Consider the following 134,372-nt stretch of genomic DNA (forward strand, 5'->3'; position numbering starts at 1 on the left):
ATGCCTGCTAACACAACACCAATCCTACAGCCTACGGATCAAGGAGTAATTTCAACTTTCAAGTCTTAGCATTAACGGAATACTTATTGTAAGGCTGTAGCTGCCTTAGACACTGACTCCTCTAATGGATCTGGGCAAAGTCAGTTGAAAGCCTTCTGGAGAGATTCTGCATTCTCGATGCCATTAAGAACACTTGTGATTTGGGGCACCTGGTGGCTCAGTTAGTCAAGCATCCAACTCTTGATCTCAGCTCAAGCTCGTGTTGGGCTCCGTGTTGGGCTCCATGCTGGGTGTGGAGCCTATTTAAAAAGAAGAAAGAGAAGAAAGAAAAGAAGAAAGAAAGAAAGAAGAAAGAAAGAAAGAAAGAAAGAAAGAAGAAAGAAAGAAAGAAAGAAAGAAAGAAAGAAAGAAGAAAGAAAGAAAGAAAGAAAAAAGAAGAAGAAGAAGAAAAGAAAGAAAGAAAGAAAGAAAGAAAGAAAGAAAGAAAGAAAGAAAAGAAAGAAAGAAAGAAAGAAGAAAGAAAGAAAGAAAGAAAGAAAGAAAGAAAGAAAAAGAAAGAAAGAAAGAAAGAAAAAGAAAGAAAGAAAGACAGAAAGACTTGTGATTCGTGGGAAGAGCTCCCAATATCCATATTAATCAGAGTTTGGAAGAAGCTGATTCCAGCCCTCATGGATGACTTTGAGGTGTTCAAAACTTCAGGGGGAGGAAGTGACTACAGATGTGGTGGGAACAGCAAGAGAACCTGGGTTAGAAGTGGAGCCTAAAGATGGGATCGCATTGCTGCAAGCTCATCATCAAACTGGAACAGATGAGGAGCTGCCTCTGAAGGAGGAGTGAAGAACATGGTTTTCTGAGATGGAATTGACTCCTGGTGAAGATGTTGTGAAGATTGTTGAAACGACAACAGTGGATTTAAAATATCACATAAAAAATAAAATAAAATATCACATAAACTTGGTAAAGCAGTGGCAGGGTATTAGAGCATCAACCCCAATTGGGAAAGCAGTTCTACTAAGGGTAAAACATTATCAAACTGCATCAGCCACCACAGGGAAGTTGTGATAGAAGAGTCAACTGATGTGGCAAACTTCACTGTTGTCTTTATTTTTTTTAAATGTTTTATTTATTTATTCATGAGAGACACAGAGAGAGGCAGAGACACAGGCAGAGGGAGAAGCAGGCTCCATGCAGGGAGCCCGAGGTGGGACTGAATCCTGGGTCTCCAGGATCACGCCCTGGGCTGAAGGCGGCGTTAAACCTCTGAGCCTCCCAGGCTGCCCCAACTGTTGTCTTATTTTAAGAAGTTGCCCCAGCTACCCCATCTTCAGCACCCACCACCCTGACCAGTCAGCAGCCAACAATGTGGAGAAAATGTTACAGGATTTTTGTTCCCTTAATGCTCATGGCTCTTGATCATGCTGCCTCAAAGAATGAAGAGGTAGACCAGATGAACAGTGGTGGACAACAAAGTAGTTTACTGACCAATAACACAAAGTTCCCAGGGAGGAAGGGGAGCCGAGAGGGTTGCCATTTTGGCGTTCCAATTTAGGGGGTTTTATAAGCTCCTTGGAGGAACTATCTTAAGTATCCTGAGAACATGCCCCTGTGAATTGGCCGCTAAGGTGTGCCAATCAGTTTTGATCATGCATCCATCTACCTATTGGGTTATTGTTCGAATGTTGACGGTCTTGTGGGCTGACATCTGAGACGAACTGCCTGAACTTGTGATCATAACCCATGTTTCATGGTTGTTTTGTTTCAGGATGTTTTGCAAAAGTCACTTCTGCAGAGGCTGCTAGACAGGATGCTATTGCAGTCTTGTCTAAACTGTCAAATAGGATGCTAGTGCAGTTCTATATTCACTGTCCCTGGTCCCTTTTTATTGTGGGGAATCCTGGTCCTGACACCTAAGTGTCTAATTAACTCCTAACGGCAGGATCCTCCAGAAGCTGAAAGATTACCACTGAAAGCTTGGTTGATGATTAGCACTTGTTAGCAATAAAATATTTTTTTATTAAGATGTGTACATTGTGGTTGTTTAGACATACTGCTATTCCACACCTAATAGACCACCATATAATATGAACAGAACTTACAGATGCACTGGGAAACCAAACAATTCATTTTTCTTTTGCAATATCTGCTCTCTTGCAGGCCTAGAACTAAAACCCCAGTGTCCCCAGGGTGTGCCTGTCATCCCAGAGCCCCTGGGAGGGTAAGATGTCCAGAAAGGAGGTCAAGAAATGGTGTAAGAAAAAAAAAAAAAAGAAAGAAAGAAATGGTGTAAGTTCCTGCAGGTGATAAATGGCACCAAGGGGGAGGCCAACAGGTAGCAAGAACTTTTTTCTTTTTTTGCTGTTAGAAATTTTTTTAAAACCTACAATTTGTATTGGCTTTCAATTTGCCAACATAACACCCAGTGCTCATCCCGTCGAGTGCCCCCTCAGCGCCCGTCACCCAGTCACCCCATCCCCCTGCCGGCCTCCCCTTCCACTACCCCTTGTTCGTTTCCCAGAGTTAGGAGTCTCTCCTGTTCTGCCACCCTCTAATTTTTCCCACTCATTTTCTCTCCTTTCCCTTACAATCCCTTTCACTACTTTTTATATTCTCCGTATGAGTGAAACCATATAATGTTTGTCCTTCTCTGAATGACTTACTTCACTCAGCATAATACCGTCTAGTTCCATCCACCTCGAAGCAAATGGTGGGTATTCGTCGTTTCTAATGGCTGAGGAATATTCCACTGTATACATAGACCACAGCTTCAACCATAGCAATAAGTTTCAAAACATCTCTCCTGTCCTGTAAACCCAAAAGCAACCGCAGGCTACCCCCGGCGGTTCCGGCGAATGAGGCCCGCGCTCCAGGAGGGCGAGGCCCCCGGACGGGGAGCCGAAGGCACCAGGCGCGGGCCTTCAGGTGAGGCCCAACTCCTGGGATGAGGACGCCAGGGAGGTCGAACTGCAGTCCTGCCGGGACGCGAGGGCGCGGGGGGCGCGTTCGGGCAGGGCACCCATGTGCCCCCGAGGCCGGGCCTGTGCACCTGCTGCCCGACCAGGTGTGCAGCCGGGGTGCGCCCTACTGGCTCCGGCCGTGCTTCAGCAGGACGCTCCTCCTCCGACATGAGAGCCGGCCACATCGGGGCTCAGGAACTTTCGGGGCCCCTCCTGGAAGGTCGCCAGGCGCCAGCTCCACCGAGCGGGAGCGACTGCGGCCCCGGGAGCACCGGACACCAGCTCCGAACTCAGAGGCTCGCCAGCCGGACGAGTCAACTGCCCCCTTCCCGGCGTGCCTGCCTGCGCGCGCTCGTCGCTCTGGCCCAACCTCTCGTCTCGAGTGCTTTTTCCCGTCCGCCTACGCCTCTTCTGATTGGTGCAGATGTGCGGCGTGCGCGCTGACGTCACCAGGCCGCGGCGTTGCTATAAAAGCGCGCTCGGGGGCCGCGTGCTTCTCTTTCTCCGGTCCGGGAGCCTACGGTAAGGAGTAATGTGTTGTGCCCGCGGGTCAGGGGGTGGGTTGCGAGGTCGGAGACGGTCAGATGAGACTACAGCGCGGGAGTGTGGGTTCGCTAGGGGGCCGCGTAGGCGCCGTCCACGGCCACACGGGCCCTTCTTGCCCTCCCGCGCAGGCGGACGCGCGGAGCCAACATGCCAGTGGCCCGGAGCTGGGTGTGTCGTAAGACTTATGTGACCCCTCGGAGGCCCTTCGAGAAGTCGCGCCTCGACCAGGAACTGAAACTGATCGGTGAGTAGCCTGGACCCGGCTTCCGCTTCCGGGTGAGGGGTGGGCGAGGCCGCCGCGTGCCGGCTCTGCCCCACCAGCCCGGCCCCCGCCAGCCAGCGCCCTGTCTCCGCAGGCGAGTACGGGCTCCGGAACAAACGTGAGGTCTGGAGGGTCAAGTTTACCCTGGCCAAGATCCGCAAGGCCGCCCGGGAGCTGCTGACGCTGGACGAGAAGGACCCGCGGCGCCTGTTCGAAGGTGTGTGTGAGCGCGCACGGGCCTGTCTCCGATGAGGTGGGGATAGCAGGTCTGCATCCAGATGTACCCCTCTCCCTTGGGTGCGTGACACCGGGCTCCCCAGCACTGCCCGCTCCAATGAGGTGGTCCCGGGCTGTGGGTGGGTGTTCCGGGAGAAGCTCGTACTTTCCAAAGTCTTCCACTCTAGCTATTTAGGTTAAGGTCCCTGAATTTCTTTTCTGAGACAGGTGTTAGCGAAGGGCTTCCCGGAGCAAGGACTGATCACATTGAAACTTTAACATACCTTTTCTATTGTGAGGTGGCGGTGACGTTAAGGTAGCTGGAATTTACCAAGGTTTCCCTAAGTCCTTCTTCTATTTTTCTTAAGACTATTCATGAGAGAGAGGGACAGTGGAAGAAGCAGGTTTCTGAGTCGTTGGATCTGCACGGAAGCCTTAACAGTGGTAGAGGGGCAGTCAGGGGTCTCTCACTGTAGTGGGACTGGGGGGCGAACTGTGGTGGGGATGGGCTGTGATTTTAGAGGAAGCTTAGGGAACTTGGCCTACGGTTGAAATTCTACCTGTGAAAGGTAAAGGACTTTGATAATGTACTGGTTTGGAAGGAGGTAGCTTGTTTTATAAGTGCTTACATGGGAGTAAATTACCACACAGGTTGCTTGTTTTGCTCCAAGCCCTAAAATTGGCTGCCTCACGGCTATCCTGATGTTGCTTTGGGCCTGAGCTTAGGGAATCTTGGTTTATGGTGAAAGGCAGGAGGGGCTGGGAATAATGCCTGTTTTTTATTTTCAAAGTTACTAGTTTGATTTCAAAGGAAACTTGAGTTGTCACTGTTAAGTGTGGGTGGTCTTTCATTTTCTATATTGAGGAGGACTTGAAGGCGGTTTAACATTGCAGATTCATTACACAATTCTGAAAATTCAGGAAGCCCCTCCCATGTGGTTGCTTGCAGGGGACTTTATCCCACAGCTAGTTGAAGGTGGAGGAACTTTGTGAAGATAGAGCTACTAGGTCAGGTCCTTGGTTGGATAAGCATTCACATGGCCGACTGGGTGGGGTTGAGCAGCAGGTAACCCAGGAGTACTTGTGTTTCCCTGTGGCAGAAGGGGAAGTGAGTTACAGGAGGTAGGCAGCACCACAGGTTGTAGGCTTTCAAGTAAATAAGGCATTTAACTCCAAGGGACAAGGAGGAGGAACCTGGAAGCTCTGCCAGTCTATTGGAGAGGTGTCTCACTCATAGAGCCTGGGGTCCAATCCATCCCACTGAGGCCTGTGACTTTGGGCGGAAAACTTCTCTGCTTGCCTGTTCAAGAGACCAACAGCCAACGTGTGGCGGAGGGTTCATACAGGTGTGGGCTCCATCCTATTCTCACGGCAGCCGTAAAGAAACTGGTATTGCATCCGTTTTTCAGATCAGAAACTGAGGTGCTTGAGTTGCTTTGTGTCATGATGACAGGGAAAGACTTATGTGTCTGAGAATTGTCCTCATTGCTTTTATGTTTGTAAAATGTCCTGATTCTTGTTTTGGCCAAACGGAGCCCACGTGATTTTTCAGTGGTTGGACATACTCCTGTTGAAGATGCAAAGTTTATTCAGTGTGCATTGAAAATTATTTTAGTTCTTATATGTAGATAAGGCTGTTCTGGTGTTGATGGAATGCTGGCTTTCCTCAGTGTGTAGGTGGTTTTAATAGTAAACAAGAAATAACGTTTGTTTCTGATGATGGTGGTCTTATTTTCCCTAGAAGTCTCTAAAGAGATTATAAAGTTTGCATTCTCATCAAGTTTATGTTTTCTAGCATAAGAACAAAAAGGTGTAAGTGTCTTACTGGTAGGTAATCCCAGTTGCCTATGAGTATCGTTTTTGTATTAGTATTTGAATGTTACTGGGTTTTTTTAAACTAGGGTATGATATATAGCAGTGATTTGATATTTCTATATGCCGTGAAATGATTACAATAAATCTAGTTAATTTCTGTCACAAAGTCTTAAAAATGTTATTTTAGCAACTTAGCAATATTCAGTATCCTAACTGGAAGTTTATTATTTGAACACCTTGACCCATCCCCCCTGTGCCTCTGGCAACCACCATAATCTATTCTCTATGAATTTGATGTGTATTTTGGTGGTGATGATGGTTTTGTTGTCTGTGTATAAGCAAGATCATGGGAATTGATTTAGTCCACTTGGCACAATGTCCTCAGGGTCCGTCCACGTTCTAGGTGGTGAGATTTTGTTCTTATTGTGGCTGATGAATACCCCCACACCTCCACCCCAGTGTGTGCATCTTACCACCTCTGTTACTTTTTCAACCATCCGTGGGCTCTCACATTGTTTGTGTCATGGCCCTTGGAAATAATCTGCAAGGGAGCTTCTCTTCCAGTTAGCGATTTCATATCCTTTGGATAAATACCCAGAAGTATGAGATCCGTGGGTGGCTCAGCGGTTTAGTGCCTGCCTTTGGGCCCAGGGCGTGATCCTGGAGACTGGGGATCCAGTCCCACATCGGGCTCCCTGCATGGAGCCTGCTTCTCCCTCTGCCTGTGTCTCTGCCTCTCTCTCCCTCTCTCTCTCTCTCTCTCTCTCATAAATAAAATTATTTTTTAAACATTTTTTTAAATGCCCAGAAGTGGGATTGTTGTGTGTCATCGTTCTGTTTTTGTCTTTTGAGGAACCTCCATACTGTTTTCCATAGTGATTGTGCCACTGCATTCCCACCAACCCTGCACAGGGATTCCCTTTAATCCACATCCTCAACCAGCACTGATGTCTCTTGCATTTAATCCTAGCCGTTCTGACAGGTGTGAGGCAACCTCGTTGTGGTTTTGATTGGAATTTCCCTGATGATCCGTGATCACCTGTTGGCCATTGGCCTTCTGGGTCTTTGGGAAAATGTCTATTTGGATGCTCTGCCCTCCCCCCCTCCCATCTTTAATTACGTTTGTGGAGTTGTTTGCTATCGAATTGTAGGAATAGCTTGTATTTTTGGTGTCAGCCCCTTGTCAGATACATTATTTACAAACATTTTCTCTTTTTCAAGATTGCTTTGGTCTCTTTTATGATTCCATACAAATTTCAGGATTTTTCTGCTTCTGTGGGAAAATACCATTGGAATGTTGGTAGAGATTGCATTGAAGTTATTTATTATTTTGGGTAGTAGTGTGGGTATTTTAACAATATTTTCCCAGACCATGACTATGGAATATTTTCATTTTCGGTATACAGGTTTTTCATTTGGTTAAATCTATTTTTAAATCTTTGATGTTTTTGTAAATGGGAGATATCGTCTTAAGTTCAACGCTTATTACTGCAAAAAAAAATGAAGCGATGTTACAATTTGGGGTATTGGGAAAGATAGTGTTTTTCCATTTTGATCCTATCTCTTTTCCATTAAGTGTGCTAAGACTTTTCAGTGTCTTCATAAGTCCTGCAGCTTTCCTTGGGGGCAAGAGGTCACAATGCAGAGAATATTGGAAATGACCAATAACATGGAGCTTGCTTGAATAGAAATAATGGTTACTTCATAACATCCTCTTTAAGGGAAAGCACGGGGGAAAGGGTTGGGCCTTTACCCCATGACAAGGTGTTGATTTGCTAAGAGTCTGGTAATCCCAGTGAGTATGAGCTCTGGGGCCAGGGTTTGCCCCCAGGGTCCTATAAGGGCAGTCCCCTATGGAGCCGTCTGGAGCCATGGACACATAGCAGGGCCTCCTGTGCCTGGGGCTGCTGGGTCACTTCTTGCCATGCATTGTTAAAACCACACGATAATTTTTTAGTGGAAAACCACAGATAAAATAGTAAATCAAGTAACAGATGCTCAAACACGTGGCCAGTTGGGATTTTTCTCAGGCCTAGAAACTAGGTACTGACAGTCTAGTATTATCGCTAAGGAGGGTGGTGTTTAGCCTCAGATCTGACTAGTAGGGCTTTCTTGACTGCAGCGGGTTAGCCCTTGACCATTATGTGTCACTGTGAGTAATGGTTTAGCAACAGCAGCAGAGTTTTACAGGGGTTACTAAGTCCTTTTGCAGGGATTGTGTCGTTTCTCTCCTTCAAGAGGTGGGTTTGAATCCAAGATGTCTAAAGTGATCAGTGCTTCCTTCCCCTCCTATCAGGTAATGCCCTACTGCGGCGACTTGTACGCATCGGGGTGCTGGATGAGGGCAAAATGAAGTTGGATTATATTCTGGGCCTGAAGATCGAGGATTTCTTAGAGAGACGCCTGCAGACCCAGGTCTTTAAGCTGGGCTTGGCCAAGTCCATCCACCATGCCCGTGTGCTGATCCGCCAGCGCCATATCAGGTAACACATCTAGGGGTCTATCTTCTCCATCCCCTTTGGTGGTTGCCCTCACTAAGCTTGCTGTCCTTATCCCCTATGCAGCCCTCGGAGGTGACAAAGGTGTGAACACACCTTGAGGGTACAGATTGACACCTGCAAAGTGCTCATGGGTTGCTGGGGAGAGCCTTATCCCCTGCCCCGTAGCCCAGCGCAAGGGTCACTGCGGCCTAAGCCGTACACCTTGCGAAGGCTTCTACAGGCATGCATGCAGCCAGACAGGTAACCGTTCTCGGTGTGCCTGGTGAAGAGAGGTCATTGGGCCTCTACTGGTTTGGGTGGGTGTGTGGGTTCAGTTGGGCCCACTTGTGACACACTGTCCGTGTTGGTGAGTTGACCACAGTCCATGGTCTGATGGTCAAGTGCTGGGGCCTGTGGGAGTCTGGCTGGCTCAAGAAGACAGGGCAGATGGGTCTTTTATCTGGGTGCTCGGTTTGACCTTTGTCAGATTTTGTAGACTGGAGTCTCAGGTGAAGGACAGTAAGGCTGCTCCTTAGATAGTAAAGCCCAGTGTCTGGCACACGTGTGAGTTGAGTGACATTCTAAAGCTCTACAGAACACACAGGTGCTAGAGGGGAAGAACACCTAGAGGGGAGAGGCTGACCTCATTCCCTCACCTGCCATCCCCCCTCCAGGGTCCGAAAGCAGGTAGTGAACATCCCATCCTTCATTGTCCGCCTGGACTCCCAGAAGCACATCGACTTCTCCCTCCGTTCTCCGTATGGGGGTGGCCGCCCAGGCCGCGTGAAGAGGAAGAATGCCAAGAAGGGCCAGGGTGGGGCTGGAGCCGGTGATGACGAAGAGGAGGACTAAACCCACCCTTCCATCCCTTTCAGGGCCCGTGGATTATCTAGTTTTCTAGGCCAATAATAAAACAGTGTTTGGAATCGTTTATTGGTGTGTCTCCCTGTTCTGAACATACAGCTCCCTGTGGTGGGAAAAGATGACAATTGGGTCCTCCAACCAGGACCCTCCCAGCAGGTGGTCCTTGTTCCTTGGGGCATGGGTATAATCTGGTACACTCTTGAGCAACACAAACACACCACTTCCTTATTTCAGTGGGAATGCCAGCTGTGCTAGGGGGAAGTTCTCAAGCCACCTATTTGCATGGTGGTGAGCTAGGGAGCCCTTTCTTTCCAGCAGGGGAAGTGTGGGTGGAGGTTGGTTATCATGGTCAGCCAGCCCTTCTAGCCCTTGGCAAAAAGAAGTCAGGTTCAGGTTGGCAACTGAGCACTGAACCTTGGGTTACAAGTGAGAATGAAACAGTTTAATTGGGTTTTGCTGGGGAGCATTGCAAAGCTTATTTCGGTATGGTTGGGAAAATGGCTGAGGCACCCTGCTCCCTACCCCCTGCATCTGGAGTTTGTGAACCGGGTGAGTCAGGAAGGAGACTGGCTTCCATTTTCTCTGTCTTGCTGAGAAGCTGGATCAGGCAGAGGAGGAAGGGGCTTGGTCTCAGGAAACACAAAGCCCTTGGCATTGAGCAACCCCTCATGGGCTGTGGCACTGCTGGTTTCTGAGGTCATTGGTGGCCTGGGATGTTGCCAGGCTGCCATGGAGCCTGCAGGAGGTCCCCAGTCCTTGCAGCTTAGTGCTGGGTTCCCCTACGCCACAAGGTTGCCGTGTGGTAACAAATGGTGTTAGCATTTCCTTGGCATCTTACAGAAACTCTAAGATGAGCTGTGTTCTGATGGGAATTCTGGAAGCAATGGACTCTCATAAGACCCCAGGAAGTTCCTGGTGGTCCTTGTCCTGCCTCCAGGCTGCCTGGGCTCAAGTGGTACCTGCTGTGAGCAGCTCCTGTGCCTTCTGGGGTCCCTGTAGGGAGTCTTAGGACCTCTGGAGTGTGGGGTCTGGGTCCTTCTGGGCTAGTAGAAGGCCAGAGCAGCATACACACTGGGCTCCTCTGGGAGCTCCTCTGATTGGGAGGGAGAGGATGCACTTGTTTCCTGTCCGAGGGTCAGGTGGTTCAGTTGGATATAGATCACATCTTGCTGGTCCTCAGATATGGCCACCTGGAGCAGGGGGAGAGGAAAGGCACGTGGCTGAGAAGAGGATGTGCTCTCTGGGGGTCTGAGGGCCCTGAGCCCACTTCTGCCCTCCTGCAGTCAGGGTATCTGGGGAGGCGGTGTACAAAGTTGAAATGCCTGTGGTGCTGACATGAGTGGTTGGCCGTGGGAATCTGGAGGAAGGGGTTGCAGTAGGCCATCAGCTGGAGGGATGAACAGACCCTGGCACCCCGGCAAGGGGTTCAGCCCAGTGTGAACTGTGTGAACCAGCCCATAGGTTGTGGGGACAGGGCACAGGCTGTTCAGTCCTCACCTCCAGTTCTGCCCACTTGACCCAAATGTCCCAACAGCTGGAGATCAGAGGAGGCCAGGGGGAGTGGGGTTGCAGCACCATAGACCGCGGTGCTTCCAGAAGGGAAGGCCCACTGTGGGGTGGAGCATGCACAGGGAGGCAGGGGGTGCCCTGGTCAGGAGCACAGGGAGTTCACCTGGCTGTCCTGCTGGCTGTCCTCAGGCTGCGTGTCTTTTATGACGGCATCTGGTGAGGACAGAACAAGGTGGCCCTCTTACTAGGTTGCCCTGAGATCTCACATGGCAGGAGCCCAGAGAGGGTCAGTGATGTTACAAAGCCACACAGAATCAGATGCTGAACCGCACCAGATCAGATCCATTTCCCGCCAATCCCTGCCTCCATTGGCCACCCACCACGTCTCTGGGCCCCCCTACTCCCAGCCCCCAGCAGCTCCACACTTCCCCTTACACAAGTTCTCCTCCTGGGTGGTGGCAGCAGGACTGGAGCTGGGGAGGAGAGGGGGTGTTAGGGGCGGTGAGTGGGCCACTAGCCAGCGGGAGCGGGGTCTGGGACAGGGTCTGGGACAGGTCTTACCTCCCGGGCAGGCCTCTGTCCTCAGGCACTGCTGCTGCCGCTGCTGCAAGAAGTGGGAAATCAGCCTCAGGCCCCCCATCCCGGAACCCCCCCTGGGGCCACCTTAAGCTGAGGCTCTACATATTCCCTGCCCATCACCAAGTAGAATTCAAGAGGAAAGGGTTCTAAATAAAACAAAGCTTGTATGTGTGTTCAAACATTTCATAAGCTTGAAAAGGCAAAAGAAATTTTCACAAGTATACTCACATGGACCCCTCTTTCTGGGTTTCTCATTGGGAGATCCTGGAGTCCTACGCTGGCCTTCCCACCTCTCTGGGTTCCTCTGGCCACTGCCCTGAGCCCACCCTCGGTCAGCCCATGGGGCACCACTACCCCTGGGGCCCTTCAGCTCCTTACCCGGCTTCCTGCCTTTGCCTTGATGCCACTGTCGGACCAGGAAGAGGACGAGGAGGCAGAGCAGCAGGACGAAGGCCACTAAGGCCCCAACAAGGATGTACAGGTACTGGTCTGAGGCTTGAGCAGGAGCTACAGCATGAATGAGTCAGTGATGCCATTTAACTGAGCGTCTACTGTGTGCCAGGCACCTGCTGGGCTCTCTACACTCCCCTCTGACTTTGACAACCATCATGCAATGCAGCAGGGGATTGCTGTTCCTCCCATCTGCTCCACGGACAGAAACAGGCACAGAGAGGTCAATCACATGTTTCAGGTTGCCCAGCGTGGAGGTGGCAGGGCTGGGACTGGAACCAGGGGTGAGGGTTCCCTTGTGGGATTTTGGGGTTCTTCATGCTGTCCCCTTACCCTCTGGGCAGAACACTGAAGTGGAGACCTGTCCACCAAACCCAAGCCCAGGCCTGTCTCCTGCACTGCACAGCCTGACACCCCCAGAGGAACCTGTGGGGACCTGGAGTGTGTGCACCTGTGGGGGGCTGATGGCTTTCACCAAAATCTCACAGCAGCCCTGAGGGAGGTGGTGGGAGCCCTGTTGTGCAGATCGTGAGCCTGGGCCTGGGCCTGGGAGAGGGACGTGACTTGTCCAGGATCCCGCAGCTGGGAAGTAGCAGAGCTGAGGGCTGAACCTGGGGGTGTGACTTCCAAGCCTTGTTCTTGCCCAGACTCCACAGCCACTCCCAGGCTGAACCCCCCTTGCCATCTGTGAAGGAGAAGTCAGACTCCCCCTTTGTGTGTGCCCGCTCACCCACCCCGCCCCTGGTCCCACACAGTGATGAAACCACCTTCTTGCACTTTGCAGTCGCGTTTGCTATCAGAGGGATTGTCCCAGTGACAAGCAACTTCTCTGGGGTGTAATCTCAGGAAGTGACTGAGGCAAACCAAGGCCGAGCTCCTCCCACCCACCGCCTCCTGACAGCGACCCCACTTACTCCATGTGGGAAGAGGGGTGCATCCTCAGAGCCTCCTGGGGACCCGGACAGGGCGGGAGGAGCAGGGCTCCTCCCCAGCTGGGCCCCACCCTCTCTCTGCCCTCACTCCACCTGGGATCTGGCCCAGGCTGAGACCCCAAAGCCCTGTGGTCACCCCAGACACAAGCCATGCCAGAGAGGGTGACCTTGGTCCCTCCAGGGGTCCAGCCTCTGCTGGTCACACACTCTGGTGTTGGTGTCTCTGGAGGAGCGGCTCCTAGGACTGGAGACTGGAGGAGAATGAGCGGGAAGGGCCTCTGGCCTTCCCTTCTGTCAGCCCTGAGTCCTCTCCAGTCTACATCACTCCCCTGTCACTACAGGGCCTCAGGGGAAGGGGAGAAGTCAGGGATGGTGTTGTCCTGACTATCCCTCTGAGAGCTGAGGTCCCCTCTGGATGATCTCCTAATTCTGTGACCCCTCACTCCCATCCCAGCCTAGCACTGCCCTGTGGGCAGGTCCCTGAGCTGACCAGGAGGACACAGAGGGAGAGGGTCAGGGGCCCCTCACCTGAGACCAGGAGCTCCAGGGAGTCACTGGGACTTGACAACAGGTAGGGGGAGGAGTTGTGTGAGCTGTAGCACCTGTAGGTCCCCTGGTGGTCTGAGGTCACAGGATTCAGGGTGAAGTTGACCTCATATGGTATAGCTGTGTCCTGCAGATGAAGGTGCTGGGGAGGAGCAAGGGACCCCTCCTTGGACAGGTGGAAGGTATTGAACCAGATCTCAGAGCGACACCGCAGGGTCACATTCTCTCCCCAGGATACTGAAGGCCCAGGCTGGGCTGAGAGGGATGGTTTTGGGTATATTCCTGGGGAAAAGGAAGGTCGTGATGTGTAGAGGCCTGCCTCTCCACATACGCCCTTGACCCAGCTGGGGGACCACTTTCATCTCTCCAGAGACTCTGTGTGGGACCCCTCTCAGCTCCTCTTGTCTCTCTGAGTGGATGTCCTTCATCTCCATGACCCTCACCGGCCATTTTTCAGCCCCTGTCCCTAGAACATGGCCCCATCTCAGCCTGTGCTCCTGACCCTCTCCCCGGACCCCATCACCCAGGGGTGACAGTGGCCCCTGAGCCTTCAGCAGACAGGACATGGGGCAGGGGTCTCCTCACCTGTGATCAGGATGTCCAGAGGGGCACTGGGTGCTGACCACGTGGAGGAGAGGTTGTGTCCACTGTAGCACCTGTACCGGCCCCCGTGGGTGCGGCTCACAGTGTCCAGGGGGAAGTCGGGGCTGGGTTGACCATCCAGATGCTGGGCCGGTCTGAGCTCCTCATCCTTGGTCAGAGCGAATCTATTAAAGCCAGCTTCTGAGCGACACTGCAGGGTCAGGTTGTCTCCAGAATGAACCAGTGAGCCCGGCTGGGCCATGAGTGAGGGCTCCCTGTAGGCACCTGCATGGAAGGGCACAGAGGCACTGAGGGGACCCAGACCCTGCATTGGGCCCAAGGCCTACATGAAGCTACCATGGGTCCCTCCCAAGGCCTTCAACCTATAGTTCTGGCCCTAGGAGGCCAGTGTCACCCACCCTGCATCACTCCCAGGGCTCCATTGGGCATATGGCTTAGGTCAGTCATATGGGCCCAGGAGAAAGATGGGGTACAGCAGGGGCTGCCTCACCTGTGACCTGAAGGTGTAGGGGGTCACTGGGGTGTGACCATGAATACGGGTACGACTGTTCAGAAATGTAGCATCTGTAGGTCCCCCCATGGGAGGTGTTCACAGGGCCCACAGGGAAGAGTGCCCGGTACCTCTCACGAAGGATCGTCAATTCCAGGTGTTGGGGCACATCAGCTCCCTGCTCCTTCAGCAGATGGAATGAGTACCTTGGGTAACGTGAACTACAGGAGAGGGACATGTTCACTCCTGAGGCCACCACAGGGCCTGGGTTAGCTGAGAGGGTGGGTGCCTCAAATACTCCTGAGAGAGAAGGAGGAAGCTATGTTACAGCGGACAGTCAACCCATGTACTCCATGTACTCTGTGCTGTGAGCAAGGGGTCCCCTGAGACCACATTCCATTCTCTTCAGCCTGGAGGAGGGGCCCCAGAGGTCGGGTCAGCACCTGCCCTTACCTGTCACCACCAGGGTCAGGAAGTCACTCAGCTGTGACCAGCTCTTCCTGCTCTGATATGCACACTGGTATCGCCCTGCCTCATGTGTGCTCATGAATTCAATGGAGTAACTGGCTTTGGTTTTGGAATCCTGGGAGATCTCCATGGAAAAATGTCTAGAGACCCTCTCTTTAAACAGGTAGTAACCATCAGCCTGCAGAGACGTCTGACACCAGAGGGTCACAGGGCTCCCCTTGGTGGCCATGAAGCCTGGGTCAGCCCAGATAGAGGGCTTGGGGAGGGTTCCTGGAAAGGAATAAGATGCATAGTTGCAAAGGTGCCATTCACGCCTTATTTTCCCCCCTGCCACCCCAAGGCCCCTCCCACACTGGTCATCATCATCCCTGACCCTCTGCCCCCAGCTGTCCTGGGGTTATGGGCAGAAGTAGGATGTCTGGGGAGGACTCACCTGCCTGCGCCTGGTCCCATGGTCCCCAACACAGCCCTGGAAGAGAGTGCCTGTGAATGGGTCCCTCCACCCACACGCAGTTGCTCCAGGCCTAGGTGGGCCCCTGGGCACTGGGGTCATATTTGGGGCACAGTACACTTCTCCCCCAGAAGTTCTGCCCCCTCCGATTCTCCCCAACCTGGGGTCTCCCAGGGACCAGGACTTGGGAGTAGGGAGAGGACAACCCCATCCCTTCTGTTTTCCAAAGATCTTACCGAGGTAGAGAAGGACAGTGAGGTTCAGGGTGCTGGTGCTGCTTCCCATGGTCCCCAGAGGTGCAGACAGCTTATAAAGTCCTCAGAGCCTACAAGATGGACAGATACTCAGGGCGTGACAGGGCCCAGGCCCTGTGTTCCCCGTCATGGGTCTCTCATGAGCAGCCTCACAGCCCTGCCTAGGGCCTTGCTCTGCTCTCCCTGAAGGGTGGCCCCACAGCAGAAATCCCTGGGACCTTGCAGACCAGAAGTGTGTCTCCCCAGACCCCATTCCCTCTACCTTTTCCTCACGGATCCCATGTCCAGAGAGTGGCCATCGTACCAGGTCTCCAGGCTGGGGAGGTAAGGCAGGGCCTGGGAGCCAGTCCAATGTCAGTTCCAGTTCTGCCCCTGCCTGTCACAGAGGCTGTGTGACCCAGGCTAGGACACTTCCCCTTCCTGAGTTTCTGTAAATGCAAATTTTTTTCCTTCCTTCTACGAGGCTGGCAATCAAGCATGTTTAGTGAGAAGTCATCACATCCAGGCATGGTCCCCAGCACTGGAGATTCATTGTTGAGGTGACACACTCCTTCCCTGGACTCATGTGCTGTGATTAGTGACCATCAGACAATACAAATATTTAGGGATAAAACAATTCTACTATGGTCTAATAAGACTCTTCCAAGTTGGAAGAAAAAAGAAACAGGGAACCATGAGATTCGGTAACATGTAGATGTCATACAACCTGGGTCCTGGTCATGAGAGGTCCTTCTGGGGGATGGAATGATGGAAGGCACAAGCCAGGGGTATGCAGAGACGAGAGTGGGGGACATCCTTAACCAGAAAGATCTTGAGCTTTTCTCAGAACCGAGAGTGATCAGGAGGCCAGTACCTTGTCATGCAGGATTTTGAGCCCCAAGTAAGCATTTGGGATTTCTACTTTAAGGCAATGGGAAGATTTTAACCGGCAGAGAGTCAAACAAATTTCTGTCTGGAAAAGACTAACACTGTAGGAAATACTGACAATTAGTAGTAAAACCCCAGCATTCATGTGGTCTCTGGGTTGTGCTGATCAGTATTTAAGCCTTACATGAACCTATCATACAAATCACATATACAGTTGAGCAGAACGAGCCAGGATGACTTCTCCATCTGGCAGGTTGGGGAGGAGTTGGCCAGGTTCAGATTGGCTGAGGGGACAGCCCGAGAAAAGGCGTGGAATTGTTGAGTAGCTCAGTGTGTGTTGCTTGGGAAGGTATTTGGGTGGGAGGGGAGTTGTGTTTGCTGGGGCTAGTGGGTTTAGCTCTGGCCTGATGGTCACAGCCTTAAAGATGAGATAGTGCAACTTATATCTTTCTGAAGGAGAGTGTGGGGAGGGTTTTGAGCATCCCACAGGATGAGCCCAGCCTAGTGTTTAGTAGGGTCTTCTAATCTAGAGGCGGTGAGAGGAATGCAATGGGAGAGGGGGGCCTGCTTGGAGGAGCAGTGGGGAGGCTGACCTGCTGACGCACACAGACTTCTTGAGTCTTGCAATGGGTTGGACATTTTTAAGAAGGTCTCAAGAGGCATGGTGGTGTGTATCCAGAGACTCTCTGTCTGTTGGCTGGAGGAGCCAGTGGGGCCATCCCAGGAGGATGACCCAGCAAGAGGCAGGGACTGGGAGGTGATTTGAAGACAGATCATCATTTCTCAGAAGGAAGCATGACCCTTCCTCCTACCCTGGCATTGTGGATTTTCTTTGTACCCCACACTTCCCTTCACTGACTTCCTTATTTCTGTAAGTCAGCAACATCTTTCTCTTCATCACTCCTAAACCTGAGTCATTTCTGCCTCCTCAGGGCTCTGTCTTCCCCTGGGCAGGGCTCTCCATCCCATACTGGGAATTACTTCTCCAGGCACAGGGTAAGAGCATGAGTTAGAGGTAATTCAGAGGTTTAATTAAAGTTAGAGCTAAAATACTACTGTCAATCTTTAGCAGATACTTACCCTTTCTGAGTCTTCTGTTCTTCATAGTGACGAAATAGCGGCCTCTCCTCTCAGGATTGCTGTGGTGCCTGAGACATGGAGGGGCTCCAGCCGGGGTAGTTTCATGTGTAACTTGTAGGCATTGAGATGACTGCAGTGTCAGAGTTAATATCATGGGGCAGATTGAAGGCCATAGCCAACATTCACTGCAAACACGTATAAATGCCAGATAAAGGTTTGTAAGATATGTGGCCACAGTCAAACTAGAATAACTAAAGCCCCCGAAATGTAGAGTGAATCCCTAGACATAACTAGAAACCAATGCTGAGTAGGCTTGGTGATGGGTCCCACAGATGGGACCCAGGACCTGGTTTGCTGTGTACCTACAGAGACATATGGCAAAGCCCCATAGGAAACAGAATTCCTGGTATGAAACTGGGAGCTCTGACTCTGCTGCCTGTCTAAATGGGGGCTGCAGTATCTCCACTCAGTGATCTGAGGTCATGCTCAGAATTCAGCTCCTTTCTCCAGGTATGAGCAAAAAATATCCAGTATAATATGGGCAGGTATCACTGTAGTATGGAGCTCAGTTTTAAATAATCCATGCATTGCTAGAATCCTGTGTTTGGAACACCTGCAAATCATAAATCTGAAGCAGTTGCAAGGTGACCACTTGTTTAGAACTTCATAGTGCAGGAAAATGGGATAATGACTTCTGTGAAGGGTTAGCTCAGTGGCAAAATGACCAGGTATATATGATCAACTATGCCATGAAAAATAGAGTACAGATCCAGTCAGTGTGGGAATTCCCAATGAAGGCAAGGGAGATAAATTGAAAATTGGGAAGAGACTTAAAAATAAGCATGCTTTAAATCCTCAAACAGTTAAAGGAAGTTGTGACATTTATGATACAAGAAGGGTTTAGTGGGAAAAAAGATGCTAAGAAAATGTCATAAATAAAAACTCATTAGTTGAATAGAAGGATTCCAAAGATCTATTCCATAATAGATATTAGATAGCTGATCATAAAATTGGAATTGAAAAAATGGAATTTGAAAATGAAACTCAGGAAGTATCCCAGAATGCAACTGAATATCATAAAAATAGAAACCAAAAGGATATAATCTAACACATGGAAAATAGAATAACTAGGTCCTAAAACACATTTGTCCTTCATTTTAGTGGAGGAAATGAGAGAATAATAAAGTGGCAGTAATCAGATATTGTTGTTAAGGGTTATTTTGGAAATGAAACCAGAGAAATGGTCAGCATGGGCTGTGACAGCCAAACTTACTGGGAACCGCATCCTCGAAAGCAGGTCAAAATATCAGTACCTAGCCAGACTGATAACCTGCTCAAAGAAACAAAAATCCACATTCCCCAGAAGATTTTATCAGAACCCAGTGCCTTCTAACGTAATTAATTTTCTTTATTTTATTTTATTTTTTATTTTTTTATTTTTTAATTTATTTGTTTATGATAGTCACAGAGAGAGAGAGGCAGAGGGAGAAGCAGGCTCCATGCACCGGGAGCCCGATGTGGGATTCGATCCCGGGTCTCCAGGATCGCGCCCTGGGCCAAAGGCAGGCGCCAAACCGCTGCGCCACCCAGGGATCCCCCGTAATTAATTTTCAAAGAAACAGGAAAGTCTCAGTAATGATACTCAAAGGAAAAATAACAGACACCACTCTGAGTTAACCAACAATTTAAAGCCAGTTTTTGAAAGATTGATTGATTTATCTATTGGAGAGAGAGCGGGGTGAGGGTCAGAGGGAGAGAGAGAGAGAATCTCCAGCAGACTCCCCACTGAGCGCAGAGCCTGATGAGGGGTCTATCTCATGACCCTGAGGTCATGACCTGAGCCAAAATCAAGAGTCAGATGCTGAACCAACCAAGCCACCAGGTGGCCCTAAAGCCATTTTTATAATCGAGCTTCATAAAATAAGTGCAAACACTATTGAAATAAATGGAAAAAATAGAATTCTCTCAGCAAAGAAATAAGAGGGAGAAAAAAAGAAAATTTTAGAACTGAAAAATTCAGTAACTGAAATAAATTCCTTGTGTCTAATGAATGAAAATGACAAAGGCAATCAGCGAAATTGAAAACAGAACAAGGGAAATACAATCTGAACAGTAGAGAAAAAAAAGATTTCAAAAAATGAACACAGATTGAGGGATTTGTGAGATAAATTATATAATTGATCCGCCAGCAAAAGGAGAATGATATCAATAAAGAAAAAAGTTTGAAGAAATAAATAACTGTCCATTTCATAGATTTGTTGAAAGTCATACATTTACATGTCCAAGATGCTCAGCAAATGCAAAATAGGATAAGCTTTAAAAAGCCACCCACACACATAATTAAACTAGTCAAAACCAAAAAAGAAAAAAAAAAGTAGAGAAAATGCCACATTACATAAAGATGGAAAACGATTTGAGTGATAACAGATTTAATGTCAGAAATCATCAACTTTTGTCAGAAATCATCAACTTTAAAGTTCTGAGAGCCAACCTAGAATTCTTCTGGATATATTGTTCAGGAATGGAAGCAAAATAAATTCATTCTTAGAGGAGGGAGCACAGGGAGAATGTTGCCAGCAGCTCTGCTGTACAAGAGATGATAAGGTAAGTCTTCAGGCAGAAAGGAATTAATTCTGGAGGGAAACTGGGAAGAAAAAAGGTAAATATCTAGGTAAATGTAATAGCATACTTCTGTCCTCTTACATTCATTAACATGTATGACTGTTGAAAGCAAAACCGATAAGCTCTGGTGGGGTTTGAATGTATGTAGAGGTAACACATAGGACATCGGCAACATAAGGGGGTGAGGTTGAAGGCCCTATACACTTGTAAGGCTTCTATTTTTTCTGAAAGAGGTGAAATATTAACTCTATGTAGACTCTGAAATTAGGTATGTATAATACCTACAGTGGCCACTTTAAAAACAATATACAAAGAGTTATAGTTAAAACACCAATAGATAAGGGCACCTGGGAAACTCAGTCAGTTAAGCCTCCAGCTCTTGATTTTGGCCCAGGTCATGATCTCAGGGTCATGAGATCGAGCCCTGTGTTGGGCTCTGCACTGGGCATGGAGCCTGCTTCAGATGCTCTCTCTCCTTCTCCCTCTGCCCCTCCCTCCACCCTCCCCACCAAAAGAAGTTAAAATGGAATACTTAGAAATATTCTAGAAATCCAAAAGACGGCAGGAGAGGGAAAAGTGAAAAACAAACAATAAGTAAGAGGGAGACAAACAGAAAGTAAACAATAAGATGGTAAATGTAAAATCAATCTTATATCAGTAATTACATAATATAAATAGGGAAAGCACAATTAAATGGCAGAGATTATAGGACTGGATTACTACCACCAAGACCCAACTTTGTGCAGTCTACAGGAGGTAGAGGTACTTAGTGTTATATGTTGGCAAATTGAATTTACATTTTAAAAATGTAAAAAAAAATAAATCTCATATAAATTTTAAAAAGAATATATTTTGCAAACATCAATAAAAAGGAACCTTAAGTGGCTGCATTAATTTCCTATGGCTGGTGTAACAAATTACCATAAACTTGGTGACTCAACAACAAAGATATATTGTCTTACAGTTCTTGAGGTCACAAGTACAAAATCACTGGGCTAACACCGAGGCATCAGCAAGGCTGCTTGCTTTTGGTAGCTCTGCAGTGAGAATGTGTTTCCTTGCCTTTTCAGCTTCCAGAGACTGCATGTGGCTTATGGCTCCCTACCCCTTCCTTCCATCACTGCAGCCTCTTGATTCTGTCTTCACCTCCCCTTCCATTGACTCTGATCCTTTGGCCCCCTCTAATAAGAAGCCTCTGAATACACTGGGTTCACCCAAAAAATAAGGGTAATGTTCCCATCTCAAGGTACTTACTTTAGTCCCATTTACAAAGTCCCCTTAGCTTGTAAGGTAACATGCTCACAGGTTTCAGGGATTAGGGCATTGACACCTTTGGGAATTGGGAGGTAGCAGCAGCTTTCCATCTACCACCATTTTTTTCTACCTCCATCTACCATTTTTTTCTATCTGCCATACTGTCCAAGACCATACAGTAAAAGATACCAGATCAAGTAGGCTTTTGAATAAGAAAGTTATTGGGAATAAAAAAGTCAATTCATTAAAAAGACATGGTATTCCTAAATGTGTATGAACAAAACCACAGAGCTTCAAAATACATAAAGCAAAAACTGCCAGAAATGAAAGGACAAATAGGTAAACAGTTATGGTCACAGACTTTAACACTCCTCTCTTGGTAAATGATAGAGCAAATAGATAGTAAATCAGCAAGGATATAGAAAACCTTAACTACTCTATCTACCAACTTGACCTAATTGACACACAGAGAGCACCCAACCAACAGCAAAATACAGTCTTTTCAAGTGCACATGGATTATTGGCCAAGATAGCTTGTATCCTTGGTTACAAAACAAAGCTTAACACATTCAAAAGAATTAATATCCTACATCACTTCTTTCCAGAACCTAATGGAATTTACATTAAAATCTATTACTAGGGCAGCCCGGGTGGCTCAGTGGTTTAGCACCTGCCTTCGGCCCAGGGCGTGATCCTGGAGACCCAGGATCAAGTCCCACATTGGGCTCCCTGCATGGAGCCTGCTTCTCCCTCTGCCTGTGTCTCCGCCTCTCTCTCTCTGTGTCTCTCATGAATAAATAAATAAATAAAATCTTTAAAAAAATATTTTAAAAAAGAAAACATTGTGGCTTTGCATTTAATTTTGTTGAATATCTATACAACTATCAGCTAATATTTTAAATAAAAATAACTATGTTTTCTAATTTATCTCTAATTTATCTAATTATTTTTCTCTCTAATTCTCTCTAATCTCTGTGTCTCTCATGAATAAATAAATAAAATATTAAAAAAAATCTATTACTAGGGCAGCCCCTGTGGCGCAGCAGTTTAGCACCGCCTGCAACCTGGGGTGTGATCCTGGGGACTCGGGATCGAGTCCCACGTCAGGCTTCCTGCATGGAGCCTGCTTCTCCCTCTGCCTGTGTCTCTGCCTTTCTCTCTCTCTCTCTGTGTCTCTATCAATAAATAAAATATTTTTAAAAAATCTATTACTAGAAAGATAATCTGGGAAATCTTCAGTTGTTTAGAAATTAACACTTGTCTAAATAATTTGTGGGTCAAGGAGGAACTCGAGGAGAATTGGAAATTATTTTGAACTGAATGAAAATGAAAACAGCATTCAAAACTTTGTGGGATGCAGCTGATGTGTTTAGGAGGAAATCACAAGCAGCAAGCACTTATATTTTTAAAAAGAATGATTTCTAGTCACTAACCTAACCTTTCATCTTAAGACACAAGAAAATGAAGAGTAACTCACCCCAAACTGAGCATGTTAAGGGGCAGAAATTAATGAAACCAAGAACAGAAAAATGGTAATAAGTCAGTGAAACCCACTGCTGATTTTTAAAGACCAATATAATTGCCAACGCCTAGCCAGGACAAAGGAAGACACAACTTGCCAACATCTGGAATGAATGACAGGAGATCTCTATAAACCACACTGACATTAATAGGATGTAAGAGAACACTGCAAACTCTGTGCCCCAAAATATTGGCAACTTGAATGGTCCAACTCATTTTTTTTTAGGATAGTTGACACACAATGTTACATTAATTTTAGGTGTGTAACTTAGTGATTTGACAAGTTGATACATTATGCTATATTCACAAGTGTAGCTACCATCTGTCACCATACAACACTATCACAGTATCATGGACCATATTCCCTGTGCCTTTTATTCCTGTAACTTACACCATAGGTGGAATCCAATATCTCCCTCTCCCCTTCACTCATTTTGCCCATCCTTCCACCTTGCTCTTTTCTGACAACCAAATGTTTGTTCTCTGTATTTATAGGTCTGATTCTGCTGTTTGTTTGTTTAGGTTCTGCTTATATGTGAAATCATATAGGATGTGTCTTTCTCAATCTGACTTGTTTCACTTAGCATTATAACCTCTAGGTTCATTGTTGAATGGACCAACTCCTAAAAGACACAAAAGTACTGGGCAGCCCCAGTGGCGCAGCGGTTTAGCGCCGCCTGCAGCCCGGGGTGTGATCCTGGAGACCTGGGATGGAGTCCCACATCAGGTTCTCTGCATGGAGCCTGCTTCTCTCTCTGCCTGTGTCTCTGCCTCTCTCTCTGTGTCTCTATGAACAAACAAATAAAAAAAGACACAAAAGTACCAAGACTCATTCAAGAAGAAATAACCTTAATATTTTTTAAAATATTAAGTTGCATTTGTAGTTAAAACATCTTTCCAACAAAGGAAACTCCCAGCCACAATGTTCTCACTGGCACAAATCACTGAGCACTTGGGTAAAGAAAATAACATTCTACACAATCTCTTCCATAAAGTAAAAGAGAAAGGAAAACTTTCCAACAATTTTATCAGCAAGCAGCACTCCAAATGCAGCAAGCAGCACAAATCAGACAAGACAGTACGAGGAAAGAAAGCTGTAGACCGATATCCTTCAAAAACATAAATGCAAAAATCCTCACTAAAATTTTGGTAAATAAAAAATATTGGTAAATTTAAAATATAAGAAAATGATAATAGCATCACAACAAAGTATAATTTATCCTCAAATGATAGGCTAGTTGAACATCTGAAAATCAATAAAGTTAATCCACCATGTCAATAGACTATACAAGAGGGGCCCCTGGGTGGCTCAGCGGTTGAGTGCTTGCCTTCGGCTCAGGGCATGATCCTAGAGTCCTGGGATCGAGTCCCGCATCAGGCTTCCTGCATGGAGCCTGCTTCTCCCTCTGCCTGTGTTCCTGCCTCTCTTTCTCTGTCCCTTGCAAATAAATAAACAAAATCTTTTTAAAAATAGACTGCCAAAGAAAAAGCACATCATGATATAAGTGCATGCACAAAGATTCAATAAATAAAATGCTCAGCTGCATGGGAATAGAAGGGAATCTCCTTAATCAGATAAAGAACACCTATGAAAAACCTTTAATATCATACTGAACACTTTCATGTTATGAAACAAATCAATGATACTCTCATGACTTCTATTCAGAACTGGCGAACAGTAAAACAAGTGAAAGGAATAAAAAGCATACAAAGGAGGAAGAAATATCAACTGAATTTTATTCTATAAATTAATGAACAATTGGAAAGTAAAATTAAAATACTATTATAATAGCTCCCAAAACTATACACATGTAGGGATAAGTATGAGTATAGATGAAAGTTTCCAAATCTGGAGCTAAAAACTATAATACTTAGCTAAGAGAAATTAAAGAACTGAAAAAGAGATAACCACATTCATTGATTGAAAGACTCAACATTGGGGGCAGCTGGCTGGTTCATGCAACTCTTAATCTCAGGGTTATAAATTCAAGCCCCATATCAGCCATGGAGCCTACTTAAAATACAAATAAATAATGACTCAACATTGTCACAAAAAAAGAATGAAATCTTTCCATTTGCAAGAGAGTATAATGTTAAGCAAAATCGGTCAGAGAAAGACAAATACCGGGATGCTGAGTGGCTCAGCAGTTGAGCACCTGCCTTCGGCCCAGGGCGTGATCCTCGTGTCCTGGGATCCAGCCCCACATCAGGCTCCCTGCCTGGAGCCTGCTTCTCCCTCTGCCTGTGTCTCTGCCTCTCTCTCTCTCTCTCTCTCTGAATAAACAAATAAATAAATCTTCAAAAAAAAAAAAACAAAACAAAACAAAAACTAGTAAGCAAACCAAATCAAAATCCCAACTAGCTGGGGCACCAGGCTGACTCATTTGGAAGAGTGTGTGACTCTTGATCTTTGTGTCATGAATTCCAGCCCCACGTTGGGTGTAGAGATTACTTAAATAATTTTTAAAAATCCCAACTAGCTATTTTAGTGGTTGACAAGCTGACTCTAACATCTGTGTGGAAATATAAAAGAACAATAATAGCACCACAATTCTGAAAAAGAACAAGATTGGACGTCTTCTTCCTCCAAGACTTTCTGTGGAAGGAATAAATGTAATGGATGGTGTGGCATTTGCATAGGGATAGGTAGTTGGAAAAAATAGAGATGCCAGAGGTAAACCCACACATATATGATTGATTAATTTTTAACAAAGTGACAAAAGCACTTCTTGATGGAAAGATAAATCTCAACAAATGTTGCTGGAACAACTAGGTATGTGTTTGAGGGAAAAAAAAAAGAACCTTGATCTTTACTTCACACCATCACCATACACAGTAATTCACATAAAACGGATCATAGACCTTATAGCAAAAGTCAAAACCATAAGGCATCTAAGAAAAACAAAACACTTTTTAAAAATCTTCACAAATTGGATTAGGCAAAGATTTTTTAGCAAGGTACAAAAAAAGAAAGGTTTTTGGACTTCATAAAATTAAACTTTTTTGCTCTTAAAAGACAGCATTAGGTAATGGAAAAGACAAGCCAGGACTAAGAAGTATGTGTGCGTGTACATATGTGTATCCAATAAAGGATTATGTAGAATAAATAAGCACTTTTACAAGTAATAATAAAACCCTCCCACATGAGCAAAATAATTTGAACCAACATTTCTCAAAGAAAGTACATAAATAACAATGAACACATAAAAATGCTCAACATGTATAATCATTAGAAAAATGAAATTCAAAAAGACATCAATAAAATGGATGAGATTTTTAAAAACAGACTGCACGAAAGAGGGCAGACATGACAGGAGTATATATCTTATGGCTTCATTTCTGTAAAATTCTACAATGAACAAGAGTAAGACCTAGAGAAAGAAAGCTAATTGCTGTTTGCTTCCATCAGGTTGACTGGAAAGCTCACCATGGAACTTTGAGGAGTGATGGCAATGTTTCATGTATTGATTGTGGCGAAGGTTGTTAACTGAGTTGTACATTTGCCAAAGCTGATCACACTGCACAACTAAAGGGGGTACAGTTTACACCCCAGTGACTATATATGCATATCAGTTAGGCTCCATTCGCGTCCATTCCACTGCAGATGAAATCATCTTGCAACCGTATGTTTGCTTTGCTTCCGTAGAAATGATACAAAGCTAAGGACTCAGTGTTGGTCTCCGCTCCTGAAGCGATGGACATTGAGCAGTGTCTATAGCTAGGTCACTTTCAATAAAGGCAATCCATGTTATGAGACTCCTGAGCACCCTCCGCCTCTGCCAGCATGGCTACTTACTCCATAGGCTCACTGCACAAACACTGGGACAAGGAAGAACAGAGAGGCTGGCTAACATCTACTCAATGAGCCACCCTGTCTCGTTGGCCAGAGAGTCTGCAGGGGATATTTCTATCTGATTCAAAAATCCAAGTGCTCTGTGCCCACTCCTTTCGTCTATGCATACACATGCCTCTTCCTGGATAACCCTGTACCCTCCCACTGAGCCTGCTCCTTCCAGTTCCCTGATCATGTACGTGAGGCATTTACTACCATCCAGGAGTCTGTGCACATCTCACACCTAGTCGGATCTCTTTCCACAAAATATGCATTATCCTGGGGCACTTGGGTGGCTCAGTCGGTTAAGTGTCTGCCTTCAGCTCAGGTCGTGATCCCAGGGCTCTGGGATTGAGTCCCACATCGGGCTTCCTGCTCAGCAAGGAGTCTGCTTCTCCCTTTCCCCCTTCCTCCTGCTCATGCGCTCTCTCTCTCTCTCTCTCAAATAAATAAATAAATCCCTTTTTTAAAAAAGTGTATCATCCTGTTCATTACCAAAATATCTGCTCACTGGTATTTTTAAGAGTCCCACTGGTGTGGCTGTAGAGCAACACTACTCTGAAACATCACACTACCCAAACACGACCCAGGTCACAAAGCTGTTGATGACCACTGAAAAGAGGTGTCATTGTGACAGGGTAAGTGTGTAGGTGTATGCTTGCAATCCCCACATTTGCCCCCAGACCTATTCATGGCCTAGGCCTACCCTTTACCCAACAGTGGCCAACAGTAAGTGTGAACTTAAGCCTGAATGGAAATAACCATACCCAGCTCATCATGGATAGGTCCAGTTGCATACACACTCATGTCTCCTGTCATTCGGTTTCTGTTGGGACCAGTGGCATGTCAGAGGCAGCTTTTTAAATGGTACCTAGCTCTCTTGCACAAGTGTTGTGATGACATGAGCCCAAAACCAATTGAGGCTCAGCAGAGGGATCACATAGCATCTCAGCACATACGCCTACTCCTAGCAGCATAATGTGGTAGGTCATGGCTATGGCCATAAGGTCCTTGTGGATATAAAAATGTTATGCCTGGGTGGCTCAGTTGGTTGAGCAGCTGACTTTTGATTTTGGCTCAGGTCATAATCTCAGGGTCACAAGATCAAGTCCTATGTCAGGCTCCTTGCTTAGTAAGGAGTCTGCTTAGGACTCTCAATCTCTCTCTCTCTCTCTCTCCCCCTGCCCTTTCCCTCACTTTCTCCCTCTCTTTTTCTCTCAAAAATAAAAACAAAAATTATGCTTACATGATACTGTAGTTTATTAAGTGTGCAATAGCATTATGTCTAAAAAGACAATGTACACACCTTAATTTTGTTTATTTATTCATGAGGGACACACAGAGGGAGGCAGAGACATAGGCAGAGGGAGAAGCAGGCTCCCCGTAAGGAGCCCAATATGGGACTTGATCCCAGGGCCTTGGGATCACACACTCTGAGCCAAAGGCAGAGGCTCAACCCTGAGCCACCCAGGCATCACTTATGCACCTTAATTTAAAAAATATATATTTTATTTATTTATTCATGAGAGGGACACACACACACACACACACACACACACACAGAGGCATAGGGAGAAGCAGGCTCCATGCAGGGAGCCCAAGGTGGGACTTGATCCCCAGTCTCCAGGATCACGTCCTGGGCTGAAGACAGCGATAAACCGCTGAGCCGCTCGGGCTGCCCTGCACCTTACTTTTAAAAACACTTTATTGCTAACAAATGCTGACCATCATCTGAGCTCTCAGTGAGTCGTAATCCTTCTGCTGCTGGAAGGTCTTGCCTCCACGTTGGTGGTGGCTGACTGGTCAGGGTGGTGGGTGCTGAAGATGGGGTAGCTGGGGCAACTTCTTAAAATAAGACAATAGTTGGGGCAGCCCGGGTGGCTCAGCTGTTTAGTGCCGCCTTCAGCCCAGGGCGTGATCCTGGAGACCCGGGATCGAGTCCCACATCAGGCTCCCTGCATGGAGCCTACTTCTCCCTCTGCCTGTGTCTCTGCCTCTCTCTGTATCTCTCATGAATAAATAAATAAAATATATTTTTAAAAATAATACAACAGTGAAGTTTGCCACATCAGTTGACTCTTCCGGTCATGACTTCCTGTGGCAGCTGATGCAGTTTGATAATGTTTTACCCTTAGTAGAACTGCTTTCCCAATTGGAGTCAATGCTCTAAAACCCTGCCACTGCTTTGCCAAGCTTATGTGATATTCTAAATCCACTGTTGTCGTTTCAACAATCTTCACAGCATCTTCACCAGGAGTCGATTCCATCTCCGAAAACCACGTTCTTCACTCCTCCTTCAGAGGCAGCTCCTCATCTGTTCCAGTTTGACCATGAACTTGCAGCAATGCGATCCCATATTCAGGCTCCACTTCTAACCCAGGTTTTCTTGCTGTTCCCACCACATCTGTAGTCACTTCCTCCCCTGAAGTCTTGAACCCCTCAAAGTCATCCATGAGGGCAGAGCCACAGACATGGCAATTCTGGCAGAAACTCAAGCAGGCAGAGGAGGGGGAAAGCCTACAGTGGAAAACATGGAAAGCTGCATGTGAGCCCTGACCAGAGACTGTGGGCCCAGAGAACCTAGAGGCAGGCTCACCAGGAGTCGCTGTCCTATGCCATCGGTTAGGAGAGCATATTTGGATCTTTCTAATTGGTCTTATATTAGAGCCAGCAACAAAAAAATTAGAGAAGTTGTCAGTTATTAGTCAAGTCCTAGCCATTTTGGACCAATGGTTACAGGGGTATGGTATGGCTTCCTGCACTGTTCCTAGAGGGAGCAGGCTGGCCTCCCTCAGAATTCTATCTTTGTGCGTGGTCTGACCATTGTCCATTTTTCTACACAGTCTCTCAACAAGGGAAATCAGACCAAGGTTGGAGTTGGACTGGCCCTGTGGCCTGGCCCTGTGGCTGTGCTCTTGAGCACTGCTTTGCACTGTTGTCGCTCTGTGCTCCCAACAGGCAGCATCCCCACCTCAGGGAGGCAGCTCTAGCCAGACGCCTGGGCTGAAACCCTGCAACCACCTGCTCACCGAACTCCCTTGGACAAGTTTCTCCACCATTCTCTGCCTCAGTGTCCTTATCTGTGAAATGAGGTTCTTGGTGGTGCCACCTCATAAGATTACAGTGGGGACTGATGGTGCACAAAGAAGGCGCTCACTATTAGGAATCATCATCATTGTGGTCTCATCATGTATTGCTAGGTCTTTCAGGCTACCTTGTTCATTTTTGTTTTCTTATTTACAGATTAGCTCCCAGACAAAAAAGTTATAGGATGGCAGGGGTCTCATATTTCCTTTTTATCTGTGTCTTAGCAGAGGATCAACTATAGTTGACAGTGTTAAATTTATGAATAACTAAATATATACTCCATCTACAGATGGAAGTTTCTCACAAATATCTCCTCCAGTCATTAATTTACTACAGTGGTTCACAGAACTCAGAGGCACATGGGATCCCTGGGTGGCGCAGCGGTTTGGCGCCTGCCTTTGGCCCAGGGCGCGATCCTGGAGACCCGGGATCGAATCCCACATCGGGCTCCCGGTGCATGGAGCCTGCTTCTCCCTCTGCCTGTGTCTCTGCCTCTCTCTCCTTCTCTCTCTGTGACTGTCATAAAAAAAAAAAAAAAAAAAAAAAGAACTCAGAGGCACATTTTACTTACCTGATCATTGGTTTATTATGTAAGAATGTAACTCAGGGACAGCAGATGGGAGAGATGCATAGGGCCAGGCATGGGAAGAGGACCCAGAGCGTGTATGTCATCTCCATATGTTTACCTACCCAGAAGTTCTCGACTCCCGTCCTTTGGGGTTTATAGGGTGGCTTCATTACTTAGCCACAATTAATTAAATCATGGGCAATTCATGAATGACCCAACCTTCAGCCCTTCTTCCCCCACCCCCCGGAGGTCATCTCATTAATATAAACTCAGGTGTGGTTGAAAGGGTTTTGTTAGGAATAACAAGACATCTTTATTGCTCTTAGGAAATTGCAAGGGTTTTAGGAGGTCTGTGCCAAGAATGGAGATGAAATCCAAATGCACATTTCTCACTATAAATCACATTAGTGATAAATGTTAAAGCAAATAAATGAAGAGGGAAGGGACATACAGGAGGGATGTTAACTATAAAGGTAGGGTTATCATGGAAGGCCTGAGAAAGTGACATTGAAGCAAAGACCAGTGGACTGTACGGGACAAGACCATGTGGCCATCAGGGGAAGAGCATTCCAGGTAGAATATAGGGGTAGTGTAAGCATAGACAAGAGACACGGACAGGGACGGGGAACATCGAGCCTTTGCTTTTCCTTTGAGATAGGAAACCACTGGAGAGTTCCAAAGAAGAGGGACACGGTTTGACCCACCTTTTAACCCAATTATGCCAGCCATTCTGTTGAAAACAGAGCATAGAGGGGCGAGGATAGAATCCAAGGAAATGAGTCAGGAACCTACTGCAATCATCCACATGAGTAATGTTGCTATTGCTGACATGGTGGCTGAGAAGATGGAGTGATGTGGTCAAATATGGGTCTACAGTGTTTGAAAGGTAGCACCTATATGGGTTTTTTTAAAGACCTATTTTAGGGTCCCAGCAAAACTGAGAGGAAGGTACAGAGATTTCCTGCATGCCCCCACCCCCCACTAATGCACAGTCTCTTCCAACATCAGCATCCCCCACCTGGGGGTCCATTTGTTACCACTGATAAGCCTACATCAACACCTCATTTGCACCAAGCCCTATAGTTCACATTAGAGGTCACTCGTGATGTGCGCACTATGGGTTTGGACAAATGTATAGTGATGCATATCCACCAGTATGGTCTTAGTAGTTTCCCTGGCCTACAAATCCTCTGTTCTCCTGTTCATCCCTCCTCCCTAACTTCTGGCAACTATTCATCATTTTATTGTCTCCAGTTTTGCCTTTTCCAGAATGTCACACAGTTGGAATCATACAGTAAGCAGCCTTTTCAGATTGGCTGCTTTCACTTAGTACTGTCCATTTAAGGTTTCTCCATGTCTTTTCATGGCTTGATACTTTGGCTCTCTTTGACACTGAATAATATTCCATAGTCTCGATGGACTAGTTTATTTATCCATCTACAATGGACGTCTTGATTGTGTCCAAGTTTTGGCAACTATGAATAACGCTGTTATAAACATCTGGTTTTGATGGGGCCATAAATATTCAGCTCCTTTAGGTAAATACCAAGGAATATACTTACTGGAAACAGTCACATCAATTTGATATGGTGAGAGTATATTCAGTTTTGTGAGAAATCTCCAGACTGTCTTCCTAACTGGCTGTGCCAATTTGTGTTCCCACCAGCAATGAATGAGTTTTGGATGCTCATCTCTCCAGCATTTGGTGGTGTTAATGTTCTGGATTTTGGCCATTCTAACAGGTGTGTAGTTGTATCTCACTGTTACTTAATTTCATGTCTACATGACACAAGATGTGGAGCATCTTTTCATGTGCTTACTCACCATCTGTAGAACTCCTTCAGTGAGGGGTCTGTTAAGGTCTTTGGCTTTTTTTTTTTTTTTTTTTTTTAGGTCAGATTGTTGTTTTATTTTTTTTTAAGATTTTATTTATTTATTAACGACAGAGAGAGAGAGAGAGAGAGAGAGAGAGAGAGGCAGAGACACAAGCAGAGGAAGAAGCAGGCTCCATGCAGGGAGCCCGATGTTTTTAAGTAGGTTCCCACACCTAGTGCAGAGCCTAATGCAGAGCTTGAACTCATAATGCTGAGTTTAAGACCTGAGCTGACAGGATGCCTGGATAACTCAGTGGTTAAGCTCTGCTTTTGTCTCAGGGTGTGATCCTGGATTTCAGGGATCTAGTACCACATTGGGCTCCAGTGGGGTGTCTAACCGACTGAGCCACCCAGGTGCCCCTGGTTAGGTTGTTTCTTACTGTTGAGGTTTAAGAATTATTTCTATATTTCGGACGACAGTCTTTTATCAGCTGTCTTTTGCAGTACGTCCTCAGTTTTTAATTTTAGTGAAGTCCACCTTATCAATTCTTTCATTGGTCCTGCCTTTGGTATTCTGTCTGAAGTGTCATGGCCACAACCATGGTTGTCTAGGTTTTCTCCTATTATCTCCTATGAGTTAAATAGCTCTGCATTTTATACTGAAGTCTATGATCCATTTTGAGTTAATTTTTGTAAAGGGCATAAAGTCTACATTTCCTTCTTCTCTTTCTTCTTTTGCATGTGGAAGTCCTTACAAGTTGTTGTTGTTAAGTAAACTGTAGACCTAGACATGGAGCTTGAACTCATGACCCTGAGATCAAGAGCTGCCCACCAAGTGCCAAGTTTTTAATGAGGAATTTTTGAGGGAAGACTCAAGACAGAGGTACTCAGTACTGACTCAACTAAGTACTTTGTTGTAGAGAAGAGAGAGCCTGGAGAATAGATTTGCAAGCCAGTTATCAAACAGGCACAAAAAACAGAGTGTTAATGAGGCAGGGATTTGTGTCCTGTTTTAAATTAATCTAAGCTTACAGGAAATATGAGGTTCTAGCAAATTCGTTTACTGAGAAGGATAGGAAAGAAAGAAGAAATTGGCAGCCCAGACATTGAGAAACTAGAGATAGACACTTTCAGCTCCAGAATCATTACCATGTGACTGTATTTCAGTAACAAAATCTATGTAACAAACTATGCATTTTTAAAGTATATATGTAAATATTGAAAATCAGTAGTGATAACGTTCAAGCAATTTTTCAAGCAGAAAGGCATCTCACAAATGTGTATTTTCTCTGGATGTGTTTCAGCTTTTTAAGAAAGGGTGGAACAGAACACCCATATAAAAAAATGATCTGAATCATAAATGTATGGTATAAAAAATAATGCTATACACCTGAATAAACACCACCCAGGCCAAGAAAAAAAACCACCAGCAGCATTCCACAGCCCTAAGTGTCCCTCCTGACATTCCCTCCCCACCTGAATCTCTGTCCTGAAACTGCAACACTCATGTGCCTTTTCTTCATGTTACTTTTATTTATGCCTTTGTGTGCACCTGAAACACTCTGTGAAAGTCTTCTCAAAAGGAAGTTCAGTGTGGTGGGAAGAGTGCAGACCCTGGATTCAGAAAGACCAGGTTTAAAAAAAAAAAAAAAAAAGAAAAAAAGAAAGAAAGAAAGAAAGAAAGAAAGAAAGAAAGAAAGAAAGAAAGACCAAGTTTTAAATCAGCGCTGCCTTCAGCCCAGGGTGTGACCCTGGAGACCCGGGATTGAGTCCCATGTTGGGCTCCCTGCATGAAGCCTGCTTCTTCCTATGGCTGTGTCTCTGCCTCTCTCTCTCTCATGAATAAATAAAATCTTAAAAAAAAAAAATCCCAGCCCCACTGGCTACCCACTAGCAGCAGGACTCCTCCAGGCATTCCCTCCTCTGTATAAGCAAATGCAAACACCCACACTGCCCCCCCCCCCCCCGCCCCGTTGCCATCAGAATTCAAAACACAGACTCCGCGTTTATTCAACAAGTTTACTGAGACCTCTTGGCCCTAAGCATTGTAGAAACTGGAGATGAATCAAACCCAGTCTTCACCCTCAAGAAGCTCACAGCTTGGAAATAGGTAACTACAAAAATATCACAGCCAATAAGTGCTTTGAAACAGGGAGGGAAATAAGAAGGATGTAGTGTTTATAAATCCAGAGTCAAAATCTAAACGCAGAAAGAGGTAGGAGGGTTTGCAGCCTCCCATTTGCAGAGATGAGCTTGGGACCATCTAGAAAGGCTCTTTCCACAGATGCAGCCACATCCCCACGGGTCTCTGGAGTTCACTGTAGGCTGGCCCACTGCAGGGAGGTGTAGACCACTTTACCATCAGGCTGAGGGGAACAGAGCAGCAGCGTCTTTCTGACGCTGGTCCCCAGGCGGCCAGCAGAAACCAGGTCCTGGAGTGGAATGGGGTCCCCAGGAGCCCAGCACTGAGCAATGTAGTGGGCGTGGAAACGAAGTGGGTCACCTAGGTAAAAGAGAGACATGTAGCAGTTCCCAGTGGTAGAAGGCTAGATAGAAGACACTGGAATGTCTACAGGTAGGAGACAGGAATCATTTTAGTAATCACTATGAATATTTCAAAATAGCTCTTCTTGTACCTAGCAGTTCCACTCTTTGGCATTTTTTACTTATAAGGATAGTGGCACTAAAATATATCTTTGAAGATGTTCACTCTGTTATCATTTACAACTGCTAAAAAATGGAAACAATCAAAACCACAGACTTGGGAATATAAGGGAAGGGAGAAGAAATGTGTGGGAAATATCAGAAAGGGAGACAGAACATAAAGACTCCTAACTCTGGGAAATGAACTAGGGGTGGTGGAAGGGGAGGAGGGCGGGGGGTGGGGGTGAATGGGTGACGGGCACTGAAGGAGACACTTGACGGGATGAGCACTGGGTGTTATTTTGTATGTTGGTAAATCGAACACCAATAAAAATTAATTTATTAAAAAAAATAAAATAAAATTTTAAAAAAATGATTAAAAAAAAACCCACAGACTTAGACACAGGCAGAGGGAGAAGCAGGCTCCATGCACCGGGAGCCCGATATGGGATTCGATCCCGGGTCTCCAGGATGGCGCCCTGAGCCAAAGGCAGGAGCCAAGCCGCTGTGCCACCCAGGGATCCCTATATAGCTGTTTAAATGCACTTGATCTTAGCCAAAAGGCTGAGAAGCGATTATAGCTGTTAAAATGAAAAGAATGTACCAACATGGAAAAATAAACAATACCCTGCGTGGGGAGGGGCAGGTGGGGCAAACTGCCACAGATGTATGGCATAATTGTATTAAAAAAACAAAACAGTGAATTGAATATATCACTGTCGTGATGTAAGAACTAGGACCACAAAGTCAGTCAAAGCCATGTCATGTGAATATCCAAGAAGTGACTCTAACAGAGTAAAAGAAGAAAAGAATTTACAAAAGGATGGAGTGATAAATAGATGCGATAAAGGAGCTAACACAATTTTTCAGAAAAGGGCCAGATACTAAATACCCTCCATTTTGTGGGCCATGTTACAGGTACTCACCTCTGCACTGTAGCACAACAGGAGCCACAGACCGTACGTCAACAAATGGACAGGGCTGCGTTTTGCTAACTTTACCTTTAAAACCTGTTGGACTGCATTTGACCTGGGGTTGTGGTCTGCCCCTGAATTAGGTAAATCTGATCAAATAGAGTAGGAACCAGAGTGGGGTACCATACAGAAGATAAAGGGGTAGGTAATGTAAACCTACAAGAGCAAAGCGGTGAGATATCCCACATGAGAGGACTGTTAGCTGGATTTCCAGCCAGAACACAGCCAGGAGCCAGGCATCACTCTGTCTGGTGTGACACCTCTGCCGGCTCAGAAGGAAGCATCAAAACACTTGAGAAGGTACCCCAAAACTGTTCTAAAAGACTTAGTGTCTTTTAAGATTGGGAAGATTCACTGTTAGAAATATTTAAGGGATTCAGACCTTGAAGATTTTCATCTTCAGGGAATAAGGATTTTATGTATATCTCATATATATCAAGTATGCATTGTTTTAGAAATATTGATGTATTAGAACAGGTCAGGGATGCCTGGATGGCTGAGTGGTTGAGCATCTGCCTTTGACTCAGGGCATGATCCCGGAGTCTGGGTCGAGTCCACATCGGGCTCCTTGCGAGGAGTCTGCTTCTCCCTCTGCCTATGTCTCTGCCTCTCTTTCTGTCTCTCATAAATAAATAAATAAAATCTTAAAAAAAAAAACCTAACAGGTCAGCCTTGTGGGCCAGTTTCAAATGTGTGATTAAGTTGTTGGTGTATTTAACCTTATTTCATTGTTATTTTATTACTTTTTAAAAAATTTTTTTTTTATTTATGAGAGAGAGAGAGCACACACACGTGCATGAGCAGGGGGTAGGGGGTAGAGGGAGAGGGAGAAGCAGACTCCCCACTGAGCAGGGAGCCTGATGCAGGACTCAATCCCGGGACCCTGAGATCATGATGCAAGTTGAAGGCAGATGCTTTACCAACTGAGCCACCCAGGTGCTCCAAATTTATTTTTTTAAGATTTTATTTATTCATGAGAGAGAGAGAGAGACAGAGACACAGACACAGACACAGGCAGAGGGAGAGAAGCAGGCTCCATGCAGGGAGCTTGACATGGGACTCGATCCCAGAACTCCGGGATCACGCCCTGGGCTGAAGGTGGTGCTAAACTGCTGAGCCACCCGGGCTGCCCAGGTGATCCAGATTTAACCTTATTTTAACCTGTAGTTTTAGTAAGACTCTTAACCGTATTAGAACATGTAAACTTAAAACTCAGCCCATTTGCAATTTATTAGATCTGAGTTTTTGGCAAGTTCTATAACCAGAAAACCATACAACTTAAAAAGGAAAAGAAATACATTAAAATTTAAAATGCAGCTTCTAACGCTGAGAACCACATAAGGCCTTCTGTGAGTAGGATCACACAGGGACAAACAGTCCCTCAAAATCTGCTAGATTGATAGGGATCCCTGGGTGGCTCAGTGGTTTAGCGCCTGCCTTTGGCCCAGGGAGTGATCCTGGGGTCCTGGGATTGAGTCCCACATCGGGCTCCCTGTGTGGAGCCTGCTTCTCCCTCTGCCTGTGTCTCTGTGTCTCTCATGAATTAAAACAAAACAAAACAAAACAAAAACCTGCTAGATTGGAAAGAAGGATTTGCAACCTGAACTGAAAGCTTAGAAACTAGATATTAGCCTTCATATGTTTAGTAAGCTGAACACTCATTTTCAAAACCAAAATCACCTTTTATGTACAGAAGTCACAAAAAACCAGCAGCAAAGTAAGGACAGTGGTTCTGTAGAGCACAGGGCAGGTACACTGTCTGTCCTAAGTCAGTCCCTCAGTTGAGTGTTTGGTCTGAGAAGAGATGAAGGTTCTCAGCTCGTGTGCAGAAGACACGGTCGTCTCCAACCAATAGCTAAGATTTGACTATGTATCAGGTGTTTCTATCCTTCTGCGTTCTCAGGAGGAACAAAAAAAGGTGATTTGCCTGCAGACTTACTTTTTTAACCTTTTAGTTACACAATAAAGGCAATCTTACTACAAATTCAAAAATGAACTAATACACTGAAAGTCTCCTTTACCTACACCCAATGCACATTCCTCCTCAGAGGTAACCACTGTACTTGGGCTGGAGTACGTTCTTTCAGGCCTTCTTCTCCTTGCTAGTTACTTTCCACTCCATACTTCACCTTAAGTTATCATATTCTTTCACTAGAGTCATATGGATTTTTTTTTTTTTTAAGATTTTAAGTAATCTCTTCACCCAATATGGGGCTGGAACCTACAACCTGAGGTCAAAAGTCACATGCTCTACCGGAAGAGCCAGCCAGATGCCCCTAGAGCATAATTTTTAAGGCTACTCAAATAACACGTACATAACTGCATCACAACAGAAAACATAATGTGCTTTTTACTGTACCTGTTTCCAACAAGTGGTTCTCCCCCTCCCCCCCTTTGGTCATTTTTTCATAAATGTACATGGACCTACATTACTCTGACAACTAACACCAGTGTGTAACCACTAACCTATTAATAATCATTCTGGTTGCTTTCTAATATTTCACTACCGTAAGGAATCCTGCAGTGATGATTCCTTGTACGTTTTGTGCACATATCTAAGAGTCTCTGAATGAAACTTCTGGATCAAAGAAAGTGCTTAGATTTACTATACTGCCTTTCAAATGGTTCCCAAGTGTTCTTGTCCTTCCATGGGTTTCAGAGGCTGAGAAAAGACAAAAAGGTGGCAGGCTTGTGAAAAAAGGGGAGGGCTTTGAGAAAAAGGAGGTCCCTTTCACAAGGGGAGGTCCCAACAAAACTCACCAGGATAGACCAGGAAGTCACCCCCGAACTTGCCAGCTGCACTGAGGAAGAAGCCTCGTTCCCACAGGTCTCTGTAGATGCTATACCGAAGCTCATGGGCAGGACGGCCAGCATGCGGCCAGTCTTTGGACTGGACACGCCAATCCAGGGGCCTAGCCTTCATAGGTCGAGGCCTAGCAGTGGCCAGCTGGACCAGCAGAGCCGACCTGGGCAAAGGGGCCACCCCATTTGATGGCCCTGGCTGAGGAGAGGAGGAACCTGCGGGAGGTGAATGCAAGAGTCTGATGCATCCAAGGACATGTCTTCCCATCCCCCAATGAGCCCCAGGCCCTAGATTCCCAGCCAGGATTCCCAAAAGATCTCCCTCTCCCCTGCTCCTGGTCCGTGGACTCCACTCCCACCCTCACCTGCTTCCTCCGGCTCTCCAGGAGCCTGGCTCGCACCGGCCTCACTCTCTGCGGCAGCCGGGTTCGCACTGGCCTCCTGGCTCTCGCTGGCCACCGATTCCTGCTCCAGCTTCTGTTTCTTCGCAGCCTGGCCCTCCGCAATCTTCTCTAGGAGTTCCTGACGACGAGTCTCACGGGCCTCCGCTGCCAGGGCGCTTTGCTCCTGGAAGCCCTGCTCTTGCTGGCGTTTGAAGGATGCCAGAGCCTGAGAAGTAAAGCGGAGGGAATCCCAGGATCCAAGTCTGCCCTGCCTTAGGAAGCCAGGAACCCTGGCTCCCTGACTCCTCCCTAACCCAAAGCCTGAACCTGGGGATCCCGGTCTCCAGAATCCAAGGCGCCCAGACCCCTCCCGCAGAGACCCGCAGTCTGGGTGTCCTGCCTCCACGTCCTGAGCGTTTGCACCGCCCCCACCCCGTCCGCCCCTTACCAGGCTGTGTTGGCGCGGATCCGGGCGCGGGGCGCTGACCAGGGTCACCGCGCCGATCTCGGCCAGAAGCCGCGCCTCTTCGGGCATCAGCAGCAGCGGGAGGCCCAGGCGCGAGTTCTGGCGGGGCCCGCGGGGCAGGGCGCCCACGGTGCGGCCCCCTACTCCCAGACGCTCCCGCAGAGCCTGCACCGCCTCGGCCCCCCATACCAGGGAGCGGCCGTTCGCCACCTCCACCACCAGCATCCTCCTGCGGGGGCCAGGGAGGCACAGCAGTCACCGACAGAGTGCTCCCACCGCGGGGGTGGGGGTGGGGGTGGGGGTGGGGGGTGGGGGTGGGGGTGGGGGGTGGGGTGTCTCAGCGACGCCCCGCCCCTGAGCCTGGGGGGTGGAGCCTCGCCGGGGCCGCGTTCGCCACCTGCCAATTTTCCACGCCAGGCCCCGCCCCCTGGCCGCCGGGCCCGCCCCCTGGGCCCCGGACCCCGCCCTCGGGCGATCCCACCAGGCCGCGGTGCCGCCGAGACGAGGCCCCGCCTCTCGCCGAGACGTTGGGGCCCAGCTCGGCCCTCCGGACCCTGCAGTCAGCGTTCCGGTCCTCTGCTCCCCTAGCGCGGGGCCACGCCCCCTTCCGGTGCCTCGGAACTCGGCCCCTCCCCTTTCCGAACCAACGAGGCGCGGCCTCAGGCCCTCCTCTCGCGGGGTGGGACACCCACAGCACAAGCCCCGCCCCTCCCGGGTCGGCCGAACTCGCAGCCCCGCCCCCTCCCGAAGGCCGGCGTTCGGGCTCCCTCGGCTCCCGTCAACCAGCAGCCAGGCCCCGCCCGCTCCGGCCGCAGGCGCTCCCGGCTGGGGAGTACCCGCCCTACTGAGCGAACCCCGCAGCCGGAGGTCCCTCCCCCTGAGCACCCGCCGTCCGTTCCCTGCTCGGGCGGGCTCACCTCCTCGTGAGCGTTCCCCTCAGAATGCGGTACCGTCCTCCGATAGAACGAGTTAGGCACCTCGTAAACACCAGCTCGCAGCCCCGGCGGAGCCACCCCCTACGTCGCGCGCCACGCGCAGCTTCCTCCACCCCTCCCCGTTCCGACCCCCTGCGTCAATCTCGTCACGCCGCCGCCTCAGCCGAGCGGGAAGTCTGGGATCCGCCCCAGCAGCACCGTAGCCCCGCCTTCCTGCGAAGGGGAACAACCTGGCCCCGCCCCCGCGAAGCGAACCTCCCTCCGCCTCTACGGTTCTGCCTCTCGAGTGCGGGAGGCTAATTACCCTGGCCCCGCCCCGCCCCCGCCCCCGCCCCGCCCCCGCGGCTGACAGGTCAACGGGGGCCGCCCCTCGGGCTGGGCTACTGTTAGCCCCGCCCCCTTCCGATCCCTGTCTGTGGCCCCGCCTCCTCAGGAAAAAACAGACTCCGCCTATCTCCTAATCTGAGCCGCTGGTACCCAACCATCTCCGAACGAAACCGACGCTATGACCTCGCCTACATCCGCCCGGAGCTCTTGGCCCCGCCTACATCCGAACAGAGACTTCCGAAGTAAGCCGAAGCCCGTGGCCCCGCCTCCAAGCTGCCGCCGATTCTGCCCGAGGGAACCCGAAGCGAGGCCCCGCCTCCTTCAAGTCCGAGGCCTCGCCTCTTTACGTGCTCTGGGCTTGGCTGCCGTGAGGTCCAGGTGCAGCGGCCGAGGGGGGCTCGCGGGCGCGCGGAGCAGGACGCTTCCCTGCCTGGCCCGCAGCCTGCGGAGCCGCGCACCCGGCCCGGGACCGCGCGCGCGGGGCGAGGGAGGCGTGGCCGGATCCGGGGCGCCGGTGGGCCGGGACTGCTCCGCCGCCTTCTGCCCGGCGGGCAGCGCGGAGCCGGGCCCAGGTGGGCCGGAGCGGGGCGCCTCGGGGGCGAGGCGGGGGCGCTTGCGGACCCGCAGGCCGACCCGGGCGGGTGTGGCGCCGAGAGCGCGGCGGAGCGCGGAGTGGCGTAACCGCCTGTGGCTCTGCCGGGAGGTCTGACTTGCGCTGCGGGGAACTGGGGCGCTGGGGTGGACCGTCCTCCGGGCTTCAGGTGGGAGAAGGGTCTGCAGCTCCGGAGGAGGTGGAGGCTGGAGGCTGAAACCTGGGTTATCGGAGAGGGAGGGTTGAGTTCCTGGGTCCTCGAAGGAGGGAGGAGGAGGCCGGGAGATCTGGAATCCTGGGCTCTCCAAGGGAAGGGCCTGGGACAAGGGTTGTTGCTGGGTTCTCAGAGGGATATCTCAATCCCTGGGACCTCAGTTGGGGTGGGGGGAGTTGCTTTGATTTCTGGGATCGCAGAGAGAGGGCCTGAGAGGTCTGGGTTCCTGGTTCTCACAGGGGAAGAGGACTGGTGGCCCGGGTTCTCAGAAAAGCGGAGCTGGGGGGGGTAGATTTCTTTATCCTCGAAGGAGGAAGGTTCTAGAGGTACAGATTTCCGTGTTCTCAGAGGAGAGGAGCTGAGGGTAGGACTCCAGGACCCTCACAACTGGGAACTACGGGAGAGTGGGTTCCGGAACCCTCCAGGGGGGAGGGGCCTCACTAGGAACCTCTGCCCCTCCCCCAGACCATGTCGCCTGAAGAATGGACTTACCTAGTGGTGCTTCTCATCTCCATCCCCATCGGCTTCCTCTTTAAGAAAGCTGGTGAGTTAGGTTCCCTCCCTAGTGGAAACTGGGGGAGGGGTGGGGGGAACCCGGCAGGAGCTCCCTGGAAGGTTCCAGGCTTATGCTCTCCCTTCTCTTTGCAGGACCTGGGCTGAAGAGATGGGGGGCAGCAGCCGTGGGCCTGGGGCTCACCTTGTTCACCTGTGGCCCCCACACTTTGCATTCTCTGATCACCATCCTTGGGACCTGGGCCCTCATCCAGGCCCAGCCCTGGTGAGGATTTGGTGGGAGGGGGAGTGGGGAGGAGGTCTGTCCCTTTCTGCCTCTGTCTCTGGACATCTCTTGCTTATCTCTGAACTCACTGTGTCGTTTGGTCTGTTTCTCTTCCTCTCGTGCCTTTTCTTCTGGGTCTCATCCCTGTGCGATTGACCTGATCCTTAACATCCAGATCCTGTATTCAGGAGGAAGGGGCGTTTGTGTGCTGGCCCTGCCACCATTCGTGTTTGTATTATGTCTCTTTCTCCCTCCTTTTTTCTCGCCTCCTGCAGAAAAGATGGAGGCCCTGTGGGTTTTCACCCTAAAGCTTCTCCTGACCCCTTCTCATGCTCTTCTCTGGCATGGAGCATTTCTGTGGGGCTGCGCCCCTTCTTCTACCATCCCCCATTTTTGGGGTGGTGGTGGGGGAGGTTCTGGAGCTAGACTCTGGGGGAGGCAGAGGCAAGGGCCCTGCACCCAACACAGCCTGCGGCCTTCCTCTGTCCCAGCTCCTGCCACGCCCTCGCCCTGGCCTGGACCTTCTCGTACCTGCTGTTCTTCCGTGCGCTCAGCCTGCTGGGCCTTCCCACCCCCACGCCCTTCACCAATGCGGTTCAGCTGCTGCTCACACTCAAGGTCAGATGCCCCTCCAGCCCCTCTTTGTACCCTTGAACTCCCATTTTCACCTCCTCCTCCCCTGACCCACTCCTGTGGGGAGCAGGGGAAGTGGGATCTTACCTCCCCTGTACCCCAGGACGTGGGTGATCTGCCCCTTCATGCTCTGGGCAGATCTTCACCTCTCAGCTATTCCCTGGGGTAGAGAAGTACACCCACACCCCCATCTATGTAATGTAACCGTAGGTGTTTGCCATTTGCCAGAGGGGAGCTAAGTGCTTTACCAACGTGTTCTCCAGGAGCACGTGTTGGTAGCAAACCATTTAGCAAGGTAGGAGAAACAGCTTTGGAGAGAAAGCACTTCTCTAAGGGCACAGGACATCCATGTCTGGCTCTTTATCACCTGGGAGAATGGGTGAAAGCAGATTCCCAGGCCCCACCCCCGACTGAAAAGTCAGGATTTCCCATGTGCCTGGCTCCAACAACATATCAGGGCACAGGATAGTCACACAAGGTTGTGAACCCAGTGTCCTCAGTGTCCCAGGTTCTCGGGTGGCAAGGCAAGGACAGGCAGGAGTTGGTCAGCAAAGAGTTGGAGGGAGAGCCTTTCGGGATATAGGACCAGGGTGTGGAAGGGAGCAGGCCGGGTTGCATCAATGGTGTGCCAGCCATAGCGAGTGTGCAATGGGAGAAGGAAGGGGAATGGGCCCAAGGTGTGGGCTTTGGGCTTCTTATGGGGCCCAGGAGCCCCTGGGAGTGGTCTTTTGGTTTGTTGCCAGAAGAGGTAATGGGACCAGGTTTATGTGTTTGGAAATATGCTCTGGATGCTAACAGAATTGCCACAGAAAGGGCAAGAAGGGATAAGGATGGTCTCCTTGATCAAAGTCCTGCTGACTGGCAGTGGCAGCTTGATACAGCCAGAGCTCCAGCAGGAAATGCTGCATTTGGGACACTTTGAGGAGTTCTTCTTTACAGCAGTGGGGGCAGGATGTAGAAGAGCCAGAGGGGACAGTGCAGGAATCCTGGACCAGCAGCTGGGGAGCCCAGGGCCGAGAGGAGGGCCAGGTAGTACAACCTGAAGGGAAGACATTGTGCAGAGCCCTCCCTCCACCTTGACACGATCCGTCCATCAGTGAAGGGGCACAGCCAGGCCCTGGGGATCTTACAAGGGAAGAAGAGCCCAGTGCTCAATCCTGCCTGCCCCCTCTCCACCCTAGGCTTTCTATGGGCCAAACCTGAGAGGAAGCTGGAAGCCCAGCTGAGGCCTGCTGCTGTAGGCTCAGCCTGAGGTCTGCAGAGAAGGTTGGGGGGGGGGGGGGCAGGGAACCAGGGTGAACGCATTCAGCCTCAGCAGAGTGTGGGGGACAGACTCCGAGACCTGCGGGATCAGATCTGGGAAGTAAGGCAGGTTCCTGGTCTGAGCAGTTCAGGCTGCTAGTGGCCTTTGCTGAGGGGACTGGGAGGGGACCCGCTCTGTGGAGTGAGTAGCACCACGCTCCACTCTGGATGTGTCAAGTCTGAGGAACCTGGCAGGTATCCAAGTCCTAATGACAGGAGTCACCCTGAGTGGTTTTGGGGGCTGGAGGGAGGAACCCAGACTAAGGATACAGTTTGTGGAGGTCATGAGATCGTGGCTGGTATCAAGCCACAGAGGACAGAAGAACCTGGAAGGGGGAACAGAGAGATGGAAGGGCCCAGAAGGGAGTGCCCAAAGTCCTCAGCTAGCAGAAGCTACTACCGGGCCACTCCTGATTCCAGAGGCCCAGAGCTGCCCCTGGAATAGAAGCTCGGCTCCCAGTGGCACGCCGGCCGCAGCACCCCTTGGCTGCTGAGAGGAGTGGGGGCGAGGAGGTCCTGTTGTCTGATGTGTCTGTACCCTACCTGTGCCCCCTGCTCCCAGCTGGTGAGCCTGGCCAGTGAAGTACAGGACCTGCACTTGGCCCAGAGGAAGGAAATGGCCTCAGGTTTCAGCAAGGGGCCCAGCCTGGGGCTCCTGCCCGACGTCCCCTCCCTGATGGAGACACTCAGCTACAGCTACTGCTACGTAGGAATCATGACAGGTGAGTGTGCCTGTGCCCCCATCCCATCACCCTCTCGGCTCCATTCTGCACCCTGACTTTGGTGCTTGCCCTGTGTTCCTGCCTCCATCCCAGTGTCTGCTCCTGTAAAGGATGAGCATCTAGGCCTGGGTTTATGTCAAGCTTTCCCGCTGCTCCTCCAGAGTAGAGACAGACTGTTCTCCGCCTAAATGATTTCCTGTGGCTTCTTGGGAGCAAATAGGAGATGAGGGAGAATGACCTATGGAAGCCTGAGGTTTCTGCCATGCAGGGAATAAATACATTCCACTCCCACGTTAGCCTCAGGAAGTAGTTTCCACTGACGCTGACCTCCTAGGTGGTTTTCTGTTTGATGACTGCTGTCCTGATCTCTGATCCATGTGTTCGCCCACTTCAAACTGCATCCCATTCACTAGCTTTAAGTCCAGTTGCGGAGCCATGCAACCTTCACCACCACATCACTGTAGGACAGTTGTATCACCTTCCCAGGCCCCAGCTCCTGGAAACCACCGCAGACTTGCCCCTTTGGATCATTACGAATGGAATCCCACTCAATCTGGTCTTTTTTGTGACATGTGACGTGGCCGCTTCTGTTCATCCCCACAGCCCCCTCCCCAGGCCAGGTCATGAGTGTATCTCTGGCTTGACAGCTCTTTCCTGTCTTCCTTTCCATCAGTGACCCCTGGCAGTCTCAGCCCTGCTCGAGGGATGAAGGGAAATGCTATTCTGCACTTCCCAGCACTTCCTAGCCTACGCTGGTTTCCTAGCTCTCAGCACAGAACACCCCCCGCCCCCATTCTTGGTGCCTGCAAGGCCAGCGACCTGACCTCTGCGACCCTCTGGCTTCTTCTCCCACCTCTCTCTTCCTTTACAGATGCACCACTCTACCTTCTCCCTCATGCAGAGCTCACTCCCATCCCACGGGGTCTGGCTTATGCATCCCCATCTTTCTCGGGGACTTGTCTCCATAGCCCTCCTTCTCTAGGTCTTTGTTCCTCACCATCTGGCTGCTCTGTCCTCTTTCTCTCTCAGTCCTGTGAACTCCCTCTCTCCAGTGTCTGTCTTTTTTTTCTTTAAGATTTTACTTATATTTTTAGTTTTTTTCCTTCCAAACTTTTATTTAAATTCAAGTTAGTTAACACACAGTGTCAGATTGGTTTCAGTGGTAGAATTCAGTGATTCAGCACTTACATGCAACGCTCAGTACTCATCCCAGCAAGTGCTCCCTTAATGCCAGGCACCCATCCTGCCCATCTCCCACCCACCTGCCTCTATCAGCCCTCAGGTGGTTCTGTATTGTTAAGAGTCTCTTATGGTCTCCTTCCCCCCACCCTTTTTAAGATTTTATTTATTCATTTGAGAGAGAGAGAGAGAGCACAAGGGGGGGGGGGCAGGAGAGGGAGATTGAGAAGCAGTTTACAGCTGAGCAGAGAGCCTAACGCAGGGCTTGATCCCAGGACCCTGAGATCATGACCTGAGCAGAAGGCTGACACTTCACCAACTGAGTCACCGAGGTGCACCGCTTCCCCTTCCCCTGTGTTCATTTGTTTTGTCTCCTAAATTCCACACATGAGTTACAGCACATGTGTTTATCTTTCTCTGACTGACTTATTTCACTTAGCATAGTGCCCTCTGGTTCCCTCCACAGCTAGGATTTCAGTCTTTTTGATGGCTGAGTAATATTCCATTGTAGATACACACTGCACTTAAGATTGTGTTTTTAAGTAATCTCTATACCCAGCACCCAATGTGGGGCTGGAACTCATGACCCCAAGATCAAGAGTCTGCTCACTCATTGATTTTCTTGTCCTTTTTTCTCTGAGTGTCACTCTCCTTGTTCTGGGTTTCAGACCCCTCTCCCTCCTCCTCGCCCCTCCCCCCCATCTCCCCAATCTCAGGCCTCTGGCCTCCTTCCTCCTGTTGGAGGTTTCATAACCCTCTCCCCGCAGCTCCCCAGTCTCAGGCCCCCCCCGGACATCAGACACTAGCTGTGGCCACCCTCCCAGCCAGGGATGTCTGACCAGCCACCCCTCCCTCCTCCCTCCTGCCACAGGCCCATTCTTCCGCTACCGCACCTACCTGGATTGGCTGGAGCAGCCCTTCCCGGGAGCCGTGCCCAGCCTGCGGCCCCTCCTGCGCCGAGCCTGGCCGGCCCCCCTCTTCGGGCTGCTATTCCTGCTGTCCTCACACCTCTTCCCGCTGGAGGCCGTGCGTGAGGACGCCTTCTACGCCCGCCCGCTGCCCGCCCGCCTCTTCTACATGATCCCCGTCTTCTTCGCCTTCCGCATGCGCTTCTACGTGGCCTGGATTGCCGCTGAGTGCGGCTGCATTGCTGCCGGCTTCGGGGCCTACCCTGTGGCCGCCAAGGCCCGGGCCGGGGGCGGCCCCACCCTCCAATGCCCACCCCCCAGCAGGTCAGGCAGTGGGAGGGAGGCTTCCCAAGACCCGGCAGGCCCCATCACCACAGGCTGGTCATGCCCCTAGCAGGGAGGAGAGTGGGGAGCAAGGGAGCAGGTTCATCACCTGTTGTCAGAAGAGTGTCGCCCACCTACCCCTGTCCTAGGGAGCAATACTCCCCATACCTTCCACTGCCCCTTGTGCTACTGCTTGTCACCTCTTGGGATGGCGAACTGCTCTCTGTTGTTAGGAGAGGGAAGATGGTCTTTTAGCAACCATGCACTGCCCTTCTGTTGCCATAGAAGTGTTACCCTGGTAGCTCGGTTGTTCCTGGTTACTCCAGATACCATCTTTGGGCTGTGATGGGGCCCCACCCTGTGTTGCTAGGGAAATGGTACCCTGGCAACTAGACTGCCCCTCTGTGCCAGAGAAGTGCTTCCCTAGCAACCGTGGCCTGCCCCTTCCAGCCACAAGACTTGCTTTTCATTGCTATGTAAATAGCATCCCCTTTAAACTGCCCTCTGTGGCTAGAAGCCAGCACACACACCCCCAACCATGGGCTGTCCTAGCAGCCTGCACCTTCTAAGCAAATGGCATCCCTGACCATGCTGCCCTCTGCACAGAGGGAATGGCACTCCTAGCCACCGCAGGTCACTTTCCTACCATTGCCAAGGACATACCCTGGTAACTATGGAGTGACCTTGTTGGCAATGCTGCAGCCCTCACCTCACCCCTTTCTTTAGTTGTTGGGTAGGTCACACTGCCAGTAACTAGGGGCATCTTGTTGCTAAGGAAGTGTTGCCCCTATGTTGCTAGGGAAATGATGCTCCTAGCAACTGGGAATGGACTGCCCCACTGTTCCTAGCAAACATGGGTGGCCTTCTACCTGGGGCTGAGGCTGGGCAAAGCAGCCTATCTATGTAAATTATGAATTCCTCCTTGCCCAGATTGGGGCATCCCCTAGTAGTCACAGACAGCCATTCCATTAAGGGGGAAGTGGCACCTCCAAACGAATTTCAGCCACTGCCCTGGTAACCACGAGTGGACCTCCAGTTACTAGAGAGAGTGTCTCCCAGAAAATGTCAAGCAGAAACTGAAGGCTTTTCTAAATCTACTGAGCCCCACTTGTAATAAATGGCTCCCATCCCATTATCAGAAACCACCAACGGCTCAGATGGGTGCAGAATGTTGGGGATGTTGACACCAGTGATCCAGGAACCACCGTATTGCTGGAGATGACACTTCTTAAGTCATCATAGGACCAATAACCAGGAAAGGCCCTTTCTGGAAGCATTTCTAAACATCCCAGGCCTTTTTGCTAAGGAATGCCCTTTTTCTAGCAACAGAGACCATCCTGGTGTCACATGGGTCAGAACATCTCCCTAGCAACCACAGACCACCTCATTGTTAGGAATGCTACTTCCCTAGCAACCACAGTATCTTCTCCACTTAGAAGGGACCATACTTGGAAGCTTCTTGGAATATAGTGAGCTTGGTTGCTATGGAATGGCCTTTCCCTAGCATCAGAGACCAGTGAAGGATCAGGTTGCTAAGGACTCCTAGCTTAGCAACTGTAGCTCTTCCAGGCTCTTCCTTGCTGTTGCAGCCCTGTTACCAAGAGGAGGACCCCATTGTCAGTGAACTGTGCCCCTCACCTCCACTAGTCTTAGTCCTGGAAAAGCTCCCCCCCCCCAGCCCTGTTGCCCTAGCAAATGTGACAGCCAGAGCGTGATCTGTGACTGCTGGCTGTGATCCCCTCCCGAGTGTCTGGGGCTAGGACAGTAGCCAGCGTCGGGAGGGGGCCTGGCTGAGCTGCATGTCTGTCCCCCACCCTCATCCTCCACCCCCCACCCCCAGTCCGGAGAAGGCGGCTTCCCTGGAGTACGACTATGAGACCATCCGCAACATCGACTGCTACGGCACTGACTTCTGCGTGCGGGTGCGGGATGGCATGCGGTACTGGAACATGACGGTGCAGTGGTGGCTGGCACAGTATATCTACAAGAGCGCACCTGCCCGCTCCTATGTTCTCAGGTGAGCCCGCCTGCCTTGGGAAAACTCGGAACTACATCTTCCGGCAGCACCTGGGGCTGCCTGCTGGCTCCGCGGTCGGGCCTCCTCCCAATAGAGTCACGGGAGTTGTAGTTTCTCGAGGCTGTTGCCCTGCCATTGATTCGCATTCCTCTGGGAGGTAAATCATTCCCCCTCTCTGGGCCTCAGTTTCTACTTCCGTCCTGTCAACCTCATTCGACAGAAGCAATGTACTGAATCCTATGGACTCTGGTCAGACTTTCTGGAATCTTGGCCCTACCAACTACAGAGAAACCTTAATGAATGAGCTGACCTGTGTCCTCAACTCCTGAATGGGGGTCATGATGTTACCTGCTTCATAGTTTGATGTGAAGATGAAGGGAGATAAAGTGTGAAATGTAGTCACTGTGGGGCCCGCCAGGTGGGTGGTCACTATAGATTTTTTTCCATCATTCATCTTATATTTCTTGAGTGAAAACTTTGTGCCAGATACTGCTATGTTTACAACCTTAAGATGTAGAACTGAGGCTCAGAGGGTTAGCTAATCTGCCTAGTGTTACTCAGCTTTCCCAGAACCAGCAGATGAGGTCAGGACGCACCTGACAGAGTCTTGTAATGAAGCCAGACTTACTGGGTGCTGGGGTCGGGGTCTGGCACCAACTGGATGTGGGAATAAGAAAGTGCAGAGATGACACAGCACACCAGGTGGTGGCTGGGGGAACCTAGGGCACAGAAGGGCCATTCCCGAGATGGGGAGACTGGGCAGGAGGCAGTTTCAGGACTGGGTCAGATGAGGGAGCAAAACAGCTCTAGTGTCACTTAACCTGGGGTGACAGTTGCGTTCAGCTGAGGTTACCAGATAGGCCGTTAGTTGCGTGACTCTGGCACATAAGGAGGTCGGTGTGAGAAGCAGACACTCCGGTATCATCAGGTAGAGGCAATATGGAAGGCTCTGGAGCCGAGCACCAGGTCAAAGTCCAGGGGGCTCCAGACATTAGACATTCCCAATGGGTGGGGGAGGGAGAGTTTGTGCCACACTCCTTGGCCGGGGGCGGGGGAGCGGGCGGGCATTCATCAACAGCTAGAAACGTTGTCATAACCGGGAGGTGCTACTGGCATCCAGTGCTTAGAGGCAGAGATGCTCCTCAACATCCTGGGAAGCACAGAATGGCCCCCATAACACAGAATGACCTGGCCCCAAATGTTGGTAGTGCTGAAATTGAGAAACCCTGGTGTGGACTAGGGACGAGGAGGAGCCGGCAAAGACACAGCCCATGAGATAGGAGGCCAGTCAGGAAAGTGTTCCTTCCCAGGTGGGAGCCAAGTGAACAGAGTGCTTCAAGGACGGAGGGGTTACTTGTGTCTGGTGACGTCAGGAGCTTCAGCACGGGGTTGGGAGGGGAGGAGAAAGTCCCCGGCAGCCTTGATGCAGCCTTGACAGGAGCAGTTTGGTGGGTGGAAGCAAAAGCAGTTGGAGTGGGTTCCAGGGAGGACAGAAACGGGGAAGGGTTGAGGGGAGCGTGGGCTAGTCCTTGGAGAGTGTTCACTGCCAGACAGGGCGAGCAGAGGAGGATCCATGCCCAGTGTTGCCGTGTACCTGTGTATGATCCTAGGTCCCCAGGCGCCATCCGTGTGCACCCTGCTGCCCTGCTTCCCCCTGTTGGGGACCATCATTGCAAAGTTCCTGACCCAGAGAATTCTTCCTCCACTATAGGTGGAAAAGAAAGAAAACAGTTTTGTTAATGAGCTAGCATTAAGCCAGGCTGTGATGCACGTCGTCGCTTGTAACCCGCTAGGGAGATTACCAACCCGGAAAGCTCACCTTCTTGTAGACCCACCTGTCACAGCCTACTACGCAGCACGTGCTTGAGAGACACGATGGTAACTTGCCCTCTGGCAGGGACTCAGCAGCTCCGTTTGCCACCCATTCCTTCATGTTCTTCCTCAGTTGGGCTGGTGACCGGGGGCAGCCACTGGTGCTGCTCAATAGGAAGACTGGAACGTGTGCCTATGACGAGCAGGTGGCAGCATGGTGCCAGGTGCTGGGATGGGCCCCCACAGTGGTGGGGAGACAGGGACCCTGTAGATCTCGCAGAGGTGGCACCACCTCCCTCCAGAAAAACATTCATGGATTGTGATGTTTTCATCTACACCCAAAGGACAGAGGAAAGAGTCTCAAACACTAGGTTTTCCAGGGAAGTAGCCAAGAAGAGAGAGAGAGAGAGAAAGGTCTCCCCTTTTGGTAGCAAGGAAAATTCAGCCTTTTTATGGACTCTGTGTGCCCCCCAAGAATGAGAGGACAGCATCATTGTGTCACCAGGTGTCATCAGCACCCTGATAAGCCAGAAGGAAAAGTTGATGCCACAGACCAGGAAGAGCTCCATCCCCACCCCAGGCCGTGGTCCATGGCAGAGCCTGCTGTGACTTCTGTGTCTTCCATGCACGTGCCTGAGTTTGTGGGTCTTCTATGGAAAGCATGTTTGGGTCATAGAAAGAGGAGACCATGGCTGGAGATTTCTGAGTCCTCATGAATCAGGAATTATACTGATGCCAAAAGGAAGTGGCTGGAGGCTCAGGTTCTTGGGTCTTAAGGACAGATATGATAAGAGGGGTTAACCAGATTTCCTGAAGAGTAGTGACTCCTGGGTCTGAGGGAGGAGGGGGCTGAGGGGCCTGAACTCCTGGGTCTGAGGGAGGAGGGAGCTGAGGGGCCTGAACTCCTGGGTCTGAGGGAGGAGCAGGCTGGGGCCTGTACTCCTGGGTCTGAGGAGGAAGGGGCTGGGGCCTGAATTCCTGGGTCTGAGAGAAGAGGGGGCTGGGGGGCCTGGACTCCTGGGTCTGAGGGAGGAGGGGCTAGGGGGTCTGGCTCCCAGGTCCTGAATCTCAGCCTCTCCCCCAGGAGCGCCTGGACCATGTTGCTGAGCGCCTACTGGCACGGCCTGCACCCTGGCTACTACCTAAGCTTCCTGACCATCCCGCTGTGCCTGTCAGCTGAGGGCTGGCTGGAGTCAGCCCTGCGGGGGCGGCTCAGCCCCGGGGGCCAGAAGGCCTGGGACTGGGTGCACTGGTTCCTGAAGATGCGGGCCTACGATTACATGTGCATGGGCTTTGTGCTGCTGTCCCTGGGAGACACCCTCCGGTACTGGGCCTCTGTCTACTTCTGCGTCCACATCGTGGCTGTGGCCGCCCTGCTGCTGGGGCTGGCCCTGGGTGGGGGCAGCCCCGGCCGCAGGAAGACGTCACCCCAGGCCGCCAGCCTCGCCCCAGAAAAACTCCGGGAGGAGTAGGCCACCACCGTGACACCCCTTTGCCCGCCACTTCAGCCACTAAGCTTCTGCCTGGGAATTCCATGAACCAGGCTGCTGTCTCCTTTCCCAGAAAGAGCCCCGGATTGGGCTGGGGCCTGGAGAGGATTCCCTCAGCTCTGCACCCCACCCTCCCCCAGCAAGGCAGGGCTGCTCTCCCTGCTCCCCTGCCCTGACCCGAGGGCTCAGGAAGCTCAGACTTCCCTTCTGGAAAGTTCAGGTGTTGTCTAGAAGAATCTCCCTTGGTCCCTGCCCCAGCTGCCAGGTCTTCAGAGCGAGCTACCCGCTCCCCAGCCCCCCAACAGGGCCACGGGGATTCTCGGGCAAATTGCCTGTTTCTGGCTCCACGGTGTGAGGCCAGGAGCCTCAGGGCAGGCCCTGGGAGTGGGAACCTCTCTCATGGGCTTTCCCCCTTTCATCAAGCAGTGTTTCAGGCCGGGAAGGGAACATTTCACAACGGGTAAACTGAGGCAGCTAGAAGCTGCAGCTTCCATCTGAGCCACCTCAGGGTCCCAGTGCTTCTGTCACCCTCTTGTCATTTTCTGGCCTAAGGTAGGGTCAGACTGTGTGAACCTCCCCCAATAAAATGTTCCAAGAGGTCCGTATGTGTGTCTATGAGTGACCACCAGGTGTGGGGCTCACACAGCCGCTGCAGGATGGGCTCGAGCCAGGCTCCCTGGTGTCACACTGGCATCCGGGGGTTTCGGTTCCCAGAAGACCTTTCGAGCAGCCGCCCTGTTGGTTGATGACAAGTGCTTCGGATTCCCCTCCCTGAGCCACCTGGTGGCCAGGTATGGACCTGCCAATGTCCCTTCCTTACCTGTGGCTGACCGCGCCCAGCTGGCCGCTGGAGACGGAAACAGTTTCACCTGCGGCCATGGAAGAGCGCCCGACATGGGAACCGGAGGCCTGGGGCTCCCCTGGAGGGTGGCTGGCACCCCGGGAGGCCAGAGCAGGTGGGGGAGTGGGAGGGGGTCCAGCCCCTTCGGCTGGTGGAAGTCCTGAGGGAGGCAGGGAACGGAGGCTGAAACTCCAGGGTCCAGAGGGCAGAAGGGGGAGGGTTAAATTCCTGGTTGTCTGAGGGAGAAGGGAACCAGGAGCTAGGACTCCTGTGTCCTGAGGAGCAGTAGAGGGGGGAAGAGGGGGGGCAGGGTTGCAAACTCCTGAGCAAGAGGAAAAAGGAAATTGAAGACTGAGTTCCTCAGCCCTGAGGAAGGAGGGGTCTAGGGAGTCCACATTTCAGTGCTTACAGAGGGGACACGGGGCCTGGACTCCTGGGTCTGAAGGAGGAGGGACTGGGGACCTGGATTCCTGGGTCTGAAGGAGGAGGGACTGGGGACCTGGACTCCTGGGTCTGAGGGAGGAGGAGCAGGGGCCTGGACTCCTGGTCTGAGGGAGGAGGAGCAGGGGCCTGGGCTCCTGGGTCTGAGGGAGGAGGCTGGGGCTCCCGCGCCCTCCCAGCCCCTTCTCTTCCACCCCAGGCCCATCGCTCTCCTCTGTGCTGAATGAGCTCCCCAGTGCTGCAACCCTTCGGTACCGAGGCCCTGGGGTTCTTCCGTGGGGGGCATCGGAGGAAGAGGAAGGAGATGGAGAGAGGAGACTCCAGACCATGGCAGAAGCCGCCCAGCAGGAGCTGGAGGAGCCCATCGCCTCCCGGGAGCTGCCATGGCCCATGCAGGCCCGCCGGACACACAGGTGAGGCTCCGCTCCGGCTTGCCAGCGTGTGTCCTCTCCTCCTCCCTCAGCCTCTCCCTGCTTCTCTTGCCTTCTTTCCCTGTGCCTGTGTCTCTGCTTCTCTGACTCCCAGGCCTCCTGCCTCCCTGGCTCCTGGCTCCTGGCTCCAGAACTCTCCTGTCGCCTGGGTTCGTGTGCTGGCTCTCTGCTCTGGCTCCTTCTCCCTGTGCCTGGAATCTGTGTAGTGTTTTGTTGTGGCCTTCTGTTTTCCGAAGTTTGTCCCTCTTCCTTCTTTCCCTTCCCGGGCTACACGATGTGCACGGCTGCTGAACAACGAACATTCTGGACAGCTCCGGCAAGACTGACAGGTTTCCCCGCTATCCAAAGGACAGCGTTGCTATGAAACCTTTCATAAACCTGCTTGGGGCGTCAAGCAAAGGGTAACACAGGTCTTTCCTAAAAACAAAGGCCTGGCCCTGGAACTTTGGGAAAGTGTGGGATGCCTGTGTTGTGCATTACCACCCAGGAACAGCAGGACAAAAGAAGCAAACACGAGGCCCTTCTGAGAATGGGGCCGTGTGTCTTGAAATTGTTCTCCAAACCCCATCATTTTGTTTTTATTCTTTATTTTTTTAATGTATTTATTCATGAGAGACACAGAGAGAGAGGCAGAGACACAGAGGGAGACGCAGGCTCCCTGCGGGGAACCTAATGCGGGACTCGATCCCAGGACCATGGGACCACGACCTGAGCCAAAGGCAGACGCTCAACCACTGAGACACCCAGGCCTCCCTCGTTTTGGGTTTTTATGGTGGTTTTGTTGCATAGGTGTGCTTGGTTAAATCTGTGGGCATTGGCCATGGAACTCAGCCTGCAGCCCCTCTCTCTCCCTCCAGTCTCAGGGCTGGCTCCCCCCCGCAACGAGGCCCCCACTCTTAGTCTCATTACTCAGGGTATTCCAAAGATTTTTAAAGCTCTGTGCCAGGAATGGGGGACAAAACCCAGATATATATATTTTTTTCAGATATATATTTCTTATTATAAATCACAGGATCACACCTTCCTTTTTTTTTTTTTCCTTTTTTCCTTTTAGGTTTTGATATTTGCCTACAGAAAAGTGCATGAAACATTGTGTATACACAGAGTATTCCCATAACGGGAACCCACGGAAACTCCACGCAGGGCAGGAGACACAGCTCCACAGCTCCCAGAAGCTGCCCATGGGCCCCAAGTCACCCCCACCTCCCCACAACATCCCTTCCCAGACTTTTAAAAAAATATTTTATTTATTTATTCATGAGAGACACAGAGAGAAAGGCAGAGACACAGGCCGAGGGAGAACTAACCCTGCTGGGACCCTGATGTGGGACTTGATCCTGGATCCCAGGATCACGCCCTGGGCCAAAGGCAGATGCTCAGCCGCTGAGCCACCTAGGCATCCTATCCTTCCCAGGCTTCTCTGATCTGTTCCTCATTCTCCTGTCCAGCTTGGCCACCTGCAAGTTCATCCCTGAAGAGCACAGTGTGTGTGCTTGCTCCAGAGCTCCTGCGGTACCTACAGCCTGCCTGGCCTTCTGTGCATTAGCTGTGTCTCTTCCTATGGCTGTAGAGGATTCCGAGTTATCGATATATTACAATTTACTTCCCGCTCCTGCTGTTGTGTTGTTTCTCCACTTGGGGGTGTCCATTGGGAGCTGCCAGGTCCTTCCTATTCTGTCTCTGAATGTTTCCCTACCAGGAAGAGCCATGCCAGGGACCAAGTGGCTCAGGGATCAGGTTCCAGAGCCTCAAATTGCGCCCTGAAGTTCCGGAGGTTGAAGGAGAAGATGAAGGAAGGCCTGCACACCTTGCAACCCTGGGCGTGGACACTGAAGAGAATTGGGGGTGTGGTGGGGTTGAGGCTGGCCCCATTCCTGGGTCTGAGGGAGGAGGGGCTGGGGAATCAGGACTCCCAGGTCTGAGGGACTGTATGTCAGGGCCCTGACTCTGGACCTGGAAAGGAGCCCCAGGCCTCTCTGCACCCCCCGTAGGCCAGTTTGGTGCCGGCACCGAGTCCTACTTCTCCTTGCTGCGTTTCCTGCTGCTTCTCAACGTGCTGGCGTCTGTAATTAAGGCCTGTATGACACTGCTGCCCACCTGGCTGGAAGGGACCCTCCCGGGTCCCCCTGGCTCTGACACCTCCTCGCCCTGTGGCTTCTACAACCCCAGCCCCCAAGGCCTAGTCACCTTCCCCACCCATCTCCTCAACTTGCTGTCAGGAGAGGTGCGTCCCTGGAGCCCTGGGAGGCCCCCCCCCACCGAGCCTCAGTACCCCCCAATTCTGATTGCCTAAGCCCACGGTGAACTTTTCCTCTGCAGGGTTTTCTAGAATGGTCTCCCCTCTTCTATGGGTTCTACCCACCCCGCGCACACCTGGCAGTCACCTATCTGTGCTCCGTCTTTGTCATTGGCCTCCTGTATCTGCTGCTCATCCTCCACCGGTAAGTAACAACCGCACCCCATCCCCACCCTGGTGTCGTGGGGAAGGAGTGGTGGTGGTAGAGGACCAATCCCCAAGAATCCAGAGTCCTGCTCCATGATCCCTTTCTCTAGCTGTATTGAAATCAAATTTTTAAAATGGCAAAGACCAGTGACAAAGATGGACAGTTTCAACTTCCTGCGTCTTAGAAGCTTGTAGGGGAAAGTAAGATATTAGCCCAGCAAATTAAATACATCTTTTCTGGAGGGGAGAGTGCTTTATAAGAAACCAATAGGGGTGATTCATTCATTCTCACAAATATTTATTAAGCCCCTACTATGTTCTGGTCACTGTTCTAGACAGTTGGCAAAACAGGACAACAAATGAATGAAAACCTGACCGAGGGGCACCTGGGTGGCTCAGTGGTTGAGCATCTGCCTTTGGCTCAGGTCATGATCCTGGGGTCCTGGGATCGAGTCCCACATCAGGCTCTCTGTAGGGAGACTACTTCTCCCTCTGCCTCTCTCTGTCTCCATGAATAAATAAATAAAATATTTTTTAAAAGAAGAAAACCTGACCGAGTTCTGTCCTGATGGAGCTGACAGTCGGCCTGGTGGAGACAGGTGATAAGCAATAAGCTATAAATGAGTCCATGACATGGGGCTCTGGACACACACAGAGCAGGTGAAGTGGGGTGCCAGTGATGATAGGCCAGGCTGCCTATGAATAGGTGCCCAAGGAGGCTTCACTGAGACAAGATCTTTATTTTTTTTAAGATTTTATTTATTTATTCATGAGACACACAGAGAGAGGCAGAGACACAAGCAGAGGGAGAAGCAGGCTCCATGCAGAGAGCTCGACTTGGGACTCAATCCCAGGACTCCGGGATCATGCCCTGAGCCAAAGGCATATGCTCAACCGCTGAGCCACCCAGGCGTCCCAAGACAAGATCTTTAAATGAGGATGTTGAGAAGGAGAGGGATCTGGTCAAGTAACCACGCAGGGAAAGAACACTGCAGGCAGAGGGCCCGGCCAGAGCAAGGTAGGAGGAGAGTGGTGTGCTGGAGGGCGCACTAGGCAGCCGGCTGGGGCCAGAGCAGAGGGAGGTGGGGAGAGCCGTGGAGATGCACCTGCACTCCAGAAAGGATCTGGCTGCTTTTCTGAGTGAGATGGGACTCACTGCAGTTTCTTGACCAGATCAACCTGATTTGATTTCAGGTTCTGGCCCTGAGGGAGGGAGAGGCAAGAAGGAAAGGAGGGAGGAAAGACAGTAAGGGATGAGCAGACCCACAGCAGGTGAAATAGTCACAAGGGTTTTGCAATCCAGGCAAGAGACAGTGGTGGCTTGGAGTAGGGTGGTGGTAGTGGTCAGCTTGGGATTTTTCTTTTCTTTTTTTTTTTTAATTAAAAAAATTTTTTTATAATTTTTTAAAAAAATTTATTTATGATAGTCACAGAGAGAGAGAGAGAGAGAGGCAGAGACATAAGCAGAGGGAGAAGCAGGCTCCATGCACCAGGAGCCTGACGTGGGATTCGATCCCGGGTCTCCAGGATCACACCCTGGGCCAAAGGCAGGCGCTAAACCACTGTGCCACCCAGGGATCCCTCTTTTCTTTTTTTTAAATTGAATTTCTAATCCCTGTCCCCCAGCTGTCTTGAGATACAATTGGCATAAATAACATTGTGTAAGTTTAGGGTGTACAAAGTGTTGATTTGGTACATTTACATATTGCAACATGATTAACGCCAAGCAATGGCTCATACCTCCACCCCCTCACATCATATCATGTCTTTTATGATGACATTTAAGATGTACTCTAGGGATCCCTGGGTGGCGCAGCGGTTTGGCGCCTGCCTTTGGCCCAGGGCGCCATCCTGGAGACCCGGGATCGAATCCCACATCAGGCTCCCGGTGCATGGAGCCTGCTTCTCCCTCTGCCTATGTCTCTGCCTCTCTCTCTCTCTCTGTATGACTATCATAAATAAATAATAAAAAAAATTTTTAAAAAAAGATATACTCTTGTAGGGACACCTGGGTGGCTCAGCGATTGAGGGTCTGCCTTCGGCTTAGGGTGTGACCCTGGGGTCCCAGGAACAAGTTCCGCATCGGGCTTCCTGTATGGAGCCTGCTTCTCCCTCTGCCTATGCCTCTCTCTCTCTCTCTCTCTCTGTCTCTCGTGAATAAATAAAATCTTTACTCTTGTAGCAACTTTCAAGTATCTAACATAGATAGTACTGTTAACTATATTCAGAGTGTTGTACATTAGCTCCCCAGAACTTATAATTGGAAGTGTGTAACCTTTGACCTCTACGCGTCCCCATCCCCTGGTAACCACCAGTTTACTCTGTTTCCATGAGTTTAACTTTTTTAGATTCCATAAATAAGTGGTATCACACAACGTTTGTCTGCTCTGACTTATCTCACTTAGCATAATGGCCTCAAGGTCCATCCGTGATGTTGCAAATGGCAGGATCTCCTTCTTTCTCGGGGTTGAATAATACTGTTGTTATATGTGTACGTATCAGATCTTTATCCATCCATCCGTTGGCAAACAGGTTGTTTCCATATCCTGGCTATTGCTGATAATGCAATGAATGTGGGGGTGCCGATGTCTCTTGAGATCCTCCTTCCATTTCCTTTGGACATATACCCAGAAGTTTGCTTCTGGGATTGCTGGATGAAGTGGTAGCTCTATTTTTAACTTTGGGGGGAACTTCCATACTGTTTTCCATAGTGGCTACACTGATTTACATTCCCAACAGGGCACCAGCGTTTTCTGTTTGCCACATCCTCACCAACAGGTCTTATCTCTTGTCTTCTTGATGACAGCCATTCTGACAGGTGTGATAGCTCATTGTGGTTTTGATTGGCATTTCCCTGATGATCAGTGATGATGAGCACATGTTTGCATACCTGTTGGCCATCTAGATGTCTTAAAAAAAAGTCTCAATTTCTCTGCCCATTTTTAAATTGAAATTTTTTTCCTGTTGAGTATTGTATGTGTTCTTTTTCTATTTTTTTTTCAATTAACCCCAGTGACAGATATGATTTGCAAATATTTTCTCTTATTCCATAGGTTGCCTTTTCATTCTATGCATTGTTTCTTTTGCTGTTCAGCGGCTTTTAAGTGTGATGGAGTCCCACTAATTCATTTTTGCTTTTGTTGCTTATGCTTTTGGTGTCCTAGCCAAAATATCATCCCCAATGAATGTCAAGGAGGTCTTCCATCATTTTTTTTTCCCTAGGACTTTTTCTGTTTTAGGTCTTATGTTTACATGTTTAAAGCATTTCAAGTTAATTTTTGTGAGCAGTTTAAGATTGAGACCAGGTTCGTTCTTCTGCATGTGGCTCTCCAGTTTTATCAGCAACATTTGTTGAAAAGACTATCCTCCCCAAGGGAATATGTGGGCTCCCTTGTCAAATCTTAGTGTTGTGTGTGTGTATATATATATTTTTAATATCACACATATCCAGAAAAATGCAAAAATCAAAGAATAGAGCTTGATATGTCCCCATCCATATCAAGAAATAGAACATGACCAGCCCATGGAAGCCCCCTCAAGATCTCAGGTTACTGCATTTCCCCTGAACTCTCCCCACCCCATCCTTTCTGTTAACATCATGGGCTGCTCTGGCCTGTTTTGTTCTTCATATAAAAGGGAGACTCTGGCTGTATGTTGAGTAGAGCCCAGAGGGTTCCCTAATGATTGGATATGGGGCATGGTGAAGCTGGGAAGTTAAGAATGACTTCAGGTGTGTTGAGCCCGAGCCCCTGGAAGGGCCACATTGCTGGCAGTTGTGATGGCAAGGGCCATGGAGAGAGTAGCCTTGGTGGGGAGCACAGTTGTGGCCGGTTGGTTCTGAAGTGGCTTCTGGACAAATGAAGGGAGTAGGTGGTTGCCCACATGGGTTCTGGAGATGGATCCAGATAGAGATGCCCATCTGGGACATGCTGGCATTCAGGCAAGACTGGGAATCCCTCAAGGGCAGGGGCTGTGGTCAAGAAGAAAATCATGGGCTTAACAAAGAAGAAGTGGAGGGTCTCCTAAATGCCAGGCACTGGGCCAGGGCCATAAGATTGGGTCCCCCTACCTTTGCACAGTTCACACAGTCCAGGAGGAGAGACTTGTGAGATAAAGAACAAGCAACTTTTACATTAAAAATCGAATCAGCTATTTCAGTGTGAGAGCAGTACTATATAGAAAACAAATGGGGGGCACCTGGGGGGCCCAGTCGGTGAAGCATCTGCCTTTGGCTCAGGACATGATCTCAGGGTACTGCAATCGAGCCCCACTTCGGGCTCCCTGCTCAATGGAGAGCTTGCCACTCCCTTGCTTGTGCTTTCTCTGTCAAATAAAATCTAAAAAACAACAGTTTTTTTTTAAAGAAAAAAGGGATGAGATGATAAAGCAGAGATCAGCAATTATTTTCCTGATAAAGTAAAGGCCTGATAGGAAATATGTTCATCTTTTCTGGCTATATGGTCTGTGTCTCAATTAAACTCTGCTGTTGTAGGGCTAAGGCAGCTATAGCCAGTAAGTAAATGAGTGGATGTGGTTCTGTTCCAATAAAACTTCATTTACAAAAAACTGGCACCATAATTTGCCACCCCCTGTGATAGAGAATGGGAGGGGACCCTCATTAATTGAAGTGGTAGTAAAGGACTGACCTGTAGGTAGAGACCAGAAGATGAGAAGGAACGTGCCAGGTGAGCAATTAACGATCTGGACATTCTTGGCAGCAGGAACTGCACGTGCAAAGGCCCTATGGTAAGAAGAGGTTTGGAGTGTTCTGAGAAATGAAAGGCCAGGAGGAGGGACAGGATTTGAGTTTCAAGAAGTAGGTGGGGGCTAGATTAGGTGTTTGCTGGCTGGCTGTGCTATGAAGGAGCCTAAACTTCCAGAACAAGGACGAGCTGTGGAATAGTTTTTAAGTGGTAGTACCATCTAGTCTGCATAGAAAGAAGGTTCCAGGGCAGCTCCGGTGGCACAGTGGTTTAGCGCCGCCTGCAGCCCAGGGAGTGATCCTGGAGACCCTGAATGGAGTCCCATGTCAGGCTCTCTGCATAGTGCCTGCTTGTCCCTCTGCCTCTCTCTCTCTCTCTCTCTCTCTCTCTCTCTCTCTATATATATATATATATATATATATATATATATATATATATATATATATATATATATATATATATATATATATCTGTGTGTCTCTATGAGTAAATAAATAAATAATCTTAAAAAAAAAAGAAGGTTCCACCAGAGTGGGAACAGAATGGATTCAAGAGGGTGAGGGTGGAAGCAGAGGCCAGGTGGCAGTTCTCTGTAGTCATCCACTCAAGAGATTCTGGGGGCTTGTGCCAGGTCATTAAAGGTGGATATGGAATCTCTTTGCCCAGTTTTCTCTGCTTCCTTGTCCTCTCCCTGGGTCTTTGCCCCACTTTCCTTTTCCTTTTTCCTCTTTCCTTTCCTTTCATCTATCTATCTATCTATCTATCTATCTATCTATCTATCTATCTATCTATCTATCTATGAATGACACAGAGAGGCAGACACAGACAGAGGGAGAAGCAGGCTCCCCACAGGGAGCCCGATGTGGGACTCAATCCCCAGACCCGGGATCATGCCCTGAGCCTAAGGGAGACGCTCAACCGCTGAGCCACCCAGGCGTCCCTGCCCCATTTCTTTGAGTCTCAGTCCTCCACCCTTTGGGTCTTTCTCCCTCACCCCCTTCTCTGGACGTCTGTCCTTCCCTCTGAGTCTCTCACTTCTCTCTAGACCTCTTCCCTCATTTCCCTGTCCACTTTCTCTGAATCCTTTCCCAGTGGGGTCGCAGTCTCCCCTCTACATTTGTGTCTGTCCCCAGGATCTTTGTCACTCTGGGTCCCGGCCCTCTGCTCTCTGGAGCGCCGTGGCTCTCTGCCGGGTGTCTACCTTCCCCAGTTGGCCCCTGAATCCCTCTCTTGGTCTTTGGCTCCCATGACTGTGTGTGTCTGCACGTCTCTGACTCTACTTGTCAAATTCCCAAGGTCCCAGGGTTCATTTCCCTGCTAGTCCCATAAGAGGGGTGACCCCGCCCTCACTGACCTTCCACACCCCGTCTCTGGGGCCTTCCTCTCTCAGCTCCGTGTCAGGACTGAAACAGACGCTGTTGGCTGAGTCGGGGGCCCTGACCAGCTACAGCCATCGGGTGTTCACCGCCTGGGACTTCGGCCTCTGTGGGGATGTCCACGTGCGGCTGCGCCAGCGCAACATCCTGTATGAGCTGCAGGTGAGCTCAGGGAAAGGACCAGAGGGGGCGGGGCCGAGAATCTGGGCGGGGTTCAGACCCGGGACAGGGCTCAAAGCGACGCTGGGCGGAACTTTCTCCTAAGGAGGCGGACCTCGCGAAATGAGAGGGCTGGGACGAGGCCCCAGTAGGGATACCTGATGTCAAAGGGGACAGGAAAAAAGCAGGCAGCGGGAAGGGGGCGGGGCATGAAGCTCCTCTGCACTGGGTGAGGACTTGGGCTTGGCCAGAAGGAGGCTAAGAAAGTAGAACTGGAACTCCGCCCCAGGCAAGAGGGCTGGGCGGGGCCTCGGAGGGGCGCGGTGTGGAGCCCTGGGTGGGGCTGGGGAGAGGTGGGAGATCTAAATTGTCCAGTAGAGGACCATGGGGGGATTGGGGCAAGAACTGCAGAAGTCTTTTTTTTTTTAAGATTTTATTTATTTATTCATGAGAGACACAGAGAGAGGCAGAGACACAGGCAGAGGGTGAAGCAGGCTCCATGCAGAGAGCCTGATGCGGAACTCGATCCCGGGACTCCAGGATCACGCCCTGGGCCAAAGGCAGGTGCTAAACCCCTGAGCCATCCAGGGATCCCCTGCAGAAGTCTTTAGAGGGTGCTGCTGTGTCAGTTCATGTTGAGCTGGGGTTCTGAACCACCTGCCGGGCCTGTCTGGGGGACTTGAGCCCCCAAGGACGTCTTTCCTGGCCTCAGGTGGAGCTGGAGGAAGCTGTGGTGAGGCGCCAGGCTGCAGTGCGGACCCTGGGACAGCAAGCCAGGGTGTGGTCGGTGCGGATCGTGCTCAATCTGCTGGTGATTGCACTCCTGGGAGCGGCCTTCTACGGAATCTACTGGGCTACAGGGGCCACCGTGGGGCTTCAGGTGTGGAGGGTCCTGGGGGAGGAGAGTCCTTCCATCCTGGAACTTACATTTCCAAGGTTGGAGGGCATCTTAGGAGGGGTGGGGGTGTATGTTTGGACTTTGGGGTGCTGGAGGAAGAAAAGGCTGGGGGAGGACGTTTAGCAAGGTTCTGGAGGACCAGAAGCCCAGAGCTTCTTTGCTTGATCCATCACCCTCTCTCCCAGGAGACGCCCTCTGTCCAGCAGATGCCACTGCTAAAGCTCCTGGTGGATTACCTTCCATCCATCTTCATCTCTGGGGTTAACTTCTTGCTGCCACCTGTGTTCAAGCTCATCGCCCCGCTGGAGGGCTACACCAGGAGCCACCAGATTGCTTTTATCCTGCTCAGGTTCTACCTTTGTGGGTGTGCTGGGGATGACGGCAGGGCTGATGTGAAAGACACTGGCTCTAGTACACAAGGCACAGAAATCCCCAGGATATGGGACCCAGTGAGATCTGGATTCAAATCCTGACTCTTGTTCCATCAGAGCCTCAGTTTCTTCATTTGTGAAGTGGGAAGAATTGTGAGCATGTTCCACATGTGGGGGGCGGAGGGCGGCTGGCACGTGGTGAACACTGGTCAGGGCTGATTCTGTTCCCCTTGCCAGGACCGTGTTTCTCCGCCTGGCATCCCTGCTAGTCCTGCTCTTCTCCCTCTGGAATCAGATCACTTGTGGGGGCAAGGCTGAGGCTGAAGAGTGTAAGACCTGTGGCTACAATTACAGGGAACTACCGGTGAGAAAGAAAGGGGCCCCAAATCCTGGGTCCTTGAAGGAAAGCAGGAACCAGATGGGTTCAGACTCCAGGTTTAAGAGGAAGAAGGAGCTTAAAGTGCTAGGACACCCTCCCCTTAAGCCCCCCCCCCCAACATAGGGTTGTTAGGATCACTTGTGATTTGGAGACTTGGATGCTTGGACCTCCAGGTGCCTGGATCTGGAGGTCTTTCTGATCCATGCCTTCCTTCCTCAGTGCTGGGAGACCCGGCTGGGGCAGGAGATGTACAAACTCCTGCTCTTTGATCTGCTGACTGGCGTGGCTGTCATGCTGCTCATCCAGTTTCCTCGGAAGTGAGCCCCCACCCCTACCCCATTTCTTCGCCCTCCTGTCTGCAGGCCCCGCCCCCTCTTACCTAGTTACTTCCCTCTAGACACACACTCCCTCCAGGACTGAAAACTCTACCCCTATTCAAATATATTCACTTCTGATTGGCGGGCAGGACGGCAGGGGCGGGGCAAGGCGGGCGGGCTTGCCTCTGACTTGGCCCCGCCCCACCCCTCAGGCTGCTCTGTGGCCTCTGTCCCGGGGCCCTGGGTCGCGTGGTGGGAACCCAGGAGTTCCAGGTACCCGACGAGGTGCTCGGGCTCATCTACGCACAGACGGTGGTCTGGGTAGGGAGTTTTTTCTGCCCTCTACTACCTCTGCTCAACACGGCCAAGTTCCTGTTACTTTTCTATTTCAAGAAGGTGAGGAGTGTGGTGGATTCCTGGGTCCTGAGGAAGGAGGATGCGAGAGTCCCCAGCTACTAGCTCCTGAGAGAGAAGGGTCTGGAGGACAGACTCCTGGATGTGGGAGGAGGGGATTAGGGCGTCTTTTCCGTCCAGGGGAAGAGGGGATCCGGCCTCCCAGATCTGACGGCAGCAAAGAACCAGGGATTGTTTCCCTCCTGAGGAGGGGCCAGGGACAAGGACTCTTGGACGATGAAAAAGGACAGGCCAGGGCTCAGGGTCTTGTGTCTCCTTCTTCTCCCAGTTCACCCTTTTCTCCACCTGCTCCCCGGCCTCCCGCACCTTTCGGGCTTCCACAGCGAACTTCTTTTTCCCCTTGGTCCTTCTCCTGGGTCTGGCCATCTCCGCTGTTCCCGTGCTTTACAGCATCTTCCTGTAAGTGTGAGAGGGGCCTGCCTCTCCCTTCTCCTTCCCTCCTTCCTTCCACCCTCATCCAGGATTCTGAATCTTGGCCATCCTTGAACACTGTCTGACTTCTTCAGGATCCCACCTTCTAAGCTGTGTGGTCCATTCCAAGGGCAGTCGTCTATCTGGGCCCAGATCCCTGAGTCTATTTCCAACCTCCCTCAGACCGTCCAGAACTTTCTCTTTTTCCTGGGGACCCAGGCTTTTGCTGTGCCTCTTCTCTTAATCTCCAGGTGAGGGAGCCCAGAATCCTGGGTCTGAGTTTGTGTTCCCTGGGGGCCCCTACTGCCTGTTTCTAAGAAAGGAGGGGCTGGGGGCCAGGACTCCTGGGTCTGAGGAAGGAGGGGGCTGGGGGCCTGGACTCTTGGGTCTGAAGGAGGAGGAGCCTGGACTCCCGGGTCTGAGGGAGGAGGGGTCTGGCGGGGGGGTGGGGCTGGGAGTCCAGATCCCCGGTTTCTAAGGAGCCTTTACACTGAAGATATGCTAAGAGCCCCCTGGGTATGGCTTCCATTTCCGTCTCCTCTAGCATCCTGATGGCATATACCCTGGCCTTGGCTAACTCCTATGGACGTCTCGTCTCTGAGCTCAAACGCCAGATAGAGACGGTGAGGCAAAGCGGGTTCATGGTAGGGGGTCCTGGATATTGAAAGAAATGGTGGGGAGCGGTCGGCCTCACCTGCACTTCTCTTTACCCTTTACCTCTACCCAGGAGGCGCAGAATAAGGTCTTCCTGGCACAGCGCGCTGTGGCACTGAGCTCGGCCACCGGGGCTCTTCGACCTCCCTAGCCCTGCTCGGGACCATGGCCCACTTCATCCTGCCCCCGGACCCTTTGGAAGCCCGCACCTCATCTGTAAAAGAGAACTTGAGAAGACCCTAAGTCCCCGGCCGCGGAGATTTCCGGGGCCCTGACGCCCCCTCACTGTCGCGTTAACCTTTCTCGTACCAATAAACGCCGCTGAGACTGCAGAGCGCTTTGTTTGTAACTTGCATCCTGAGCCGGCCAATCAGATGTATCGGCCTCGAGACGGCCAGCCAATCAGCGGCCGCGTCCCGTAGCTTCAGGGCGGGGACAAGTGATTGGCTCAGAACCTGGTGAAGAGGCGGTCTCCAGGCTACACCAACCCGAATTCGGCATCTCAGCCAATCAGCGCTCGCTACGGACTTGGAGGGGCGTGGCAGCCAGCCCAGGGCCAATCCGTAGCTGAGGCAGGAACAACAGGGAACGGCATCCTCTCGCCAATAGAAAGTGCTCAGAGGCGGGTCTCCAGTCGGTGGACGGCTACGACGCCATGAATATCTTGCCCAAGAAGAGTTGGCACGTCCGGAACAAGGACAATGTCGCCCGCGTGCGGCGTGACGAGGCTCAGGCCCGAGAGGAGGAGAAAGAACGTGAGCGGAGGGTGCTGCTCGCTCAGCAGGAGGTAAGCCCCGAGTGCGGTCGGACGGGACTCCCGGGCCGAGCGCGCAGGCGCGTGGGGGAGGGGCCGGAAGCGGGATGGCGCACAAGCGCAGTGCCTCCCGTGAGGCTGGAGGAGCTGGGCACGGTTGGAAACGCAGGGGCTCACCTGCGCGGGCCCTACCTGAGGCTCCCCCACCTGGGCCTCCCCTTTGCCCTGGTTTCCGCCACTCGTTTTTCGTGAGGCCAGGGTGTGCCTGGCTTAGAGTAGGGGCTGCTGAAAAAATGAATCCTGTGCAGTTCAGAGAAACGCAGACCCACGTTTAGTTCCTGCCCGACCTCTCTAGAGCGTCTGCTGTATGCTCGCCCCGAGCAGAGCGCTGGACCTGCTCTGTTCGTGCCCAGAGGGCACTGCCCTGCGCTGTGCAGAGAAGTGGGACATACCCGTCCCCCTGTGGGGCGAGCCCTCTTCCCGCGGCCCCCAACCCCGGGGGCTCTCGGTGTAACTTCTAGCTTCTAGCGTGCACGGAGTTTGAAGTTTGTTAACGAATCTGGCCCTCACCGCTGGCCGGGAGGTGGTCTGGGCTTTTAAAGCTCTTTTGTCAGCAGATTGCGTGTGGTCGAGGGACAGTGATCTGGAGCCTTACCTGTATTTCTGGTCGCCTGTTCGCAAATTTTGGGCTGCCTTCCTAGCTGTTTTTGTGCCAGCTGAGGTTGGGAAACCCTCTGGTTCACCAAAGGCAGCGTACAAACCCAGGTGTCACCTCATTCTCCCATCCTCTCCCCCAGGCTGGGTGATGCTCTGATGAGCCCTCAGCACCAGCACGGGGATTCTCTGTGCTTGGCACCGGTCTCACAGTTCGTGGAGGCACGGCTAGCAATGAATGCTCTGCCTGTAACTTTCTTTTCCCCAGGCCCGCACAGAATTCCTACGGAAGAAAGCCAGGCACCAGCACTCGCCACCTGAGCTCCAAGCAGCAGAGGCGGGAGCCCCCAGTTCTGGCCCTGTGGACCTATTTCGGGAGCTGCTGGAGGAAGGGAAAGGGGCGACCAGAGGCAATAGAGAGTATGAAGAAGAAAAGCGACAGGAGAAAGTAAGCTGCGCGCCACCCCCCACCCCCCCCCCCCCCCGCCAGTCAGGTAAAGTCTGGGGTGACTGATGGGAACAGAGGGGTAGGGTGGGGATGAAATGAGCTGACACAGAGAACTCAGTACTGGAACACAGCACTCTGAGTGTGGGTTATTGGCACCCTCCCTGCAGGGGCTTGGAAGTGGGTGCACGGCACTGTAGGTACAGACCCCTTGGGCTGATGTCAAGACCCTGTGGAGGTGTATTAGGAAGCTTTTTCATCTAAATCAGAACCTGGGGGTCCTGTCACTTACCCACTCTCAGGGGTTCCCACCAAACTCTGAACTTGCCTTTGTCTCGCCTCACTCCTTTGCCTTGCTGGCGGGCTTTCAGGTTCATCTTCAAAGTATCTCCCCAAAGATGTTGCCTCTGAACCCTAAAGCAGCTGCACCCCGTCCTTCCCCCTTGTGTTTTTTGTTATCGAACTGACACTCTGCCCAGTGCAGGAGGCCCACCAGTCCTTGGAAAAATGGCTGAGTTGACTCATGCTGCTTCTACCTGTCCAGGAGCCTGGGGGGATTCTGTTGTCACAGGTAGGGCTCCCTGAGTGGAGACATTGCTGACGTCCTCAGTTCCCTCATTCTGTCCCCCTCAGGAGAGGCAGGAGAAAGCTCTGGGCATCCTGACCTACCTGGGCCAGAGCGCAGCAGAAGCCCAGACTCAGCCGCCTTGGTACCAGCTACCCCCACGGCAAGGGGCCCCCCAGCTCGGCCCAGGTCCAGATGAAAAGATCAAGAACCGCCTGGACCCTCTACAGGAGATACAGAAGCACTTAAGGAAGAAGAGACAGCACAGTGGGGACAATGGTGGCCATGGCAGGAAGGGGAAGGAGAGGCCTGAGAAGCAGCGGCCTGAAGTGTAAGGAAGTGGGCGGCTGCATTGGTGCTGTCAGGGTGAGGGGCTGGGGGGCTGGGGGCCTGGGAAGGCAGCTCGCCACGTGTGGCTTTGGGGCCCCAATGCCCTAGCAGGGGGTCTGCAGAGGCAAGCTGGTTTTCCTGAGCCCCCGTGCCCCTTCACTCAGCCTTGATTGTCTAGTGGCTTCTGGAGAGACAGGGTGTGAAGAGACACTGTGGTGACTGGGGACGTAACCTTGTTTCAAGGTTTCCTCGCTTCTATGCAAAATAGCAATAGATGAAACCCACTGAAACAAAGCTTTCTGGGGTCTAGTTTGAGAACCACGGGGTCAGTCAGAGCAGGTTTGTGTCCCAAGGAGGACAAAACTGAGCAGGTCTCCTAGCTCCTACAGAAGGGGAAACTGAGGTCCTGGCTGTGCTCATCATCATAGCTCGTGATCTGGAGGGGCATCAGGAGGGGCAGTGATGGCAGTCCTGGGTCCTTGCACAGCATGAGGCCAGCTTCCTACCCACAAACCTCTCAGACCAGAGCAGGTAGGGGTGGATGGGGTTCCAAGTGGGGCAGCTCCTTCTTGGGGGAAAGTGGGACCTCTAGGGGCTACAAGTTTTCTGACCTGAGTGTTCTCCCCCCCAGACCCCCATCCCTGGACCAGCTTCGAGCTGAACGTCTTCGGCGGGAAGCAACAGAACGGGCTCGGGCAGAGGCCCTGCTGGCACGAGTCCGGAGCACAACCCCCCAGGAGGAGCAGCCTGAGGAGGAGACAGATGAACGGCGGAGGCGGTACAACTCCCAGTTCAATCCCCAGTGGGCCCGGCGCCCCACCAGCAAGACCCCAGCGCTCACTGACTCCTGGGGGGAGAGGAGAGGCCGCAGCTGCCAGCCGTCATATAAAACTATTTATTCATAAATATTTTCCAAAATGAAAATAGGTTTACCAAAAAATGTCCCTCACTGGGGAGGGGAGGAGGGGGCAGCCCTCGCCCCCGGGCCCCCAGGGTGGGGCTGCTTCCTGGGGGTGAGGGCTGCCCCAAGGCCTGGGGCCTCCCCCAGTCTTCCAGGGCCGGGCCCTAGCCTGGGCAGGGGGGTCAGCATGCGGGGGCGGGGGTGCAGGGGTAGAGGGAGGGGCCGGTGTCACTGGAGGTCCCGGTCCTCCAGGTAGCGGTACTCAAAGGTGAAGCCTTCCTTCTTCCGCTGGCCCCACTTCTCGTAGTCAAAGTAGATGTAGGTGCCCTGCCCAGGGGAGAAGGTGGTCAGTGAGTGGATGAGCAGGTGGCCAGGAATCTGGGCCGGACCGACAGACAGAGGGAATGGATCTCTGGGCCAGGGATGTGCCAGGTACGTGCTAGGTACCAGGCCCAGCGGCCTGCATGCACGTGCCAGCTCCCTCCACCCTCACCAGGCTCTTTTCGGGCAGGAAAAGATTCTCCTGCCCCCTTTAAAGGAACCGGGGAGGCAGAGGCGCACTGAGGCCAGCATGGGGCCTCAGTCCCCCGCACATTTATACAGCATCTGACTTCTCGTGAGGGCTGCGGCGCTTGAGCACAGGAGCTGGTGCTCGGCCCTTGAGCTGTGTGCTAGCATTGACCTTCACACAACCCCGAGGCTGTTACCCCCATCCTAGAGAATGGAATAGGCTGAGTCTACGTCCAGGCACACTGTTGGGATAGATGTTTTATTGGTGACAGTGGTGGCGTGGGTGTTTCTGAAGGAGGGAGGCCTTGCCGTGGACTTGGAGGATTACTTTGGCCCAAACCAGGATAGAGAGGGGAGTCTGCTTAATGTCAGAGGACACGGGGAAGGGGCCGGGTCTGCATCAGTATCTGAGATGCTGCAAAGAACCTGAAAAGAACTGAGGGGAGGGGACCGAGTTCTCTGAGGATAGAGGCCTTGTTCATAACTTGGCATCAGGCAAATATTGGGTAGAAAAAACCATTGTGGAATACAACAATTAGAAGTTATCAGAAGTCAACACCCCCATGGTACTACAGAGCACACACAGGGTACTCACATGTCATTAATTCATCTAATCCTTGTAACAACTGCACACATGGGTTTTGTCAGCTCGTGTTTATACATAAGGGCATGGAGGCAGGTCCAAGTGACTTGCCCAAGGTCACCCAGCTGGAGCTGAATTCAAACCCAACACAGCCTGGCCACAGAATGTTGTGCAACAAGTAGGAGGTTCTGATTTTCACCATGTGGGAAGGTCATTAAAGAATACAGCTTTTCTGTTTGTGTTTGCCGAGGAGCCCCTGATCTGCTGGGTGTGAGACGATAGGCCAGGTGCCTCCCTGGAGGAAGGGACACCATGGTGATGCCCCAGGGGAGGACCAGCAATGGGGCCGGAGGAAGAGGAGGACGACGATGGGCCTGGGGGTGGGCAGGGCACAGCGAGGGGCCCTCACCTGCTCAAACTCATCTGTGATGGTCTTGGGCTCCTCGTGCCTCTGGAACCACATCATGTACTTGGTGTGGAACCGCCACGACTGCTTCTTTAAGGCCTTGGCTGCCAGATACTGCGCCTTTGTGCCCTGGGGGAGGAAGGGAGGAGCCAAGGATCAGGGGGCCCCCAAACTGGTGGGGGCAAGGGGCACAGGGCATCAGGGCTGACCCGGGCCCCGCCGTAGACGGAGGGTGGGCTGGACAGTCCAGGTGGAGATGGGTGGGGACACAGAACATACCACTGCTGGTCAGGAAGAAATTGCTTTCAGAGAAGCTTTGAGAAGGAAAAGAAACTACTGCGTGTTGAGAGCTGAGAGCAGGCAGTTCAGGAAGCTTCCCAGGGCAGGATGAGAGTGGGGCTGGTTCTAACTCCCTGGGGTCATGCAGAGGGGACAGTTCTCTAGTGGCCTCCAGAAGCCATGACTGCACTGTGACGGATACTGGGGCACACCCACAGGAGGCCGGAGGGGCGGGGGCTCCCAAGCCCCAACAGTGGACAAACCTAGCCTGAGCTGAAGTGGGGATGGGGACAGGTTTGCCTGGGGGGTGAGGGGAGGGCAGGACTGGGGACAGGGAGGGGGTGCGGTCCCGGTGGCCGCTGTGGGGCACCCACCTCACCCCTCCAGCCCGAGGGGGGACGGCGGCGGTGGCGGCGAAGCCGGGGGGCCCGAGGCTGCCCCGGGGGCCCTGCTGTACCTCCAGATAGTAGAAGATGAAGAAGAGCGTCTCAGTCGACAGGCGCTGGTAGAACTCCACGGTGTCCGAGTGTGGGGGTGGCATCTGGTGGTGGTAGGGGGGTGTCGGGCAGGGGTTCCGGGGGAGGTACTGCCTGTGGACGAGACGAGGCTTATTCTAGTGCCTGATGATTCCCAGTCTCGAGGTGGGGGTAGAAATCTAGCCCTGATCTGACCACAGCCGCCCACCCCACGGATCAAGGGAGCTTCCATGCACCCGATCACCCCAGCATGGAGGACCAGCAGCAAGCTTCACACAGTGTCTCAGGACTGGGGAACCATAACCCCCATCAGGGCCGCCTCCCCACACTCAGGGGTCTTGGTCCCTCACCGGATACGCTCGGAGTCTGAGGGGTGGGGCATATGGTGCCAGGCGGCCTCTTCCATGGCCTGCTGGTAGAGCTGCTCCTTGGTGAGGGGCACAGGCCCCAGGGGACACACGCCCAGCGAGAGCGGGATGTTCACTTCTGACAGCTGCAGGGGCGGCTGAGCCGAGGCTGGTGGGGCGGACGTGCTGCTCAGGATGATGTCTGCAGGGCGGTGTGGGGGGTGTGGCAGGGCCAGGCCCTCCCGTGAGGCTGGAGTGTGCCGTTACCCCTGCCCGGCCGCCCCCACCTCACCCAGACCCTCACCTCGCTCGGTTAGGTGCAGCGTTGGCACAGGATCCTCGATGCCGGAACTGATGGCTGCCCGCTCTGCCATGGACTTGAGAGAGCTCAGAGGTTCCGGGGCCTGTGGGAAGAAGACAGCTGCTACCCATGCTGCTTCCCCCTCTGGCGGACGCTTGGCTCAGCCAAGGCTACCAGTTCTTCACCAAGGCAGCTGGCAGTGGGGAGAAAATCTGGATGTTGGGGCATAGGCAGCATCAGAGGAATGCCTGGTGAGCAGGGCCCCTCCCGAGCCGGACCATGACCGCGTGCTGCACATGGCAGACCAAACTGTGGTGCATGGATGCGGCACCACCACCGCTCAGAACATGTGGTAGCACACAATTCTCACACCCACACTAGCACCCACTCCGCTGGCGGCCATGCCATGGGAGGCTGCTGTGTGGCAGGGATCTGCATGTACCCCAGCTCCCATGGCAGCCATCCCAGAACTTTGGCACAAGAGAACCACTCCTTTCCTTAGCCTGTCCTGCTATGGGGACCTCACCGGACCCCAGGACCCCCATCACTCCCGGCTCAGAGGTCTCTCCTTAGAGACCTTGCTGGGCCACCTCCCCAGGTTCAGTACAAGACATTTCTACGGCTCCACAGCACGTGCTGCCCTGCCCCATGCAGTCACACGCAGCTTCCCGTACAGAAGGCAGGACCTGGGTGTATTCACCCAGCATGAAGTGCATCCCAGAGTGGGCATCAGTGTTTTCTCAATTTAGGCGGTCCCTCGGAAGGGAAAAGGATGGTGGTGAGCTGGATGATGGGTGTCTGAAGGAGTGAGCAGAAATGGGGACAGAGATGATGGGAACCCAGAGTGCAAGAGGGCAGGTCCCAACAGGAGCACAGGAAAGTGTCCCAGAGGGCAGGATGGTGGAGGAGCTCAGAGACCAGGCGAGAGCGCAGGCAGTGGGGAGAACACACCAGAGCCCCCCAGAGGAGTTGAGGGTGGCAGACCTGCAGGTTGGGGGGACAGCAAATGTACAGGAGGACGGCAGGACAAAGACACAGCAGCTGGGGCCCACCTTGATCTCCGGGGCGGTGCTGAACTGTGGAGGTCCGTTGAGCAGGGCGCCAGCTGCCTTGGCCTCACTGAAGCTAGGTGTCGGCGAGCTGGGAGGGTTCACGGGAAGCGGCACCAGGAGGCTGGGTCCTCCTGTATTGTTCCCTGAGCCTGGGGCCACACCCCCAGCCCCTGCAGGGGCTGCTGCACTGGGTTCCTTCCTAGGCAGCAGAGAAGGAGAGAGGGCTCGGTGCTCCAGGGACGAGTCAGGCCGCGGCAACGGCACATGGGGTGGGGAGCATGTGGGAGGTGGATGTTCCACTTAGGTGCATGGACACAGGGCAAGTGCGTCCATCCCTTGGGGCAGCCCACCCAGAGCCTCGTAAGGAGGCAGACCCAGGGAGCAGCTCTTCACTCCTCCCTTTCTTGGGGCCATCTTCTGAGAAAGGTCTGACCTGAGGTATGGAGCGGCAGCTCTCTGAGGGGAGTCAGGTGAGCCTGAGGCAGGTCACCAGAAAGGGGACATATGGAACTCTGAGAACACTCCCAATTAACCAAGGAACGTTTTAAGACAGTCAGAAGGGCAAAGCTAGGGGACTGGTGTATACGATGTTCTGACTGGAAAGAAGTTGGACACGACACCCAACCCAGTGGGAGAAGTCCTGGCAAGGACAGGAGCTGCTGAAGGCCAGACACTCACGAGGTGCTGGGAGGTGGGTTGTGGGGACCTGATGGGGGGCCCAGAGCCTGGCTGCTGGCACCACTGCCCCCACTGCTGCTGAGAGCCACCTCTGCCGGGCTGTCGGCCACCACTGAGCTATAACCTGGGGGTGGGAAGAGAGAATGAAAAGAGGCCAACCAATCCCAGACCCCCCCCAACCCCCTGCAGTCCTCCCACTTACTGGTGGCGCCGTTCTGTTTGCCAGCACCTCCACCTCCACTGCTGTTACTACTGCCACTGCTGCCACTGCCGCCTCCACCACTTCCCCCTCCCCCACCGGGCTGGACACTGGGAGGCCGGGGCTGGGTGGTGCTGGACCCGCTGGGGGCTGGTGGGGCCACGGCCTGGGCGTAGGGGGCAGGGGTGCCGGAACTGTGGCTGGGAGCTGGGCTGGCCTTGGGGCCCAGGGCACTTGTGGGCGCTGCTGGGGTGGAGGCCCCATTGTTGCCAGGAGTGGTGCTAAGGGCAGAGGTGGCAGGTGGGGGGCCAGGTGGGTAGCTGGGCGGCACGGCCGGAGACTGAGGATGCTGGTTGCTATGGACAGGCTTAGAGCCATTTTTGGCTGGAGACTGCAGGTGGGAGAGAAGAGGATCAGGATCCAGTTGACCAGCAGGTCTGCTGAGCCTCCTGCACATGCTGCCCCCCCCCGCCCCGCCCCCCCCCCAGCACAGCAGGTCTCCTCCAAGCTGGGCTGCCGTCCTCACTGGGCCTGGCTGCCTGAGCTTCCTCCCCCTGCTGACCTCACCCTCAAGGCTTCAATAACCACCTTCACACCTAAGACACTCACATGCATCCCAGCCCCCCACCCCAGCTCCCCATGTCCTACATGGACGCCTCCCCACAATATCCGGTGGGGGTTTGACACACAACCCAGGTGTCGGTCACAGACACCCATCTGAGGGCAGGGAGGTAACTAAATGTCCTCAGTATGAAATTAGTCCAACCAGCTGAGTCCAAGAGAAGAAAAAAGTCTAAATTGGACAGCAGTTCTGAATGTCACTTCAAGGTTCACAAAAGCTACTTGAAGGGCTGCTGATGACCACTACCTAGAGAGCAGAGTGACACGCCCAGGGCACAGTGGCAGCTAACTGTTCCCCACACCTCAGACATGCCACATGTCAAGGGATTGTGAGACCATCTGGTTCCTGGCCCCCCCCAGGGCCCACAACAGCCCTACCGGTGCCCTCCCACCAGGCTCCTCCCTAACTAGGACCCTGGTTCGAGGACCAGCTCCCGTCCCAGAATCCACAAGGTTCACTGGGGGAACACAGACGGCCTGAGAAGTGCCTCCCCGCTCGGAAGTCCATGATGTCCATCACTAGCACAGCCAAGACACAGGACAAGGCCCAAAGAGGCCCAAAGTGTGACTTCTGACTGGTTGTTTCTCCAGCTGGTGGGGCCATTCCACAGCCACTCCACAAGGGGCGGGGGGGGACACCCCTCGGCCTGAGCCAGGTGGGTCATCCTTGGGCACCACCCACCTGTCTGCCCGCCCCCTTCTCCCCACCTGGTAAACCATAGTCTTCCCCCCACGTCAGGGGCAGGGACCTCTCTGGAACAATGTCTCCTGACCACCCAGGCCAGGCTACTCCATGCCACACACTCAACCACAGCACTAGCCACCTGCTTGCCTGGCCCTCCACACCTGCCCTAAGTAAGGCTACTGGCCTTCCTCGGGGTGCACTCAGGCCTTTGTGAGCCCTGGGAGCCAATGGCAGACTGATGTGCCCGTCACACCTACCTGGCTGACTTCGCTATCTGTTGAGCGCCCTCTCTTCTTGTCATCTTCAGAGTTTTCCTGAAGTGGGAGAGGAGCAGTCGGAAACCTGTGTGACCCTTAGGGCCCCAACAGAGACTCCAATCTCTGAAGCTCCCAGGGCTGCTGTGGGACCTATGCCCTTAACCTCATCGGGGGACCCAGGGTCCTTGCCTCCTGGGAGCCAGCACCCCCTGCCAGTGTCTCACAGGCCTGGCAGCCTGCTCTCCTCAGGGAATCCAGTCCTGGATCCCTGCCTGAGCCACCCCCCACTGCCTGGCCTCTGCCGCATGCCCCAACCCGTGACACCAAGACCCCACTTCCTTGGTTCCCCTCCCCTGGCTGCCTCCTCACCGTGGTACAGTTGGCCGGGCTGGGCGGGATGGGAGAGCTGGAGGTGGTCGAGGTGGGTGTGCTGCTGGACTGGTTGAAGATCTCATCCTCCATATGACTGTGGCTGGGGGGGGAGGTGGCGACCAGCGCCTGTGCTGTTGGGGGCAGGGAGGGGCATGCTGAACAGGCTCGGACACCGTCCCACCTGGCCCTCACTGCCCCATGCCCGCAGGCCAACCCCGGGCCTCACGAATGTCCTCGAGGTCCAGATCGTCATAGAGGAACTCGTTCTCCTCGAAGTCAGGGTCCTGGGACGAGTCGACATAGTACTCAACGTCATCCTTGATCTTGCGAATGGCATCGACAAGGATAGAATCGTTGTCCAGCATGCGCAGGATGGTCTCCAACATGCGCACGTGGTAGCGGTGCTTCTCGATGTGCCGCTTCAGGCCCTCGATCCGGTCCTGCTTCTGCTGGCGAGCCCAGGGCCAGGCTCAGGGGCTGCAGGGCACCTGCCCAGGCCCCTCCTGCCCCTACAGAACCCGTCCTCAGTCCCCGACCCCTGCACAGACGCAGGAGGCTCCACTCCAGCCCCTCCTGGCACGGGCAGTGTGGAGTCTGCCCGCCCCGGCCCCTCAAGGACCCTCAGCTCCCACCCAGACATCCCTGGAAACCTCCCAACAGACCAGAAAGCCCCATGCCGCCTACACTGTGGCCCTCCCTGCAGCTCCCCAGACAGCCCAGATCTCACAACTGCAGCCCACCCCCCCGCCCCATCTTGCTCTAACGGCAAATGATGATGCCTGTTTGCAGCGAGCTTGCTGTTTATGACCACCGTCATCTTTGTCCTCACAATCCCCACCCCTAGGAGTCCAGATTCAGCAGCTTGGCTCGGGCTCTCCAACCACCTGCCCCTCCTTCAGTTCTAAATATCCCCATCCTTTCCACAAGGACCTGTTGTGGCTCCAGATTCCCAAACTCCTCGGAGTCTGACACCCAGATTGGGCACCTCTCCCATGCCCCCTGCCCCTGGACCCAGCTCTCCGCTCCCTGTGCCATCAAGTACATGTCGTTTGCATCCCCCTGAATCCATACCCTTCAGCCCTGGAGTTCTGGAATCTGGGAACCTAGACCTGGCTCTGCCCTAGATGGCTCTTCTCAGGCCAAATGAGGCTCGCCTCTCCTTACTGCCTCAGGACCTGAGCCTTCTCGGAGCCAGGAGGCTTCAGCTCTCAGACTTCTCCACCCTGTATGGCTATCTGCTCTCACCTAGTCTGCAACCCCAGCAGAACCCAGCATGTTCCCCCAAACCACTCCCCCTTTCCATGGTGCCACTGCTGACCAAGGCTGGAGCCCTGACACTGGCTCACCGACAGGTGCTACCCCCAACTGGCCACCTGCCGCCCACTTGCCAGCCCATCTCTGTCCCCTGGGTGCAGTGTCCCCCTACTCACATCCTTGTCACCCTTCTTCTTGCGTGTCTGCACGGACAGTGACTCCACTTCACTCTCAAACTGGTCCACCTGCATGTTCAGGGTGTCAATGGTGTTCTGGGGGAGAGGGAGTGGAAAGCAGCTGGTCAGCAGGTCTCCGTGGATGCCTGGAGGTTAAGGCCCCAAAGGTCACCTCCTCCTCTCTTTCCTGACTCACTGTGAGCCACTGGCCGACCTCCTCCTTCTCTTTCTGGGCAGGGTCCACCTTCTGCGCCAGGCCCAGGCCCTCCTTGCTGTAGGCTTTAGTCTTGGTCTCTCGCTCCACAACTTTGAACCGTTCCATTTGCTGTGGAGAGCGCAGTTGGCAGGAGATCCCAGCCCATCACCTCTCCCCTTAACCTTGCCGGAGAAACCATCCTCTTCCAGAGACTTCTTGGGCCCAGGGAATCCGGCCACCTCCCACCTCTCAGGTACCAGGCTCTGAGCTCCTACCGTCTCAATGAGTTTGCGGTTGTCTATGAGCTGCCTCTTGTCCTTGATCTCGTTGGATGCTACCCATGTCTTGATCTGGTCCCTCAGCCGCTGCAGATGGGGAAAAGCAAGAGTCACATTGCCTCAGGACCTGGGCACCAAGGCTGCCAGCCCCCTCCTCCCTGTTCCCTCTGCCCTCAGGATGCAGGAAGCCGGGCCCCTAGGCCCCTCACTTGAAGCTTCTTAATCTCCTTCTTTAGATCAGCTTCATACTTTTCTTTCTGGTTCGCGTTGGCTGCATTGTGGAGCTGCGGGATGAAGGGAGCCCAGGTGTCAGTGTGGGGCTTGCCATCCTAGTGCCCATTCTAGTGGTGAAGCTCCGGCCTCTGAGGGGTATGGATGCCTCCACCCCCATCTGTCTCAGAGCTGCTCCTTCCGTCCTCAGCACCAGACCCACAGCCCCTCTCCCTGGCCTATACCCAGAGACCCTGAGCCTTTTCCCGTGCTCTTCTCCTCTAAGACCCAGAATGTTAAGGCCCCAGGCTCTGTACCTTCTGCCAAATATCCTCAAACTGTTCCACGCCCTCGGACACCTTCTTGAGGCAGCGATCAATCTCACCTGGCCAGGGAGGAGAGGCTATTAGCACCTTGCCCAGGCAGCAGGCACCCAAGGGGGAGTTCTGAGGATAGTGGGCACGAGGCCACACAGGCAGTGGGCAGGGAGACCAGTACCTTGGAGTTTGCGCTTGTCCGCCATCTTCCCTGCCCTACAGACGCACTCTCTTCATACTCTCTTAGAGACGGACGCTGCTGAGAGACAAGGAAGGGGGACATGTTTATTGCCTGTCTGTTCCAAACACAAACATGACGAGGCTGGGAACAGGAATACATGGGATGGTAAAGCGAAGATGCGTTCACTCTCTGATGAGAGATGAGGCCAAGTTCTACTTATGCTGCCCTGACAGTCCACTGCAGGGGTCTGAACACTCTGGAAGTTTGCTGAAACAAGGAAACAAATGTACTTTTCGTGTACCTCCGACCCAGGAAGTGGGAAGTACCTAGAGCACGGGATACTTTCTCACCAGATGACACTCCAGACATTTTAGAGCAAGAAGTCAAGCAGCTGATGGCTGAGTGCTGGGGATGAAGGCCCACAGAGGGGCAGGGCACACAGGTGTCTAGACTCCTAACTCGGGGAGGTTACCCCTCAGACAGGTCAGAGACAGTTTTCAGGGAGAAAGTGCAGATGCTGTCTGCTGTGAGAACTGCAGGGAAAGGAGGGGTAGCAGCGGGAGATTCAGAGGGAAATACCTGGAATCATGAAGAGCTAAACCCACCCGTCGTGACAGGACTGGGTCCCAAACAGAAGAGGGCCTTACACCACCAAGTTCATTCCAGAACAGAATCCTTAAAACACAAGAGACAGCCCAACCCAAAGACACCGATACCAAGATTTAGACACATGAGGATAGAAAGCATCACCCCCGGAGGGCCAGGAAGGTGGAAGGGGACCACAGGTATGAGAGAGCCATCTGGGCACTCGAAGGAGTTACATATCAGATGTGGTGGTAACACAGACTCGGAGAAACATAAACCGCCAGGACCAGGAGAGAGGGGCATCTTCACCCTAACAGTCTATGCAACCCAGAGGACGCTGAGGTCAAAGGGGAGCCACCAGGAGCTCTGGCCCAAGGAAGCCACAACTTAGGGTAGACACCAGGATCAGGGGGGATCCAGGAGCCTTGCAGGAGGGTTATGCCAGAGGTCACTCCCCAGAGAGGGGGTCTCTCCTGTGGCTGAGACAGGCCCAGGGCAGAGAGCCCAAGAGCGGCCTTACCCATGGCCAGGACGGACTGCCTCACCAACAGCCCTATCCAACAACACTTTCTACGACAACAGAAATGCTCCCTATAAATGCTACCTATGTTTCTAAACACCACTATGAAAAACTAGAACTTTGCATTTTTATTTCAATTACACACAGCTAACGGCTAGTGTATAACACGTATGAAAGCACAGAGCATGAGAGTATGCTGGAAAAGGACCAAGGCCCCGAGGCTGTCTGCACCAGCATCCTCTGCGAGAACCCATTCTGGACACTGAAGAGCGGGGGAGAGGGATGTCACAGCTCAGACTTGAGGGAGCATACATCTCCATAAGGGCCAACCCAGATGATGGCTCCACCCTCGGCCCCAGGCCAGCCGACACACCACAGTGGGGCCAGATCCCCACACAAGAAGATCCCTCCAAAAAGGAGGCAGCCAGAGAAGCACCTAGCAGACAGTTGCACAGAGAGGACCAAACTGAAATGGAAGAGCCTTTGGCCTGGGAGCTTGGGAGAGGGCCAAGACCCCAACACAGGAATGCCTCTTACTGCCCAGGGGCAGCCCGGAGAGAGAGGATGCATGCCACAGCTCAGGGGGGAGGTGATACCCCAAGAGGGGAGCAGACTGTGGCAAGTCCTGAAGGAGTGAGAAGCACGGTGCCAGGGGAACAAGAGGCCTCACCCAGGAGAGGACATCTTGGGCCCAGGGAAGACAACCCTGGATCTGTGGGAGGCACCAGGGCCCAGGGTACTTGCACCTTCTGGGCTGGGTGCTACAGTGGACAGGAGCCTTCGCTGTGGGAGCAACAGCCCCTGCCTTTGAAGATAGATGCTCTCCCTCCCCCACCCTGAAACAAGGGACCACAGATAAAGAGAACTGGAGCCTGGGCCTTGAAGTGGAGGTGCCACAATGGAAAAGCCCCATTCTTAAAGAGCTGGGAACCCCCATGGCTCCTGGGGGATCCTCAAGGAAAAGGTAACCACAGTAGACCCACCGAGACAGGGGATCTCAGGCACCGAAGAGCTCGCACGCTCATGGCAAAGTGCCTCAAACACAACTGAGGAAACAAGAAGCCCTGGCCCAAGAGGCTTCACCAAGTCTCATCCCTCCCCAGGAGCCCATTCTGGGGTTGGGGTAAGTAGTGCGCCAGACCCATGGGAAGCAACAGCCATTTCAACGCGGGACCAAAACGACAATCATGGACAGCCCCCAAAACCTTAGCTCTGGGGAAAGGGCACAGTCACAGAGAGGCCTTGCCGGGGACCCGGGGGAGGAGGGCAGAAAGCCTAGTCCCTAACCCCGGGGGCTGTCACAGTGGACCAGGAGCTTTGGCACACTGGGAAGTGATGCTGGAGAGCAGTCCTTAGCCCAGGAGGCTGCTAACGGAGCCACACAATGCTCCTGAGACCCTGAAGGAGGGACATGTAGAGCCTAGGGTTCAGGTAGTCACCTCCCCCCCCACACACACACAGGGAGGCTGACACCAAGGATGGGGGCCTGGGAACCCCACCCGGGGAAAGACTACAGCAGAGGAACCTCTGTGCTTCGCAAACTGACAACGGCGGTGGTCTCCCAGCCGCTGAGAGGGTGGAAGCCTTAGAGCCACACCTGAGAGCATGCAGGAAGGGGCAGAAGCGCTGCCCTGTGCACCTACACCTAACACGGGCCAGGGCCCACCGGGGCAGGAACCCGCTGCCTGGGGGTAGCAACACCGAGAAAGTTTCCTTGCCCTGGAGGAGAAAGCACACCCCCCAGCAAAGTGCACATGTCTCATTGGTAGGGGAGCCTCAGCCCTAGGAGGCCTCAGGTTCCCAGGGGTCCCCGGTACCTGGGAGTGGGGTGCCGTGTGCCCGGGACCCAGCACTGCGGACACCAGTAGGGACCGGCACAGACGCCGGGGGGCGGGCCGGGCCACGGGGGGGTGCACTCCACCAAGGGCTGATGGGAAGGGGGCACGCTATCGGCACACCCAGGTCCGTGGCGGGCGCCCCAGACCCGCGAAGCCGAGGGAGTGGGAGTGACATCACCCGCCCCGAGCGGCAGCGCAGGGGGCTGCCCCGGCCGCCCCGAAGGCGCAGGGCCCGGGCCCCCGACTTTCCGCTGCGGGGCAAACTTTGGCGGAGGCTGCCGGGGGCCGGCGGCGGGTGGTGCAGGGGGACCTGGCCCCGGGGTGGAGACCCCCTCCCCGAGCCGCCGCCCCCGACGCGGAAAGGGGCGGCCCCGCGCGCCCGCACCACCGGACCCCCGCGGGGGACCTCCGGCGCCGCCGCGGGGCGCGGACAAGGGGGGCACGGGGGGCGGGGGCAGGGCGGCGGGCGCCGGGGCCGCCCCTGCCGGGAGCCGGAGGTCCGCACGGGGCCGGGGGTGCGGGGGCGGCCATGTCGCGACAGGCGGTGGTGGCGCCGGGGGAGGAGGGGAAGGGGTCCGGCCCAGTCGAGCCTGACGCTCTCACCACAGGAGCTGGCGCCGCCGCTGAGGAGCGTATCGCGACAGGCGGGGGAGGCGAGCACCCGCCGCCTTTTTCTCGCGCCCCGGGCCCGGGCGCTATCGCGATAGCGGCGCGAAGCGGAAGTGGGGTGGGGGGGAAGTGGGCCCGGGGTTGTTCTGACGACGGGGCCGGGGCTCAGGGGAGGCCGCGGCGTCTGCCGATGGCTCCGCGGAAGCTGACCGGGCCCGGTCCAAGATGGCGGCGGCGGAGGAGGCCTCCCCTCCTCTCTTCTCGTCTCTGGCGCCGACCCGCCCCCGAGCCCCGTGCACAGGTCTGTGATTGCTCCGGCGGCACGTCGCTCTTGCCCTTCGGTCGCACCCTATTGGTCTTTGGCCAGGACGCAGCCGGCCCCCTCTCGCCGATTGGGCAATCCCTCCAAGGCGCGGCGTTCGATTGGCCTCCCGCGCAGGCTACTAGGATTGGCTCAGGTTTTCCTCCCCGCTCCTCCTCCTCCCCGCCTCAGGGCACAACACGCCAGCGCGAGGGCCCGCGCGTCCATCAAGACGCCACTGTCGTGCTGATTGGATACACCCGCCCCCCTCTCCTAAACCAATTGGCCGGGGGGAGGAGCTAGGCTTGATCAGGGGCGGGAAGTCAGGCGTCGAGTTTAGGGCCGTTCTTAATTGGTTGTGAGGGGATCTTCTGCCCCGAGGCCATTGGCTGGCTCCAGAAGTGGGTGGGGAAAGCGGAGGCAGGCGTGGAGCGTGGGCGTGAAAGGCCTTACACCTAATGGGAGGAGGACAGGTGCCGAAGTCGCCTGCCAATTAAAGCTGCGCTGGGCCACGGGGCGGAGCTGGGCCGGCGGGCCCGCCCCTCTCCGCTCGTTGGCCAGGACGGCTGTCGCTCACCGCAGCCAGTCCAGGGGCGCAGCGAGGGGGAGGCACCGGCCTTCGCGGCGTGTGAAACGGGGCGTAGCAGGCGGGCTCGGCTCCCGGGCGCTTAGTGCTCCTCTCGCTGTGTTTGCGATTCTCACGTTTCCGACTCAGGGTTGTAGATCGGAGGAGGGAGGCAGTGGTCACCGGCAGCTCCGCGCTCACGGGGCATGCAGTTTCTGTACTGCCTCCGCCTGGCTCCGCGGCGGGGGAACAGGAGCTTCCTCTGCACGTCCGCTTCCTCGGCGTCGTGAGGACAATGCAGAGGATACGCAGGAGATCGCCCTGTGCCCTCCCGCGCCCCGGCTGCCCTCCTGGAGCTGGCATCCGCAGGAACACAGTAACTGTTTGCTCAGTGAAGGGATGAATGAATGCATGTGCATGCATGCGAGGGAAGACTTGTGGTCGACGACTCGGGAGGCACTGGTGGTTTCACGAACCCTGAGGCATTTGCCCAGGGTCAGACGGTCTAGATGGGAAGGTGGGGAAGGACAAATCCAAGGAGGGTGCAAGTGAGGGGTGCATCGGAATCGCCTGGCAAAGGAGGGGAAGGGTTTGTGAAAACGCAGTGTTCCCAGGTCCACACAGATGGAGATAGCGAAGCCTAGACGTCTGCACTTTTACACACTTCCCTGTGATCCCCATGCTCACTGGAGTTGGATGGCCATTGATCTAGAGCCACAACACTCTTCAACGTGTGGTCCCTGGATGGAGCAATGCCTCTCAGGCATCTGGGAACCAACTGGAGATTTGTTAAAATGCATATTCTGATTCAGGAGTTGCCAGGTGATCCTGATGCTCCACAGTTGGCACTTTGAATAGCAAGGATACAGAGCAGTGGTTCTCAAATTTGGTTGCACGTGGCTACAATACCCTGGGTGGCTTGAAAAAAAAAAATCCAGATACTCAGGCTTTACCCTAGACCAATGAAATCTGAATTTCTGGACACAGGAACCAGACAGTAATTTTTAAGTCTACTGAGATGATTCTAACATGTAGCTCATTCGGTACAGAAAATTTTCTAGGGCAGTGGTTCTCCAGTGAGGTCTCAATCAGCAGCCTAAACATCACCTGGGAACTTACTAGAAATCCACACTTTTGAGTTCCCACCCTAGACCAACGGAAGCAGAAACTCTGGACTCTGCAACCTTGGTTTTAACAAGCCACCCTGGGTAATTTGAAGTATATTAAGCTTTGAGAATCTCTAAGACTTCGCAGAACTGCAGCACCAGAGGAGTCAGATCCTTTCTTGACTCCGGACAAGTGGGTGAAGGTTGTGAAGAGTGGCGGGCAGAGCACCCTTCTAGCAGACTCATCAGCAAGTTTTTAACTTTCCAACAAGGCTGATCTAAAGGCTCAGGGATAAAAGTTGGAGAAACCGAGTGACGTGACCTGGGGTAATTTGGCCATTAGAAGGAATCTCCCAGGTGATGGAGACTCTAATGTGAGGGGAGAGGTGCAAAGAGCTGCTGAGGTCCCCAGAGTGAGCCCTGAACTGAGACACACTCAGAGCAAGTATGACAGTGGGGGTGGGGGGCAGCCCAGAAAGAGGAAAAGAGAGGGAGATAGATCTCGGACAGCCAGAGCCCCAGAGAGAAAGTGTGAACTGCAGGGCAGGAGATGGGCAGAGGTAGGAGGCAGCACCTTCCTACAGGGTAGGCTGCCAGTAGGGAGCCCGCTTCGGCCCCATCAGGGCTTGGGGCACCAGGGTGGACGGGGAATCCTCCACAAATACTGGACCCTGTCGGGGAGCCCAACACTAAGCACCTCCCAAGCATGTCTCACATGGTCATGGGTGACACCGTAGTGTTCAGGGTGGAGGCCTGGAAAGGCATGGCCACTCCCCTGACATCACAGCCACCCAGGTTGGCAAGTTTTCAAAGCCAGGGCTTTCAGTAGCCACATCAGAAGTGTCAGAACTTGAGTGTCAGAACTTACGTTCTCCAAGGAGGTTTGGACATAGAGAAGGCTTTTCTCTTCCTGGGGTCCATCACAGGGAAGTGAAAGGCTAGGGAAGGGCCCAAGCTCTGTGCCCCCAAACCCCCACAGCTCTGACTCCTCCAGTCACGCATGTGTTTGACAAATGATCACTCCCCAGGAACGGAACTTGATAATGTGCTTTTTAATCGTACTTTTTCCAAAAGTATCTTCCTTCCTAGTTAAAAAATGTGAGGCATGATGAAGACTGGCTCTGCCCCCCTGCAATAGGGAGCGATCTCGTGCATGAGGACTGGGCCTCCTCCTGAGTCTCCCTGGACAGTCCTGGCACTGGGCTGAGGACAGAACCTCCCAGCCCTATCCTGACCCTGATCCCTTCAGAAGGGCAGGGCCTGTGTAGCTTCAGGGGCAGCCACCCAGGGTACAGCCCCTCAGGTGGACATGATGCCGCTTTTCTCGCCCTTGACCTTGAGGAACTCGGCCATGCTGGAGAAATACTTCTGGTTGGCTTCAGCCACCTTCTTCTCAGCTGCTTGTGGGTTCACAATCTCTAGGCCCTGGGCAGGTGAAGGAGGTGATGATGGGGTGGGGAGATGGGCTGGCCCCTGACAAGGCCCCCTTACCCAGTAAGAGAACTGTGACAAGGGGAGGCCCTTTTCAATGGTTCCAGGCTCCAGGTGATAGAACAGTTTTCCAATTACCAAATTGCCCCCACCCCAAACCTGGGGAGATTCTAACTGTGGCTCTGGGAAGGGGGAAGAGTGGGGAGGACCTGGGCATCTGAATTTTTATCAAGTTCTCTAAGCAATTTTAAAAACATCAATGTTGGGCAGCCCAGGTGGCTCAGCGGTTTAGTGCCGCCTTCAGCCCAGGGCCTGATGATCCTGGAGACGCGGGATGGAGTCCCACATCAGGCCCCCTGCATGGAGCCTGCTTCTCCCTCTGCCTGTGTCTCTGCCTCTCTCTCTCTCTCTGTATGTCTCTCATGAATAAATAAATAAAAATCTTAAAAAAAAAAATCAATGTTTCAGAATAGCTGACTGGGTTTGGTTCCTGAATAAGGAAACTGAGTCACAGAGCTAAGTGGCTAACCTCTGGCCCTCCTGCAAATTACACCAAGCCCACTGGTGACACAGCGTCCAGCTCTGGGGGCTCCACACTGGCTGGCACCATTCCCAGTATCTTCCACAGGTAATTCTCACCTTCTCGCTGAGGCCTCCCTGGGCGGGTCCAACCCGATGCCTCACTCCCTCTCCCCTTTCTTCCCTGCACTTTCTGCTTTCCACCAGGCTCCATATCTTATCTGATCCCTGCCACCCCACAAGCTCCCTGAGGGCAAGGCTTTCTGTCTTGTGCTTGTGGCTCTATCCCCAGTGCCTGCAACAGCACCTAAAACTTAGGTGCTCAGTACACCCTTGCTGATGTTGCCAATGAACTCAGTTATTCTACTCGATGCTATGGGGCATGCTGGCAGTATCTGTGGGTAGGCTGAGAAATGGACAGATGCAGAGGCTCTGTCCTGTGCATGAGTGGCTGGGCTGGGACCTCTGCTTCCCAGCCAGCTACCTTTGAGTTTTCTTCCGTGGAGCCCTGAGGTTGTCCCAGCCACCTAGCACCTCAGGGAGGAGCTGAGCCCACTTGAGGTCATGGGGAATCAGGAGTCACCCCTAGTCCCAGCCCGATCCTAAAGCCAGCCTGCACTTGCAGGCAGACCTTTTCCCTTCTGTTCCCACTAGCTTGAGCACCAGGAACTGAGCTGTACCTTTCAGGGGCTTCACTGATACACAAGGCTGTCCACAACAGCCCTGCGAGAGGAAGGGGCTTGCCCAGGGCCACTCAGAAAGCTGGGAGTATAACCTGCCCAGAACTGGGCCTCCTGACTCAGGCGCACAGTACCTGCAAAGGGGTGAAAGCCACACTGGAAGCAGTCCCCGAGGAGCGGTCACGGATGGTGGACTTCCCGCCATACACGACACTCTGCTTCTGCAGGGTCCGCTGTGTGGAGGGGAGGGGACAGGATGTTTGGGCTTGGCTTGGGCTCTCCTGCTGGAGCTCCCAGACTCCCAGGCCCACTCAGGCCCCGCCTGTACCTGCAGTGTCTTAGAGATCCTGGCTTTGGTGGCCTCGTTCACCTGTGTCTGCCGTACCCGCCCGCTGCCTGATTTGCCCAGATGGCCCAGGCTGAAGCCCAGGTCCTCTTGGTAGGCGTCTTCCTCGATCTGGTGGGAGGGGAAGGTAACCAAGAGTTAGCCATCTTTCATCAGCCGGATGCCCCAGGCACTGACCCGATTCAGGTGCCTGCTGGGGCCCAGTGAGGAGTCCAGTCCTATTATGGCTCCCTGAGCTGACAGTTGAGGGAAGCTGTGAGTGTTCATGTATACAGTGTCAACAACCAAAACTGGGCTTGCTGACTAGAGGGTGTTTGAGCTGGTTCTTGCAGGACCATGAGGATGATGCTCGGGTAATGAGTCTGGCAGAGGTGAAGCCTGAGGAAGGACCCTCCCTGAGCAGATCCAACCCAACAGGGAGGTGTGTACAAAAGGGTGGGGGTGGGGGGACAGGGCCAGCACTGAATGCTGCATAGGTCCCTTCAGGGTACATGGATGTGGGGGGAGGCTGGAGGTGAGGTGCTGCCTCAGCCAGGAAGAAATGTGGTGGGCACATCCAGACTAAGGCTTTGACCTCTCCGAAGCTCATGCGGTTGGCCTGCTTCCGGATCTCGGTCAGCCCTAGCCGCTCCTTCATCTTGCGGTACCTGGGGAGGGGCGCCAAGGGTCAGCCAGGGTTACAAGCCCCTTCCCCTCCTCTTCACCCCCACTGGCCCTCAGGGCCTACCTGCGGCCGCCTCGCTTCTTGCGCTGCCCGTCCAGGGGTGCAGGCAGGGGCTTCACCTGCTTCACGGGCGGCGGCTCCTGCCATTTGTCAAACTTACGCTCGATCTCATCCTTCAGCTCATAGCCCACCTGGGGAGGGCAGGGGGTCCCATTGAGCCTTGCCCGTCCCTCTGCCTGTGTGTGGCACCTGTTCCCAGGCCTGGGGGGCCTGTGTTTCTTAGGAGACTCAGACTTCTCCCAGCACCCCTCATATAATTCTGTCCTTGATGGGGGAAAAGGAGGGCAGCCCCTGAGTGCAACAGGGCCAAACCGCACACCTGCACCTCTTCCCCAGCCTCCAGCTCTGGCCTGCACAAGTTGGTAAAGGGAGGTCACTTGGGAGCCTCACCTCTGGCTTCTCTCCCTCTGGGCTTTTCCTTCAGTTAAGACCCCAAATCGCACCCCTCAGCACCTCTGCTACAGCCAAGGTCTCTCTGGGGCACACAGGCTCTGCATGACCTGTCCCATCCCACAGCCTCCTCTCCCTGGCTTCCTGTGGGCCAGGCTCAGGGCCATTGCACTGGCTGCTTCTCCTTCCTAGGACTCTTCCCCCAGGCACTCACTTGACTTACTTGCTAACTTCACTTGGGTGCAGATTAGACCTTCACCTTTGCAGCGAAGCCCTCCCCAACACCCGGGTTAAACTCAACCTCCCTCACCAGCCCAGCACCCTTTGATCCCACCCTAGCATTTATGTGGCACCCCTGGACACACCACAGATGGCCCGTGTCCTCACCCCGCCCCCAGCCAGAACATGAATGCCACAAGGGCATGGCTTTGGTCGGAGTGCTCACTGCTGTCCTCCCTGGAACCTCAACCAGTGGTCAAGAGGAAAAGTGGGGGGCAGTGAGAGAAAGAGACTGAAGCCTGGACACTGTGCCAGACTGCACAAGACAAGACATACCCACTTTCATGGAGCAAGTCTGCCAAGAGAGATAGAGGTAAACTCAGTGATGACCTGAACAATGACAAGTCTGGTAGAGGAGACAGACCCACACAGATGCCTACTGTGCCTCACCTTCCCTTCTGTGCTCTCGTGGAAGCTGTCCACACGGGCTGCCAGTGTGCACTTGGCAGCCACCAACCGAGCCGCTTTCCGCCGGAGATCCTGAGGCAGCAGAAAAGGGGCAGAGTCAATGGGAGGATTCATCCGCCAACACCGAGCATTTACCAGACACCAAGCGTTTCCCAAACCCCAGCTGCCACTGGCTCACTTCCGATGGGTCAGCGGTTCACCATCTCACTATGTGTTACCGTAATAACGTGTCATGGCAACAAATCTTCACTGTCATGGTTTTCTTTCAACCTACTTTTTCATGAAAACGGGTTCTTCATAGACAGCTGGGGTACTGCAGGAACAAGACTCAGACTAAAGCCAATGACTAGGGGATCCCTGGGTGGCTCAGTGGTTTGGCGCCTGCCTTTGGCCCAGGGCCTGATCCTGGAGACCCCAGATCAAGTCCCGCATCAGGCTCCCTGCATGGAGCCTGCTTCTCCCTCTGCCTGTGTCTCTGCCTCTCTCTCCATGTCTTTCGTGAATAAATAAATAAAATTTAAAAATAAAAAAAAATACCAATAAGACCAATGACTGAAGAGGGAACATTCCTCAGCATCTTAAAGGCATCTATGAAAAGCCCACAGCAAACATTCTCAATAGGGAAAAACTGAGAGCCTTTCCCCTAAGAATCAGGAACACAACAGGGATGTCCACTCTAACCACTGCTATTCAACATAGTACTAGAAGTCCTAGCCTCAGCAATCAGACAACAAAAAGAAAAAAAAAGGCGTTCAAACTGGCAAAGAAGTCAAACTCTCCCTCTTTGCAGATGACATGATACTGTACATAGAAAACCCAAAAGACTCCACCCCAAGATTGCTAGAATGTGGCCGGAAACAAAATCAATGCCCAGAAATCAGTGGCATTTCTCTACACTAACAATGAGACTGAAGAAAGAGAAATTAAGGAGTCAATCCCATTTATAATTGCACCCAAAAGCATAAGATACCTAGGAATAAACCTAACCAAAGAGGTAAAGGATCTATACCCTAAAAACTACAGAACACTTCTGAAAGAAATTGAGGAAGACACAAAGAGGTGGAAAAATATTCCATGCTCATGGATTGGAAGAATTAATATTGTGAAAATGTCCATGCTACCCAGGGCAATTTATACATTCAAGGCAATCCCTATCAAAATACCATGGACTTTCTCCAGAGTTGGAACAAATCGTCTTAAGATTTGTGTGGAATCAGAAAAGACCCAGGGGAATATTGAAAAAGTAAACCAGAGCCGGGGCATCACAATGCCAGATTTCAGGTTGTACTACAAAGTTGTGGTCATCAAGACAGTGTGGTACTGGCACAAAAACAGACACATAGATCAATGGAACAGAATAGAGAATCTAGAAATGGACCCTCAACTTTATGGTCAACTAATATTCGAGAAAGCAGGAAAGACTATCCACTGGAAAAAGGACAGTCTCTTCAATAAATGGTGCTGGGCAAATTGAACATCCACATGCAGAAGAATGAAACTAGACCATTCTCTTATACCATACACAAAGATAAACTCAAAATGGATGAAAGATCTAAATGTGAGACAAGAATCCATCAAAATCAAAATAAAAAAAAAAAAGAATCCATCAAAATTCTAGAGGAGACCACAGGCAACACCCTTTTTAAACTTGGCCACAGCAACTTCTTGCAAGATACATCTATGAAGGCAAGGGAACCAAAAGCAAAAATGAATTATTGGACTTAATCAGGATAAAAAGCTTCTCTACAGCAAAAGAAACAAAAGACACTAAAAGAAACTAAAAGACAACCTACAGAATAGGAGAAGATATTTGCAAATGACATTATCAGATAAAGGACTAGTATCCAAAATCCATAAAGAGCTTCTTAAACTCAACAGCAAAGAAACAAACAATCCAATCATGAAATGGGCAAAAGACATAAACAGAAATCTCACCAAAGACATACACATGACCAAAAAGCACATGAAAAAATGCTCCACATCGCGTGCCATCAGGGAAATACAAATCAAAACCACAATGAGATACCACCTCACACCAGTGAGAATGGGGAAAATTAGTAAGACAGGAAACAACAAATGTTGGAGAGGATGTGGAGAAAGGGGAACCCTCTTGCACTGTTGGTGGGAATGTGAACTGGTGCAGCCACTCTGGAAAACTGTGTGAAGGTTCCTCAAAGAGTTAAAAATAGAGCTCCCCTATGAACCAGCAATTGCACTCCTGGGGATTTACCCCAAAGATACTGATGCAGTGAAACGGCAGGACACCTGCACCCCGATGTTTATAGCAGCAATGTCCACAGTAGCCAAACTGTGGAAGGAGCCTCGACGTCCATCGAAAGATGAATGGATAAAGAAGATGTGGTTTATGTATACAATGGAATATTACTCAGCCATTAGAAACGACAAATACCCACCATGTGCTTTGAGGTGGATGGAACTGGAGGGTATTATGCTGAGTGAAGTAAGTCATTCAGAGAAGGACAATCATTATATGGGTTCACTCATACGGGGAATATAAAAAATAGTGAAAGGGATTATAGGGGAAAGGACAGAAAATGAAAGGGAAAAACCAGAGAAGGTGACAGAACATGAGAGACTCCTAACTCTGGGAAACGAACAAAGGGTTGTGGAAACGGGGCAGGGGGATGGGGTGACTGGGTGATGGGCGCTGAGGGGAGCATTTGACAGGATGAGCACTGGGTGTTATACTATATGTTGGCACATCGAACTCCAATAAAAAAGATACATATTAAAAAATAAAGGAGGAAGAGAAAAAAAAATAAAACCAATGACTGAGTAGAAACATCCATTTGTGTAACAGAAAGTTGTGTCCTGTGTCACCAAAGGAAGGTGGTTCTTGTTCTGAGACACACCAAGAGGGTACACATAAACCCCCAGCCACACATCTCAATTAATAATGATGATAAAACAAAGTTAGTAGTGGCTATGTGTAACCTTGCCCTCAGCTCCTGGGCAGTGATCTTTTGGCCTGGGGGCCTCGGACAAGACAGAGACCAACTGTGTTATTTAGGATGAGGTCTTTGGGTTACGGGCTCTCAACCTGGAGCCCAGATCAACCACCTGGGCTACCCAAGCACATCTATTCAACTAAGCCCCAGGAAAGACTGAACTTCAAGGCTCAGCTGGGCCTCCCTGGTGGCGGTTCTTTCTGCACGCTGTCACATGTGGAGGCCAGAGTGACATGTCCTGATGGAGAGGATGACTGGAAGCGCTGAGGCTGGCACTTCTGGCTCCTGCCCCATACGCTTCCTCCAGTGGCTGAAATGAGTCTGTCCTTTCACGACGACAAACCATAGCCCAAGTAGGTCAGCTTGGAGTCTGTACACCCCTCTAGTGGGCTACTGAACCCAAGGATGGCTTGGAGACCCCTGCAACTTGCAAGCTAATGACATCGCTTGTTATGTGCAAGACCTGGAAGTGTTTCATATAGGAATCCTAATCACAACCCCAGGAAGCAGGTTCTATTTCCCCCATTTTACAACACTGAGGCACAGCTCATGCCTCTTGCCCAGTTGTTAAGTAGAGCTCCAGAATCCCTACCCCCGTACATCTGCTCTGGGGTCCTTGTTCCTATGCCCCATGTGACCCTATCCTCTGAGCTCCTGGTCAATGGGAACTGAGGAGCAGAGGGGGCAACTTGCTTGGGCTCACAGTGCCCTCTGGACAAGGCTGCTTCTGGCCCAGCAAAAGGCTCTGCGGGGAGCCACATGCCAGGGGCACTCACCGGGGGCAGAGACTGCACAATGTCGCTGTGGTAGATGTAACCAGTGTGGGGCAGCACAGACGTGGACGAGAAGCCGGACAGCGTCTTCCGCTGGGCCCCAAGCAGCATGATGTTGCAGGCGGGCATCTTGGAGAGGTTGGTCAGGCCCCCAGCCACCCCTGCAACAGGAAGGAGGGAAACACGTCAAAAGGAACACAGGACATTTGTTTGGGGGCTCACCGAATGCTTTGTGCCTTTAGGTGAGTTTCTGGTTGAATTTCTGGATGGGCCCTGCCTGGGAGGGCCTGATAAGTCCCCTTTCAGAAGGAGGATTCAGAGAAGGCTCAGAGAAGTGAAATCACCTAACTGAGGATGGAAAGTGAGGCGGCAGCCCAACAGGAACTTGCCCCCAAGTCTGCAGAGCTACACAGCCCCTGCTCTGTTTTATAACAGTTACCACCATACCGGGGACACCCTGACGACAGGGCCTAATGTGAATCATCTCTGGGTTCCCGTGAGCGCATCTGCAGGCCCAGGAGAGGGGAGGAAGAGCTGTAAGTAAAAATGCCTACCTCTGACAGGGGTCTGCTTGTGCCAGGCCCTGCACTGGGCGTTTTTAAGGACTAGGTCAACTGTTTGATCAAACACACGCTTCCCACACAGGCATGGCAATCCATGTGTGAGAAGAACGCCCCCCCACCCACACACAGACATCACAATCCCTACAACCTGGGACCCTATGCAAATATAATTATGTGAAGGACCTTGAGACAGGGTAGTGGAAGGGAAAGGCAGAGTCACAGGGATGTGAAACAGGAGACTTTCAGGTGGGAGGATGCAGGAAGCTTCTAGAAGCCAGAAAAAGCCAGAAGTGGATCCCTTCCCGGAACTCTATACAGGAACTAATACCTTGATTTTAGCCCCGCAGTCATAGGACAGGAGCAAAGCCCCACACCACCAGGGACACCAAGGTACGAGATGTCACCTGCCCAAAGATGCGAGGTCAGCGAAGGGGGAAGGAGGATCCACACCTAAGTTTATCTTGCTCTGAAACCACTGCCTCCTTCTGCCCTGCAGCTGTGCACACACCTGCCACCCAAGGCTGTGCTACGAGCTGAGCTGTGTCTCCCTGAATTCCTGTGTTGAAGCCCTACACCCCAGTACCACAGAATGGGACTGTGTTTGGAGACAGGCTTTGAAAGCAGTGATTAAAAGAATGACATCATTGGATGGGTCCTGATCCAGTGTGACCAGCATGCTCGTAAGAAGAGATGAGGACACAAACAGGCAGAGGGGAGGCCATGTGAGTAGATGGCCACCTACAAGCCGAAAAGAGAGGCCTCTGCAGGGCACAGCCTGCTGACATGCTGCTCCTGGCCTCCCTGCCTCCAGGGCTGTGTGACAATGAACCCCCAGTAAGGCCCCCACTGCCCGCCCCGACCGGTGACACTTTGTTAGGGCAGCCTGAGCAACCTAGCACAGCTGCTTTACCAAACTCCCCCAAAGAGTCCCTCAGCTGAGGGGGCTAGGAGCCCAAGAGGGCATGCTGGCAGATGAGGCACCACCGTCAGCCCTAACACATCATCCCGACTGGCACCCCGCCTCATGCATGAAACCGAGATCCTAAGAGCTGATGCAGCCAGTGCCAGGCAGCCCTAGGGTCTCTGCAGAGTGGAGTGCTGAGGAGGGCCAGCCTCTCCAGCAGCCATGCTATCTCCTCCTGCGCCTGCCTAGTCCAGCCTGGCTCAGGGCTGCCATCCTTTCTCCGTGTGTGCAGGAATAGCAGGCTGGGTGACCTCTGTGATCTCTAGGAGGGATGACAGGATGAGGGTGAGGGGGAGTAGGGTCCTGTCCCGTAGAGGAGGGACGTGGCTTCCTCAAGGTCACACTGTCCGAGGATGGCCCCATATCTCCACCGCACCCCAGAGCCTCACCCATAATCTTAGCGGCTGTGGATGCCCCAATGATGATGGAGAGGTTGGGTGCGATGAAGGACATCCGAGACTCCACATATTCGTAGATGCGGTGCTTGGAGGCGTTCAGCTCTAGTGCCATGTCACAGGCCTCCTCCAGCCGCTCTAGCTCCTCCTCTGACAGCTGCTGCCTGCAGTGGTTAATGATGTGGCTGGGTCGGACCCCTGCCCCTCCTGGGGATCCCACCTGACCAGCATGAGAGCCCGTGTCCTCCTAGCAGTGTGTGCACGTCTGTACACATATGTGCACGTCAGGGCAATTCCAAGTCCCGTCAGCCCTAAGGCCTGGAAGCAGGAGCTACTAGGAATCCTAGGGCACCACCCTTGCCGGCCAGGGCCTGCCTGCCCATGCCAGTCTCTGCCAGGTGCAAGCCGGTGTCAGAGCCTTTGCCTGTGGGCCCCCACTACTCTTCCTCATCCTCTAGGTCTCTGCCTCGCTAGCCAGAGGCCCGCTGTTACCAGCTGCCAAACTGTGCCTGTTTACAGCCTCCCCACTTTCTGTCCACTTCTGACGGGAGACAGCCCCTGAAGAGGGACCCCACACCTGATCCTCAGCAGCATGGCCAGCCCATCTCTGGTACATGGAAGATGCTGACCAAGTACTTGTGGAAGAAAACCACAAAGGGGGGCTGTCATCACTGTCGTTTTATAGAGGGGGGCCCTAGGGTGAGAAGGCAAAGGGGACTGGCCTAAAGCCGCAGAGCTGGTAACCACACCCAGCCACACCCTTCCCTCAGTTACCCCACCCACGCTGTAAAGAGCACTAAGGGGGACCATGGAGGCTACCACAGGCCCTGCAAACAAAGTCCAGGGGGTTCATGCTCATAGCTGCCCCCATCAGGGACAAGCTGAGAGCCCACTTGTTCTCCCACTAGAGCCTGGTCCCTGCCTGAGGTGGAGTTGTCACCTCCTCCAGGAAGCCACCCAGCCCAGCAGGATAAGTATCCCTTGGTACCCCATCTGCACTCTGACACTTGCCCTCCAGCTTGACCTGTGTGTGCACCTGCTTCCTCCTAGATAGGAGCTCGGGCAGAGCAGCCTCCCCTTTGCGAACTTCTCTAATCTTTGCCCTCAGAACAGTTCCCCGTGCTTGGCTGGCATCTATTCAACAAACAGAATGAGAGCCCAAGAGAGGTCTCCACACCCCAGGACTCTGCTCTGGGGTTCAAGACAGTTCCTCCTCTTAGGCACAGAGGCCAGAGGGGAAGGTGGAGACCAAGGGGCCAACACAAGGTCCCTGACTTCAGACACTTTCATTCCAACGAGGGACAACATGCCCGAGACCAACATTCTATGGGATGGCCCTCTGCCTCTGCACTCAAGGCTTCAGGCTCCCCACTGAATGAGCCCCTCCAGGCCCAGCAGGGTACCTGGCTCACCTCAGCACTCAAGGCCTGATCCCTCACTGACCAAGCACCCTGGGCCTAGCAGTGTACGTGGCTCACCTCAGCACTCAAGGCCTCAGGCTCTCCACTGACCGAGCACCCCAGGGCCCAGCATGGAACCTGGGTTACAGGGGGCCCTTATTAAACATTCGTGAGACAGAAATAAACTGTCCTCCTGAGATGGACACCTGTATCGCTGGGACCCCAAGATCCTCATCTGCTGTTAGATGGGCTCGAGGGGGCTGCAGTGCATGGTCCCACCCTATGCACGCACCCCTGGGTGGTGGAGGCAGTCACGCTGACGACCATGATGGTGGCGTTGGTTAGGATCTGTTGTAGGTTTTCATTATTCTTGCACTTGTCCAGGCTGTTGCCCAGCTCCTGGAGGTGAGAAGGCAAGAGAGGGAGGCGCAGGGACTCAGGAAGGCCTGAGGAGCTCTCTTGCCCCTGCACCTAGCTGAGTATCTTCTGGGGACATCTGGGGTCTGGACGAAGGCTGCCTGCTCCCAGCTCCCAGGATTTCACCACTCAGAACATCGGTACCATTGCTCCTGCACTGCTGGTCTAGAACCAGAACCAGGCAGACCCACTGTCTGCAGCAACTCAAAATGCAACTTTGACCACACTGCTTCCTGCATGGATGCCCCCTGCACCAATCCTCACCTCCTCCTGGCAGCACACCGGAATCTCCTCACCGGTGTCCCCACTCTCACTAGTACCTAGCCCTCTCATGGCTTTTCCAGAAGGCCCAAAGCCTTGGGGGTCACAGGGGATGCAACCTCATTGACTTTGCCCTCACTTCCTCCCTTCTGAACATACCACAGCTTGTCATTATCTCCCGTTCTTGGTACTCCAGGCTTTCCCCCCCATTATCTCTGCATGGCTGCCCCTGCATCTACCTTTAGATATCGACTCAATGCCACCTGCTCCAACCACTGTTGGTGGCATGAGGGACCCCCTCATCTCCCTCCTTGCTTCCTCAGCCTCAAGCAGCTCCCAGCTCTTCCTGGGGGACCCATCCAAGGAAGCAGCAGGATTGGATGGGTGGCAGAGGAGCCATGAGAACATCCTTTCCAGGCTTCATCCCTTTCTTGCTGGGGAGCCTGGAGCAGCTGAGCCACCACTCGGCCCCCGCCAGTATCTGCAGGCCTCAATAACGAGAAAGGCAGCTGAGGCCTGGAGCAGCCTCACTAACCACCTCCAGGTCATTCACCTGCTCCCTGCTCCCCTTCACATGAGGGGTAGTCAAGAGGACTCCACTGTTCCTGAGTCCCCACCTCTGTCCACTCACCTTGACCGTGCGGATGTAATCCAGTGCATTAGGGACCAGAGACTCCAGTTCAGGGAAGCGCTTTGAGTACTTATCCCGGATGAACTTATGGATGATGTCTAAGGTAGGGAGGACAGGTAGCTGATAAGAGGGCAGGCAGACTCCGCTGGCTGTCTGCAACACCCATCTCCCTGCTTCTTTTTTTTTTTTTTTTTTTTTTTTAAAGGTTTTTTTTTTTTTTATTTATTTATTTACGATAGTCACAGAGAGAGAGAGAGAGGCAGAGACACAGGCAGAGGGAGAAGCAGGCTCCATGCACCGGGAGCCCGATGTGGGACTCGATCCCGGGTCTCCACTCCAGGATCGCGCCTGGGCCAAAGGCAGGCGCCAAACCGCTGCGCCACCCAGGGATCCCCTCCCTGCTTCTTTTTAAATAACTGAACCCCTGAATTTAGCTGGGTTCGTGGGTACCCAGCAAAAACGCTACTCCCCTGCTGCCAGGTGTGGCCCTGCAAGTTAGTTCTGGTCTACAGGATATCATCTGAAGTGACGCATGCAATTTCCAGGTCATCCCCTTAAAGAACTGTGCCCTCTTCTTCTTCCCTGTTCTGCTGGTGGGGATGTGGAGGTGATGACTGGAGATGGACAGTCACCTTGTGCCCTGACACAGGTGGCAGGTCAAGACAGAAAGAGCCTGACTCCAGGGCTGGACTCCTCATCCAGATTCTCACATCGGAGAAAAGCACACTTTCTTTTTTTTAAGCTGCTGTTATGGCAGCTGAATCTGGACTACAGCTAGTATGAGGAGTCTGGGGGCAGGATCTTGGGGAAGGCCAGTGGGGAAAGCAACCAGGGTCCTGCCTGTCCTCTCCTTGTGGATGGGAGGAGGGTGTGAGGGACAGCAGGCAGGGCCATCTCTGCCCTTCCTGCCACTCACTCAGCTCATTCTCGATCTCCACGGTCAGGTTGTTAGCATCCACGATGACTCGGTATTCAGGGGCCGCCTCAACAGGTCCCATCACTGTGAAGATGAAAAGCAGCCTTGGTGGGTGTCTAGGCTCCCACAGCCAGGGGAGTCAGGAGGTGTAGTTGGAAGGGAGCTGGGAGGCTAAGAAGAAAACCTGAAGGTGGGTTTCCACGCTGGCACACCTCCCATTTCTCTCCCTCCAGGCCAGTCTAGACACTACGGTATGTCGCCCTGGAACTAACCCCTTAGGGGATCCCCACACCACTGAGGCCGAGGTGCAAGCTCCCCAGACGGGAAACACTGTGAGGACAAGTTCTGCGCCCCCCAGTGCCCAGATGCCCACAACAGTGCCTGGCGCACGGGCATTGCTCTGTAGGTACCTGCTGACTCTCCAACTCCACAGTCTGGCCTTTGCACCGTCCAAGCCCCACTCTTTCAAGACACCACCATCTTATCACACACCAGCCAGGAAGGACTGACTGCAGTGCCCGAGCACTCAGGGCTGCTTCCTCTCCTCTGGGCCTCTGCATATGCTGTTCCCCCTCCCTGGCATGGCCCTTCCTCACATCTGTTTCCAAAAGGTTCCTCTCCAGGTTTTAACAATGATGACAGTGAGAACATGGTCACAGGCCGTAGGTGCAGTGGCCAACACACATGGGACTTACCACGTAAGTGCCACTACTCTATGTGCCTTACAGGTATTAACCTGTTTTACCACTATCACCTGGGGAGGCGGGCATCACATCAGACCATTGAGGCAGAGAGAGAGAAATGGAGGGATGTGGCCTAAAGCCATGGACCCAGCAGATGGCAGACCTGAGATCTAGCCCCAGCACCTGCATTCTTAACCCTGATCACTCAAATGTTTCTGCATCTTGAGACTCAGACAGCACCTCAGGATCCTTCCCTCCCCCTTCAGGAGGGTCAGATGTCTCCTCTGTGCTCCTGCGGAACTCCTGCCACATCCGTTAGACATAACCGTCACCCAGGTTGGAGGTGTTCTGTGTTCACCAAATCCACCAAACACCAGGTGAGATCAGGTCTGACCTAACCCCGAGCCTGACCCGACATCAGGGAGTGACCCTTCTACCGCTCCCCACAGCTTGCTGGCCTGGTGCTCAAAATCCTGCAGGATCTGGCACTTTCTCCTGCTGCCTCTGCCACTCCAGACATGTGAGGCTTTGCACACACAGTTCTCTTTCTCAGGGCATATAGCTGCTGTTCTTGGCCTGGTATGTGTATTCATGCTTCAAAGCCAATTTCAGGTATGGCCTGAGGCAGGGTCAGCCCCACTCTGGTGGCTCCAATGCCCCCAGCTATCCCCACCCCAGCAGGCACCACCCACAACCACTGCCCAGACCTGACCTATCCGCTTTGCCAGACACCAAGTATCCTGAGAGCAGAGAGCTGGGTGGGTTCCCCATGCAGGCTTGCCACGGGGCACCTCATGAAAACTTTACAAGAAGGAAGGAAAGAGTAGGTCTGCCTGCAACTCTGCTCTGCCCACACCACTGCTGCACTGACAACCTCCCATGGCTGCCTCTGCCAATGAATTCCATTCCGGAACTCCAAACTGTTAAGAAGAATGGGTGGCAACAGGAGAAGCCTCTCAGAGCTGGGTTGAGTATTCAGAGGCAATGTAGCATGCCCCAAAGCTGATGATCTGAAAACTGTGTGTTTTAGAATTACTCTCTACTTACCAAGTGATACCAGTTTTCTACTCGCAGTAGCAATAACTTTCCTTTTTAGGTAAATTCAAAGAAAAGAGTACACTGATTTGAAAAAAAAAAATTAAGTAAAAAACAAAACAAGTGTTCACAGATGTGGCAAGACCCTCGAGCAGTCACATGAATCCCTGAAGCTGGAGGAATCCTGAGGCAAGTGCTACTGCAGTTAGTAAGTGCTCAGCACAGAGCAAGGACTTAAGGAACATCAGCTTTATGATGTGATGTGTTCTCAGGGGAGAAGAGACTGGGTTGGGATGGAAAAGAAAAAGAGGGCTCTCACAAAGGCTGAGAGGCAGGCAGAACAAACTTTCAAAGCTGTACGCAGCAAAGGAGCCCAGGGACACAGCTGGGTGGGTGAGGGGGAGGGGAGAGGTACCTTCCGAGGCCTTGGCCTGCTTGCTGATATACTCCTCAATCTTCATCATGATCTCAGCAAACTGTTCAGGGAGGACAGAGAGCCAGAACTCAGGACTCTCAGAAAGAAGAGCAACTGCACACATCAGCCCTCCCGACAGCTTCTCTCTACAGCCTGCTCACCATCTTGCTGTCCCACAGCTTGGCGATACTCTTGACTGAATCCCCAGAAAGATCCAGCTGTGTCTCCTCCTGCACATCCTCGATTGCTGGCTCCTCTTCTTCCTCCCCATAGCTTCCTCCTTCTTCCTCCTCTGCCGCCTCCTCAAGGTCGGCCAGAAGCTCATCTGCCAGAGACATGCCGAGGCCTATGGGAAGGGAAAGCAGCATCCCCTCTCATTAATGAGAGGGGCTTGGCCTGGTCCTTCACGGGTCAGCCCCACAAGCATGCAGGCTCCGTAAGCACGGGTATTTTCTTTTGCTTTGTTCTTTGGCACCTAATTGTGCCTGGCACCTAATAGATGCTCATTAAGCACCCACTGAATCACTTTGTGAACAAACTTCCCAGAACTAGGTGATCTCTGGTCACAGCTCACACCACCTTCCCTTCTCACACTTACTTCACTGGAAAAGACACAGCATGCCCCTCACACAACCACTTTAAAAGACTTGAAGACTTTAAAAACCTCCCCTTGATGAGATGGGACCTCTCTTCTGACCATTTTTCTCCCATACAGAGACCCCTCCTCAAAATTGTTGGGTGACAGATATCCTAAAATACCAATCTCCCCAGCCATCATGGCGACCATGTGGGGCCTCAAGTGTCTGGAGCCCCCAGGCTAATCCCCTCTGGCCATGAGCGCAGTCTCCTCATCTACTCCAGGTGTTGGACAAAACGAGTATTTTCTTTGAGTCCCATGATGCGGAAAAGAGCAGGAAGCACGACTCAGCAAGGCACAATCCCGCCACCATCCTCCCGCTGCTTTTACTTCTTTAAAGTGAGAAACCTCTCCTCCTTCCTGTGCTTTCACTGTTCCAGAGAACAAATCCCTCATTCCCTTCCCTTCGACACCATGCCCCCCTGAAACATAAAACCAGAGGCTTAGCGGGTGATTTGTGGAGTGAAGCCCCCCGCGCGGTGACAGGGGTGCAGAGAGCTCGGGGGCAGTGTAAACGTGCAGCCCACGAGCAGCTGCACATGAGCCTTGCAAGTGGGACTGTTGGTTGCATGGCGCCAGGTTTTCTCAAGAGATTCAGGACTTTTATGTAAAATCTCTCAGTTTCAAAGTTTCCTTGTGATTATTCAAGGGGATGATTTAACTAAAACTAAAGAAAGCCTCGCCAAACCAGCACAGCACAGGTAGAGTCCGACAGGCTACAGGCCAGGTCTGGCCCTCGAGGTGGCAGTTTGGGACCTCTGGGTGTCCAGCTGTCTGTCTGAGGTCAGTTTCCCCTCACGCCCTCCTCTCTCCCTCGGACGGGACATCCCCTTTATACTTAGTCACCTCTCTCTCTTCACAAGACACAGCATTCCTGCGTGGTCTCGTACGTGCCTCTCTCATTCACTTTCTCTGCAGAAAAGCTCTCTTCCCACAGAACACACCTTGCTCCCCATACGCAGGACGTGGGTATCTGTGCACATCCTCTCCCGTTTCCCCACTTGACGGTAGGCAGACCCGGGCACCACATCTGTTCCCAGCTACACCAGGAGGCCGCCCACTCCCGTCCCGGCCCGACCCCTGCTCAGCCCCCGGGTCTCCTCCCGTCACCCCGGGAGCCCCGCGCGTCCCAGACTCTCTAGCGACCTAAGCCCGTCTCCTCAGGAACCAGCACAGCACAGACACGGCAGGAACAGGGTCTGCTCCCGCTACACCGCCAGAGCGCGGACGCCGCAGAGGCATGGAGGACCTTCGCGCCACCCCTCCAGTAAGGTGTGTCTCTCTCCCTGCACACTCCCGCCCCCGGACCCGAGAGCCCGGCCTCCCCACTCCCCTCGTCTCCCTTACACTCACTTCTCCCCGCCTCGCACGACGGTTTCTAGGAGAGTCGCTTCCGAACAGTGGTAGGCGCCCACTGATGACGTCCCAGGCTCGCGACGGCGTCGCGTCAAACCCGCGCTCTGATTGGCTCCCGCCCTCGCGTCATTCCCGGACGCCTTTGGAACAACAACTTTATTAGTTCCTGCAGCGAAGCGGAGAGGGGGTAAGCAGAGGAGAAGGGACTTGTCGGGCTGACGGCCCGCCGAGTACTGAGCCTGCTAAGCGGAGCATCGCCCTAGCCAGTGAGAAGGTGCCCAGACAAGAATAAAGACGGGGACAACTAAGACGACCGAGGAAGGAGTGAGACGAGAAAGCAAGGCCTTTAAGCAGGACGGAACTCCGGGTGGAGGTGAAGGTGGAGGGGGGTAGGGAGCGAAGCCGGAAGCAGGGAACTACAATTCCCAGAAAGCCCAGCGGCAAAGACCCGGATGCCGAGGCCGTGAAGCCCGATGGGACAGGTAGTTTTGCGAAGGACTTAACCTAGAGGTTTGCGAGGCTGGGCGTTCTGAGACCCGCGGCGGCTGGAGCTGGAGAGAGACATGGAATTGGAGCAGAGAGAGGGGTGAGTGGCTTTGGAGGAAACTACCGCTCCCAAAAGGCATTGCGGCTGCATCGCGTACACCCATCTGCGCTTTTATTTGAGGGCGGATGGGGATTGTAGTTCATGCAGCTGCTTTCGCTGAGCCCTCTTAAGGACCGGGGTCTGCGCTTGGACGTTCAGGGGGAAAAAGCTAGAAGTTGGAGTTCTGAATCTGAGAGACAGACGAGGTTGGAGGCCCCGGCTCCTGGGTCTGAGTGGGGGCTTGAAGTCCCAGCGATCCTCGGGGAGCAAGTCTGGGGGTATGGACACCTGGATCCTGGGAGGAGGGGTCGGGGCTCGAACTCTAGTGGGACTCCCGGGTCTGAGGGAGGAGGGGCTGGGGGTCTGGACTTCCGGGTCTGAGGGAGGAGAGGCTGGGGCCGGTGGTTCAGGATTCCTGAACCTACTGACCTTACAGGACCATGGCAGCTGTGGGCTTTGAAGAGTTCTCGGCGCCGCCAGGCTCGGAGCTGGCGCTGCCGCCGCTGTTCGGTGGTCACATTTTGGAGAGTGAGCTGGAGACGGAAGTGGAGTTCGTGTCCGGGGGTCTGGGTGGCTCAGGGCTCCGGGAGCGAGATGAAGAGGAAGAGGCTGCCCGGGGCCAGCGGCGGCGCCAGCGGGAACTAAATCGTAGGAAGTACCAGGTGCTAGGTCGGCGCTGCCGGGAGATCGAGCAGGTAGGTGAGTGCGGATTCCCCCGTTCTGGGGTCCCCTGGCCTAAATTACCCCTTCTCTGTCCACATGCCTGCCTTCCTTACCTGGCTGAGTGAATCGTTCAGTGGTTCTGTACCTATTGTGTATCAGGCACCATACAAGGCACTGGGAGAGCCCTGTGCTCTGAGCATCCCTGGTGACCCAGCTCAGCTCACTGATGTTTGTAGGTGCCTCTCATGTTCCCCGCTGATCAGACTTTTCAAGTCTCCTGTACCCTTCTCATCAGGTCCTCCTGTCCTGTTGGATCCTTCCCCTGCCCCCATCCCCATGGCTTCTGCCCCAGACACAGGTTCTCAGCTGCATCACTGCATCAGCTCCTCGGTGAGAATGAGGAGCATGCGGTTGGCCTGGACCAGATCTTGAAAAGCCGGGAACACCGGGGCATGAAGTTTGGCATTTGTTTTAACATTTAAGTGAGGGGGAAGGGACAGGGTCAGGTCTAGGTGTTTGAAAGCCTAAGCATGGTCGTGTTAGTCTTAGTGCCACGAACGGGGCGCTAAATAACAGAAGTGTACTGTCATGGCTCTGAGGCTGCCAGTGCAAGATCAGGGTGTTAGTCCACAGTTGGTTCCTTCTGAAGGCGGTGAGGAATCTACCACGTGCCTCTCTCTTTGCATCTGGTGCTTGCTGGCACCTGACTGGTAGGTCTCTGCCGTCACCCACATGGCGATCTCCCGGGGGGGGTGTCCCTGTCTTTGCCCTGCTTTTCTCCTTGTATGAGGACATGGTCATGTTGGGTCAGGTGCTACCGACCTCGTTTCACTTGATCATCTCTGTGAAGACCCCATCTCCAAAGAAGTTCACATTCTGAAGTACTTTTTTGGGGGGACACCATCCGACCCCTAATGGCGGTGTTGGGGAGCTGGGGAAGAAGGGAGGCTGGGTAGTAGCCTGGGCAGGAGAGGATGCAGTCTGCACTGGAGCAGGGGTCAGGAGACAGAGCAGGTGGAGAACCAGGGCGGACGTTGAAGCCCTCTTAGGATGAGCTCATCAGACTGCCTGAAGCCGAATAGACACTTGTTTTGACAGGAGATGTTGGGGAGAACCGCATGGGAAGTGAGGGCAGTGGGAGTGCTTGGAGCAGGTCAGCCCCAGAAGCTGCTCTGAAGCTGAGTCTACGTGCACCTGGGAACAGCTAGGATGATCCAGGATGCTATCTGCGATACGGTTTTATGTGTGTTCACATGTGTTGGTGTAAAATAGTGTGGAGACAAATCAGATGTGATATCCACAGATACTATACATCTTGTACTAGGCAGTTGTTGGCCCCACCCCGACCTCCCTCCTACCTTTTCTCTCCTGGAGACTCCTCACCTGAATCCCATGGTAGCCATAACATTTCATCCCTGGCATTCTGTGTTCACAGGGCTTCTCAGTACATGGGTGCTGACGTCAGAGCGACCACTGTGACATGGGAGCACCCACCGTGTTCCAGGCCTGCCCTAGGCTTTACAAAACACGACATCTCAGGATGCCCTACTACCTCTACCTACCCCCCCACCCCCAGCTCCCCCGACTTGCAGCAGGGACCCCAAGCCCTGTTTAGCATACAAATACCAGGTCCAGAGGGACTCAAGCATTTGCTCAAATGTATCTGGCATTTGATTTTCTGCTCTTAATCTGCCCCATTAGAACAGGTAGCGTTATTCAAGACAGGTGGTGAAATGCAAGTCTAAGATAGGTTAGGTAACTTGCCCAAGGTCACACAGCTGAGAGTGGCAGGCTGGGGTTTGAACCCAGGTCTTTCCGATCCAGGGAAGTACCTGCTCGTTCGTGTCTCAGCCCACATGCCTCTCTGATAGCCCTGAAGTTAGGCCACCTCCTCCTCATCTCCAGCATGTGAACCCGCTTGCTGTCCCCACTGTACATAGCAGGAAGGCATGCATTTAGCAAATAGTGATGGAGCCCCCTGCCCCCTACAGGGTTCTGCTTAGGGAGTGGGGACACAGGCACAACCCGTCCTTTGGAGCTTATGGTCTGGTGGGAGAGGGTGAGCAAGAGAAGTGGATAGGCTAGAAGGCGGCAAGGAACATTTTAACGAAAGCCAAAGCAGAGGAGTAGCTGGGTGCACAGTTCTGGTAGGGGGAGTGAAGAGGGGGTATTGCTGTGTGGTGGGAGGTCTGGGTGGACTCCCTGAGGAGGTAACCTCTGAGGTCAGGCTTGAGGGAGGGAGCTCCTCTGGCATGTGGGAAGGCCCCCAGGACAGGAGGCAGACAGCTAGGGAGGCACAGATGCAGGAAAGGAGTGGGTGCAGCAGCCCCAGAGGCCATGGGGAGTGTGGCCGGCTCCCTGAGGGCCCTGGGCCCCCGCTGGCGCTACATTCATCCCACATGGAATAAGGAGCAGAGTCCAGGTGACCTGTGCCTTCTGGCTCCCTGCAGGTGAATGAGCGGGTCCTGAACAGACTCCATCAGGTGCAAAGGATAACACGGAGACTGCAGCAGGAGCGGAGGTAAGCCCCTGCATGCTCCCCTCCCTGGGCCCCGGGCCTCTGCTCCCAGCTGCTGTTTCTACCACCTCTGGCGATTCTTGCCTCCTTCGTGTCTGTGAAGGCCTCACCGGATGGGCTGAGGGAGGCTTGGGTGGCAGGTGCACTCCTTTTGAATGGGAGGTCCAGCAGAACAGGATCATGATGTAGAGTCACACACTTGGTTTCAAGCAGTTTTGCTGTGTGATGCTCAGCAAGCCACATACCTCTCTGAGTCTGTTTCCCGTCTCGGTTGAGATTGGGTAACGCCAAAATCTCAGTAGCTGCTGAGTACTGAAGAGGAGTTCATGGGCTGTGCCCAGAGCCTCCGGCCACGTGCTATGTCCCAATGTCTGTGACCTGTACTCTGAGAAGGCGCCAGGATGCTGAGCCCTGGTCAGTCCTCAGCCATGCACTCACCTGACCCGCAGGATGCGCCCACCTGGAAGCAGGTCCCTCACTCACCTGGACTCCCCCACTCCCTGGCCCCAGTACCTTGGCCCTGGGTGCCCTTGCATCTACACCACCACTGTCCAGCATGGTAGCCACAGGTGCTGACCTAATCTGACAGTTTATTAAAACTAAAATTTAACATTAGTCAAAATAAATTTTAATTGATTGACACAAAATAGAAAATTCAGTTCCTTCAGTTGCACTGGCCTCCATTCACATGCTCAGCCACTACCAGTGGTGATTTTTACCCAAACTAAAATGAAATGAAATGAAATGCTCCCTCAGTGGTGCTCCTGCACTGCAGCTCAGTAGCACAGGTCACAACTGACATCAAAACTGAAATAAATGACCTCAAAAAGTTCCTTCGTTACTGTCACCACACGGCGACAGGTGGCCAGCAGCTCTGTGGTGCATGGCACAGGTACAGGCCGTTCCTGTCCTCACAGAAGGTTCTGTGTGCACTTCTAGAACATCTCACAGCATCGTGGTCGGAAAGGACATCTAAACACCGCCAACCTTTCAGTCCTGTCTGCAGCTCTTTCAGCTGTGTATCCCCTCTGTGGACCGTCTGCTGGACAGTGGCTTCTGGTCACCTCACACACATGCAGAGCTAGCCCTGACCTCGCCCCTACCCCCCGTGTGCTCCCCCTCAGGCTGCTTCGTGTCGGGGAATGAACCCTCCCATTGGCTTATCTCCCACCTCCTGGTCTGACGTGCCCTCAGAACAGACCCTGGGTGTCAGCACCCTGAGCCACAGGCCATGGCTCCTTGCCCATGCCTGACACACTCTCCCTGGCCTCCCCTCACCTCTCGCAGGGCTCCTGTCACAACACCTTGGGTGAACCTTTTTTTCTCTAGTTGTACCATCCGCCAAGACTCTTTTACAGTAAAACCAAGAGAGTTTATGAAAGGGGAGGGTGGCCTTGATGGCTATAAGGTCAAAAGTCTGGGAATGGGATCTACAAATGCTACACTTGCCTTAACAGTACAGATCAGTCAGGGTGATCACCTTCTCTAAGCTGCCTCTCTTGAATGCTGCTCAACCCCGAGCTTTTCAGTGTGCAGCCCTTGGACCAGGAGCCCCAATGCCACATGGGAACTTGCCACAAACCCAGGTTCCAAGGCCTCACTCACCCAGACCTATGGTATCAGAGATTCAGGGACTGTCCACTTATAAAACCTAAGACAGGCCACTGTGTAAAAATAGTATGGCAATTCCCCAAAATTTAAAAACAGAATTATTATATGGTCTAGCAACTCCATTCCTAGGTATACCCCCCCACCCAAAAAAAAAGATTCAAACATAGGGCTGCTGACCGATATGCATACACACGGGATCCTAACAGTATTCACAGCAGCCAAAATGTGGAAGCATTTTGTGGATAGACGAATGAACGGAACATGGTCCACACGTAGGATTATCATTTAGTCTTAAAAAGGAAGGAAATCCTGACCCACATTACACATGAACTATGAATACGTTATTTGAGCTGGTCCCAGGAGGACAAATACTCTGTGATTCCACTAATATAAGGACTTAAGTTCATAGACCTGGAGAGTGGTGACTGCTAGGGGGATGGGAGTTAGTTAATGGGACAGTTTTACTTTGGGAAAATGAAGAGTCCTGGAGACCAACGGGAGTGATGGTTGCACAACACTGAATGTGCTTCATGCCCCTGAGCTGTACTGGTTAACTTAAAACTGGTTAAATTGGCAAACTATGTTATGTGTATCTTACCATAAATTTTTAAAAATTCTCTTTCAAAAGTAAAAAAAAAAAAGAAAGAAAGAAAACCAACATAAGAGGTAAGACTGACCAAGTCACCTCTCAGAGCAAGATCATCCTACAGTAGCCAACAAGGGTACTTCGAGGGCCTTTCACCTTGCTCTACCAAGAACACGGCACGCATGCTGCTCCCACCTCAGGGCTTTTGCACTTGCTGTTCCTTCTGCCAGAAGTGTTTTTCTGCCACTCCCTCACCTTCTCAGTGAGGCCTTCCCCACCGACTTTCAGAGGTTTCAGCCCTCTTCCAGGTATCATGCATCCTCCTTCCTACTACTGTTTGGCTGATTTGCTGATTGTCCCAAGTTCGGTGCAGACGGGTTTTTGTTTGGTTCCCCGATGTATCACTAGCACCAAGACACGGTACAGAACAGGTATGGACGCATACCTGGAAAGAGACTGTAGGTAAAGCGCTCCACCCAGGTGCTTGCCCCCAGATAGCATTCAGAGCTCTGGGAAGCAGGAACCGGGGAAGCAGAGGAAGGTCATGTCAGCAGGAGGGCTCTTTGTCTTGCCCTTCAGTTACTAATAAAGATAGCTGACACCAGAACATGGGCTGAGCACAGCAGATGGCACTCTCCAGCTGCAGTGTCACCCTCAGGTGGCCCGCCCACTCAGGGCTGTCGTGTCCTGTCAACAGAGCGGGAAGCAGGTGCAGAGAAGTCCCCTGGTCTGGCCCAGCGTCCCCTGCTGCTCAACTACTTGGCAACCAGGTCTCAGATTTGGCAGCTCTGAATCTTCTGGGTTTATGGGTCTGGGACAGCCTTGGCTTCTGAGCTGGGGCGGGGCTATCGGGCGCCCCTTTCTCCAACCACCAGATACTGAGGTTGTGCCTCCCCAATGGCCTCTCTCCGGACGCAGGTTCCTCATGAGAGTGCTGGATGCTTATGGCGATGACTACCGTGCCAGCCAGCTCACCATAGTCCTGGAGGTGAGCATGGCCTCCTGGCAGGCAGGGGGGTGGGTGTGGGGGGACAGGGCACCAGGACACAGCCTTCACCTGCCACCCCTTCTCCCCACCAGGACGAGGGCAGCCAGGGCACAGATGCTCCCACCCCTGGCAATGCTGAGAATGAGCCCCCAGAGAAAGAGGGGCTGTCCCCACCCCGAAGGACACCCGCACCTCCAGAACCCAGCAGCCCAACCCCCGGGGAGGGGCCCAGTGGACGCAAGAGGCGGCGAGCACCCCGGGACGGACGCCGAGCGGGAGCTGTGCTGACTCCAGAACTAGCCCCGGTACAGGTGGGACCAGGGCCTTGGGTTTTGCAGCAGTGCTGTGGGAGCTGGGCCTTGCAGAGCACTCGAGCTCAGGGCAGGCTCAGGACAAGCTCAGGGCAAGGGACAACTGGAGAAAGGAGGTGGGGCTGGGAGGGATGCGGGTGGGCAGGGAAGAATAAAGAGCTGGAAGAAGCCAGGTGAGGGCTTGGATGGAAAAGGAAGGAGAGCGATCTGGAGGAAGCTGGGGGTGGGTGGGTAGCAGGAGGGTCAGAGAACATGGGTGGAAGGGAAGGTGGGACCATTGGGATTTCTCCCAGGTACACAGAGGAAGTTGAGGAGGTTGAATGGTGAAGCTGCTGGGCCTTCTCGAGATTCTAGGCCTGCTTACGCTGGCTCCTTCTCTCCCCCAGATTAAGGTGGAGGAAGACTTTGGCTTCGAAGCAGATGAGGCCCTGGACTCCAGTTGGGTTTCTCGGGGGCCAGACAAACTGCTGCCCTACCCCACCCTAGCCAGTCCCCCCTTTGACTGACCCCCCACCCCCACCCCCAATAAACTCACCCGCAGACTCGCCTTGGCCACTGTTTCCACCTCTGATCACACTCAAGCTCAGATTCTGGGGTCACTCTATGCATTTTATTGACTACAGGGAAGGGGCCACCTCCATATCACCAGAGGTGCTCACAATTTCTTCAGCCACTCCAGGCTGGGGCCCTGGGGGTCCTGGGGGTGGCTGGGCACGTCAGGCATGTTCCCATCATCTCGGAGGGGCACTGTGGGGCAGGAGGGTGGGCCATTGAGACCAGCAGGTCTTGGGAGGCCCATAAAGGCTAGTCTGTCAGTTTGGACTCAAAGAGAGAAATGGGACCCCAGGGGAGAGGTGAGAGAGGGGATGCAGAGAGAAGCAGGGAGATAGAGACCTGGAGGTACAGAAAAGCAGAGAAACAGAAACAGGACAGACACCTAGAATGACAAAAGTCCAGAAAGGAATACAAATCTGGAATGACAACAGAAACTCAAAAGTGCAAAAACAGACAGGAAATTATTTTTATGGCACATGAATCAGACCTCAGAAAAAAGAAAGTCCAGTCCACACAGCAGGTTCTCAGATCCCTGCTGAGGAAGAACCTACCCATGATTATTCCTCCCCCAGCGCAGGAAGGTCCCTCCTCACCCTCCACCCCTGTTTTGGGTCAGCCCTCCAGCTCCCACTCACCTGGATAGTTGTAGGGTGTGGCCTGGTTGATCATGGTGGCATATTTGGTGAAGGGACTGAAGATGGGCAGAATCACAGCTGTGGAGAGACGGGTGAGGCCCAGGGGAAGGTGGCTTTCAGGACAGGGGAGGGGCAGAAGCTGAACCTCAGCAAACTAGGAGTCAGGTACTTGGGAGGAGGGGTGTGGGGAGGTCCTGCCCCTCCAGGAGACCCCATGGCATTCTGAGATCCCCACTTATCAGTGGATGGAGCAGGAATGGGACCTAGAGGGCACAGAGGAGGGAAGACATGGGGGTGGTCACAGAATGAGGGCATGAGTGTAGAGGTGGTCAGGGAGCACAAGGTAGTGGGTGAGAGGAATGGTTTGGGGATCTTCCAGTGGAATCATGAACTGTTACAAACCGAGGAAAGGAAGGGTTGTCTCAGAAATCACAGTCCACCTAGGGTGGGCACCAGGAGTCCCAGGGAGTAGGGCAGGGGTGGGGGGTAAAAAGAATGTTCTAGGCCAGCACTGTCCAGCAGAAACATAAGAGCCACATATTTAGTTTCACACCTTCTAACAGGCACATAAAAATAAAAGGTACAAATGAGTTTTTAAAAATGACTTAACCTGGCATATTGGAAACATCATTTCAACACCCCATCAACATGAAAGCAGCAGAGATATTTTATATACTTGTCATTTGCTTTGCAATCCAGTGTGTACTTTACACAGAGCCTACCCAGCTCAATTCACAGTGGTTCAGTTTCAGGCGCTCGGGCCGGTGTGGCCTGTGGCTGCCATGGGGGACAACTGCTCTAGAACCTCAGCGGGCTGCGGGCGGCCTGCAGACCAGCAGCGCTGACAGGACCTGGGACCTGGGGGAGATGCCGCATTCGCTGCGCATCCCTGACCTATGCCGAGAGCCTGCCCTTGAACAAGACCTCCCGCACGTTAAAGTCTGAGCAGCCCTGCTCTAGAACAGAAGCTGTCAGTCAAGGCAGCCCGGAAGAGGCTTTTCACCGGAGATTCCCCAGCCCCACCTCCACCCCACCCCTCTCCAAGCTTAGTGTGGGGCGGGGGGGTGGGGGGCAAGGTGAGGAGTGGTAGGATTCTGACCGTGTTTTTAATGCACAGCCAGGGCTGAGGACCTCGCCCTGAGGGTGGGGTGGGGGAGGGTCATGGACCTCCGAGGTAGGTGTGTACAGGGTGGTCCTAATAGTGGGGGTGGGGCGGGGTGCAGACACACGAGGGGCCCTGGAACGTTGAGGGTACAGGGCAGAGCGCTGTGGGGAGCGACGGGACCTTGGGTGAGGGCGCTGCACGCTCACGCACCGAGGCCCCCGATGGTGAAGGACGCGACCAGCACCGGCTCTTTGGCCCAGGCATCCTTGAGGAAGGCGGCGAGTCCTGGAGGGGAGGGCGAGGAGGGTCATTCCTGCAGGGGACGCCTCCGGTGACCTCTAACCCTCTCGCGCCACCCCCGCCCCGGAGGAGCCCTCTCGTGATCTCGGCGCCCCCCTGTGGCCCTGCCCCCACCGCCTGCACGGAGGCTCCGCCGTGCCCCAGCGCCGGCACCACCGGGGCTCCGGGAACCAGCGGACCCAGCGCGCCACGGGCGCCCTTACTTACTCCCGGCCATCTTGGTCTCGGCGGCGGCGGCGGCGGCGGCAGCAAGCGGCCGGAGCACTCTGGGAGTTGTGGTTCCCGCGCCCGAGCTCCGCAATCTGAGTGTGCGCATGCGCACTGGCACAGAACTGCGGCCCGGGGCTGTGGCGAGGACGCGAAGCGCTCTGGGAGTTGTGGTCCCCGCGCTCGAGCCCCCGCAGCCTGAGTCCGCACGCGCGCACTGGAACAGGACAGCTGTCAGAATCCGCGGCAAAGCAAGCAGGCGGCACTGCAGATTTAAGTGCAAATCTGTCTCCGCCTAGGAGTCGTGCCTGAGGAGTACTCCCAGTTCTGCAGCTGCGACTCATCCGAGGCGGAATGCAATAGTCCTCATTTTAGAGTTGACTCATGAAAGCCCATTTCACGGATGAAGAAGCGGAGGCTGGGAGAGGACAGATAACTTAGCTATCATTTGAGGTAGCAGCTCAAAATCAGTTCATCCTGGAAGCTTTAAGTCTCATCCCAGGAGGGTTAGGGGCCTTCTGTGGACTCTCTCAGTGCCACATGTGACTTTTTTTTTTTTTTAAACTCACCTGGTCTGCCTCTGTTTTTACATCAGACTGGGAGCTTCTCTAGGGCAGTAATGGGGTCTGATCCCTCTCTGTCCCCAGAATAGCGCAGCACAGGGTCTGGCACATCATAGGTGCTAGTTTTAGCCTTTTTTTTTTTTTAAGTTTAATTAGTGAACACAACTGGTTATGACTGCCCCATCTCCCAGGCTTTTCCACAGCACCATGGGGCTGTGACACAGTCACCCAGAGGCCCCCACTTCCCTCCTCCCTTCCTTAAACAGAGCTCTGGCTTTCTGGTATTGCAGTTCCTGAGAAGTGAGAGGGCACCGCTGAGCCCTGGCTCCTGCTTCTGCTCCAGCCAAGATCTGCCCACCATGGCTCTGGCGCTGATCCTCGAGCTGCTGATCCTCTGTGAGCCACCCCTCCCCCTTCTCCCTGGGTCCCAGGCTGGCTTGGGTGCAGAGAGACAGGCTCTGGGGACCTGGACACTCTGAGCAGGGAGAGGGAACGGAAGAGGGCTACTGAGTCCCTCTGAGGGTAGGTGCGGGATGGTCAGACAGCACTAGCTGAGGGTTCAGAATTCTAGACCCAGAATAAGGGGACAGGACCCAGATCCTTGGTTCCTAACACAGGAGAACACAGAGGTCTTGAATTCCTTCCTAAGGACTGAACTCCTGGGAATGACAAATGTAGAATCCTAGACTCTGATGTGGGAAGAAGAGGAAGCCAGAAGACCTGGGTCTCTGGGAAAGAAGGGAGCTGGGGACCCAGACTCCTGGACCCCAGGGAGGAGACAGTGTGGGCTCAGATTACTGTCTCCTGGAAAAGGTGGAGTCCAGGGGTCTGGACACTGGGTGTAGAGGCAAGAGGGGGCTGGGGCCGGACTTCAGACTAATGAAGTAGGCAGGGGTTAAGAGCCTGCAGTTCTGGCTACTGAAAGAGGACATATGGGTAAGATTCCTGTTTCCCAGAGGAAGATTTAGATTCCTGGGTTTGCAGTGAGGTGGAGCTGGGAGAAGCCTAGAACTTTGAAAAGACTTAGCCCCTCCGTGATCTACAGGGCCTCTGTGTCATTCAGACATCACTCCAACTGGTGAGTAATATCCCCCAGCCATTCAGCTGTAAGCCACTGACAGCCCATTTCCAACTACTCAGATTTTATTTTGGTGCCCAAGCTCACCCCAGATTTCCAGATTTCCCTCCCTCCCGCTCCTCTCTTCTTACATCTTTTCCTTCCCTTTCTCCCTCCTTTCTTTCCTTCTCATCTTACTCCCTTTAGCGATCAGGATAGGTGAGTAGTAAAGACCATGAACTTTGGAACTAAAGATCTCTAAGCTAGAACCCCACTTTCACCATATTATTCACTTGCAACTTTGAACAAAGCACCACTTGCTACTCAGTTTCCTTCTCTATGAAATAGGCTATTGTGAGGATTTAATGAAATCACCCATGTATACCGGGAGCCTGGCTAGCTCAGTCCATAGAGCGTGGGACTCTTGATCTTGGGGTTGTGAGTTTGAGCTCCATGTTGGGTGTAGAGATTATTTTTATTTTTTTAAAGATTTTATTTATTCATGAGAGACACACAGAGAGAGGCAGAGACACAGGCAGAGGGAAAAGCAGGCTCCCCCAGGGGAGCCCGATGTAGGATTTGATCCCAAGAACCCGAGATCACTGAGCCACACAGGCATCCCAGTGTAGACATTACATTTAAAAAATATTTTTAAAATAAATTTTAAAAATCACGTTGTAAAACCCTTGACTCAGAGCTTGGTGTAGTGCAGGGCTCAAGAAAGAGGATCTCTGGCCAATGCCAATTATTCCCCCATTTGGAAGCCCATTTGGACAGGAGTGGGGATCCTCCATCCTGAGAGAGCCTTGAGTTTCCTTCTAGGTTTTCTGATGGGTGCAATCTCTTTCTCTCAAACCTCCCCACTACACTACACCTTCAAACAAGAATCACCTGGAAAACCACTGAAAACCACCTTAACTATCAATTTATTTTAAATTAATAGTTTTTAATGATACAGCTAACATATATTCATGGTTTAAAAAATCTTTACCAAAGGACATATAACCTCCCTCTTCCCCTTCCTCATCTTCCTTAAATAAGCTGTGGTTCCTTACCAAAAAATTTCCATGCATTCAGACTCATATATGTACTTATATGCTTTGTTTTCTTGCCAAGGCAAGATTGATATTTCATGACCCATGTTGTTCTGCATCTTCTATTTCTCACTTTACAATCTCTCTTGGAGATGTTTCTATATTATTATAACTAACTACATTTTTTTAAACTGCTGCTTACCATTTGCTATGTATGGTTGGAGTCTAGTTTATTTGGCCCTCTTGATATATATTTAGGTTGTTTCCAGGGTCTTTCTCCAGTCTCACCCTAATTAATGCTTCAATGAGTGCTCCAAAGTGAGCTTGTTGTGCCTCTGTGTGTATATCTGTCTAGGGTGAAACAATGGAATTATTAGGGCATGCCCTTTGTGGATTTTGATAGAAAGAGATGAATGAACTGCCTTCACAAAAGGTGCACTCAAGTATACCTACCTACCTGTTTCACCACATCTTCATTTAAACAGGAGATAAACAATTGTTTTAATTTTTGACAACCTGATAGGCAAAAATATCTTATTGTTGTTTAAATTTTTTTTAAAGATTACTAGTAACATTAAGCAACTTCCCCCGCTCCCTATGTGTTTTCACACCTTGGACTTCCTCTTTTGTGTACTGCCTTATTCATGTTTTGTCCAATTTTCAACTCAGCTGGGTTTGGGATTTCTTTCTATACTCTTAATCTATGTGATGAATGAATAAGTCATTTCTGCCAGTGCTGTTGATTGTTTTCTAGATCCATTTGTCTAGTCTCATATACAACTTCAAAATTTTGCAGTCATCAAATTAATTAACCTTGTCTTCTGAATTTTTTTGTTCTGTATTTTAAGATAGCTTTTTCTACCCCCAAGACAGATAGCTTTTCCTATATTTTCTTCTAATACTTTTACAGTAAAACAAAACAAAATAAAACATTTAACCTGGAATTGGTATTGGTGAATGGTCTGAGGTAGGGATACACCTCCCTCCCCCCCCCCCAGTAGATAGCAAATTTGGCAACTACTGAAATATGCTGACTATGATACAAATAGTCTGAAGAACAATTTAAAATTGCAGATTTCAGGGACCCAATCCCTTGACATTATGTTTAAAAAACATGGAGTCAATAAAGCTCAGGAGTGGCCCTGCTATTCTAATTTGCAGCTAGTCTTGACAATCCTTGACTGGGGTCCAGCGCCTTCCCTATTTTATAAGCAGGGAACTGAGGATGAGAAAGAGGCAGGGACTGCCCCAGGTGATTCTCTTCCCACCCCACCTGCCCAGGAAGCCCAGGGACCCAGGAGTTCTCTTTATTCAGTCTCCCCAGCCTTATACCCCAAGCCATGGCTGGAGGCTCAGCCTGCTGCAATTGTAACCCCTGGGGTCAACGTGACCTTGAGGTGCCAGGCACCTCAACTTGCCTGGAGGTTTGCACTCTTCAAGTCTGGAGAAATCACTCCTGTGCTGTACCGGGATGTGTCCATGGAGCTGGCAGAGTTCTTCCTGGAGGAGGTGACTCCAGCCCAGGGGGGCAGTTACCACTGCTGCTACCGGAGTCTTGGCTGGGACCTGGGCATCTGGTCCCACCCCAGTGATACACTGGAACTGCTGGTGACAGGTGAGGTCCTGGGGTGGGGCGCTGAGGGGAAAGAAGGGACTTTGGGGTGTGATGAGGGAGGGAGAAGGAGGGACTGAGAGATACAGGAGATACGGAAAAAGACATACAGAGACAGGCTTGTACAATGACCCAGAGCAAAAATTGCTACAAAAATTGCTAGCAAAAAAATGAGGGAAAGAGAACCAGAGAAATGGATGATTCTTTACTAGGGACGACTGTGCCTCCCAGGTGACCTTTGGCAATACCTGGAGACATTTCTGGTTGTCACTACATTTTTGGGCTATCCCTACTACCAGAATTGCTGCAAAACACCCAACAATGCACAGGACAACCTCCATCCTCACCCCATACAACAAAGAATTATCTGGATTTATCCAAAATGTGACGAGTACTGTGGTTAGGAAACCTTGGGAGAAACCCAGAAGCACCAGAAGAAACCATTCGGCAGACACTGCCTCGGACATCCAGGGTAGTGAAACACACCCCGCGGGGGAGATTAAAACAGGGACGTACAAAGAGAATTTCAGTGAACCACAGGCAGACAGACAAGGGGACATCCGGGGACACAGAGGCAGAGACTGCAAGAGAAAGGTGTGCTGGGGGATGAAGATACAGGGGGCGCCACCGACTAGGATGCAAAGGACACAGAAGCAGAAATAACGAGACACAAACTGATGTTGGGAAGGAGGGAGAGAAATGCAGAGTGAGGTAGGGCAGGGGCGTCGGTGAGCGGGGGAGAGGGAACGAGAGCAGGAGGCGGAGGCAGCGGGAGAACGGGGCCAGGCCCGGGGGCACAGGGCCGGGGGAGCGGGAGGAGGGGCGCAGGGCCGGGGGGCCAGGCCCGCGCCAGCGCTCGCCCCCGCCCGTGCCCCTCGCAGACCAGCTGCCGCGCCCATCGCTCGTGGCGCTGCCCGGGCCGGTGGTGGCGCCCGATGCCAACGTGAGCCTGCGCTGCGCCGGCCGCCTGCGGGGCATGAGCTTCGCGCTGTACCGCGTGGGGGTGGCGGCGCCGCTGCAGTACCGCGACTCGGCGGAGCCCTGGGCCGACTTCCCGCTGCCCGGAGCCCGCGCGCCGGGCACCTACAGCTGCTACTACCACACGCCGTCCTCCCCGTACGTGCTGTCGCTGCGCAGCGAGCCGCTGGTCATCAGCGCTGACGGTAAGGGCCGGGCGCCCGGCCGCAGCCCCTGCTCCCTGGCGGGGGAGTCGGGCCTCCGGTGCCTCCCTGCTCCCCAGTCTAGGGACCCGGGCCCCCAGCCTCTCCCTACTCCCCCTGCCAGGAGTCCGGGCCCCCTGTTCCTCCCTACTCCCCAGCCCAGGGATCCAGCCCCGCCCCCTTGCCCCTTACTCCCCAGCCAGGGGATCCAGGCCTCGGGTTCCTCCCTGCTCCCCAACCCTGGGGTCTGGGACCTGGTTCCTCCCTGCTCCCTATCCCAGGTGTCTGGGTTCCCAGCCTCTCCCTGCTCCCCAGCCCAAGGATCCAGGCCCCTGATTCCTCCCTGCTCCCCAGTCTAGGGGTCATGACTCTACCCCCTGCTCCCAGACCCGGGAGTCCAGGACCCCTGCTCCCACTGACCCATCTCAACTTTGAGACTGGGAGCTGTGTCCCCACTATCACCCTGTAGGTTCAAGACCCGGATGGCAGGCCCAGACTCTGGGTTCTGGAGCTGAAGGCCTCTCTTGCTGTCCCACAGGCTCAGGCTCCTTGGACTACACTCAGAGCAACCTCGTCCGCCTGGGGTTGGCTGGCCTGGTCCTCATCTCCCTGGGCACACTGGTTGTTTTTGACTGGCACAGCCAGAGTCGCACCCAGGCAGCGTCAGGCCCTGAGCCCCAGAGGACTGGATACAGATGCCTCCAAGTGTGAGAACACTTCCCAGAGATGGGGAGAAGAAATAGGTTTCCTGGGGTTGGACAGGCCCTTTCAAGAGCCCCTCAGTCCTCCTGGCTGAGCTCAGCTTCTGAGTCACAATAAACTTCCTACTGTGTTCTCTAGCTCCCTTCTGGGTCATTCCTCTAGTAGATCAGTGGAAGGCTCTATCTATGGTTCTGTCTTCCTAGTCACGAGGCCTGGGTTTGAGTCCCAGTGCTGCTGCTCACTCACTGGGATATTAGGAAAGCGACCTCTCCCAAGTCTAAATTACCCTAACTGTAAAATGGGCTCAGTGATAATACCCACTTCGTAGTCTTGTTGTAGGATTAAGTGGGCAATACACACAAAGCCCTTAAAAGTGACTGGCCTATAGTAAACACTCAGTAAATGTTAGCTCTTACATAACTGTAGTTTCTACCAGATGCACAGGACTGGAATGAAGGTATAGGGTTTGTTTGTTTTCCATTGTGCATGTTCCAGCTGAACTTTTAAGCAATTCACTACCATTTCCTTCATGACATCATTCTTGGTCGCCAAGCAAACCTCTTCTGAACACCTCCTCAGACCTTCACCAAAGTCTAGACCAAGATCAGACAAGGTAGAACTTTTTCCCTATACAGCTTCGTTTGTGTGCAGTGCAGGTTGTTTTCTTGAGTCATTGTTATGATTAAGCAGAGTCTGTTGCCAAGGCTACAGCAAGAGCAGTGTGCACACAAGAGCTTTGACCTAGACATTTATACGTTGCACCTGCCCGCTTCCCACCGACTCTTGGCTGCTTTCACCATTGTGGGATTTGTGTGTGTGTGTGTGTGTGTGTGTGTGTGTGTGTTTTAAGATTTTATTTATTTATTCATGAGAGACACACAGAGAGAGGCAGAGACAGAGGCAGAGGGAGAAACAGGCTCCCTGTGGGAAGCCTGATGCAGGACTCAATCCCAGGACCTTAGGATCAGGACCCAAGCTGAAGGCAGACAGTCAACCACTGAGCCACCCAGGCACCTGCATTATGCCTGATTTTGATGGAGCATACATCCTCTTCTTTTGTTACTAAATTTTCCACCTTCCCCTCCTCTCCCCACTTTATCAAGGAGAGGATAAATTCCATTTTTTGGACAGCCCCAGCTCCATCACTCACTAGCGGGATAGCCTTGAGCAATCTCTAGAGTCTCTTGAATTGTCGTCTGTGAAAGAGGAAACTAAAAATATCTACCCTCTTGGTTCAAGAGAACCAAACAACTTGTCCCCAACATGTGGAGAGAGATCATAAAAGCGCAGATCAACTGTTTTAACCTATTCACTCCGTTTTGGGGAGACATTGAGTAGGAAGCAAAGCTTACATCACAGCCCTGTATATGCATCCACTTACATCTATAAACTAGAATTCAAGTTCTATGAAGCAATATCTACTTCCACTATTTTATTATAATCTGTTTTATTTAAAATGCTGATCATGACTCCTTTCATTGTCATTCACAACAGCTCACATGCCTAACATGCACGGTGAAACATGACTTTAAGAAGTTGAGCAATATTTGTTCTTCGGTTACAGAAACAGATTTCTGGACTTGTATAAAGACCAGTAAATTCAAAATATGGATAAAGAGTGTAAAATGATGCTATTTCAACACCCAGTTCTCCTAGTAGTTGAAATTTGGGTACTGAAATTCAGCAGCACTGAAATTTGGGAATCAAAGTAGCCACCTGGGTTCATTGACTTTTGCTGAAGAGACAAGAGGAGGGACTTCCAAGCAGGACTTTCTGGGTTTGCACTTAGTACCAATGGGGACTCCTGTGGAGCATGTCCTGGGCAATCTCTCTGTGAACTGTGTGCGGATATCAGAAGTCAAGGGAGAAGCAGAGAACCAGGTTCACATGAAGGAACCAGATGTGGATGGGGCTGCAAAGTCATCAAATCCAATCTTCTTATTTTATGGATGGGAAAATGGTGGAATGGAAGGGTGGCATGGAGCTCCCCTAGTCATACAGGAAGTCAGTGTCACATCAGGAGGCTCCGTCTATTCATTCATTAGTTCCTTTACTATTCAACCACTTATCCCAGTCATTCATTGTCATCCATCCTTTTGTTCAATGATTCTCATCCTAGTTTCTTTCTATCCATCCACCCATCCCCTTTCCTCTTGCTCTTATTTATTTTTCTTTCTTGCTCTTATTTAAATATCTATCCTTTCTTTTGCCCTTATACCCATCATTCATTCATTCTCACATCCATTCACCCATTCCTCCCTTTACTAATCAGTTAATTTATTAATCCACTCATCTATTTATTATACTTATTCAGTATCCATCAACCAACCTATGCATTTACTTATCCAAAAACTTGAAGGTCTCTTCTTCAGTAAGTGGGGAGAGGGGGAAGGGACATTGGAAAATTTAATAACAACAGAAGAGGATGTGTGCTCTACCAAAATGAGACATAAATCAGGAATGGAACACATGAGTTTTGAGTGGTTAGAAGTGCTCTGAGGCGGAAAATGTGTGTACAAGAATGAGAAAGGAATAAAGGTTAGCCAGATGAAAACTAGAACGTTATTGATAAATAATATTATAAATAGACTATTATTATTTTTACTTTTAAATATTTACTTATTGGGGCACCTGGGTGGCTCAGTGGTTGAGCATCTGCCTTCTGCTCAGGTCATGATCCCACGCTCTGGGATCAAGTCTGCATCTGGCTCCCTGTGGGGAGCCTGCTTCTCCCTCTGCCTGTGTCTCTGCCTCTCTCTCTGTCTCTCATGAGTAAACAAAATCTTTTAAAAGAAAAAAATATTTATTTATTTATTTATTTATTTATTTATTTATTTATTTAGAAAGCATGTGTGAGCAGGGTGAGGAGCACAGGGAGAGGGAGAGAGGATTCTCAAGCAGACTCCTCGCTAAGCGCAGAGCCCAACACGGGCCTGGATCTCGGGTCCTTGAAACCACGACCTGAGCAGAAACCATGAGTTGGCCACCCAACCAACTGAGCCACCCAGGTGCTCCTGTCACTTCCACTTTTGAATGAGGAAGAGAAAGGGGAACATTATTACATTTAACCATTGCAAAGCAATTCACCATTCCTGAGGCAGTGGTTCCTTTTTCTTTTTTTTTTTAAGATTTATTTATTTATCTTAGAAGGGGGAATGGGCACAGAGGGAGGGGGAGAGCATCTCAAGCAGCCTCCATGCTGAGTGCAGAGCCCAATGAGGGGCTTGATCCCATGACCCTGAGATCATGACCTGAGCAGAAACCAAGAGTCAGACGCTCAACCGACGACACCCTTAGGGGCCCCCAGGTTCCTTTTCTTTGTCACCCACAAATGCTCACAAGGTGTTTGAAGTGAGATTGTGACACATCTACTACCAGCTCTACCAGCTCTCCTTTTCTATCTGCCCTTGCCTGGGTCTGCACTCATCCTTCTGGTCTCAGGTTAGATGCTGTTTCCCCTGCAAGCTTGCCTGGCCCACCTGTGTTCCCATAGTTCCCTGAGTATTTACACTGTATTCTGATTCTCTCCCCGCCACCCATTAGACCACAAGCTCCTCCCAAGAGGGACCAGGCCATTTCATTTCTGTGTCTCCAGAGCCTGGCATAGGTCTTAGGAAATGTGCACAGTGTGTCTGGATGAGGCTCAGCACCCTGACAATGATCTAAGTGAGTTCCGTACTTTTTTTTGCCTTTGTGCAGTGGGCAGAATGATGCAAAACTGCTCCCCGCCGCCCCTGCCAACAAGTGACGTCCTGATTCCTGGAACCTGTGAAAATGTTGTGCATGGCCAAAGGGACTTCCTAGGTGTGATTAAATTAAGCATCGTGAGGTGGGGAGGTTATGCAGGATTATTTAGGTAGGTTCCATGTAGTCACAAGGGTCCTTATTTATAAGAAGGAAGAGGTCAGAGTCAGAGACGGGAATGTAGAGACAGAAGCACAGGCCAGTGTGATGCAGGGTCATGAGCCAAGGAATACAGGCTCCTCTAAAGCTGGAAAAGTCAAGGAATTGGATTCTCCCCTAGAGCCTCCAGAAGGAATGCAGACTCTTAACCCATTTTGGACTTCTGACCTCCAGAACAGAGAGAGAAAACATTTTTGTTCAGGCTACTAGTTTGTGACAATTTGTCACAACAGCAATAGCAAAACTAATACTCTTAGCTTCAATGAGACCTCTTTCCTTTTCCCACAAACCCAGTTATGTTCACCCTTAGGACTTCCACTTCGGTCCCCAATCTTGCTTCCCCCAGGTCCCCATTCATCCACTTGGCACACATTTTTTCAATGCCCTCCACATTGGGGGGCACTGTGCTGGGTGCTGGGGACAAGCGGGGAATGACAGCAGGCATAAACTCTACTCTCATGATGCTCACTGAGAAAAGCATTAACCAAATTGCTACTCACTGTATTGATGAGGGAGCACTTTGAGCTGCTGTAAAAAAAAGAGAAGGAAAAAAAAAACCTATATGATTTTATGTCTCTTTCACTTCACAGAATATAGTTGAAACAGTCTGGGACTGTTTACCAACAGCTTTGCTCTTGTCAACATGCAGCTTTCCGGTGTGGTTCTGAGGCAGCATGAAAGGAGGAAGAGAGAAAGACAGAGACAGAGAGAAACAATCATTTTTAAAGAATAAGACCCAGGATTTGAACATGTCTCCTCTACTCTCATTCCAGAACTCAGTTCTATGGCCAGGTCTAGCTGCAAAAGTGGCTCGGCTCTCACATGTGACCTTCTGAAAATGGGCAGGTGGGTTCTATTACTTAAAGGAAGAAGGGAAATTTGGATGCTAGGAAACCATTAGCCATCTTCATCAGGACCACTATAGCAAAACAGAAGAGAGAGATTTGGTCTAATCTTGGAGCTCTCTGATGGCTTACTGAAGTGAAGAGGGGAGATCTGAAAGGTGAGCAGATTTTAACAAGGTAAAGGTGCTGGAAGGGTGTCCTAAGCAGAGGGAAGAGCATGTGCAAAGCTCCCCTCCCCCACCCCCACTCAATGCCGGGTGGAGGGCACTGGGATTGAGAGATGCAAAATTGTGTGCTCCTGCCACCTTGTGGTCACACCTTTTTCCTGACAATCCCTGAACTCCCTAACAGGCACGTCATAGGACTGTTAGCCATCCTTGTCTATTCTGGCTCGACACTGAGTTGTGAATGGCAGTGACCAGTGTCACTTCCAAGCTGGAGTGTTTAATTGTAAGAACTCCCTCCTCCCCACTCCGAGCTCCCTCTTTTCCTAGACAGAGTGACCAGCAATGTCAGAGATGGTGGCTGCTCCACTGGTCGGGGTGCATGAGGGACAAAGATGAACCAGACCCCCCACCAGCTGCTCCTACTAGAGTCTCCCTGTCCTACCTGGCTCCAGGCACTCCTCCTAGGTGCCAATCAATATTACCATCTTTTTGTATGCCTGTCTTGGTCAACTTGGGCTTTTTAAAAATGCCATACGCTGGGTGGCTTGAACAACAGAAACTTATTTCTCACAATCCTGGCAGCTGAGTGCCAGCATGGTTCTTGTGAAAGCCCTCTCTCTGGCTTGCAGGTGCCCTCTTGTTGTATCCTCACATGGCAGGGGGAGAGGGAGAGGGAGAGGGAGAGAAGGAAAGAGAGACCTGAGGTTCTTCTCATGTGTCTTCTTATAAAGGTACTAATCCCAACCATGTGGGCTCCACCCTCATAATATCATCAAACCTAATCACCCCCAAAGGTCTCACCTCCTAATACCAGCACACTAGGGGTTAAGGGCTTCAACATAAGAATTTTGGGGAGACACAGACATTCAGCCAGTAACAACATCCTTCTGGAGATCTTGTACCCATTGCTTATTTTTAAAGAACTATGGATAGTTCATGCCACGGGAAGGTGGTGGTGGGCTCTGCTATGGCATCCTGGAAACCCTTCACATGGCTACACAGTCAGAGGCTTGAACTGCAGCTAATCTGAGTCCGGGCACAATGCCTTATGATCCCACTGGAACACGCAAGAATGGGAGGTTTGTGAGGAGCTGCTGTGAGCCCATCTCCCACTCACCTTATCTTCCCCCCGGGAGATTTTTGCCAGACAGCTTCTCATTGCTTCTCAGGTTCCAATGAGGCGTGATGCTTTCTGCCCTGCTCCCCTCAGACTGCAGCTCCAGAATACAAAAATGTTCAGCTGCAGTCTAGACTGGGCTCTTGTGGGTCTGCAGAAAGAGACGTGGCCTTTATTTCTGGTTCCTGGCACAGAGCTCCTAAAACTCTTGAGATTTACTGAGTGACCAGGGTGACAGAAGCATCTTTTGTTCTAATGAGGCCACACTTGGTGAGCCTCTAGGTAGCTTAGGATGGGGACTGATCATCAGAAAGACCAGCCATGTGACTGGAAGCTTGGAATCTTCAGTACCATCCTCATCTCTGGGAAGAGGGGAAGAGGCTGGGTATTGAGTGATTAACTCAATGGCCAATAATTTAATCAATCATGCCTCATAGTGGAACTTCCACAAAAGCCACGTGATGAAGAAGAAAGATCTTTCTAAGTCATACAAATTATTTAAGAAATCTGGTTACTGGACACCTGGGTGGCTCAGCAGTTGAGCATCTGCCTTCAGCTCATGGCGTGATCTCAGTCTGGGGATAGAGTATGACATCAGGCTCCCCACAGGGAGCCTGCTTCTCCCTCTGCCTGTGTCTCTGCCTCTCTCTCTGTGTGTCTTTCATGAATAAATAAATAAAATCTTAAAAAAAAAAGAAATCTGGTTACGGGGGCTTGGGTGGCTCAGTCAGTTAAGCATCTGACTCTTGATCTCAGCTCAGGTCTTCATCTCAGGGTTGTGAGTTCAAGCCCTGTGTTGGGCTCCATGCTGGGTTCAAACTTAAAGTCAATCAATCAATCAATCACTCAATCTGGTTAAAGAGTTAAGGTGAAAGCTTTGCCAAAAGTATCAGTGTTGTTTTCCGGTGCAATTAGGAGAATCACATAAATAATTCATTTTACTATATTGTTCTCTACTCTGTTGAAATAAATCTACACAGAGAAGTGTTATTTAAACAAAAGGGTCTCATAAGAATCTCAAGACTTTATTTTTTTAAAAGATTTTATTTATTTTTTTAAAGATTTTTATTTATTTATTCATGAGAGACACACACAGAGAGAGAGGCAGAGACATAGGCAGAGGGAGAAGCAGGCACCCTGTGGGCAGCCTGATGCGGGACTCTATCCTGGACCCCAGGATCACACCCTGAGCCAAAGGCAGACTCTCAACCACCAAGCCACCCAGGCATCTCGAATCTCAAGACTTTAAAAATCATTGCCATATCTTTTGGAGATCACCTTCAAAGAAACTCCTGTGATTATAATTGGTTTCTCTCCCCGATAATTCATTGCCTTGTTGATTTTCCTATATTACTGAACAGAAAGATAAGTAAGCTCTGTCAAGACAATAGTCTCAGGGGCATGTTGCTTTTCTTCCAAATTAATGGTGGAAAAAATCATAAAAACCTATGATGTGCTTGGCTTCTTAGTTAACCAAAACATTGGGAATTTTGTCTTAAATTGGCCTATCGATCAAATACAGCTTGTCGACTTGTAGATTTGAATCCTGATTTTTAAAAAAACTGACAGGGATGCCTGGGTGGCTCAGTGGTTGAGCATCTGCCTTTGGCTCAGGGCGTGATCCCAGACTCCCAGGATCGAGTCCCACATTGGATTCTTTGTGTGGAGCCTGCTTCTCCCTCTGCCTGTATCTCCACCTTTCTCTCTCTCTGTATCTCTCATGAATAAATAAATAAAAATCTTTTTTAAAAAAAACTGACCAAAGAATATATTTGATATTATTGAGGTAATATGGATACTGGCTGGATTATGAGATGGTAGCAAAGATACTACTATGATATTGCTTTGGTGGTTATTATATATTTTTTAAAACAGATTCTCATCTGATAAAGATAGCTATGTACTAAAATATTTTGGGATTAAAAAGATACGTTCACAAGAAATTTACTCAGTAAAATCTAATTATTTAATAGCTACTATTACTTAAAGTTGTTTTTTTTTTTTAGTGTAGTTGACACACAATATCACTTTGTTTCAGGTGTACAAAAGAGTGATTCAACTTCTCTATATGTCACACTATGCTTACCACAAGTGTAGCCACCATCTATCACCATACAACACTATCACAGTCTCATGGACCATACTCCCTATGCTGCATTTTATATTCCCATGACTTAATCCATAGCTGGACACCTGTATCTCTCTCTCCCCTACACCTATTTTGCCCATCCCTACCCCCTTTCTTTCCGGCAACCATCAATTTGTTTTCTGTATTTTTAGGTTTGATTCTGCTTTTTATTTATTCATTTTTTAGACTCCACATATGAATGAAATCATATGGTATTTGTCTCTCTCTCTTAGTCTGACTTACTTACCGACTTACCTACTTACCAAGTGTTGGCACAATACCCTCTAAGTCCATCTGTGTTGTTGCAAATGACAAGACCTAATCCTTTTTATGGCTGCATAATATTCCTCTGTGTGTGTGTCACTTCTTCCTTATCCATTCATCTATTGATGGGTACTTAGGTTGCTTCCATATCTTGACTATTGTAAATAATGCTGCAATGAGTTTAAGGGTGTATGTATCTTTTCGAATTAGAGTTTTCATCTTCTTGGATAAACACCCAGTAGTGAAATTATTGGATCATAAGGTATTTCTATTTTTAATTTTTTGAGGAACCTCCATACTGCTTTCCATGATGGATGCATCAGTTTGCATTCCCACCAACAGTGCAAGAGGGCTCCCTTTTCTCCACATCCTTATCAACACTTTTATTTATTGTATTTTTATTTTAACCATTCTGACAGGTACTTTATTATGGTTTTGATTTGCATTTCCCTGATGATTAGCAATGTTCATCATCTTTTAATGTGTCTGTTGACAATCAGTATGTCTTCTCTGGAAGAGCGTCTATTCAGATCATCTGCCCATTTTTAAAATTGGATTGTTGGTGGTTTTTTTTTTTTGGTGTTGGGCTATATAAATTCTTTATATACTTTGAGTATTAACTCCTTATCAGGTATATCATATGCAAATATCTTCTCCCATTCAGTAGGTTTCTTTTTTGTCTTGTTGATGGTTCCTTTGCTATGCAGAAGCTCTTTATTTTTATGTTGATGTAGTCTCAATAGTTTTTTTTTAGCTTTTTCCCCTTTTGCTTTAGGAGACATATCTAGAAAAATGTTGTTATGGCTCACATCAGGGAAATTACTGCCTGCGTTCTTTTCTAGGATTTTTATGGGTTCAGGTCTCTTAGATCAGAAACAAGACAAGGATGTCCATTCTCATCCATTTTATTCAAAATCATCCTAGACGTCCTAGCTATAGCAATCAGACAGAAATAAGAGGCATCTAATCAGTAAGGAAGAAGTTAAATTTTCACTATTTGCAGATGATATGATATTGCACAAAGAAAACCCTAAAGACTCCACAAAAAAATATAAGAATAAATGAATTATGTGAAGTTGCAGGATATAAAATTAATATCCAGAGGTTGGTAGCATTCCTATACAGACTAATAACAAAGTAGCAGAAAGAGAAACTAAGAAAACGATCCATTTACAATTGTACCAAAAAGAATAAAATACCTATGAATAAATTTAATCAAGGAAGTGAAAGAACTGTACTCTGAAAACTATAAAACATGAATGAAAGAATTTTTTAAAAAAATTTATTCATGAGAGACACACATACAGAGAGAGGCAGAGACATAGGCAGAGGGAGAAGCAGGCTCCATGTAGGGAGCCCGATGTGAGACTTGATCCTGAGACTCCAGGATTATGCCTTGAGCCCTGAGCAAAAAGCAGACGCTCAACTGCTGAGCCACCCAGGCATCCCTGAATGAAAGAAATTAAAGAAATAGAAAGGTATTCCATGTTCATGGATTGGAAGAATATTGATAAAATGTCCATACTACCCAAAATAATCTACAGACTTGATGTGATGCCTATCAAAATAGCAACAGCATTTTACACAGAACCAGAACAAATAATACTAAAATTTATATGGAATCACAAAAGATCCCAAAATAGCCAAAGCAATAACAATTACTATAATCATAATCTATCAGGCATAAGCATGGCCCTATCCATTCCCCTCCACCCCTAAAAGCAACCACAACCTGGTGCAAGTCTCTTTGTTTGTTTTATTATTTTAGAGAGAGAGAGTGCCTGCATGTGTCCCCCCCCCCCAGTGCGCATGTGCATGTGAGAGCACGGTGGCAGGGGGAGGGGCAGAGGGAGAAGGAGAAGCAGACTCCCCACTTAGCAGGGAGCCTAATGTTAGGCTATGCAGTTTGAGAGTCAGGGGACGTGACTTTTCTTCTTGGTGCCCTGCTACAAGGACACACATGCAGTTTCCATAATTGTATCAACATTTCTTATCTTACAGTTGCTCCTCTCATTGCCTTTCTTGCTTCTCAGCTTATATCCTCCTCATAAATCCCCTTTCAATGAAATTTTGGGAAGAAATGTGTTATGTCCCATTGGCATGTTTATGTGAAAGTCCTTATATCTGTCCCTAAATTCAGCAGTCCCAAATTCTAAGCTTTTTATTTTCTAAGATTTTATTTATTCATGAGAGACATACAGAGAGAGGCAGAGACATAAGCAGAGGGAGAAGCAGGCTTCCTGCAGGGAGCCCAATGCGGGACTCGATCCTAGGACCCGAGATCACACCCTGAACCAAAGGCAGACGCTCAACCACTGAGCCACCCTGGTGCCACCCAAATTCTAAGCTTTACAAGAGTTCACTTAAAAAAAAAAAGATTTTATTTATTTGTTCATGAGAGATGCAGAGAGAGAGGCAGAGACATAGGTAGGAGAAGCAGGCTCCTCGCAGGGAGCTGGATGCAGAACTCGATCCCAGGACCCAGGACCACGACCTGAACTGAAGGTAGACGCTCAACCACTGTGCCACCCAGGTATCCCAAGTTCACTCCTTGTTTCAACCTTGAGTTTTTCTCATTCACAGCACTTCACTTAAAATTTAGAAAACCTTAAATTTCAATAATATTTAAAGGGTTAAAATTCACATATCAATTTCAGCCAATTTAGAAAACATATATAACCAAAGGAAAAAAATACTGAGCACAATTCTACTACTCAGAAAATAACACTTTAAAAATACTAGATATACCCTTCTAGATTTTTCCATGTGCAAGTCAGCTCCTGCCTATTGCCTGGGTCCACTGTCTGGATTGTCTCCTGTTCTGTCTACACTTCAACCAGATGTGGAACATGACTCCCTGAGTTCTTCTGAAGGGCTTCGTTACACCAGAGATCTAATGACAGAAGATTTCACAGAAGAGATTTCACCCACAAGGTAGTTCACATCACGTTCCACAGCAAACAACTTACAAACCCACCACAGACATTTCCTTCTTCAAATTCCTTTTCTGCCATACTGCCTTTCAGTAAGTGTTCTTCTGCCTTACCCTTTCTTTATAGGGCCTGTTCTCTTGTTCTCCAGGATCCTGACCCTTCCCTGATGCCCTATGAGTTCTCATCTCTTTGCCCTCCACCCTGGCCCTGCTCTTGCCTTTAGGGTTCCTGGGACACAATCCAGAAGTTGTTCACATTACTTTGCTCACATCCTATGAGCAGAAGAACCCACAATTTCCTAAGGCAGAGAAACGTTGTTTGTTTGTTTGTTTTTAAGATTTTATTTATTTTATTGGGGAGGGACAGAGGAAGAGGGAGAGAGAGAATCAGACTCCCTGCTGAGTGCAGAGCCCAATGCAGGGCTCACAAGGCTCAATCTCATGATCCTGAGATCATGCTCTGAGCTGAAACCAAGAGTCAGATGCTCAAATGACTGAGCCACTGAGGTGCCCTTAGAGAAATGTAGTTCTTATTCTAGATTGCTGGGAGCCCAGCTATTTGCTGTCACTGTGCAGAAGGGGACGATGGTGATGGAAATTCAGCTAGCAGTTTCTCCCATGCTTTGCATATTCATGGATATGCCTTAGAAGTGGGTGGCTGACTTCTGTGCTGTTGGAGGACTCAGTGGGTCAGGCCTGAAGGAAGTGACTTGAGAGTGTATTGCAATAGTCATTTCCTGATAGAGACTAGAAGACAGAAACTGCAGGCATGTAGAGTGGAGGGCTGAAAAACCAGAGGCAAAGCTGTTCCTGTATGTCCTGGAGTCGAGAACATTTGGCTAATCACCAACAGCAAGACTGAAGGAAGATCCTTGGAAGAGGCTTGTATGGCTGCCATGATGTCCCAACTCCTGGTTGTGCTCTATACTGGTAAATCTTGGGGAAGGGCAGTCACTATGGGAGGTGGGGCTGGTCTGGGGCAGCAGCTGGAGCTGGCAGGGCCTGCAGGGCAGGGTGTGGAAACAGAGACTAGAACCTTCTACAGAAGTTTTATTAAAACTAGAACGCTGAATACAAATTCTGTACACAGGATATGTCGGGGGCTTTACACACATTTTCCTGTTTCCCCAAACTCAGTCAACCCTGAATTTCCTAATGACATTTTTCCCTCTGTACGTGGCATCTGTATTCTTTCCTATGTTATCTTCCTCTTCAAATTCCCCAGGTTTTTAATGTTATTATTTTTGTACTCAACTCTATCTTAAAAGAAAATCTGTAGAATACTTCTATTAATGGAAAATCAGTGTCCATCCTCAAAAACAGACCCTCTGGTCCCTGGGCCACAGTTTTCTGTTTCTGAGAAGTAGCAGTAAATGCGAGAAGCTGGCTGCAGACCAGCACTGGGCTGTGGTATTCCTCCACGGGATCGGAGAGAGAACCAGGAACCCAGAAGAGAGAGATTTTCTCACACAGGCTCAGCGATACTCTCCTGTCATTGCATGACCTTACATCTCTTAGAGAAATTCCCCCAAATAGTTCTCTTCCCCATACTTCATTCAAAGAATCCGAAACTCACAGCTGAAGTATGTGCCAAGGCCACTCAGCTACTATGTGAAGAAGGTGAATTCAAATTCTGGTCTGCACCATACCAAAAGTCATAATTTTCTATTGGGCAATATGAAGGAATTTAAAAGGTCCTAATTTGGGGGTCTAGGGGTAGAAATGTCTGGAGGGTGAGTGAAGGGAGTTGTGGCTAGAAAAACCTCAAGAAGGTAAGTGAACATTGGATCCAGTGATCTAAATAGGTGTTGGCAATCTTCTCCTGTATAGGGCCTGAGAGACAGGCTCTGTGGGCTGCATGATCTCTGCTGCTACCACTCAACACCTGTCAGAATGGCTGTCATCAAGAAGACAAGAGGCAACAGGTGTTGGTGAGGACGTGGAGAATAGGGAATCCTCACGCACTGCTGGTGGGGATGCAAACGGGTGAAACCACTCAACACCTGTCAGAATGGCTGTCATCAAGAAGACAAGAGGCAACAGGTGTTGGTGAGGACGTGGAGAATAGGGAATCCTCATGCACTGCTGGTGGGGATGCAAACGGGTGCAACCACTGTGGAAGACAGTATGGAGATTCCTCAAAAAGTTAAAAGTAGGGCTCCTAGGTGGCTCATTTGGTTGGGTGTCTGACTCTAGATTTTGGCTTAGGTCATGAACTCAGGGTCATGAGTCTGAACCTCATGTTGGGTTCTACACTGAGCATGAGCCTGCTTGCTTTCTCTCCTTCTTCCTCTGCCCCTCCCCCACATACTCACAGTCTCTTTCTAATAAAAATTTTTTTAAAAGCTAAAAGTAGAACTACTATATGATCATCAATCTCACTTTGGGGTTACATATCTGAAGAAAATTAAAACAGGAAATTGGAGGAATGTCTGCACCTCCATGTTTTTTGCAGCATTATTAACAACAGCTAAGGCATGGAAATGACCTAAGGGTCCATCATGGATAAATGACTACAGAAGATGTGGTCTGTATGTATAATGGGATATTATTCAGCTGTGAGGAAGAAGGAAATCCCACCATTTGTGACAACATGGATGGACCTTGAGGGTTTTACATGAAGTGGAACAAGTCAGACAAAGACAAATACTGCATGATCTCACTTTTAGGATCAGTTTGGTCTAGATCTGAAAGTAAGGCCACCAGAGGGGGTAGATGGGGAACATACACTTCATCCTTGCAAGCAATTCCGATCTTATATTTTTGAGATTGACTCTGGGGCACCAAGGAGATGACTCATGCCAACCATCATACCAGGGATGCATTTAGGCTATTTCCCAAGGGCAGACAAGTATCTTCACACAAAGGACTGCATTCTCAGCAGCTACATGTCCCTTATCATAGGATAGGGATCTCCCCACCTCCTTCCCCTGCTCTCAGTTGACGCAGATGGTTATGCTGTTGTGTTGGGAGGGATTTGGGAAATAATTTCTGGGACTTCAGAAATCTTTGCAAATGACTCTCTTTACATAAGATTCAGACTCCACTGGTAATCATATATTTATTGAATATTTGCCAAAGTCTGTGCTGTGTTCCAGGTGCTGAGGATGTATTCTCTGCCCTCAAGGAGCTTAAATTCTTTTTTTTAAATTGTTTTTTTAAATTATTTTATTTATTTATTTATTTATTTATTTATTTATTTATTTATTTATAATAGTCACAGAGAGAGAGAGAGAGAGAGAGAGAGAGAGAGAGGCAGAGACACAAGCAGTCTCCATGCACCGGGAGCCCGACGTGGGATTCGATCCCGGGTCTCCAGGATCGCGCCCTGGGCCAAAGGCAGGCACCAAACCGCTGCGCCACCCAGGGATCCCAAGGAGCTTAAATTCTAGTGACTCCAAATCTCTTCAGGACCCAATAGCATCAGGAATAATAGGTGTCTCTAGAACCTAAGTGGTTGGATTTCCCCCCAGTCAAATGGTTTGGGTCATAATTAAGATCTTTCTCACACTCTAGAAGCCATGATATGAGGGGAAGAGTAGATCCTGTGCCCTCTGCAATGTTGACATGCTCAGGAGACAGCTTGAGTGACACACTTAGCATAACAGTGATGATCAGGAGCCAAGCATAGTGCCCCATGTCCTTCACCATGCCCTCCACCATGAAATCTAAAGAGG

General features: G+C 51.7%; 12 protein-coding genes across 35 annotated transcripts in view; 7 read left to right on the top strand and 5 right to left on the bottom strand.

Annotated features, from left to right (window-relative positions):
• The first annotated feature begins 3,417 nt into the window (after positions 1–3,417).
• Positions 3,418–9,206, top strand: RPS9 (ribosomal protein S9). The gene is made up of 5 exons (XM_055311854.1): positions 3,418–3,476; positions 3,629–3,744; positions 3,857–3,979; positions 8,090–8,276; positions 8,948–9,206. The coding sequence occupies exons 2-5, from the start codon at positions 3,648–3,650 to the stop codon at positions 9,123–9,125; spliced, it is 585 nt and encodes a 194-aa protein (XP_055167829.1). The 5' UTR covers positions 3,418–3,476; positions 3,629–3,647; the 3' UTR covers positions 9,126–9,206.
• LOC129500918 (leukocyte immunoglobulin-like receptor subfamily B member 1) lies at positions 9,200–15,784 on the bottom strand. 4 transcript variants are annotated; one of them, XR_008662616.1, is made up of 13 exons: positions 15,682–15,784; positions 15,402–15,490; positions 15,148–15,183; positions 14,700–14,984; positions 14,247–14,546; positions 13,739–14,020; positions 13,136–13,435; positions 11,604–11,732; positions 11,208–11,250; positions 11,082–11,119; positions 10,810–10,859; positions 10,097–10,327; positions 9,200–10,011 (listed from the first exon to the last, which is right to left on the bottom strand). XR_008662616.1 is itself a non-coding variant. In XM_055311830.1 (12 exons), the coding sequence occupies exons 2-12, from the start codon at positions 15,448–15,450 to the stop codon at positions 10,181–10,183; spliced, it is 1,659 nt and encodes a 552-aa protein (XP_055167805.1). In that variant the 5' UTR covers positions 15,451–15,490; positions 15,682–15,784; the 3' UTR covers positions 9,200–10,180. The 4 variants fall into 4 exon arrangements, 3 of the variants coding, with proteins under 3 accessions (XP_055167805.1, XP_055167807.1, XP_055167806.1); XM_055311830.1 differs by having other exon boundaries at positions 9,200–10,327; XM_055311832.1 differs by lacking the exons at positions 14,700–14,984; positions 15,148–15,183 and having other exon boundaries at positions 9,200–10,327.
• Positions 15,785–34,069: 18,285 nt separating this feature from the next.
• TSEN34 (tRNA splicing endonuclease subunit 34) lies at positions 34,070–40,395 on the bottom strand. The gene is made up of 5 exons (XM_055311843.1): positions 40,250–40,395; positions 39,315–39,561; positions 38,849–39,092; positions 38,442–38,699; positions 34,070–34,567 (listed from the first exon to the last, which is right to left on the bottom strand). The coding sequence occupies exons 2-5, from the start codon at positions 39,555–39,557 to the stop codon at positions 34,380–34,382; spliced, it is 933 nt and encodes a 310-aa protein (XP_055167818.1). The 5' UTR covers positions 39,558–39,561; positions 40,250–40,395; the 3' UTR covers positions 34,070–34,379.
• A 527-nt stretch (positions 40,396–40,922) lies between these two features.
• Positions 40,923–53,166, top strand: MBOAT7 (membrane bound O-acyltransferase domain containing 7). 5 transcript variants are annotated; one of them, XM_055311835.1, is made up of 8 exons: positions 40,923–41,166; positions 41,866–41,944; positions 42,049–42,178; positions 42,670–42,796; positions 44,676–44,835; positions 46,886–47,246; positions 49,087–49,263; positions 52,160–53,166. In XM_055311835.1, the coding sequence occupies exons 2-8, from the start codon at positions 41,869–41,871 to the stop codon at positions 52,545–52,547; spliced, it is 1,419 nt and encodes a 472-aa protein (XP_055167810.1). In that variant the 5' UTR covers positions 40,923–41,166; positions 41,866–41,868; the 3' UTR covers positions 52,548–53,166. The 5 variants fall into 5 exon arrangements, with proteins under 5 accessions (XP_055167810.1, XP_055167813.1, XP_055167811.1 ...); XM_055311838.1 differs by having other exon boundaries at positions 40,951–40,972; XM_055311836.1 differs by having other exon boundaries at positions 41,163–41,297.
• Positions 53,167–53,225: 59 nt separating this feature from the next.
• Positions 53,226–66,735, top strand: TMC4 (transmembrane channel like 4). Of its 5 annotated transcripts, XM_055311822.1 has the most exons (15): positions 53,226–53,521; positions 54,047–54,260; positions 55,978–56,123; positions 56,270–56,502; positions 56,598–56,719; positions 62,815–62,962; positions 63,672–63,839; positions 64,043–64,206; positions 64,466–64,592; positions 64,827–64,924; positions 65,137–65,320; positions 65,607–65,737; positions 65,845–66,000; positions 66,294–66,372; positions 66,477–66,735. In XM_055311822.1, exons 1-15 carry the CDS (start codon positions 53,359–53,361, stop codon positions 66,552–66,554), a joined length of 2,211 nt encoding a protein of 736 aa, XP_055167797.1. In that variant the 5' UTR covers positions 53,226–53,358; the 3' UTR covers positions 66,555–66,735. The 5 variants fall into 5 exon arrangements, with proteins under 5 accessions (XP_055167797.1, XP_055167800.1, XP_055167798.1 ...); XM_055311825.1 differs by lacking the exons at positions 65,607–65,737; positions 65,845–66,000; XM_055311823.1 differs by lacking the exons at positions 65,607–65,737; positions 65,845–66,000; positions 66,294–66,372.
• An 89-nt stretch (positions 66,736–66,824) lies between these two features.
• Positions 66,825–70,069, top strand: LENG1 (leukocyte receptor cluster member 1). The gene is made up of 4 exons (XM_055311849.1): positions 66,825–67,190; positions 68,080–68,259; positions 68,890–69,152; positions 69,783–70,069. Exons 1-4 carry the CDS (start codon positions 67,059–67,061, stop codon positions 70,054–70,056), a joined length of 849 nt encoding a protein of 282 aa, XP_055167824.1. The 5' UTR covers positions 66,825–67,058; the 3' UTR covers positions 70,057–70,069.
• On the bottom strand, positions 70,033–83,219 carry CNOT3 (CCR4-NOT transcription complex subunit 3). 7 transcript variants are annotated; one of them, XM_055311819.1, is made up of 19 exons: positions 82,977–83,218; positions 82,133–82,254; positions 79,431–79,508; positions 79,250–79,317; positions 78,932–79,006; positions 78,720–78,809; positions 78,445–78,573; positions 78,249–78,344; positions 77,045–77,267; positions 76,816–76,949; positions 76,447–76,503; positions 74,887–75,274; positions 74,685–74,808; positions 74,007–74,205; positions 72,958–73,057; positions 72,657–72,855; positions 72,288–72,420; positions 71,555–71,680; positions 70,033–70,379 (listed from the first exon to the last, which is right to left on the bottom strand). In XM_055311819.1, exons 3-19 carry the CDS (start codon positions 79,453–79,455, stop codon positions 70,281–70,283), a joined length of 2,265 nt encoding a protein of 754 aa, XP_055167794.1. In that variant the 5' UTR covers positions 79,456–79,508; positions 82,133–82,254; positions 82,977–83,218; the 3' UTR covers positions 70,033–70,280. The 7 variants fall into 7 exon arrangements, 6 of the variants coding, with proteins under 6 accessions (XP_055167794.1, XP_055167796.1, XP_055167792.1 ...); XR_008662614.1 differs by lacking the exon at positions 82,133–82,254 and having other exon boundaries at positions 72,205–72,420; positions 82,977–83,219; XM_055311821.1 differs by lacking the exon at positions 82,133–82,254 and having other exon boundaries at positions 72,657–72,822; positions 82,977–83,219.
• A 2,771-nt stretch (positions 83,220–85,990) lies between these two features.
• On the bottom strand, positions 85,991–103,252 carry PRPF31 (pre-mRNA processing factor 31). Of its 2 annotated transcripts, none has more exons than XM_055311833.1 (14): positions 103,144–103,252; positions 101,315–101,499; positions 101,154–101,214; positions 99,021–99,104; positions 98,105–98,202; positions 97,088–97,194; positions 95,390–95,559; positions 93,477–93,634; positions 89,714–89,803; positions 88,658–88,785; positions 88,505–88,577; positions 87,913–88,041; positions 87,719–87,817; positions 85,991–86,379 (listed from the first exon to the last, which is right to left on the bottom strand). In XM_055311833.1, exons 2-14 carry the CDS (start codon positions 101,489–101,491, stop codon positions 86,254–86,256), a joined length of 1,500 nt encoding a protein of 499 aa, XP_055167808.1. In that variant the 5' UTR covers positions 101,492–101,499; positions 103,144–103,252; the 3' UTR covers positions 85,991–86,253. The 2 variants fall into 2 exon arrangements, with proteins under 2 accessions (XP_055167808.1, XP_055167809.1); XM_055311834.1 differs by having other exon boundaries at positions 103,138–103,184.
• A 65-nt stretch (positions 103,253–103,317) lies between these two features.
• Positions 103,318–110,977, top strand: TFPT (TCF3 fusion partner). 6 transcript variants are annotated; one of them, XM_055311847.1, is made up of 6 exons: positions 103,318–103,732; positions 104,169–104,427; positions 106,846–106,916; positions 110,029–110,098; positions 110,191–110,403; positions 110,796–110,974. In XM_055311847.1, the coding sequence occupies exons 1-6, from the start codon at positions 103,710–103,712 to the stop codon at positions 110,913–110,915; spliced, it is 756 nt and encodes a 251-aa protein (XP_055167822.1). In that variant the 5' UTR covers positions 103,318–103,709; the 3' UTR covers positions 110,916–110,974. The 6 variants fall into 6 exon arrangements, 5 of the variants coding, with proteins under 5 accessions (XP_055167822.1, XP_055167821.1, XP_055167820.1 ...); XM_055311846.1 differs by having other exon boundaries at positions 110,191–110,409; positions 110,796–110,973; XM_055311845.1 differs by lacking the exon at positions 103,318–103,732 and adding an exon at positions 103,741–104,010 and having other exon boundaries at positions 110,796–110,977.
• Positions 110,978–110,997: 20 nt separating this feature from the next.
• Positions 110,998–113,311, bottom strand: NDUFA3 (NADH:ubiquinone oxidoreductase subunit A3). The gene is made up of 4 exons (XM_055311855.1): positions 113,212–113,311; positions 112,915–112,989; positions 111,600–111,677; positions 110,998–111,156 (listed from the first exon to the last, which is right to left on the bottom strand). Exons 1-4 carry the CDS (start codon positions 113,219–113,221, stop codon positions 111,065–111,067), a joined length of 255 nt encoding a protein of 84 aa, XP_055167830.1. The 5' UTR covers positions 113,222–113,311; the 3' UTR covers positions 110,998–111,064.
• Positions 113,312–114,082: 771 nt separating this feature from the next.
• Positions 114,083–119,466, top strand: OSCAR (osteoclast associated Ig-like receptor). Its single transcript, XM_055311850.1, has 5 exons — positions 114,083–114,170; positions 114,820–114,852; positions 117,181–117,480; positions 118,359–118,640; positions 119,176–119,466. The coding sequence occupies exons 1-5, from the start codon at positions 114,134–114,136 to the stop codon at positions 119,346–119,348; spliced, it is 825 nt and encodes a 274-aa protein (XP_055167825.1). The 5' UTR covers positions 114,083–114,133; the 3' UTR covers positions 119,349–119,466.
• Positions 119,467–131,488: 12,022 nt separating this feature from the next.
• The window catches only part of LOC129500924 (T-cell-interacting, activating receptor on myeloid cells protein 1-like), a 15,976-nt gene continuing 13,092 nt past the window's right edge, over positions 131,489–134,372 (top strand). Inside the window, exon 1 of the mRNA XM_055311842.1 lies at positions 131,489–131,625. Within this exon, the coding sequence (XP_055167817.1) occupies positions 131,583–131,625 (43 nt within the window). The 5' untranslated portion in view covers positions 131,489–131,582. The remainder of the gene's footprint in view (positions 131,626–134,372) is intronic.

Source organism: Nyctereutes procyonoides, unplaced genomic scaffold (assembly GCF_905146905.1).
Source record: "Nyctereutes procyonoides isolate TBG_1078 unplaced genomic scaffold, NYPRO_anot_genome, whole genome shotgun sequence".
Lineage (NCBI taxonomy): Eukaryota > Metazoa > Chordata > Mammalia > Carnivora > Canidae > Nyctereutes > Nyctereutes procyonoides.

Bases quoted from the DNA above. Each gene is read 5' to 3' on its own strand.
- RPS9 (XM_055311854.1), top strand. From the start codon at position 3,648: ATGCCAGTGGCCCGGAGCTGGGTGTGTCGTAAGACTTATGTGACCCCT. The intron at 3,745-3,856 runs GTGAGTAGCCTG...CTGTCTCCGCAG, and splicing joins CCAGGAACTGAAACTGATCG to GCGAGTACGGGCTCCGGAAC. The intron at 8,277-8,947 runs GTAACACATCTA...TCCCCCCTCCAG, and splicing joins ATCCGCCAGCGCCATATCAG to GGTCCGAAAGCAGGTAGTGA.
- LOC129500918 (XM_055311830.1), bottom strand. From the start codon at position 15,450: ATGGGAAGCAGCACCAGCACCCTGAACCTCACTGTCCTTCTCTACCTC. The intron at 14,985-15,147 runs GTGAGTCCTCCC...ATTCCTTTCCAG, and splicing joins ATGGGACCAGGCGCAGGCAG to GAACCCTCCCCAAGCCCTCT. The intron at 11,251-11,603 runs GTAAGGAGCTGA...CACTTCTTGCAG, and splicing joins AGGCAAAGGCAGGAAGCCGG to CAGCGGCAGCAGCAGTGCCT.
- TSEN34 (XM_055311843.1), bottom strand. From the start codon at position 39,557: ATGCTGGTGGTGGAGGTGGCGAACGGCCGCTCCCTGGTATGGGGGGCC. The intron at 39,093-39,314 runs GTAAGGGGCGGA...TTTACTTCTCAG, and splicing joins ATCCGCGCCAACACAGCCTG to GCTCTGGCATCCTTCAAACG. The intron at 34,568-38,441 runs GTGAGTTTTGTT...TCTTTTACCTAG, and splicing joins TGACTTCCTGGTCTATCCTG to GTGACCCACTTCGTTTCCAC.
- MBOAT7 (XM_055311835.1), top strand. From the start codon at position 41,869: ATGTCGCCTGAAGAATGGACTTACCTAGTGGTGCTTCTCATCTCCATC. The intron at 44,836-46,885 runs GTGAGTGTGCCT...CTCCTGCCACAG, and splicing joins CTACGTAGGAATCATGACAG to GCCCATTCTTCCGCTACCGC. The intron at 49,264-52,159 runs GTGAGCCCGCCT...CCTCTCCCCCAG, and splicing joins GCCCGCTCCTATGTTCTCAG to GAGCGCCTGGACCATGTTGC.
- TMC4 (XM_055311822.1), top strand. From the start codon at position 53,359: ATGGACCTGCCAATGTCCCTTCCTTACCTGTGGCTGACCGCGCCCAGC. The intron at 54,261-55,977 runs GTGAGGCTCCGC...TTTCCCTACCAG, and splicing joins CAGGCCCGCCGGACACACAG to GAAGAGCCATGCCAGGGACC. The intron at 62,963-63,671 runs GTGAGCTCAGGG...TCCTGGCCTCAG, and splicing joins ACATCCTGTATGAGCTGCAG to GTGGAGCTGGAGGAAGCTGT.
- LENG1 (XM_055311849.1), top strand. From the start codon at position 67,059: ATGAATATCTTGCCCAAGAAGAGTTGGCACGTCCGGAACAAGGACAAT. The intron at 67,191-68,079 runs GTAAGCCCCGAG...TCTTTTCCCCAG, and splicing joins TGCTGCTCGCTCAGCAGGAG to GCCCGCACAGAATTCCTACG. The intron at 69,153-69,782 runs GTAAGGAAGTGG...TCTCCCCCCCAG, and splicing joins GAGAAGCAGCGGCCTGAAGT to ACCCCCATCCCTGGACCAGC.
- CNOT3 (XM_055311817.1), bottom strand. From the start codon at position 79,455: ATGGCGGACAAGCGCAAACTCCAAG. The intron at 79,007-79,249 runs GTACAGAGCCTG...TTCATCCCGCAG, and splicing joins TTGAGGATATTTGGCAGAAG to CTCCACAATGCAGCCAACGC. The intron at 78,810-78,931 runs GTGAGGGGCCTA...CCCCATCTGCAG, and splicing joins AGGAGATTAAGAAGCTTCAA to CGGCTGAGGGACCAGATCAA.
- PRPF31 (XM_055311833.1), bottom strand. From the start codon at position 101,491: ATGTCTCTGGCAGATGAGCTTCTGGCCGACCTTGAGGAGGCGGCAGAG. The intron at 95,560-97,087 runs GTGCGTGCATAG...TAACCACTGCAG, and splicing joins ACTGCCTCCACCACCCAGGG to GCAGCAGCTGTCAGAGGAGG. The intron at 89,804-93,476 runs GTGAGTGCCCCT...CTGCTGCCTCAG, and splicing joins TTGTGCAGTCTCTGCCCCCG to GATCTCCGGCGGAAAGCGGC.
- TFPT (XM_055311844.1), top strand. From the start codon at position 103,835: ATGCAGCTGCTTTCGCTGAGCCCTCTTAAGGACCGGGGTCTGCGCTTG. The intron at 106,917-110,028 runs GTAAGCCCCTGC...CTCCGGACGCAG, and splicing joins AGACTGCAGCAGGAGCGGAG to GTTCCTCATGAGAGTGCTGG. The intron at 110,410-110,795 runs GTGGGACCAGGG...TCTCTCCCCCAG, and splicing joins CAGAACTAGCCCCGGTACAG to ATTAAGGTGGAGGAAGACTT.
- NDUFA3 (XM_055311855.1), bottom strand. The intron at 111,678-112,914 runs GTGCGTGAGCGT...GTCTCTCCACAG, and splicing joins CTTCACCATCGGGGGCCTCG to CTGTGATTCTGCCCATCTTC. The intron at 111,157-111,599 runs GTGAGTGGGAGC...CCTGCCCCACAG, and splicing joins CACACCCTACAACTATCCAG to TGCCCCTCCGAGATGATGGG.
- OSCAR (XM_055311850.1), top strand. From the start codon at position 114,134: ATGGCTCTGGCGCTGATCCTCGAGCTGCTGATCCTCT. The intron at 114,171-114,819 runs GTGAGCCACCCC...CGTGATCTACAG, and splicing joins CCTCGAGCTGCTGATCCTCT to GGCCTCTGTGTCATTCAGAC. The intron at 114,853-117,180 runs GTGAGTAATATC...CTCTTTATTCAG, and splicing joins TTCAGACATCACTCCAACTG to TCTCCCCAGCCTTATACCCC.